The 144,179-nt window shown below is 31.7% G+C and overlaps 12 protein-coding genes and 1 pseudogene across 17 annotated transcripts; 5 read left to right on the top strand and 8 right to left on the bottom strand.

Annotated features, from left to right (window-relative positions):
• Nucleotides 1-10,797: 10,797 nt before the first annotated feature.
• On the bottom strand, nt 10,798-13,606 carry LOC107899155 (probable aldo-keto reductase 1). The gene is made up of 7 exons (XM_016824780.2): nt 13,337-13,606; nt 13,082-13,246; nt 12,653-12,856; nt 12,369-12,541; nt 12,066-12,156; nt 11,620-11,773; nt 10,798-11,231 (listed from the first exon to the last, which is right to left on the bottom strand). The coding sequence occupies exons 1-7, from the start codon at nt 13,382-13,384 to the stop codon at nt 11,047-11,049; spliced, it is 1,020 nt and encodes a 339-aa protein (XP_016680269.2). The 5' UTR covers nt 13,385-13,606; the 3' UTR covers nt 10,798-11,046.
• A 7,330-nt stretch (nt 13,607-20,936) lies between these two features.
• Nucleotides 20,937-26,987, bottom strand: LOC107898382 (perakine reductase-like; annotated as a pseudogene).
• Nucleotides 26,988-42,901: 15,914 nt separating this feature from the next.
• On the bottom strand, nt 42,902-45,979 carry LOC107899156 (GDP-mannose 3,5-epimerase 1). Its single transcript, XM_016824781.2, has 7 exons — nt 45,829-45,979; nt 44,702-45,112; nt 44,507-44,600; nt 44,277-44,406; nt 44,050-44,182; nt 43,490-43,697; nt 42,902-43,294 (listed from the first exon to the last, which is right to left on the bottom strand). The coding sequence occupies exons 2-7, from the start codon at nt 45,109-45,111 to the stop codon at nt 43,139-43,141; spliced, it is 1,131 nt and encodes a 376-aa protein (XP_016680270.1). The 5' UTR covers nt 45,112; nt 45,829-45,979; the 3' UTR covers nt 42,902-43,138.
• A 5,136-nt stretch (nt 45,980-51,115) lies between these two features.
• Nucleotides 51,116-53,249, top strand: LOC107899157 (V-type proton ATPase subunit F). Of its 2 annotated transcripts, none has more exons than XM_016824783.2 (5): nt 51,116-51,252; nt 51,477-51,541; nt 51,631-51,712; nt 52,511-52,593; nt 52,850-53,249. In XM_016824783.2, the coding sequence occupies exons 2-5, from the start codon at nt 51,479-51,481 to the stop codon at nt 53,012-53,014; spliced, it is 393 nt and encodes a 130-aa protein (XP_016680272.1). In that variant the 5' UTR covers nt 51,116-51,252; nt 51,477-51,478; the 3' UTR covers nt 53,015-53,249. The 2 variants fall into 2 exon arrangements, with proteins under 2 accessions (XP_016680272.1, XP_016680271.1); XM_016824782.2 differs by having other exon boundaries at nt 51,119-51,252; nt 51,460-51,541.
• Nucleotides 53,250-56,726: 3,477 nt separating this feature from the next.
• Nucleotides 56,727-59,753, top strand: LOC107899158 (light-inducible protein CPRF2). Its single transcript, XM_016824785.2, has 6 exons — nt 56,727-57,166; nt 58,158-58,254; nt 58,362-58,551; nt 58,687-58,762; nt 58,853-58,978; nt 59,179-59,753. Exons 1-6 carry the CDS (start codon nt 56,813-56,815, stop codon nt 59,575-59,577), a joined length of 1,242 nt encoding a protein of 413 aa, XP_016680274.1. The 5' UTR covers nt 56,727-56,812; the 3' UTR covers nt 59,578-59,753.
• A 1,529-nt stretch (nt 59,754-61,282) lies between these two features.
• Nucleotides 61,283-70,137, bottom strand: LOC107899159 (mediator of RNA polymerase II transcription subunit 14-like). The gene is given in 9 exon segments (XM_041098865.1): nt 61,283-61,526; nt 61,529-62,265; nt 62,726-63,813; nt 64,617-65,635; nt 65,722-66,730; nt 66,838-67,012; nt 67,261-67,358; nt 67,575-68,639; nt 69,684-70,137. Coding segments are annotated over 9 exon segments (5,514 nt in total). The 5' UTR covers nt 69,894-70,137; the 3' UTR covers nt 61,283-61,413.
• A 7,127-nt stretch (nt 70,138-77,264) lies between these two features.
• Nucleotides 77,265-78,557, bottom strand: LOC107898383 (uncharacterized). The gene is made up of 2 exons (XM_016823879.2): nt 77,775-78,557; nt 77,265-77,687 (listed from the first exon to the last, which is right to left on the bottom strand). Exons 1-2 carry the CDS (start codon nt 78,268-78,270, stop codon nt 77,608-77,610), a joined length of 576 nt encoding a protein of 191 aa, XP_016679368.2. The 5' UTR covers nt 78,271-78,557; the 3' UTR covers nt 77,265-77,607.
• A 9,691-nt stretch (nt 78,558-88,248) lies between these two features.
• Nucleotides 88,249-90,200, top strand: LOC107899161 (probable WRKY transcription factor 74). 2 transcript variants are annotated; one of them, XM_016824788.2, is made up of 3 exons: nt 88,249-89,306; nt 89,385-89,510; nt 89,666-90,200. In XM_016824788.2, exons 1-3 carry the CDS (start codon nt 88,564-88,566, stop codon nt 89,811-89,813), a joined length of 1,017 nt encoding a protein of 338 aa, XP_016680277.2. In that variant the 5' UTR covers nt 88,249-88,563; the 3' UTR covers nt 89,814-90,200. The 2 variants fall into 2 exon arrangements, with proteins under 2 accessions (XP_016680277.2, XP_016680278.2); XM_016824789.2 differs by lacking the exon at nt 89,385-89,510.
• LOC107899162 (renalase) lies at nt 90,120-94,236 on the bottom strand. Its single transcript, XM_041098866.1, has 8 exons — nt 93,801-94,236; nt 92,949-93,218; nt 92,611-92,737; nt 91,918-91,979; nt 91,615-91,839; nt 91,339-91,460; nt 90,996-91,134; nt 90,120-90,711 (listed from the first exon to the last, which is right to left on the bottom strand). Exons 1-8 carry the CDS (start codon nt 94,143-94,145, stop codon nt 90,541-90,543), a joined length of 1,461 nt encoding a protein of 486 aa, XP_040954800.1. The 5' UTR covers nt 94,146-94,236; the 3' UTR covers nt 90,120-90,540.
• A 1,303-nt stretch (nt 94,237-95,539) lies between these two features.
• LOC107899160 (GDSL esterase/lipase At4g10955) lies at nt 95,540-98,589 on the top strand. 2 transcript variants are annotated; one of them, XM_041098867.1, is made up of 3 exons: nt 95,540-95,956; nt 96,211-96,769; nt 97,118-98,589. In XM_041098867.1, exon 3 carries the CDS (start codon nt 97,125-97,127, stop codon nt 98,178-98,180), a length of 1,056 nt encoding a protein of 351 aa, XP_040954801.1. In that variant the 5' UTR covers nt 95,540-95,956; nt 96,211-96,769; nt 97,118-97,124; the 3' UTR covers nt 98,181-98,589. The 2 variants fall into 2 exon arrangements, with proteins under 2 accessions (XP_040954801.1, XP_016680276.1); XM_016824787.2 differs by having other exon boundaries at nt 95,587-96,769.
• A 25,192-nt stretch (nt 98,590-123,781) lies between these two features.
• LOC107899163 (protein LEAD-SENSITIVE 1) lies at nt 123,782-124,719 on the top strand. The gene is made up of 2 exons (XM_016824791.2): nt 123,782-123,959; nt 124,061-124,719. Exons 1-2 carry the CDS (start codon nt 123,872-123,874, stop codon nt 124,570-124,572), a joined length of 600 nt encoding a protein of 199 aa, XP_016680280.1. The 5' UTR covers nt 123,782-123,871; the 3' UTR covers nt 124,573-124,719.
• Nucleotides 124,720-129,104: 4,385 nt separating this feature from the next.
• Nucleotides 129,105-133,053, bottom strand: LOC107898143 (renalase). 2 transcript variants are annotated; one of them, XM_041098869.1, is made up of 8 exons: nt 132,654-133,046; nt 131,832-132,092; nt 131,495-131,630; nt 130,801-130,862; nt 130,500-130,724; nt 130,224-130,345; nt 129,881-130,019; nt 129,105-129,592 (listed from the first exon to the last, which is right to left on the bottom strand). In XM_041098869.1, the coding sequence occupies exons 1-8, from the start codon at nt 132,996-132,998 to the stop codon at nt 129,422-129,424; spliced, it is 1,461 nt and encodes a 486-aa protein (XP_040954803.1). In that variant the 5' UTR covers nt 132,999-133,046; the 3' UTR covers nt 129,105-129,421. The 2 variants fall into 2 exon arrangements, with proteins under 2 accessions (XP_040954803.1, XP_040954802.1); XM_041098868.1 differs by lacking the exon at nt 131,832-132,092 and having other exon boundaries at nt 131,495-131,621; nt 132,654-133,053.
• A 337-nt stretch (nt 133,054-133,390) lies between these two features.
• Nucleotides 133,391-136,894, bottom strand: LOC107899165 (protein WVD2-like 1). Of its 2 annotated transcripts, none has more exons than XM_016824792.2 (8): nt 136,702-136,894; nt 135,066-135,456; nt 134,768-134,865; nt 134,492-134,585; nt 134,294-134,365; nt 134,055-134,165; nt 133,693-133,926; nt 133,391-133,609 (listed from the first exon to the last, which is right to left on the bottom strand). In XM_016824792.2, the coding sequence occupies exons 1-8, from the start codon at nt 136,704-136,706 to the stop codon at nt 133,598-133,600; spliced, it is 1,017 nt and encodes a 338-aa protein (XP_016680281.1). In that variant the 5' UTR covers nt 136,707-136,894; the 3' UTR covers nt 133,391-133,597. The 2 variants fall into 2 exon arrangements, with proteins under 2 accessions (XP_016680281.1, XP_040954804.1); XM_041098870.1 differs by lacking the exon at nt 136,702-136,894 and adding an exon at nt 136,421-136,458.
• Nucleotides 136,895-144,179: the final 7,285 nt, after the last annotated feature.

Genomic DNA, 144,179 nt, shown 5'->3' on the forward strand with positions numbered 1-144,179 from the left:
ATATGTGAAAATATCAAGTTAACATGACATTACACATATGACAATATGTTTGCAATATCAGATTTCGGAAATAGCAAAATCTAACTTAATGAATTTAACAGTTATAGTTTGGTGAGGACAAAAATATTAAAATTTGAAAAGGACAGTCTAAAAATACCAAATTAAAGTATAGAATTAAATCCATAAATTTTGTAAAATATAGGGACTAATAGCCAAATTTAACCTATATTGCTATAACTTCATTTTATTTTATAAAGCAACCATTTTTCCTTTTCTCAGCTTTTTTCACATGTTTATATTGGTATATTCAAAAAAAAAAAGAGTCAAATATCTAGAGAATTTTAGAATATAATTTTTTGAATATATATATAATACAAATGTTTTAAAAATTAATAAATTCTCAAAGCTGTAAATAAAGAACTTAAGACAGAAATAAGTTGTTCGGATTTTTTTTAAGTAAATGTAAAATTATTGCTTAAATTATATTTTTATTTTTCTTAATTTTAATTATTTAATTTTTTTTTTGTCAAGTGGGATATTTAAATTATTAATTTCGTTTTATTTAATTTTAAATATGATACTAGTCAATAAAAACAAAACATGTGATACATTTTTACTATATGTTCCATACTTTTTGAGATAAAATGAAACGAATTTAATAATTTTTTTATTTTTTATAAAAATTAATAAATATTTAAGTGAAAAAAAAAAGATTTTTTTAAGTCTCGATTAGCTATATTTTTGTGCTAGACAAGTTGGGAGAAATTACTAAGAACAAACTTATTGGATTGATTAGGGCATCAAGTATATTTCTAACTTAGCCGCAAATTAATTTGTTCTGCGGCACTACTATAGTTGATCATAATCTATTTAGTCTAACTAAACTTTAATTTTCTTTTCTAATGTAATTAAGATTATCAAATTAATATAACTTGTTGGCTAGACAAGTAAATTAAATAAGCACATAACTGAATAAATAATTAGAAAAGATCGAAACAATGAACGAGAAAATTAATTAATTAGCTAAAAAATATGATCCATCATTGTTTCAAGAAAATAAAGTTAATTTCATGTTGAATTGAGAAAACCACAAAAAAAAAATTAAAACAAACTTGCATAAATACAAAGTAATAAGAAATAATTTAGAGAGAAAAATTGTTGTAGAATCTACGCCGATTGCTCCAAATTAGAGGTGCTCATGGGCTGGGCCCATAAAAAATTTTGGCCCGAGTCCTAGGCCCGGGCCCGGCCCGAAATATGGGCCTAATGTTTTGCCCAGGCCCGGCCCGAGAAAAAATCATAAGCCCGAGCCCGGCCCGGCCCGACCCATTTTTATTTTAAAAAATTTAAAAAATTTAAAAAAAAAAGTATTTTAAAAATATTTTAAAATTAAAAAATTTTAAAAAAAAAGTATTTTAAAAATATTTTAAAATAAAAAAATAAATATATTTATTATATCGGGCCGGGCCGGGCCGGGCCGAAAAAGTGGTGCCCGAGGCTCGGCCCGTTTTCTAAACGGGCCTCGTTTTTTTGCCCAAGCCCATATTTCGGGCCTATATTTTTACCCAAACCCTCCCATATTTCGGGCGGGCCGTCGAGCCGGGCTGGGCCGCCCGGCCCATGAGCACCTCTACTCCAAATCTCTTTCTCTTTTGTTTTTGCAATCTTGAAGTTTCTCTTGGTGTGAGAGAGTTGTTTCTTAACCTCCAAGTGATTTCTCTTTCTTTTCCTCATTTTTTCCTTAAATCTCATCACCGTAGATTACTTGTTATCAAATTTCTAAATTGAAAAGTATGGTTCACTGCATTGAATTAAATCTGGTGGAGCAGAAGGCTTTTCTTCACGACTTTTTACTCTAAGCATACTTCATTTGAGGCCTACAATAGGAAAAAGGAAAATTGCAAGTGAATTCGAATTAACTCTAAAAATGATAAAAACAAACAAAATTTAAATAAAATATAATTAATTCGAAAAAAACTATAAAATACAATAAAAACTAATCTAAATGCTAAAATTACTTTTTAAAATACTATGAAAACTATACTAAAATAATTCTAAATATGATAGTGATAAATAAATGTTTTATTGTTGAAACCTGAATTTTGAAGTGATAGTCGAAGTGCCAACTGAAGTGGCCACTACGGCTAACACTGCAATAGGCAATACAACTTGCCATTTTTTGAGTTGACAATCTTTTTAACAAAATCAGTTGAGCCACGACTTAAATAGTTTTGTGGACATGTGTCGACTCATATTCGAATATTCATATTGTAGAGCAATAAATCTTTGAAGATTAAATTAATCTAAATAAAGCCACCGATTAAATACATCTTCTCGGTTTGTATATAAGGTTGAAGGTGACTTCGATGAAGGGATCACGTCAGTTTTCCGATTCCGGTCCCGAGGTGTCAACCAAAGCCTCCAATCCAAATTTATCAAGACAAAAAACGAATAAAATGAGTTCTTAAAGAAAATAAAGGGTTTTAAATTTATTTTTTTTGTCGAAAGAAAAGATTTCGTTCCAATTTTTTTGGGCCACTGTCAAGGTTACTCCGCCGCCGGAATTCGGAGATTTTTTAGATCTCCGGCAGTGGAGCCGGCCAATAGCAATCAACAGGGGCAGAGGCATTTTTAGAAAAAGAATAAGGTGTTTGGTTTTCGGCAGAAATAATAATTAGCATATATATTCAGCCTTTTGGTATAATTGTTAATAAGTCCTTCCATTCTTTTCTTTTTATTTTTAATGATTTCCGCATTTTAAAACAACAAATTTGGTCCTTGTGATTTTTGCTTCGTTTTTCAATTTGTTTTAGAAAAAAGGAAACAAATATCCAATCAAATTTAAATTTAACTTTGCTTATTTTCCTTTTAAAATGCTATATATATATTTAAAATTATGAAATAATATTTAGGTCTTAGGATTTAAACAGGTTAACGTTTTATTTTTCTCATTTATATTTTAGGATTCAAATAGGTTACATTTTTTTTTCTAATTTAGATCTTAAGGTTCAAATAGGTTAGAAGTTTGTTTTTCTAATTTAAATCTTAGGATTCAATTTTTTTTTCTAATTTAGACCTTAGGATTTAAATAGGTTAGGATTTGTTTTTCTAATTTAGATATTAGCAGGGCGAAGCCAAAAACTTTTTTTAAGAAAGGTCAAAATTAAATTGTAATTTTTACAATAGTAAAAATATAATTCCACAATTTTAATACTATATGTTTTTATAATTTTTAAAAGACTAAATCAAGTTTTTATCAATTTTAGAAGGTCAAAGTATAAGTTTATATTTACTAATTAAAAATTTTAAAGGGCCTAAATAATTTTTTTTCCATTTCTTAGGAGCCGGGCCTACCGGCCCCTAGATATTAGGATTCAAATAGGTTGGAACTCTATTTTTTTTTTCAATTTAGATGTTAGGTTGATATAGGTTAGCTTTCTCTTTCCCTACTTGATCTTAGGCTATAGAGGTTAGAATTTTAATTTTCTATCAATTAAATCATAGGTTCTCATAGGTTAGGATTTAAACTTCCATCTATTAGATTTTAAGTTTTATTAGGTTAGAATTAAAGGTGATTAGCTCTTAGGATTCAATGGGTATTTTGAATTTTTTAATAATATTGAATTTTGAGCTTTTAAAAGGTTAAATTTCAATTTAGGATTATTGGAGTTAACATTGAGATTTTTGAATTAGAAATATTAAGCACCGAATTTTGTAAGATTATCTTTAGATAGGCGTTATAGGAATGCTATAATCTTTTTTACATTTTATTGTACTCTCTAACTTCGATTTTGATATGAGCCCGAATCTAGTTTTTTAAGATTTTTCCTTAAGAATAGTTCTAAAATTGTAGGCAATAGGCAACTAAATGACCTAGTTTAAGTTGGTTAGTGATGATTCTACTTGTGTTTAGGTTTCAAATTACACATTGGACCAAAGTTCATGTATAATTTATAAATTCGATATTTATTCTTAAATTTTATTTAAAATAATTTTTTGTTTGATTTTATATTATGTTGCGTATTCAATTTTTTACGGATTTGAATATTTGACGAATGAGAATACTTAATTTAAATACGAATAATTATACTCAGATAATTTATAAATTTAAATTTTTAAGTAAATTTAGGGATTTAAATAATAGATAGAAGATTAAGCCAATATAAGGTTAGTGAGAGTATACCACATGTGAGTCCTCAAACTACCCAAGAGGTGCTCAACCGTATGTTATATATTTGCATCATTTCGACAACTTCCCAAACCAACTTAAAAAATTCATTACTAGTTAAATCAAAACCCCAAATCTGAATTCGTCATTGTTCTCTTTTTGAAATTTAGGGTCTCAACCCTCTAATTATTCCTATATTGCGATTTAAACTATTTATTTTATCAAATTAATCTTTAAATTAGTAATTACTCTTACATTTAAGTCTGAATTTTTTTTTCTAAGTTAATATTTGAATTTAATTGTTCTTCAATTGGGGTATGACTTTTCTAAAACACGTATGAAGGGCTAACTTTGATAGAAAAAATTTAAATTCTAATATGAGAACAATTTTTAAATTCGGGGACTAACTTAAAAAAAGAATTTCTAAATTAACCTATTTATTTCCTTGTACTATAAAACTTTCACTTTATGAGATAAGATAAAGTTACAAAATCAAATTAAATATTAATAATTGACCTTTGAAAGTAAAATAGTTTTTAATTGATTAAGGATAGAGTGATGTAATTCAGTTGAATCTTTTCAAAGTTAAAATTGAAGTAAATGATTGAGTAAAATTTATAAAAGTATGAAAATAGATATTTTCATTAAAAATTAGAAGTAGTTATTTTAATTAATGCATGACAATGACTATATTGGGCTATAAGTAACTCATGTAAGTACTATGTTAGTCAATTCGGGTCTGTTTGTTTACCAGTAAAATGTTTTCCGTAAAATGATTTTTGAAAAATGATTTACTTTTCTGAAAAATGATTTATTGAAAATATTTTATGGTATTTGGATGAATGTGAGTAAAATATTTTCTGCTGTTTGGCAGATTTCCTGAAAATATTTTTCGAAAAAGTTGTTTTTACATATATTAATATATATTAATAAATTTTTATATTTTAAATTGTTTTTAGCAATGATTTATTTATATAAATAAATCAAATTAAATATATAATAATACTCAATTATTAAGCTACAATATTAGCCGTCATAAATTGAAAACAACCAAAATAAAATAAATTATTTGTAATTGTGTTATAAAAAAATAAAAAATAAAGATTGAATAATTATAAATTAGCTTCCAAACCACAATTAAATACTAGAAATATGACAATTAGATTCTATTCTTTTCATATTCGGGAAGGGAATGCCAACAGCTATCTTAGATAGTCAAGAATGACAATAGTTAGCAATCATACTACAAAATATGCCTTTGTGCTTTTAAAGGCACATAGAAACAGCAGATAATCTTAAGAAAAATGAACACAGGTGATCAGTGGCCAGAAAGCACCAATTTATGAATTCTGACAAATAGATCCATAATGCCAAATACATGAAGAGAAAAAAAGTATGTATAAATAAGTTTGACATAAGTACAGAATTATCTAAATCTCTTTAATGAAATATTTACAATACCCTTTTTCTCAATGTCCGTCTTAATGCATGTTATTTCAAATGTTTGTCATCAATAACTCAATGCAAGACATTGCTAGCACCAAATAACTTTAAAACTAAAACCAACCGTTGGCTAGTAACTAAAACAGCCTATGGCCACCATATAGAACGTGCAATGTCGAGCCTTGAGCTGGTCATCAATGCTAAATGGAAGAGTTGAAAATCACATCTGTTGGGGTTTTGACAGCAGAGGAAGAAAACAGAAGCAAGTAACCCGGATGATGTAAAGATTAACTTTATTACTTGAATAAGCAATATGCCATATACATAAGTAGTCCGGATTACATGTGTTGGTTTTTTTAGCAGAAAACGAAGGAGAAAAAGAAAAACGAATGTAAAGAAGTTTGAACAAGAAGAAAACTGAATTTGATCTCCAAAAATCAGATCTTTTTCATTGACTTGAGAAGCATTTATGTTACAATGAAATATGGTAGTTAACTAATGTATAACTGCTCCCACTAATACATGACTAAAGCCTAGATAGAATTACACACAAAATGTAGCTGACATACCAGCTATAACATCAAACATAAATCAACAACTACTCCTATTAACTTTAAGTATAAATTACATTGCAACTAAACCAAGTGACAAATGAACAAAATAAACAAAATGCTGCTGCTTATCTGGTTCAGCTTGGATGCTGGACTGCATGCTAGTTTGTTGCTAGTTTCCTGTTGCATTGCAAGCCAAAGTTCAACAACATCCTGTACCTTGCTTACTAACAAAGTAGTGCATATTCCTTCTAGTGCATTAAGGGGAATTATCATTATGGTATGTTAGACATCAGAAGAACCTATATATTCTTAAAAAGTAAAGATATGGAAAAGCAGAGTGTTGAAATGACTATTCAATGACATTGAAAATAATATATGGGTGTCCAAATTTCAGATTTAAGGGCATAAGCAAAGCAAATAACAAAGACAATGTCACCACAGCAATATCAGATCAGACTATTGAAGAGTCATAAAAGAAGTCACAATAGTCTAACAACAAAAATTCCCACTGCAAGCATCTTAGAAGCAAAAGTTTGCAGCATTGATCATAAAACATTTAGCTAGTGAATTCACTCAGACGTGCATTTCATTATATCGCCAAAGGACCAACTATCACCTAATGATCCATAAAATGGAGCAACAATAAACATCAATTTCAAGCATTGTAAAAAATTTTAAGTTATAATGATTTTAGCCTTACATTATTAGAGACTCTTATTTTAATCAAACAATATAGAATAAATTAATGCAAAACACTAGGAGTGTCACAATCTGAATTACATAAAATATGTATTTATAAGATTCAAATGCTTCCATTCAACTAATACAAATAAACTCACCGATTCTACAGAATAGCAAGGAACCATAAGAACAACTCCGATCAAGAACTTTTGCTCCTGTCAATCCAAGAACACAGAATTTTTTAAAAAAAAACGCAAAACCAAATAAGGAAAAAAAAAGAAAATTTCAATTAGAAAAAAGAAAAACACAAAAACTTACCTCTGGATTCTTGTATGAAGAAAGGTGCTCGAAAATAAGAAACAATGAAAGGAAAATTGTTATGACTGAAAAAACTCCAGCAACAAAAGTCGCCCAAATAGGAGGCGAATAGCCCAATAGATAATCTGTAATCTTCATCAGCTACTACACTTTCTCTCAATTTGATGACAATCAGCATAATTCATTAAAATAAAAATGTTAGAAATCAAAGAACGACCATCACCTTAAGCCAAGACCCAGCGAAGAATTCATGGTAGATTTGCCTGAGAAAGAGAGAAAGAGAGGAAACGAAACAAAATATGCTGAGAAGAGAAGATGAAGAACGGAAGAAGAAAAAGGAATGAAGAACGGAAGAAGGAGAAGGAGCCTTACTTGGATGAAGGAGGAACTGGAAGAGGTCATTGACCAAACTGATTTGCAACCAAGGGGAAGGAGAAAGGGAAGGGGAAAGGGGAGAAGAAGGCGTCATTGTAACAGCCCGATTTCGACTCTAATCGGACATAGTGGTTTCGGGACCACAAGTCCAAGTCAAAAAAATATTTTAATATTATTTTGTGTGTTTATTATGTGTGAATTTAATTGTATGAAGTTTTCGTGTTTTAATTTCGTCATTTGAGTGTCCGATTAAATAAAAGGATTAAATCGCGTAAAATAAAAATTTAATGGTTAAATATGAAAGTATCTATTTGTTGTTGTCTTTATAATTTGGAGGTTTTAAGAAGCAATTAGTCCACCATTAGGTGAGTGGATGGCAATGGTCAAGAATGACCTTATAATACGTGTTATATATTATATTTTAACAAAGGTTAATTAAGTAAATTAAATATTATGGTTAATATATGTTAAATATAACAAATTTAAAACCATGTTCTTCATCTCTTTTTTTTACCGAAACTAAGAGAGAAAAATAAGGGTTTAAAGCTTTGGAATATTTGGCACTTACAAAGCTTGATTAAGGTATGAATTTTGTTCGGTTTTTGATAATTTTTACGTTTTTGAGATCGTTGCTTTGAATACTTCAAAACTCATGTCTTAATTTTGTGAATTGTTGATGATTTTGAAATATGTCATTGATGAATGCTTGAACATTGTGATAATTGATGATGAAAAATGAAAGAAATGTGATAGATTAACATGTTTTGTTTTTGAATTTTTAGTGAATTTGAGAAATTAGAGCTAAATTGTGACAATGAATTTTTTTAGGGATTAAAATGTGAAATAAATGAAATGTACGGACTTGTATGAAGATAAGGAACATTCGGCCCTAGCTTGGTGTGGGCAAATTTTGTGTATTTTGTGTTTTGTGCAAAAAGGACTAAATTGCAAAAAGTGTAAAATGTTAGGGGCAAAATGGTAATTTGACCATTTATGTCTTTTTGGATTTAATTGAATGTTTTGATGAATAAAAAGGTTAAATTTGAACATGTTTAGATCGAGAAACGAAGAAAACGGATTTGGATCGGGGAAAAACGAAAGTAGTTGAATAGTCGATCGTGTCCGCTGATATCCGAGGTAAGTTTATTAGCTATTTAATTTTATTAAATCAGTTTATATTACATGTATGAATATCAAATGTATTTATGTTGAGTTAAAATTAAAAGTATATAAATCGAATGAGAAGTATGAAAATTATGTATATATATGTGTTAGGTTCGAATGAGTATGAATATACAAATATATATACATTCAATGTCTTTGTAAATAATTTGGGTATGGAACTATAGGCATGTGATGTATTCGAACATAGGTATGTATATATGTCAATAAAGTTTTAATTTAGTTAATGTTAATTGTTTTATATGTTTACATGATGTTTGAATAGATCTATATAAAGATATATATATGTATCAAATATTTGTATAAGTTGGATTGAATAAGCATATATATATATATGAATAAATAATTATATTGAGTATAGGTATGAAATTATATTTATATATATGTGTGTTAATTTCGAATATGTATGTGTATAATATATAAAAGTACAAGTTCTTGTTTCGAATATAAGCATAGAGTAATATATATTTGTTAGATTCGAATATGTATATATGTACATGTCTAAGATCTTGTCTTGAAAAGGTATATGAAATTATATAGGTATATATGGAATTCAAATGTTAAAAGTACATAGTATATTATAAGTTAAATCTTATGATATTAGTAGTGGAATCTAAAGTATGAGGTTATATATATATAAATGTGTTTCAGTTGAATTATTGAATTTTTAAGTTAGATTTGATGATTGGGATTTATATATATATCCATGTGTTTTAAAGATATAAGTTATGGATATTGAGCTGAATTTTATGTGGATTTTATATACAAATATGAGATACAACTTCTGTGAATTGAGATTCTTTTGTTAAAGCTCAGTACCAATCAGATTTATTGCCAGTGAAATTATTCAGACTATACGTCTAGTAGGCTAAGTGTCGGTGATCTGAATCAGGTTATAAACCTAGCAGGCTAAGTGCCGGTGATCTGAATCAGGTTGTGCCGGTGATCTGAATCAGGTTATAAACCTAGCAAGCTAAGTGCCAGTGGTCTAAATCAGGCTATAAGCCTAGCAGGCTAAGTGCCGGTGAATCTGTTAAATTAAGTGATTATATGCATTTGATATATATATATGATTTTGGTTATATGTAATGGATAAGTTTATGAACATTTATTTATATGTATTTGATGAGCATATAAATGTTTGGATCTATGTGTTTAGTGAATAGGCACATATATTGGTTGTTATGAAAATTGTTGAATATACATGTATGCATTCGGCACATGTGGATTAGAAGTATAAATGTGCATTTGGTTCATGTAGTTGATAAGTAAAAATATAAGCTTTTGACTTATGTATTTGAAAGATCATAGATATGCATTCGATGAAATGCAAATGATAAGTATATTAGAAATTAGTATATGCAATTAATGATTATGTCTGTAACTTGATTATAAGCATATAATGTTTATACATATGTTCGTTTATATGTATTTTAGATATGCTATAAACTTACTAAGCTATCAAAGCTTACTTTGATTGTTTTTGTCTATTTATTTTATAGTTAAAAACCAAGCTGCAGACTCGGGGATCGTTAGCGAAGATCATCACTCTATCTACTATCTCGGTATTAAAACGTTTAAATTTTAACTTATGGCATGTATAGGCTAAATAAAATTTTGGGAGTCGTACTTTAATGTACTGTATATATATAATTAATAGCCATATGAAACTAGCTTATTTTTCTTACGGTTTAACTGAACTGAAATGTTATGTTTTGTTATAAAAGGTTAAAGTAAAATTTATAATTATACTTACTTCATATTTGACTAATTTAATATAAATGTAAAATTCTTGAATTCTACTGAATGTCTGTGTTAAGTTGCGTTTTATCTGGTAACGCTTCGTAACCCTAATTTATCGACGTATACGGGTTAGGAGTGTTACAGTCATTTTCCGAAAAATGTCTTACCGAATTCAAAAGGGTAAGACATTTTCCTCAAAAAAGAACTGACTTTCCTGTGTTCTGTAAAATATTTTACCCTAGGAAATCATTTTCACACACCCAACATCAGAAAAGCCTGAAAAGCTTTTTACAAGCTATCAAACAGAGAGAAAAGAAGAGATCAAGAACAATATTAGAACAATAAAAACATACATTGATTAAACAACAGCTACAACTCTATTCGTCCAAGTACACAATTAGACTTGATTATTTCAAACAACTAAAAATAACACGATACAAAATATGACACAACAACATCATAAATACTGAACCCTCCATTATAATGACAATCCAAAGCTTTAGTAACTCATCAATCTTTCAATGGCTTCAGTTTCTTGGGAAATCCATTCATCCCAACACCCATGAAACTTTGCTTCTAAACCTAGGTGCTCTTCTTTGGTGGTGTATTGCCATATTTCCAAGTGAATTGCTTTAAACCATCAGGATAAGTACCCCCTGCAACCTCATGGATTGGGATCGCATCTGAAATTTCTTTCAAATCTTCTTTTGTCAGCTTTACTTTCACTGATTCGATATTGCTGTCTAGATTTTTAATCTTGGTTGTTCCTGTAAGAAGTGAAAACAATGTGTCAAAAGCTTTGGTTTTAAATCTCAATACAAACTATATATAAATTGGCCTTTGGTACAGGATTTTTCAGGCCATTCTTAGTTACTCGAACTTGTATCAGAGTGTCCAACACAGATATGTTCATTTTCCTAAGGTTTTACATATATCTGGAGGAATATGCTAGAAAAGCCTATGCTATCTCTGCAGGTTACTAACTTACTCCGACTGTTTTTTTCTTCAAGTATCCGTGTCTAATACCCAACATATTTTGACATGAGTAATGAATACAATTCTCCAAATATATGAAAAACTTCAAAAAAATATTAAGAGTTCACTTATATTGGATCACCTCGGAATTCAAGTTGAAAGTGATTGAATGTGACTTACCGGGAATAGGAGAAACATCATCCCCTTGATGAAGAACCCAGGCAAGTGCAAGTTGTGCCGGTGTACATCCATGCTTTTCAGCCAACTTCTCTACTTTCGAATATAGGATCCTATTTCGCTCCAAGTTTTCTCCTTGAAACCTTGGGAACACTCCCTTAAAAAATAAATGTTTGTAATGAGTCAACCGATCTGTTTTTTACAACTTAGAAGCATGTTACTATGTTATCCGAACTCTTCATTTTCTTTAATTACTCATATCCAACATGTCTCTATGACAATAATTGGATATAAGTATGAGAGTAACATCCTTCAAATAAACGAAAATGAAACTTAAAAAAAACTGAATATATTCATGTCGGACACATATCTGTATCCAACACTTACTCCTGAACCGGTATAACATAGATTAAGTATAGGTTAAAGCCATATAAAGTGAGTCTCCATACCAGAGAACTATTAGAGGTATCCTCCTTTGCTTTACCGGCAAAGAAACCATGACCAAGGGGACTATATGCAACAATCCCAATTCCGAGTTCCCTGTATTGTTGAACACATTTAGGCAGACATAACCTCACAGCAGTTGAAGGAGTTAAAACAGTTGATAACTTGAGAAAAGACGATCAATAAGTGAATTTCAATCTATTTGAGCAAAAGGGTATATTTATATCCCTCCAAATATATAAAAATTTGAATATATCTATATTCGAATAAAAAAAAAAGTTACGATGATTGAAGATAGAAGAATAAACCTGCAAAGGGGAATTAGTTCTTCCTCAACATCACGAGTCCAGAGCGACCACTCAAGTTGTACGGCAGTAAGAGGATGTACAGCGTGTGCCCTCCTTATAGTTTCGGGGCTAGCTTCAGAGATACCAATGTACTTTATTTTTCCCTCTTCCACCAACTTCTTCAGTTCTTCCATCTATTATACATTAAATATATATAAATTATGCTTAATTTTCCCATAAACAAAATAAAATCGTATTTGTGCTAAAGAAAGACAAAATAGGGTTTTTAATGCAGCAATGCTTACGGTATCTTCAATAGGAGTGTTGCGGTCAACTCTGATTATATAGTAAAGATCAATATAATCCACATCAAGGCGTTGAAGGCTAGCCTCAAGTGAAGAACGAACAAATTCAGGAGTGCCATTGATAACCGGACCATCTGGACCCATGCTTTCAACACCGAATTTTGTAGCCAACTGTACCTTCTCTCGTGGCAGATGCTTCAATGCCTGCAAAAAAAAGAAATGATGTTGGTTTCCCTCCCATATGCCTTTAACGAGCCAAGAACAAGAATGAAAACATTAAATCATCCATTTGATAAACTAAAAAAATCCATCTCTCACGTATATCTTCGAACATGTAATAGACACAAGAGTGTGGGAAATTGAGAACATGAAAGAATCGCTCTCAGTTTCAATGTGATTCAACTTGAAGAGATGACGAAAGGATGTTACCTTTCCGACCAGAATTTCGTTAGTTTTGGGTCCATATAAGTCGGCTGTATCGATGTGAGTGACTCCTCTTTCGACTGCATGCTTAATGATGGCTATGCCATCTTCATCTGACACTGAATGATCGTGACCTGTAAGACTCATACACCCAAATCCCAGCTTTGAAACCTGCAGCAACCAAAAAACAATGGATTTTACCCCCAAAAGAAAACGCCATTTTCTTAACTAATATAACTGGTAGGAAACAAAATCTCAAACCTCAAATCCTTGAGTTCCAAGTTTCACTCTAGGAATCTCAATTGCCATCTTTTGTTTCCTTTTTCTTCTTCTTCTTCTTCTTTGTGTACTATATAAACAAAGGCTTCTCCGATTACTGAACCTCTCAAAACACACCTTAAATAGAAAATCTTGATGGATTTATCTAGTATCTGATCTTGTTCTCACCTTTGTCAACATTCTTACGTCAGTAAGCATTTCATCCCATCTGCCTCAATTGAATGAGTGGATAAAGCTCTTTTTCAGACACGTTTGACACCGTTTAAATCGTTTGGTTAAATATATCATTTGGGTTTTTTTTTAAATTTGATATTTGTGTTATTTTATGGTAAATTATAAAAATGATCATTAAATTGGAGTGAAATTTTTTTTTTTACCTCTGAACTATAAAGTGTTTTTTTTGTCACTAAAATTATCTACTTATAATATTTCGATCACTCATCTGTTAATAGAAAAGTGAGGTGAAACACATTAATTTAAGGGTTAATATCTAATTTGATCATTAAACTATAGTTAAGATATTTAATTTGATACTTTTACAACGTTTTTAACAAGAAAAATATAAAAAATCCTAAAAATTTATTATTTATTTTTTGAAATTATAAAAATATTTTTAAAAATTGTAATTATGTAAAAGAAATTACAAAAATATTATAACAAATAAAACACGTATTTTACAAATTAAAAGAAAAATACGTTTTTATTGGTATAACATATAACCATTTTGCATGATATCTGATCAACTTGTCTGCTACTGTAGCTTTCAGTGCTGAAAAGCAAGCCAAGCCTTTTCCTTTGGGCAGCTACTGGGAAACCGACAATCATTGAACTATTAGACCCAAGGTGCGTTACAGCCGCGCAGCTCTACATAAAGTCATGGTCACATAGTGTAAATACGTATTTTGTTTATTATATAATTTTTAGAATTTTTTTGTTTTATTTTTTACATGATTATAATTTTAAAAAAAATATAATTTCAAATATATTATGAATTTTCAAAATAATTTATGATTTTTTATATTTTTATATTTTTAAATTTTTTTGAAATTATTGCTAAAAATGTTATAAAAGTACTAAATTGAATGTTTAGGGATCAAATTGGATATTAATCCATGAATTAGTGTACCACCTCCCTTTTTTGTTAAATCTGTAACAATCATGAACGGATCAGCTGCCAAAACTGTATAAGTTGATAACTTTAATGATTAAAATATAACTTTTCATATTTTAGTAAAAAAATTAACTAAAGTTTAGTGAACATTTTTATAGTTTATCCTTGTTTTTATTCAATACGGCACCTATGCTTGACTAAAAAAATGTCATCTCATATTTTTTTGTTTGATATAACATTTGGTACTCAAGTTTGACATTTTTTTAACGTGGTATTTATATTATTTTTATCCAATATGATACTTGCATTTGGAAATTTTTTTATATATTTTGGTATCTAAAAATAAAAATATTAATTTTTAAAATTCGGATTTTAAGATTAATTTAGTGAAAAACAACTTCTAATTTTTTATGTTTGAATTTTTCATGATCTTCTTAATAGAATAAATTTAGTGTTATTTGTAAATTTGTTTATTTTTGCATTAAATTATTCAAATACATATGATTTAATTCAAGTTTTAGGATCGATGTGATGAAATTTAATTGCTAATATTATTAGCCAATTACGAATTTCATCTAACTCTAAAATTTGGATTAAACATTAAAAAACATTTTTAATTCTAACCCTTTAAAAAACTTTCCTGACCCCACCACCGACCATTTTAGAAAAATAAGTATCAAATACCAAATTATACATTTAATCTTTTTTTCGTAAATATTTTTCACGAAGATAAACAATTAACCATAAAACGTGCTTTTATCATCTCATATTTAAAATATATTTTTTTTCATAGTCATCCCATATTTAATTACTTGTTTTTGACTTCTAGAAGTAGTAAAATATTTCGAAAGGGAAGGGACTAGGGATGGTCTAAAGAGTACTGGAAGATTCTAAATACAGTTGGCCTTTGGTAGAAAATCAACATTGGTATAACTTCTGGAATCTTGAGCTTGAGCTGTCGAGTTTTAACCACTTCCTAAATTGACACCCATACTTCATTACCGACATGCTATTGTATTTGAAATTAATTTTAAGATAAAATTTATTAAAATATGACGTGATTAAGAATAACATAAATATAATAATATGTGAAATAAAATTAGAATCATCTTGAAAATTCTGGATATATCATCATAATATAAATACATGGACGTGTTAAAATTTGCATAAAAAAAATTATAAATTTACCAAAAATTATATTATTTTTATATAATTTTTAAATTACTCATAACTTCTAATATTTACATTGAAGGATATTACGTAATTAGATACGTTTAAACTCACGACTTCTCAATTGTTGCATCAGTAATGATGTCAATTGAGTTAAGATTTAATTAGTTATAATATTAAGTATTACCAGATTTATGACATACCCGTGAGTGAAAAAAAACTCATGCAACAAATATATTTATTAAAATATAACTTAATTTATGTATAAAATAATATTTAATAATTTTATAATTAAAATAATGTATGATTGACATTCATATAAACTCAATAAATATAAATTATGGCGCAAAATGTAATACTAATATGATCCGACCAAGCATTATCATAATTCATAATTATCCTTTAAATATTTGTCGTTGTCTCTTTCATAAAAATAATTACTCTCTTTAATTCAAATTAAGGAATCTCACCAATAAGTGTAGGTGCAATGGTAAGGTATATTGTATTTTCAAGGAGAGATATAGGTTCAAATCTGGGAGATGACATTGTTGGGATGAATAGCCACCCACATGAACTGTAAAACGCACATGAAAAATACAAAAAATTAAAAAAATCCCATAATACGTATTAATTAAAAAATACTTTCGCCGCGTATTGAGAAATTTAAAATTTTAAAATTAATATTTATATTAAAATATATATTTAAGAGTTACGTATTAATTTTAATTTAATATTTAATTTGATATATAATTTTTGAATTGACACAAGTATATATATAAAACTTTAATTTTGATTTAATTTTATACATTTAAATAAATATATATTGATATTGGATAGATATAATTATTTGTATATGTAATCAGAGGTGAATCCAGGGGAGCTGGCAGGGCCCTGGCCCCCTTAAAATGAAAATTTGTTGTTTTAATCCTTTGAAAATTTTTAAAATTTTAAATTAGTAAAGGTAAAATTGCACTTTAGCTATCTTAAAATTATGAAAATTTAATTTAATCTGTTAAAAATTATAAGATATAGACTATTAAAAATTAATATTTCATTTCGGCCCCCCTAAAAAATTTTTCTAACTTCGCCCCTGTATGTAATATGTGAATATCAAATGGCGTTTGTATAGATAATAGTGCTATTGATTGGTGAAAATTACATCAAATTGAAAATTTATATATAAAATTACACATAATCAAAATTTATTTATCATATTACATATTAGATCAAATTCATATGTAAATTTAATATTTACACCTTATATAAATTTTAGATATATGAATTTATCCATCATAAATTATGTAAAATAGGAGGAGAATTGAGAGAAATAATAGAAAATAATGGAAACGCAACGCAGCATGAAAAATAACAAAAAGTCGAAACTTTATATGAAATGAATATATAAGCATATAAATACTTAAGTAACATTATAATACTTTGAACATAAGTAAAAAAAAAAAATACAAACGTGGTTTCGATCTTGAAAAGTTAAAAATTATTTGTTAAGTATTTATGATATAAATTGTGTTTGGTATAGTTAGATATTATTAAACCAAAATTTTATTATCTAATTATTGCAGATATTAGCATATATCCATATGAAATATTTTGATTAAGGGTTTTAGAATTGGATCGGTGGTCAAACCGATTGAATCACCGGTTCGATCAGTCAGTTTGGTTTAATTGAAAGAATAGAAAAAAAGAATTTGATTCAACCCTTTGAGTTCAACCAATCCGTATCGATTCTTGGGTCAACCTGTGTAATGGTTTTCTTTGGATCGGTACCCTTTCCAATTCTTGATCCAACCGGTCCAGTTCAAAAAACATTGATTTTGATAATTATTCCCATTATCAAACAGTTGGTCTAATGGCATATGTTCATTTTGATTTTAGGGGTTTAATTTCCTAAAGGATGAATCAATAAATGATTTTTTTTATATTTTTAATATTTTGGAATTTTATTAAAAATTATAAGATTTTATAATTTATTCGACTTTATTATGATTTATTATAAGTTTTATAATTATATATAATAACTATTTTTTATAATTTTTATAATATTTATAATTTTTTTCGAACCTTTTTATTAATGTTTATAAATTTATAGAAAGTTTTAAATATATTAAATATGTTTTATTTTCATTTTTATATTTATACTTATAATTTATTATAATATTTATAATATTTATGATTTTTTTTTATATTTTTACGAGTTTTATAATTTTTATTATTTTTTTATAATTTTAAGGAAAAAAATATAAGATTAAACCAACAACTATCTTATATTATCATCTAATTGATCTATCAATTGATTTTAATAGTCAATGCGATAATAAATAGAAACAATTAAGTAGAAAATCCTTTTGTAATTGTATTCAAATTCGCGAGAATAAAATATATTCTTTCTGTATTTAAATAAAAATAAATCTAATCTTAATTAAATTCTTAACAAAATATTTTTATAAACTACAAATAAAAACCAAAAAATCTTATACAAAAATTTTTGCTCACAAGCCAAATTCTTCACAATGATATTAGGTTTCAGACAATATTCTAATATTCTAGATATGTGCTACACCGACATATAAAATAGACCACTATGTCAATCAATCACGGATAGGAACAAGGTTGCCGACTTTTCACTAATGTCGCTTGTTGCTTCCTTTCATCACGTCCTAATCTCATAGATTTGATCGTATAAGGGGTACGATTAATTTTTCAATCAACAGTCACTATCTTGTAAGTACAACATTTGAGTGAATATACAACAGAAATTTGGTTTCCCAAAGAAAATTGAATATCTAATTTTAAGCCAAGTAAAGGTATTTTTAAGGTGGGTTTAATTTTTTCATGAGAAGGAAGGTATTGCAACGAGTTTATAAAGACCTCATGTTTAAAAGTGTCAACTTTCTAAGAGTGGTTTGAGTTTAGTCATGCTTTTAAATTTTGATTTTAAAAAAGTTTCGTGGAAAAGTGATTTTGAAAAATATTTTTGAAATGTTTAGTTTAAGATTTGAGTGTTTAGTATTGCACTCAAAAAATAATTTCGAGGAATAAAACATCAATTTTAGACATGTTATTTTCAAGTAATAAATATGCATTTAAATATATTTAAATTAGTTAAAATTATTATATTTTAATAAGAATATAAAAAATATTATAATTTGTTGTTAAATTTTAATATATGAAATATAAATTTTAAATATTTTTAATCAATACATATTAATTATTTATAAAATTTAATTAGAATATATAAACAATATTTTAAATATTTAAATATAACCATTAAATATTTGTAATTAGATATTAACACATTTGTATTATTTTAAAAAATAATTTTTTATTTTTAATTATTGATTTTAATACATTTGTAATTAAGCACTAAGAAAAAAAAAAGAAAAGAGAAAATACTATGTTATTGTAGGGGTGAAAAAGTAATTAAGTACCAAAAGTACTTTTAGGAGAGGAAAAGCTAAAAATTTTATCTTATTCTTTACAGAAGTGCTTTTCAAAAATGCTTCTGTAAAGCCAAAAATTTCAGCCAAAAGCAATTTATTAAGCGCAGTTTTTCTTCCAAAAGTACTTTTAGAGCCAAATGTGTTTTTTTAAGCACTACTAATTTTGATTGACAAGAGATTGTTAATATAGAAGTTAATATAGAAGAGCGTGGGTTTGGGTGTGATGAAATGCATTATCCTCTTATTTATAGGTTGGGGAGGAACTATGGATGGTTCTAGACATTTTGTTTAAAAAGATAAGACCAAAACTTGTAATGAAATTGTTCAAAATAAAACTTTGAAGAAAAAGTTTAGTGACGTGATGAATTGGATGTTTACCACTTGTGATTAAAACTAAAATTTTTAAGATAAATGGTTCTATTACTCACTAAATTATGTGTAAATTTTTGTTTTGATTATCTAACTAAAAAAGCTACAATTGGTCACTAAATTATTTGTAAGTTTTTATTTAAGTTAATGGGTTATTAAAATCGATTCTATATGGCTTTCTTTGTTCGCACCGTCTTAATCAATTAAAAACTCTTTTCTCCCTTTTCTTCTACAATCCAATTTTTTTAATGGAATAACTTTGGATGTGATGAATCTACGAACTAAAAATCAAACAACTTTTTTCTTTGATTTCTGACACTGACGTCAAATTGACTTGGATCTAAAGTAAGTTTTTCTACTTGCTGATGGGTATTGATCCATCGTACCAATCGTCGACTCGTTGCTTGGAGCATGCCGGTAGAATTTTAAAAAAAATAATTAACAACCCAATTACTTAAATAAAAACTTTTGAATACTTAAGTGACCAAAACAAAAAATTACCATAATTTAGTGATTAATGCTGTAATTTACCCCATTTTAAACCCACAGAGAGAACACGTTATCCCATCAAAATTGAGGAATTAAAAACAAGCAAATGAAGTTTTGTGCTGCCCGAAGCCAACCCTTTGGATTGTATGATTTTTTTTAATGACTAAAAAGGAGGGGAGGCAAATATAACCCTTCAAATGGAGAAAAGAGGGGGCTTGGCAAGGAAGCAATGAGAAACCGTCAATGCAGTGATTCTCTAAATTTGTTTGGATTTTCAATTTGAATCGGTTCTCAAATTTGCATGTTATTTCTATTTAATTTGATAGAACTTTCTGTTGTTTTGTATGTTGATTTTCTTCAAGGCTTGCTATATTTTCTTGTTGGTCTCCTTTGCATGGCCATTGGTTTGCAATGTTTTCATTGAGCTGCGGGCATGAGAGATAAGGAGATTCTTGCAGAAGTCGTCAGATTTTTTCTAGAATTGAGTGCCATACTCAATTATTAGAAAACGAGGTAATCTGTAGCTGTAAATAATAGATTTTCAGACGAAGTTCTCTATTTATTTCTCTGCTATAGTGGCAAAGGCTTCTACCTCCACCCATTCGAAGGAGTATCTTATAGAAACCACTATGAACTCCTTCTGTGTTATAGCTAGCTGGAAAGGACTAAGGATGTTTTTAACCTTAAGTTGCGAAGGGTCAAAGGCTGGAAATTTGGAAATGTGGGTGCAAATTTTTGGCATAGCTTGCATCTCATGACTAGTCCCAATGCATCTTTTTTCAATGTGGGCCATTAATAGGCTCGGCGAAGGACTTTCTAGACAAGGGCCCTTGCACTTGGATGGAGACCGCATATCCTTTCATGTACTTTCTTGTTCACGTAGTCTGTTTCTTCTAGCGAAGACATCTTAGTGGCAGAGGTTTCTAACAGGGGAAGTCACTCTAGGTCAGTGTCTCCATTCTCTTGGCCCTTCGATCATAAAGTTGGCTAGACATGCAGCAACCAACTATGTAGTGAATAGTTGGTTGTAGTGTAAATGTGTTATTATATTGGTCAATTAAAATGAGAGAAAAAGAAGAGATTAAGAATTGTATTAGAACAATAACAACATACACTTACTAAACAACAGGTAAAACTTTATTCATCCAAGTAAAGAAAATAGAAACTTGGACTTGATTATTTCGAACACCGTAAAAGAAATTAAAACACGATACAAAGTATGACACAACAACATCACAAATTCTTTTTTTGGGTAATGGAGGCTTCAACTTTCACTGAACCCCTCCATGAAACTTTGTTTTAAAACCTAGGTGCTCTTCTTTGGTGGTGTATTGCCATATTTCCAAGAGGATTTCTTTAAAGCATCAGGATAACTACCACCTGCAACCTCATGGATTGGGATCACATCTGAAATTTCTTTCAAATCTTCTTTTGTCAGCTTTACTTTCACTGATTCAATGTTGCTATCTAGATTTTTATCTTGGTTGTTCCTGTAAGAAGTGAAAACCAAGTGTCAAAAGCTTTGGTCTTAAATCTTAATGCAAACAATATATATATATAAATTGGATCACCTCGGAATCCAAGTTGAAAGTGATTGTATGTGACTTACCAGGAATAGGGGCAACATCATCCCCTTGATGAAGAACCCAGGAAAGTGCAAGTTGTGCCGGTGTACATCCATAATTTTCAGCCAACTTCTCTACTTTCGATTATAGGATCCTATTTTTCTCCAAGTTTTCTCCTTGAAACCTAGGAAACAGTCCCTTAAAAAAGTAGATGTTTGTAATTAGTCAATCAATCTGTTTTTTTCTTTTTTACAACTTAGAAGCATGTTACTATAAAATATTAAGGTGATCCTATGTTATCCGTGTTGAATATTGGCAATATCCCACATTAGGAAAAGATAGAAATGGAGGGGGTTTAGTTTGTTATATATAGAACTCCTCCCCCTTTGGTTGTATAATCCCAAAATCTTCTCCTTTGTAATATTTCTAGAGGAAATATTAATTTGGTAGTGTCCGAGGACGTAAGCTAAATTGGCCGAACCTCGTTAAAACTCTGGTATTTTATTTCTTATTTGTTTGCTTTTATTTAATAGCTTTATGTTGGTTATATTTATTTAGTTATTATTGCTATAAATATCTAAGTGAGTTCTGTCTAGTTGTTGGGTTTTAAGCGGGACCATTGTGACCCCTCCAATTTAACTGGAAATTTTCTTAGTATAATTGTTGGCATAATAATTATCTAAATATTTCTGATAATATTGTTATTAATATTATCGTCGCTTCCGCAACAATTGGTATCCGAGCCAAGGTTTTGTAGTATGCTCTGTGTTTGCAGCTTAGTCTGATCTTACACATCAGAAACATTTCCTAAAGCTTGTGGGTATTCTGCATTTGGTGGCTATTAAGTAGAAGCTATGGCAAAAATGACAGAAGAAAAACCATCCATATCAACAACTTCCACTTCGTACATTTTGCCGAGGATTGGAACTGCAAATACGAGATTTGTAGTGGAAATTTTTGATGGAACAGGTCATTTCGGCATGTGGCAAAGTGAGCTTCTAGATGCCCTCTTTCAACAGGGTCTAGATATTGCCATTGAGGAAGAAAAACCAGAAGGGGTTGATGATAAAGAATGGAAGACCATCAACCGATTGGCATGTGGTACAATTCGATCATGTCTTTCCAGAGAGCAGAAGTATACATTCAGTAAAGAGACTTCTGCAAGTAAATTGTGGAAAGCATTGGAGGAGAAATTTCTGAAGAAGAACAGTCAAAATAAGTTACATATGAAGAAAAGACTGTTTCGTTTCAGTTATGTTCCTGGTACCACGATGAACGAGCACATTACCAATTTTAATCAGCTGGTGGCTGATTTGTTGAATTTGGATGTGACTTTTGAAGACGAAGACTTGGCGTTAATGTTGTTGGGATCGCTTCCTGAGGAGTTTGAGTACCTTGAAACTACTCTACTTCATGGAAAATCGGAAGTAACTTTCAATGAAGTAACTGCTGCATTGTATAGCTATGAACTACGCCGAAAGGATAAGTTGAAAGGTTCAGGTGAAGCAGCAGTGGAAGCATTGGTAACAAGAGGTCGTCAGCAAAGTCAGTCTAAGGGGAAGAGAAGAAAGTCCAAAGGTCGAGCTGTTGCCAAAGATGAATGTTTTTTTTGCAAAGAAAAAGGACATTGGAAGAAAGATTGTCCAAAATTGAAGAAAAAAGGGAAGACTCCGCAAGATGCAAATGTTGCAGAATGCAATAGTGAAGCAGAGTCAGACTTTTCTCTTAGTATGACATCTTCAACATTATATGCAGATGAGTGGATCATGGATTCTGGTTGTTCCTATCATATGTGTCCCATTCGGGAATGGTTCTTTGAATTTCAAAAACTAGATGAAGGGGTTGTTTACATGGGTAATGATAACACGTGTAAAATAGCCGGGATAGGTTCAATTAAACTGAGGAGTCATGATGGATCTACTAGAATTTTGCGGGATGTACGATATGTCCCAAAGTTGAAGAAGAATCTCATCTCTTTGGGGTCGTTAGAATCTAAAGGCCTAGTTGTGACAATACGAGATGGAGTTCTTAAAGCAACTTCAGGAGCATTGGTGATGTTGAAAGGCATAAGAAAGAACAATCTGTATTACTACCAAGGTAGTACAGTGGTCGGGACAACAGCAGCAGCAATTACGAGTACCAAGAAGGACGCTGAGGCAACACAGCTGTGGCATATGCGTTTGGGCCATGCTGGTGAAAAATCCTTGCAAACTCTAGCCAAGCAAGGATTATTGAAAGGTACAAAGACTTGCAAACTTGAATTTTGCGAGCATTGTGTTCTGGGAAAACAACGAAGGGTGAAATTTGGCACTGGGATTCACAATACTAAAGGTATTCTGGATTATGTGCATTCTGATGTATGGGGACCGTCCAAGACTCCATCACTTGGAGGAAGACGTTATTTTGTCACCTTTATTGATGATTTTTCCAGACGAGTTTGGGTGTTTCCTATGAAGAACAAAGATGAGGTGCTTGAAGTTTTCCTTAAGTGGAAAACTAAAGTTGAAAATCAGACAGGAAGGAAGATTAAGGTTCTCCGATCAGACAACGGTAGAGAATATAAAAGCGATCCTTTCCTGAAGATATGCCAAGATTGTGGCATAGTAAGGCACTTCACCGTAGGTGGAACACCGCAACAGAATGGGGTGGCAGAGCGTATGAATCGAACGCTTGTGGAGAAAGTTCGATGTATGTTATCTAATGCTGGATTAGATAGAAAGTTTTGGACTGAGGCTGTGACGTACGCTCAACATCTCATCAATCATTTGCCATCATCTGCTATAAATGGCGAGACTCCTTTGGAGAAATGGTATGGAAAACCTGCTACTGATTATGACACCTTGCGCATTTTTGGTTCTATTGCATATTATCATGTGAAAGAATCAAAGTTAGATCCAAGAGCAAAGAAGGCTCTATTCATGGGCTTCAATGCTGGTGTTAAGGGATATCGTTTGTGGTGTCTAGAGGCAAAGAAGACGATAATCAGTAGGGATGTTACCTTTCATGAATCTGCCATGTTGAATAAGGTAAATCCAGAAGGAGTGAGTAGTACTTCGCAGCAGGTGGAGTGTACTCCGCAGCAGGTGGAGTTTGAGCAGAGTGTGGTAATTCCAGCAGAAGGTACCACTAGTGATTCTTCATTGGCAGATACAGAGTCAGATGAGGAAGAGGTTTCTACCCAAGAACCTCAACAGCAATCAGAGCCAATTGTAGTCAGAAGGCAGAGACGAGAAATTCAGAAACCAGCTCGTTTCACTGACATGGTAGCTTATGCACTTCCAGTTGTTGATAATATTCCATCCACTTACACCGAAGCCATTCAGAGTTTAGAGAATAATAGATGGTTAGGTGCAATGGAAGAGGAAATGCAATCTCTAGAGAAAAACAAGACGTGGAAGCTGGCACAACTACCAAAAGGGAAGAAGGCGATTGGTTGCAAATTTGAAGACACTATTGAAGTTTGTGTTATGAGAAGATGTTCGAAGATGTGGAATATCGCCAAGGTGGAGATTTGTTGAATATTGGCAATATCCCACATTAGGAAAAGATAGAAATGGAGGGGTTTAGTTTGTTATATATAGAACTCCTCCCCTTTGGTTGTATAATCCCAAAATCTTCTCCTTTGTAATATTTCTAGAGGAAATATTAATTTGGTAGTGTCCGAGGACGTAAGCTAAATTGGCCGAACCTCGTTAAAACTCTGGTATTTTATTTCTTATTTGTTTGCTTTTATTTAATAGCTTTATGTTGGTTATATTTATTTAGTTATTATTGCTATAAATATCTAAGTGAGTTCTGTCTAGTTGTTGGGTTTTAAGCGGGACCATTGTGACCCCTCCAATTTAACTGGGAATTTTCTTAGTATAATTGTTGGCATAATAATTATCTAAATATTTCTGATAATATTGTTATTAATATTATCGTCGCTTCCGCAACAATCCGAACTCTTTAAATATTCATATCCAACATGTCTTTGACGCATTTTCGGATATAAATACAAAGGTAACATCTTTCAAATAAATGAAAATGGAACCTAGAAAAAATTGAATATACTCATGTTGGACACATATCAGTATCCAACACTTATTTCCGAGTCCATATAACATAGGTTATGTATAAAGTAAAGCCATATAAAGTAAGTTGCCATACCAGAAAACTACCAACATCCCCCTTTGCTTTACCGGCAAAGAAACCACGACCAGGGGGACTATATGGAACAATCCCAATCCCAAGTTCCCTGCATTGATGAACACATCTAAGCATGCATAATCTCATGCAGTTGAAGGAGTTAAAACTATTGATAGCTTGAGTTTAATTAGTCTTAACAGTACTCGATCAACATTTTAATTTTGACATATATCAACAAAAGGGTATTTCTATAACCCTTCAAACATATAAAACTTTGAATATACCTATATTCTAACGATGATTAAAGATAGAAGAATAAACCTGCAAAGGGGAATTATTTCTTCCTCAGCATCACGAGTCCAGAGCGACCACTCGATTTGTACGGCAGTAAGGGGATGAATAGCGTGTGCCCTCCTTATAGTTTCGGGGCTAGCTTCAGATATACCAATGTACTTTATTTTTCCCTCTTTCACCAACTGCTTCAGTTCTTCCATCTATCATACATGAAATAAATATAAATTATGCTTAATTTTCCCATAAACAAAATAAAAACGTATTTGTTAAAGAAAGATAAATTAGGGTTTTTAATGCAGCAATGCTTACGGTATCCTCTATAGGAGTCTTGGTGTCAATTTTAATAATATAGTAAAGATCAATGTAATCCACGTCAAGGCGTTGAAGGCTAGCCTCAAGAGAAGAACGAACAAATGCAGGAGTGCCATTGATAACCGGACCACCTGGACCCATGCTCTCGACGCCGAATTTTGTAGCCAATTGTACCTTCTCTCGTGGCAGATGCTTCAATGCCTGCAAAAAAAAGTTCCCCAGATTCCTTCAAATCATATCTATTTCATAAACTAAAAAACGCCATCTCTCACGAATACCTTCGAGCATGTAATTGACACAAATGTATGGGACATTGTGAAAATGAAAGAATCCCTCACAGCTCAATGTAATTCAACTTGAAGAGTTGATCAAACAAAGGACGTTACCTTTCCAACCAGAATTTCGTTAGTTTTGGGTCCATAAAAGTCAGCTGTATCGAAGTGAGTGATCCCTCTTTCGAATGCATGCTTAATGATAGCTATGCCAACTTCATCTGACACTGACACGTTGTGATCTGAAAGACCCATACACCCAAATCCCAGCTTTGAAACCTGCAACCAAAAACAATGGATTTTTCCTTCAATGAAAAAGCATTTTCTTAACTAATATAACTAGGAAGAAACAAAATCTGAAACCTCAAATCCTTGAGATCCAAGTTTCACTCTAGGAATCTGAATTGCCATTTTTTTTTCTTGCTTGTTCTTTCTGTTCTACAAACAAAGGCTTCTGTGATTATTGAACAACTCCAAACATACCGTTCAATACATAGAAAAATTTGAGGCCTTCATCCCGAATCCTGTTCTTACGTATCATCATCTGGTGCAATAATAGAGTTTCGGATTGATCTGTTGCTCGAGGAGTATCACGTTGACCACCAACTCCATGCGAAATTCTTGGGCAAGAGTTGCAAAATACATTCTGAACTCGAAGATATGTTGTTAACATGTGAATGCAATAATGCTTGAACCTGAAACACTGCAAGTTTAACTAAAATGATGTGTACTTCTGTATAAATAAATAATCAATGCAATCCTAGGGTTCACATTTTAAGGGTAAGGCAGACAAGCTCAATTGACAAGACTACAAAGAATAGCAGAATGCATATAAGAGTGTGCAATGAAGCAACTAAAGAGCAGTTTCCTCTCCAATTTTATGTTGCAAACCAAAAATGGTATAAGCAATACAAAGTGTTGAGAATTCAGGACCCTTTAGAAAAGGGGAATTTCTCAGTTGTGCTCGAGAATGGGTGAGCTAAAGTTATTTGTTGCACTCAGATATCTAGGATACTCACCATTTATCAAGTTACTAAATGCAGAAGAACAGGAATATGGTTCCACTCAAAAAGGGTGCTCTAGTCATCTTTGTAAAGCAAGATGAAGCATAGATGGAAAATCAAGGATCCACGCTACCCAAAAGTTTATTTTGTTAGTTATATTCCATGGCGGTTTATGATTTGTTGAATTTTTTTAACCGATATAAGAGTATAAAATGAATTAAAGTTGCAAAGATAATTTTAATTTCTATTTTTTACTTCGTAAAGATTCTAAATTTGTATTGTTTATTTTAGTAAATTATATATTATGATTATTTAATACTAAGAATTTTATTAAATTATATTTAATAATAATTATTTTAAATTATATTTTATAGTATTATATATTATGATTTTAGTAAATTCATATAATAATATTTAATACTAAAGAATTTTATTAAATTATATATTTTTATTAAATTATATTTAATAATAATTATTTTAAATTATATTTTATAGTATTATATAGTATGATTTTAGTAAATTCATATAAGAATATTTAATACTAAGAATTTTATTAAATTATATATTTTTGTTACATTATATTTAATAATAATTATTTTAAATTATATTTTATAGTATTATACATTATGATTTTAGTATATTCATATATTTTATTAAATTATATATTTTTATTAAATTATATTTAATAATAATTATTTTAAAATATGATTAAATTATTTATTATTTATATTAATATTCTTATTAAAATTTAATAACAATAACAATAATCATCTACCTAAAAAAATTCTGCTAAGGGTATTCTAGTCATTTTAGTTTTTTTCCTTATGCTATCATTCCATTCAACCAAACACAAGAATACTATTATGCCTCTATTCCATTCCATTCGACCAAACAAAATAATTACCTATTACGCCTCTATTTCATTACAGCGAACCAAACGTGCTGTTAAGTATTTGAAAGAAAAACTGGGCAAAGTTTCATAGATCATGGAGTGTGCTATTCATCAACCAAAGTGCTAATAAAAGGGCTGTTACGTTTCCATATTGCTTATTTTTTCAAAGTCATCTTTAGAAAGAAAAAGAAAAAAAATCTGCCCTCAAACAATACCAAAATCCTGACTTTCTAGAAAAAAAAATTATTTAGAGGATTAAAATATGCCGATAGTCCCTGTATTTTTCAAAAATTAAGAATTTAGTCCCTCTATTTCTATTTCCAAGAATTTAGTCCCTCTACTTTTCAGATTTTAAAATTCAGATCCAACTGTTAATTTTTTTTGTTAAATTCAGATTAATTACAACATCTTTTTTTTAATTACATGGCTACTAAGGCCTTTTATTATTATTATTATTTCAAATGTCACAACAATAAATTTAACAAAAAAATAACAACGTTAACAATTAGATTCGAATTTTGAAATATAATTTGTAGAACGACTAAATTCGTAAAAAATACAAGTATAGGGACTAAATTTTTTGTAACAACCTGATAGTCACGGGTGTCAGAAAGTACATTTTCGAGACTCTGTTACCGTAAATCAGATTCGTAAATATTTATTAAAAATATTTACGAAGCTAGTTGTGTAGTTAATTAGGTTTTGATTGGGTGAATTTGTTGAATTAAGAGTAATTAGGTAAAAGGATTAAATTGCGTAAAGGGTGAAAGTTGAATTATAGATTAAAAAATTAAAGGGACTAAATAAGTAATTATTCTAATGGTCATATATATTTATAAAACTTAAAGTTAAAATATATATTATAATATTATATTATTATATCTTAATTATTAATTATATATATATTATAATAAGTAAATATAAATAAAAGAAACAAAAAGAAATAGAAAGAAACATGATAGAAAGGAATCAAGGAGAAAAGAAAGAAAAGGAAAAGAAAGGAAGGAGAAATTAGGGTTTCAAAGTTTAAAGCTCAATTGGTTAGTTAATTTAATCCATTTTCTTGTAATTTTTATGTTTTTAAAATTTCGGTATTAAATATTACTCGACCCATGTCAAAATTTTAGAAATTATTGAGTTTTTAAGTGATGTCATTGTTGAATAATTTTTGTATTAGAGATTAAATTGATAGATTTTTAAGTTAGAAATGAAAAAGGATTACATTGTAGACTAAATTATAAATTTTGAGTAATAAGGACTAAATTGTGAAAATTTTGAAATTTAGGAATTTAAGTGAAAATAGGGAGTTAAATTTAGTTTAAAGTATAATTTATATGAAAATATAAGATTAATTGTGAAGAAATAAAATTAGTCTCGGTTTAGGGACTAAATTGAAATTTAGGCAATATTTGAGTAAAATTTAAAATATTCAATAAGAAATTGAATTGTGTTGTATTGATGATTTTTAATTGTTTTAATTTTGTAGCTAATGTCGTACCGAAATCCTCGACTAAAAAGGGGAAAGATAAAGTTAACATCGAATAGCTCGGAATTTCTAGTTTGTATTTCTATAATTCGAAGTGAGTTATTAATTATTAAATTTTGATTTAATGTTTATGGTAAGTAGTTGAGGTGAGTAATTGATATTTTGATAATTGATTGAATGCATTGAATTAATAGATATATATACATTGAATGGATTGGTTTTTGAATTAAAATGAATATATGTGTAATTATGTGATTATATGAAAAATCAATATTGGATATGGATTATATCTGAAATGTGAAATTAAACCCTATTAACTGTATCGAGTTGAGTCGATATAGATGGCATGCCATATGATTGGAAAAGTTTAAGGATTTCTTCGACTTCGAGCCAATGAGACACTGGGTGTCAATTTACTACTTCGAATTAATTCGATGAGGCACTGGGTGTCAATTTACTTCGGTTTAGCCGATGAGACACTGGGTGTCAAATTATTACTTCGAATTATCTGATGAGATACTAGGTGCGAAACTGGTGTGTTTTAGTTGGATCCGTGTACCCGTTCGAGCCAAGTTATGTTAATAGGGGTAAATGAATAATAAAGTTTTATAATTGATATCGAAATGACATGGTATGAAAAATGGAAGTGAAATAGTAATTTGAAAATAGAATGTGAAATATGTTGCAAATATATGAAATATATGAGTTTTATACTCATGAAATGAATATGGAATGGATAATACAATTGTATAATAAAATGTGAAACAAATTGTGAAAAGCTATTTATATAGCTAGTATGAGAATTGAGATATTTGTGAAACAAATGAAATATGATATGGTTGTTATAATATTTAAATATTAATATATGTTTATATTTCAATTATACATTTGTAATCTATTGTCTTTAATTATTCGGACTATAAAAATACCACTAAGTTTTACTCAGCGTACAGTTTTGTTTTTCCATGCACAGATTAGATACAATAATTCTAAAGAGTTGTAACTGAGGTTGTGAGCATCCATCTCATCACATCTCCAAGTGCCAAGAGGGTATGTTTCAAAATTTTGAATAGAATGACATGTACTTAGGAAAATCAAGTATGTTCCAAGTAGTAGGGACTAAAATATAAGTTATAACAATTTATTTTTTTTAATGTTCAAATATATTAGTGATTAGCCAAAATCACTTTGGCACCAAATGTAATATTCCTATATCAGGTTCCTTGAGTCGAACCAGGTATAGGGGTGTTACATTTTTAATTTTTGAAAAGTACAGAAACTATAAGCACGTTTTAACCCTCTAAATAAGTTTTTTTTCTAGAAAGTCAAGGATTTTGATATGGATTGTCAAACGTTGCCCTGATTGATAATTGACGGATAACTGATTGTTTATTGAAGTGGCTGGTTTGATCAATTCTATTAACTGTTTATTTAAAATTATTCGGTAAAACTTAGTTGATAGTTGAAAGCTGATATGTGTAAAAAGTTAAATAAGGGCATGACGTATTTTATTATTTATTTATTTATAATACTTTAGTATTTATTGGGTGAAATTATTGAAATAAAACACTATTACCAAGGAATTAAAACATCCATCATGAAAATTAATTAGTGAATATTTTTGAAATTTTAAATAAATAAATTTCTTAAGTTCCTTATTTACAAATATTAACCTTGCGGAAATTGATAAATAATAATAGTGAGTCAATATAATTATAAACTATATTCTTAGTGATAATTATGCCATGTTCTTAGTATGTAAAGTAGTGATAATTATATCACACGCTGAATAAATTTGTCAAGTAGCATATTTCAGTTAATATAAAGTTGCATAAGAAATCATTTTACACAACTAAATTGAAAATAAATTAAGAGTACATAAATATATATATAAAAAAAAGATACATGTGGCAAAGGGAATAATTTTTTAACAAGTATGTAGCAAAGGGAATAATTTTTTAGCAGACATGATCAGATATATCATTTCACTGTAAAAATAGTTAACAATCTTAGCATTTTTAAAATTAAATTAAATTGAGTTAGAGAGGAGATTCTATAAAAATTACAGTTTTTGTAGATTTATCTTAATGTGAAAATATATAATGCATTGATTAAAAAATATGATATGAGAAAAGGTAGCGAATTATTTGCTGCTCATGTTTACAATAATCGCTGCATGTTTATGTAATTTTTCTTCCATCAGATCCTATCGTTATATATTATTGATTGGTTGAAGCACGTTGAAAAGGGAAAAAAAATTGTTTTTGTTTTCGCTTAAATTATAACTATTTTTCCATTTAAATATTTAAATGTTTTTTTCTTTTTTGGTTAAAAATGATATATAAACGGTCAATTTTATTTTATTTCAAAATATATTACCAGTTAATAAGAATGAGACATGAGTTGCATAGCACTTCTGATAAATAAATAAATAAAAAAGAAGAAAAAAAAGGATAAACTTCAAAAATAGTCACTTTTATTTACCTCATATTACATTTTAGTCACTTATGTTTGAAATGTTACGTTTTAATCACTCACATTATCGTTTTGTTACGAAGTGGTCACTCTACTGTTAAACTCCATTATCTCCCTAACGACAGTCCTACATGACAGTCCAAATGGTTTTAAATGCCAACTTGGATGTCTAGTTGTTGGTATGAAAATAGGTTTTTAATTAAATAAATTTAATTTGGATTGCTACGTAGGACATCCAAGTTTACATTTAAAATCCATTTGGACTGCCACGTAGGACCATCGTTAGGGAGGTAACGGAGCTTAACGGTAGAGTGACCACTTCGTAATAAAACGATAACGTGACTAAAACATAACATTTCAAACATAAGTGACTAAAATGTAATTTGAGACAAACAAAAGTGACTATTTTTATAGTTTAACCAAAAAATAAGTATTTAAGTAGGAAAACAATATATTTTGGGTTTAATTTTATAATTGAGTTTATTTTAAAAAAAAATTTTGGTGAATTATAAGAGGAGGGTAAAACCTTAACAATAATACGACTAGCACAGCTCGAGTCCAAATCACATTTGGGACGGTGAATTATTCTAGATAATTTTGCTCTGAGACAAGCAACTCCATGTCTCGAGATAAGTTTATTATTATTTTAGATCATTTTGCTCCGATGTTACAATGTCTCAAGACAAATGCCTTCAGGTCTCGAGATTGGTTTCGAGACTAACCTCTATTGTTTTCTTAATTTACCTTCGATGTTTGGCTATCTTAAGACAAGGGATTCTTATTTCAAAACTTGGAATAAAGAAAAACTATTTTAACTTCGATGTGTCATTGTCTCGAGACAGAGACAAAGGGACAAAGGTCACTTTGCCTCGAAACCTGAGCTAATGCAATGCACCATGTACTAGAATTTGTTCTTGGGGTTTTGAAACTCTAAGTTAAATTGACCTAAAATGTACATTTCAAATGCATTCAAACCTCAACCAAAATAACTTTACCTCAACTCAAACATATGCACTTAACATATGAAACACATTCAAACACCATCTAGTCATTGCATTCAATGTATCACTATCCAACAAGGTAAATAACATAATCAAACACATAATCATGCATAATTATCTAGTAATCAAGAATTGAAATTCATGTCCCAAAATATTATAGGTCAAGCTGCCAAAATATGCTAAAAACATCAAAATAAACATGAAGTCACAAGGCCAACCTAGGTACTTGCACATATATACATACAAAATAGGCACTACTTGACTTCCGAGCTGTTAAGTTGGATGCTTACGGGCTTATGATCTACTTTAACATTCGTTCAAAACCTGAGTATGGAAATAAACAAAATTGTATGCTAAGTAATGTATACACAATAGTGCTTACATAATTTAAAATCAATAAAAAATGTAGTAATAATTGAATAACATACTAAGTACGTGAATTTATATATAATCAAACTTTATTTCATGGTCTATAATTCATTTAAACATATATTCAACTAAAACATTACACCTCCCAATGTATTTCATAGTTACATATCATATAACTATATCTATATCAATGTAATGCTTGCATTTGCATATCAAATTTTTGGGGATCGACCCGATTAAGCAACGAACAAGTAAAAATAGCGAAAATGTAGCAGCCTGTTTTCAGTGAAATCGAAACAATGGTTTCGGGACCACAAATCTGAGTCTGAAAAGAATTTTTTTTAAATATTATTTTATGGTTTGAATTATGATAGGAATATAATATAAAAATTCTGTTAAGAAAATTTTAACAATTACATGTTTAATTATACAAAGGACCGAATTGCATAAAATGAAAAAGTTGAGTTCTAGTAGCTAAAATGATTAAATAGCTATAGAATTCAAAATTTTAGGTCCTTATATGGCAATTAGACCATTAAATGGAGTGATTCATCCATGGAAAATTAGAAAAAGAAAAGGACTAAATTGGAAATTAAATTAATTAAATATGAAAATAAGTTAATATCATCTTATTTCATCATCTTCCCCAAATTAAAATACATGGAAGGCTTAGCTAAGAGAAAGTAAGTTCAAGTAAGTTATTTTGGCTTAATTCTGTATGAATTCTTGTCTCGTTTTTAGTAATTTTTATATTTCTGAGATCGTAGTAACCTAATCTATCTATTTTGGAGATCAATTTGCAAAGTTTTCAAAGTATAAAATTTTTGCCATGGATGAGTATGCTGAAAATTTTAAATTCATGGTAGAAAATGAAAGGTTGTTGATGGATAAACAACTTTTGTAAAGGAAATTTTCAAGAAATTGTGATTTTAGGACTAAATTGAAAAGATGTAAAATTCATGGAAATTTTATGAATTTTGTGAAATACATGGACTGTAAGTGTTATATGAAAAATTTGGTTAGGCTTGGAATAAGGATTAAATTGCATGAATTTTATTTTTCGAGCCTAGGGATGAAATTGGAATTAATCAAAAGTATAGGGGCAAAATAGTACTTTTTCCTAAGATGTAAATTGGATTGAAATGAGTATGAAATTTTATTAAATTGAGTTAATTTACTCGTATAGATCCAGAAAGATAAAATACAGAGCTAGATCGAGGTAAAGAAAAAGTAACGGATTAGTAGATTACAACTCACGAACATTGTCGAGGTAAGTTCTTGTAACTTAATTGTGTAATTATATGTTCGAATTGATATGAATGATTTGTATGTGAATTGTGTATTGGCCATGTATATGAAATTTGATCATATATCTAAAAAATACTCGATAAATGTTAAATCCCGTTTGAATGAATAAAATTCGATTGGATACAGAGTTCTGTTTCCTAAAAAGGTAGTGGTCCTGCATATGTTGCGGACATACCGTAGCTCTAAAGAGCGTCCCGTTATAAGCCCTCCTAAGCTTCTCGTTATATAGTGTTCTTGCGAGCTTCCCGTTAAATGCTATTCGGAGCATCTCGATCAGTTGTGACCCTACATGTCTTGTGGGCACACAGCAGCTCTTATGAGCATCCTGTTATATGGCTCTTCGTGAGCTTCCCAATTAAAGGCTTTTTGTGAGCTTCCCGTTAGTACTCGCTTGAACTTCCTGTTATATGGCTATCCAGTGCTACCTGTTAATTGCTCTTCGGAGCTATCCGTTTTAGGCTCTATGTGAGCTTCCCGTTATATTGCCCGGATAAGCTTCTTGTACAAGGCTTAATGAGCTTCCTGTTATAGTGCTTGAGAGAGAGCTTTCTGTTTAAGTGCTAATAAAAGCACTCCCGATTATGAATTGACAAATTTATAGTATTGTACACTTCAGGTGTACTACCCAAGTATCCATCGAGATTTCAAATGATTCAATGGGTAAAATTCTAACATGAGAACATATGAAATCAAAATGAAACTATTATCTATATATGCATAAAATACTTGGAAACTTGATACCTGATGAGCTCATCCTTGTTCTTGTTATTCACATGAAATACATGACTAACATGTTTGTTGAGGTTATATGTGTTAGGCTAATTGCCAAATTGCTTTGGATGTATTATGCATGTTTATTATATAAGTAAATAAATGGTAAGTTAATTTCTCGTTATACGAACTTACTAAGCATTAAGTGCTTACTCTATCTTATTTCCTTTGTTTTATAGTACTCGGAGGCTCGTAAAGGTTAGAAGCTGGTCGGAGCTACATCACACTATCCCCCGGACTTTTTGGTATATATATAAATAGTAAACTAATTTTGGTAATAATGACATGTATAGGTTAAATGTTACCATTGATGGCAATGTAATGTTGGTTGAAATTAGCCATTGGAATGGCTATTAAATGGTATATTTTGATGTGTAAATAGCCTATGGTTAAATGATGGTAAGCACATGGATGAATGAATTAAGATAGCATATTTGGTAAAATATACATATATGTAAATTTGATCAATTTGGTAAGATTGAGTATATGAATACATGTGATGAAAATATCATGCATATGACTTGGTTTTGATTTGGTTTAAATGTCTTGTATTAGATTGGAGATGTGTTTAAGTGTTAATGTAGGCGGAAGACAAGATTGGGTGAGAAATACAGCTTAGAAATGACCTTATTTTGTCCACACGGGTAGAGACATGGGCGTGTGTCTCAGCCGTGTGTGACACACGGCATAGTACATGGGCGTGTGACATGGTCGTATGTCCCCTGCATCATAAAATTTCAAACAAAATGCTCATAATTGATCACACGGCCTGGCACACGGACGTGTGGCTTGGCTGTGTAACTCTTGCACCTAAAAGAATTGCAAGTCAAAGAGTTACACGGGTTGTGGACACAGACGTGTGCTCTACTTCAAAGGCTACACGGCCTGAGACACTAGTGTGTCAACTGGCCCTGTACCTTAGAAAAATTTTGAGATTTTGCGAAAAATTCTCTGAGTTTCTAATTTAGTCCTAACTTGTTTCTAATGTATGTTTTGGGCCTCAATGGCTCATATAAGGAACGATATGATAAATTTATGACTAATTTTTTATATGAATATGAAGTAATATAAAATATTTGAGTCTGATCGGTAAACTCTGGTAATGCTCCTAAACCCTGTTCCGATGACGGATACAAGTTAGGGGTGTTACAGAAAGAAAATGAGAAATTGAACACACAAATTTAACGTGAAAAAAAACCCCTCCAAAGAGGATAAAAAACTACAAGCAAAGATAATTTTACTATAATGGCAAAAGAACGAAGAGTACAAAAGATAGAGATAAAAACTAAACCTCCAAAACAAAGAACCCTCAAAACATAAACACAAAATTCTCTAAATGTGTTATGAGTTCTAATCTCTAATGGGTGTATTTTCTAAGGTTGTAAAATAGCCTATTTATAGGCTAAATTTATAGGTTAAATAATAATAATAAAATAATCTAAACTAGTCAAATTTTGATTGAAACAAATAAACAGAGTTTAACTCGAAGATTATTTCTCAAATTTGAAAGAAATAGGAGTTATACTTAACAAATCTCCACATTGACTCATATTTCCACAACATCATCTTTGCCAAAGCTCGCCACGGGCCTATCTTGAACTATGTTGGAAATTAACTAAGTCAAATATGTGCTTAGGAACTAGAAAACTTTTAACCTTTGACTTGTACACTGCCAAATCAAAACTAACTCGGGTCTGATTTTCATAAACATAGTGCCTTAACTTTTCAAAATCTGCATCCAAAAGAGAACCTCTCTTCAACAAAACCGTCATACATTTTTCCCTCCTATGACCAAGTTGCCTCCACTCCAAACAAGTTGACTTCGACTCTGTAACAGACGAGGGACGTCTGATTTCACCGATCACTGTAGAACCTTCCAAAATATAAAGATTGTCAATCCTTTTACCTTTTAACAAAAGAAGAGCTCCAAGAGATACTTTAATGCCGCTCAACTCGATGTTAATTTTGCATTCTTTTAAGTCTAACATACTCAATGAGATGATATTCTTTCGTAATTCAGGTACATACCTGACATCTGAGAGTGTCTTAATTGTCCTATCGTGCATCCTAATTTTAACAGTACCAATACCAATTACCTTATTGGATGAATTATTTTCCATACGCACAACTCCACCTTCAAATGAATCGTATGCGGAGAACCATTCTCTATTGGGACACATGTGGAAAGAACATCTTGAATCTAGGATCCACTTAGACGTAAGCTTGGAGCTTTCACTCATTGACACTAACAAGAAATCATCACCGCTTCCATCGGCCAAATTAGCACCAGCTACATCTTCCCCGTTACTCTCAACAATCCTTTTATTTCTTAATTTATAACAATCTTCTTTAACGTGACCTAACTTCTTACAATAGCGGCACCTTTTGTCTCGCTTCTTTGATGCTACCAAAACAGAAGCTTGCCTATCTGCCTTACTATCCGAACCAAATTCATTTTCGAGTCTATCTCTATTCAACAAATGACCCTTCACTTCTTCAAATGAGAGTATCTCTCTGCCATAAATGAGGATATCCCTGAAAGACTTGTATGAAGGAGGTAAAGAGCACAATAATAGTATAGCTTGATCTTCATCGTCAATATGAACCTCAACGTTCTTTAAATTAATTAAAAGAGTAATGAAAACTAGAGTGATCTCTAAGAAGCTCACATTCGTTCATACGAAACGTAAATAGACGTTGTTTCAACACTAAATGATTAGCTAGAAACTTGGTCGCATAAAAAGTTTCTAACCTTTTCTACAAGATGGATGAGGTCTTCTCCATCAATACCTCCTGCAATACTGTATTTGCGAGGCACAACTGGATTGCAAAAAATGCATTTTCATCAAGCTCTTCCCATTCTGTTTGATTTAGATTCTCAGGCTTTTTCTTGGTAACAACCTTTTTCAAGCCTGTTTGAACTAGAATTGTCATCATCCGAACTTGCCACAGATTGAAATTTGTGACACCATCAAACTTTTCAATTTCAAACCTTGTTGTTGTCATCTCTGAACGGGCTAATCTATAAAAATTAAACTAGCTCTGATACCACTTTTTGGGGATCGACCCGATTAAGTAACAAATAAGTAAAAATAGCGGAAGAAATTGAAAAATTGAACACACAAATTTAACGTGAAAAAACCCCTCCAAAGAGGATAAAAAACCACGGACAAAGATAATTTTACTATAATGGCAAAAGAACGAAGAGTACAAAAGATGGAGATAAAAACTAAACCCCGAAAACCCGTAAACAAAAGATCCTCAAAACATAAACACAAAATTCTCTAAATGTGTTATGAGTTCTAATCTCTAATGGGTGTATTTTTTAAGATTGTAAAAAAGCCTATTTATAGGCTAAATTCACAGGTCAAATAATAATAGAACAATCTAGACTAATCAAAGTTTGATTGAAACAAATAAACAGAGTTTAACTCGAAGATTATTTCTCAAATTTGACTGAAATAGGAGTCATACTTAACACGAAGTTTTGATGCACCCTCATGACGTTCGTATCTATTTAATCACACTAAATTATATCTCATGATATCATTATAGTCACATTTAAACAATATTTATACTTAGCATACAATTTTCACATTTTAATCCCTATTAATAGAATCAGATTCAAGGATGGATACTTGGATCAATCCACCAACACAACAGTATATGCATAGAAGTGCTAATCAGACATAAATGCAACAATCCCACCAACCACACCAGAATATGTTCATACCCTTAAGGTATTTAAGATGGTGACACATTCTTGACCCCTAAGGTATTAGAGAACTATCACAATATAGTACGCGTATATTGCTGAATCTCCTACCTATCAAAATCAAATCCTATGTCATTTTAACTATACTCGTAACTCTATCCAAAAAAGTTAATAGGACATTTTTCCATTATCAATTATTACAGACTTATTTCCAATAGAATGGTAATCAAGAAACACATAGGAAGCAAATACATATCCAATTAACATTTCAAGTAGTCACATATACACATATTCACTTATCTTAGCTCAATCATATCAAACAGTAAAGAATATACGTATCTCTCAGTCACGTATGATATTAAAATCTTTTTAAATTTCTATTCGGTTATTGAATTATGTAAATATATATTGAAATCGAATTATGAAAGCACTAGAAAAAGAGGTCATTCGTCTACATATTTCACTTTTCTTTTGTCGCGTGAAGGTACTATGTCGTCTGTAGCAATTTGGCCTTGGAAGCTTACGGCAATGGTGAAAGCTTTTTTTTTTCTTTTGTTATCTTAACCGATTTGAGGAGGAAGAGAAACGAGCTTTCTCTTTCGTCCCACTCTCTTTCATATTTACATGTATAATTAACATGATTTTTTTAACTTAATTAACTTAGTTAACTCACTAATCTAATGATTAATTAAACGATGGTAGAAAATGATGATATAATTTGCACTTAACATCAACATGAGTTATAAATGATTTAATTAATCTAAAGTCCTTAATAAAATTACATATCGGGCCCCTTTTAATTTCTTTTAATCCATCTCTTCTATTTTATTCATCCCACGATATAGTCTCTATACTATAATTAGCAAGTTAACTAATCTAATCCCACTTAACAATCCGACCATAACATTCCATATTTGACCCGTAAGCATTCGATTCTAATCTTCAGCTACTTCAATTTAATTTAAATCAACTTTGAACCAATTTTTCAACACGAACGAAAATCAGGTCATTACACCAAATGTAGCAGAGCAAAGAAAGATAGAAACATTGCTCTTCCGATAAATGAGAAATTGCCAACTCCCCAGAATGTTACTATTGAAGATCTTCAGGAGTAAATTGCCTTGCTTACTCAGAATTTTAGTAAGACTTTTAAGTAGGTATGAAAATTCAAGAGATTTGAAGCCAGTATCAATATTTCCAAGATTAAGTCCTGAGAAGGAAAAAAAGAAGGGTATGTAGTGTTATGAGTGTTAAAGATATGGTCATATCCAATCTGAGTGTGCTAACACTATGAAAAAAGAAGAAGAAAAACCACTCTATATAACTTGGAGTGATGAGGATTCATCCAACGGATCTGATTCAAAGGAAGACCATCACAATTTATTGCTTTCGCCACCAATACTATTGATGATGAAGATTCTAATGCAAATTCTAATCTTGGCTCATATGAAGAATTTGTGAAGACTTATAAAGATGTAGTTCAGTTTCTCTACATCTGTAAAGCCTAACTCAGTGAATAACTCCATTATTTTTAATCCATAATACAACAGGTGAATCACAGTCTATCACTCCCTAAGCATAGAGTTCTCACCATTGTACCTAAAGATTAGAACACTCACCTCTAAATCCTCCCCTAAGAAGTTGGACTGTAAAAACACAACTTGTTTACTCTCAATTACATTCACAAATATGTTTCTCAATGAACAGATAGATACTCTCCATATTCCATACATAAATCGAGATATAATATATCAATAAAATCCAATATAAAGTAGAATCCTTGAAGATATGTCTTCAATGCGATCCCTATCAAATATTGATATTTCAAGGGATTTGATTGTTCGATCTAGCCCGAACTAATCTTCAAAGATTTGTTGCTCCATAAGATGGATCTTCAAATATGGGTTAGTATAAGTCCATATCTTCTTGGGTTGCACATCTCAACATACAAGGTAAGTAGATCACATAAGAATCCTTAAAAGGTATTCTTATTTGATTCAATATATTCCCTAATGATAAATACGAGATTGGCTGCACAAAATATTAAAAAAAACTTCAAAATATATTAGTCAAACATGCCAACAAATAAGGCAAGTTATATAAATGACACAATATTAACCTTCGATCAACCATTTTCAAAACTTACCTCAACAACTTTATTATTTATTAATTTATTTAACATCATGGTCTTTGGGTATACTCCAATACACCGGAAAAAAACAACAGACGCCCTTTCTCACTACGTCTCTGCTATTACTGATTAGTTAAGGCAAACAATTACTTTATCATTAAGATTATCATAAACAAGTTTTTATGATCCGGTTTTTCTGTTCTTTCTTCCTTTTATATGAAGATCTTCTGATGTTGGAATCTTTTGCCTTGGATTGATCTGACTTTAGATGATCCACTAGTGGTGTCAATTGGTCATATCTATTGCATTTCGATACTTCCCTTCAGTTTCCTAGCATTGATTGGTCGCAGCGAAACACTGCAAAAACCAATATTCTAACCGTAATGAACGGTGGATGATTGTATTTTGTTATACAAATCAGTGGCAAGCATGCATCCATGCGGGAGTTGCCCAACGAATCAGTGATACCACCCGGCAGCACATCAGAAGTGCTTATAGTCAAATAAGATTTTTCACCATAACCAAGTATCTAAAGAAACTCTCGTAATGGTTCCTTTGCATGGAGGCATTATGTTACCCTTTTTCGGAATGATTCGTCTCATCGACATTCTATAAAAAGATCCATCATCCTAATCGGAATGAATGATGAATGATTGCATATTGATTTGTAAATCACTGGCAAGCTTGCATCTTTTTTCCTATGACAGCAAAGGTTGAGGTTGATGCCCGTTTGATGTTTTGCCCGCACAAATGTTGGGGCTGAAACCTATTGCCAGTTGCTGAATATTCTGTCATTTTCTGCCTTTTTAATGAAAAAGCACTTTGGAACAAAGAAGGTTTTAGATTTACATTGGAGCTGCTATGCTACCACGTAAACCAGATAAACCCTGTGAACTTTTAGCCCTTTCAATTTTGCCACCTCAGCTATTATCCTCTGCCATTTCTGAACCGCGGATTCAGATAGATGATGCAAATAAGAGCTATATCAGCTCTCCCCATCTAAGAATTAAGACCCATCAAATCATATCACTAAATTTCAGTCCCAGACAGATAGGGACCCAAAAGGGCAAAAAGTACCTAATATACACATGTATGGATATGGTCCGCGACACGGATGTTGAATACGGGTGCATTAGAAAATCGAAGAGTTCGAATAAACAATCATATAACCCAATGAAGCACATAAAGGACTGAGAAACAAAAGTCATTATGAATCCAATACTCAAATGCCGAAAGAAATTTTATTATATAAAGGCTATAAAAGCCTAAGCATATCAACTTACAACAGCAAGCTATTTTGGATACAGTGGAAATATAAAAGCTTCCCCTTGGACAAAGATCATAGTGCACAAACTAAATACGACAAAATAAATAATCTTACCTGATATTGGTTGATACTTTTTGGATTCAATGCCACTAGCATAGCTATATCATAATAAAACTTGGTTCCAAAGCAAGTTTACTTCATTCTTTGCCGTCAGCAGCACGAAGTGACCCGAGCTGGACCGGTGCTTGGGTTCCTACCACCTTAGATGATCCGTAAACAGATAGATCAATGCCTTGAGCCTTCTCTTTCTCAATCTGTTCCTTGATCCAGAAGTATGTAATTCTCAGCCCATCCTATAAAAACAGTAAAATCAGATGTGTCACAAGTGAATCAGGAACTGAATGAAACTAGGTAATAACCCGCCAAAAGCAATGACTTCAGACTTTTTTACTCTACCGGAAATGGAGCAAAACCATTTTCCAAAATCAGAGGTCATAAAAATCTTTTTAAACTGGGAAAATCATGTGGGGATAACATAATTCAGTTACCTTCAACCTCATTGTAGGGGCCCAACCAAGTTTTTCTTTGATCAATGTATTGTCTGAATTACGACCACGGACACCCTCTGGACCGGGGATATGGTGGATTGGAAGCTTTTTATCTTCAAAGCTAAGCACAATCTCCGCCATCTCGTTCATGCTAACCATCTCATCACTTCCGATGTTCACAGGCTCACGGAAATCGGACTTTGTCAATCTGAATGCATAATATAGAGAAAGGTCATACTATTAGCAAATCTAAAACTGAACTCAAGCGGCTAGTAAATGCCGAAACAAGTATCTAAAAGTTTTTCTTCTAAAGCATAAAATACAGTATACAATTTAAACTCTAATCACCAAAATCATAATTTCCCAAATAGCATACTCAACTAGCATAGCAAACTATGAAACCAGAAAATATGCCCTATTTGATTCCTCCAATGTTTATATTATAAGCCAAATCCATGCAGATTAACATTTACTAAAAGCAAACCCTTTGGTTTTTCCCTTCAAATTTGTTGTGTAAAATGAGTTTCAGCAGGAGCTTCAAAAATTGCCCAAAAACTTACCTAAGTACACCTTCAACACATTCATCAATGAAAGTGAAAGATCGGGTCTGAAGACCATCTCCCCACATCTCAAACTTGTCAATGGAAGTAATAGCCTTTCTGCAAAAGGCAGCTGGAGCCTTCTCCCTTCCACCTATTAACATGGATACAAGGAAACGAAGAAAAAAAATTAGTAAGTTCCAAAATCGAAAAAAATACATAAGCACTCATCAAAACTAAGGGTTTACCTTTCCAAGTTCCAAAAGGGCCGTAAATGTTGTGGAACCTTCCAATGCGACATTCAATTCCGAAGTCTTTGGTGTAGTGCTTGCACAACTCCTCCGTTGCAAGCTTCTCCAAGCCGTAAGCATCTTGTGGCTAAAACCAAGGTTTAAAACACGACAATCAGTAGTTATATTGGATTAACTAATAGAACATAAGATTACCGGATGGTATTTAATGACTTTGAGTCACAAACCTCAGCAGGCCAGGCATCGGATTCTTTCAAGCTCACATTAGTTTCCAATTGCTTAAATTCAGGATAGATACAAGCACTGGAGGCGTAAAAAAACCTAAACATACCAAGATATTGAGTTTAAACAAACTGTAAACTTGGTGGAATTGCAATGAATGTAAGGCAATCATATGATACGATGTACCAATCCAAACAAACCTCTTAACTCCACTGATTCGAGCAGCCTCGAGCATGTTGAAACTTATCATTGTGTTGTTGTACATAATGACCGAGTGGTTGGACTGGATGAAGCCCATGCCACCCATATCAGCGGCGAGGTTGAAAACATGATCCACTCCATTGGTAACCTTCAAGCAATTTTCCATCACTCGAAGATCGACAAGATGGAATTCGTGACAGAACATATCTTCTGTCATGTGCTCATTCTTCTTCCAATCAGAAGCAATGATGTAATGTCCTTCACTCTTTAGACGTCGAGCGATGTGCGAAGCAATGAAGCCACCAGCACCGGTGATGGAAATTCGAAGTTTCTCGGATGGCCAGTAAGGCTCCCTCTCCAGGGCATCATAGGTGTAAGCACCATAGCTGGTCCCATCGGTACTTCCCATTCTGCATATGCTCAATTGAAAACATCTATTAATTTACAATTTATGCTATACTTTTGAAGGAATAAAACACCAAATTAATACTGCATAACATCAAGAAATGACCATTTGGAAATGAAAAAAAAAATTACAAAACAAAGATCAAAATGAAAATAACAAGTTGAGAAGGCTACAACAATCTTAAAAGAGTAAAACAAACAAACCCAGAAGTAAAGGAAAGAAAATTTACACAACTTATATAGTACAAAATAAATATAAAAATTCAAGCTTTCATATATCTATCTATCTATCTCTCTCTATATATTACTTTATCTAGTAAATCCAAATTAGCTGAAAAATTTTACATTATCATCCATATAATTCACCAAAAAAATCCTAATTCAGAACAAAAATCAAAGAAACAGATAACTTAAATCCACCAAAATTTAAAAAGGAAAATCTTGACAAGCAAATCTTTATGAACCCAAAATTTTGTTCACCAATAGCAGTAACTAAAGCACCATAAAAACAAAATCCTCAACCTCTAAGCATAGAGGTAGAGAATCCAAAAATGAGAAGCAAAGGGTAAACAAACATGGAATTTAAAACAACCCGGAAAAAGTTCACCCATAAATAATGAAAAGAAGCATTGAGAAACCAAATAATATTAAACTCATAAACAAAGCAAAAACAGAGTATTTTAGAGGGAGAAAGCAAGGAAAAGCCAGCAGAGATATTTGCCTGAGAAAAGAGTTGAAATCTTTGAAGAGAAAAGATAGTTGAAGAAAGAAATGGGAGCAAAACAGAGACGGGAGATGAGGGGAATGGATTGTGAAGCATGTGACGGTCTCCTATAAATAGAGAGACAAAGGCCATTAATGTTTTTTTTACTGGTTATTTTTAGTCTCTAATTTTTCTTTTTTACTATTTTATCTCCAATTCAAATGAAAAGATTTGGAGAGAGAAATTGATGTCAGAGAACATTAGCAAATTTAAGATAAGAATTGAAAAACAAAGTTTCAAAGTTTTTTATTTTAACCATAATATCAAAACAAATTTATTTGTCATGTTCTAATTTATTTGTAAAAAATATAATAATAATTTTAAAAATATTTTAAAATAATAATTTTAAATTTACAAGTTGATTCCTTTGGAATTTTATACTTTAGCAGCCTCTTGAATCTTGTAATTGGTAGTATTGTTGACATTGGTGAATGTGGTAGGGGTCAACTTTCGTCGAATTAAGTTAAAATTTTTTGAATTAATCGAGTAAATAAATTATATTTTTTCATCTTAATTCGATTTAAGATTTTTTTAATTGAGTTAAGTGAAATAAAATTTAAGTCGAATTAAATTGAGTTAAATTAATGAATTAAACATGTCAAATTAAAATATTATTACAGTATAACTAATTTTATGTTAGAGTGTATAAATTTGAAATTATATATATTTGGTAACTTTTTCAAAGAAAAATAAAAAAAAAAACTAAAATACTTTAGTATGATAAACTTGAATAATTAATTATATTATTCAAGTCCTCTAAATTATAATTTTAGAACATTTTAAAAAATTTAACTGTCTTTATATATTATTTAGAATTTTTTTTAAAATTATTATACTTTTTTTAAAAAATTTGAATTTTTAGAAATTATTTTGATTTTTTTTTGTAATTTTTATTGAGAGATGGACCAATTTGCTCATTTTCAAAATTGTCAGGGAACAAAAGGGTATTTACACCAGACTATTATTCAAAATTTTAAGTTATTCGAATTGTAAAATTCAACTCGGTTCGAACTCAAAACTCGTATTACTTATTCGAGTTGACTCGAATAACTCGATTCGATTCACTTGAAATTTAAAATACTTTTTTAATTTTTTCTAATCCAATCGAGTTTTACTCATCTCTAAATGCATCCTTCCACCTCACTGAATCTAGGCTATTATCGATTGATTAGAAAATTGAATTGTGGAACCATTAGATCTGGGTTACAATGTTCATAATTTGGTTACGAAACTAATGCATAATTTTGCTGGGAATTTTGATAGTTGTAGTCTGACATGGGAGCTTGAAGAAGCTGGTTATGTTGGAGATTGTTTTAACGATTGAGGATTTAGAAGAGCTAATAATGGGAGAAGACAGGTCAATCAAATCAAGACGTTGAGCATATGTTACAGGATCCATCTCATTCCTGATCTCATTGTTAGTCCTCGGTAATCAATCACCAATCGTTGATAAAATCTTATATTTATTATTATATTTTCTTGAATATATTTTTTTATTTATATATATTTAAAATATTTATTTATTTTTATATTTTTTTGAATTTTTATAATTAGGATCAATTTGAGAATATTCGTAAAATTTGAGGATTAATTTTTTTAAAATTATAACTAAATTGATATAATATGTAAAAGTTAAGAGTTAAATTTATTATTATACAATTTATTTAACTGCCACGTGAGTTTCTATTTTTTTAATCTTATTGGAGCTAATCCAAAAAAAGCCTTTTGAATTGTTTTACACAATTTTTTGAAAATTAATTAAAATGGGAAAATGGAAACACATAATCATATATATTATAAGAATCAAAGTTAATGTGGATAACATGTGAACAATTATTTTTTAAATAATTTTAAATAAATAAAATTTAAATTTTTAAGTATAAAATTTTACCATCAAAGTAAATAATATTACCATAAGCATAAATATTATTTATCTTAATATTTAAATTTGTTATCATTAGATTTTTTAAAAAAATTATCATTATAATTCAATTTGAATTTAAGATAATTAGATATTTAAATTTTTAATTTTAAAAAATTCTAAATATATATATAAATGCCCACAACTATTGGAAAAAATTATTTTAAAACTTTTTCTATGTTCTTACTTTCCATCTTTTTTCTATGGCATCAATTATTTTAATTTTCTAGTATTAAATTAAAAATAAATTGTATTTTAATTAATACATATAATTAATTCATGCATTAAACAAGTAAGAAATTAAAATTTATATATAAACTAGTATTTGAAAATATAATAATTTTTAATTAAGAATTTTCACTTTGAAACTTTTCAAAATGTTATAATTTTATCAATAAAAAACCTCTCCAATCCCTCACAAGTTTGAAATTTAACAAACTAGTCCCTCACAAAAAAACCAAAGCAATTTAATCCCCTATCGATTTAAAAAATGAACAACGTTTCCTATCAATTGGACATTTTTTATTGGTATAATAATAAATTCAGCTCTTAAAGTTTACACATTCTGTCAATTTGGTCATAATTTAACAAATTTATCCCACAACATTTGTATAAAATATTGAGGTTAAATTTTTTGAAGTAAGGCCAAAATGAAAAAATATGTATAATTGATAAAAGACATTAACACTATAATTAATTGTCCTTAGTTACTTACTTTCGAAATAGACAAAAATTAAATTACTCGTACCCACTTCACACCTTAACCTAATAAAAACATGTGAGTTATGATGTCTAATATTATATAAAGTTAGGAAATTTCTTACGAAGAGTGAGACATACAAGAATATGATGTCACAAATTAGGTTATCTGATTGTTTGGTAATAAAATGACGAATGAAATGAAATAAAAATTTCAAAGGAACGTACAATGATTGGGTAGAATTACTTCAATTAGTCCCGCTTCATTTTCAAGGATATCTCTCTTTGTTGTATAGTCCATTTTTAATTATTATTTTATGATATTTTTTTACCACTTTTTTTAATGGGGTTCTTTCTTTTTCAAGTTTAAATATTTTATTAGCAATTTTAATAATGTTGGTAAAATATATAATAAAAAATATTAAATGACAAGACTGCGTTTATATCAATAATTTGTATTATAGTATAAGCTATCAAACTAATAGTATAAGCATGATTGCAGCACAAACATGATATCAGCACATGACATATAAAGTTCTGAGAAATTGTTGGCAATGGGTTGGATGGGAGGAAAATTCCCAGAAGGTGAAACCTTTGTTTGGCTTTGAGACCCAAGGAAATTACTAGGAAATTATGACTTTTTTGTTTGTTTTTTTTTTACCCGAAGACAAGAATAATAATATTGAAATTTTAAGGCACAAATATTAAAAAAACAAAAAAATAGGGAATACTTATTTTTCCAAAAAACATAGAAATATTGAATAATAATAATAATATACTTATTTTTACATGTTTTGATGTGTTAATATGTTTGTGTGTGAGGGAGAGTGTGATAGAGAAAAAGAGTACATATTTGTACGGTAATAAGGCAATTGTTTTTGGACATATACAAGAAATGTCTTTTTATAAAAATAATATTAAAAATTAATTAATTATAAAAATTGGGCGGATAACAAATTAATTACGAAAATAGAGTATTTGGTATAATAATTTTGGGTGTCGCTTAACACATTGGTGGTACTGATGAACTTTAAAAAATGACAAAAACAACTGAAAAAATAAAAAAAATTATAGTGCCGCTTGACACACTGGTGACACTGAGCGAATTTTATAAAAATAAAATTTGATAGGAAAAATAAAATATTGAAAAAGTGAAAATAATAATAATATATTGATTTGTGGTTCTCACACCAGAAAAAACATTTTTCTCTGCATTTAATACCTTAATGCCTTTTCCTTGCATTTAATCCCTAAAATTATATCTTTTTTATTTAATTAAGGGAGTGTCGCTTGACACACTAGCAACATCAATTAAAAAATATTTTACTTTTACTTTTTCATTTTTTTCCTTAGTAATATTTTTTTTAAGTTCATTGGTGTCACAAATGTGTCAAGCAACACCAAAAATTATTGTAACAAACACCCTATTTTCATAATTAATTTGTTCCGATCTTATTTTTCTAATTAATTAATTTTTGATATATTTTTATAAAAAAAAACTCAATAAAATCTTGATGGAAGTGTGATTATAATTTGTGTTAGTAAATAGTTAGACTTGCCAAATCAAAGGAAAAAAATGGCATATATTCGAAGTATTAGTATTTTACCAATTGTGAGTTCATGTATTAAGATTCAGCTTGGCATGGATGACAGAAAAGTTTTCTCAATCTAACGGTTAAGTTCTAAAGTAAGAAAGTGGTTAGGAATATTAACCACTTGATTAACAAATTTTATATCTTTCATATCAAACAAAATTTAAATGTTGGTTCTAAAATCAAATTCAACATATTTAAAACACACTGATCAAAATTTAAACACTAACAAATATTACATGTACAACTTGGATGAGACATGTTAAGAAAAGGAAAATAATCCTTTTAAATTTTAGGGTAAACTACGCTGAATGTCATTAAACTATTAGTAAGTTAATTTCAAAAAGTTACAGAATAGTAATTGAACTATTAAAAAATTTTCATTTTAGTCACTGAGCTGTTAAAATCATTAAACGATTTTCAACATCATGAATCTTTGAAATAAAATCCAAACAGCTTTTTTCTCCAATCTCTGAAACTAATTGTTAGATTGATTTGGCTTTAAGGTATGTCCTACTTGACAATGGGTGTACGATCCTTGAATCGTCACTTAAAGCTTGCTAGTCGGACTTAAAAAAAAACTTAATAGCCCAATGTCTTAAATAAAAACTTTTGAATAGTTCAATAACTTAAACGAAAATGTCCAAATAGTTCGGTGACTATTTTGTAATTTTTTGAAGTTGAATAACTAAAACATAAAATTGCTAACAGTTTAAGAGCCTTGGGTGTAGTTTACTTTAAATTTTAACTTGATTTTTTGGCTTTTAACATGATAGATACAAATTATCTATGTACAGTACATACAAATGTGTTTAAAATTTAATCTACATGTTTTAAATAAGCCCAATATCAAATCTGAGCTAGAAATTCAATGTCTAAGCCAGAGACTATGATATTGATACTTTAATATCTCAATAAGAATATTTTGAAGTTTCAGAATCAATTAATATCATAGTTTAAGGACGTTGATGCAATTAATCCTAATAATTTATCTAAATTTAACAGTCATTTAAGCATGAGACTGTCACCAAAAAGCCCAAGAAAATTCATTTTAGGGCTTAGTTTTAAGCCCAAAAAAATTCCAAGAAAAAGTGGTGTCAGAGTTTCGATCAAATAAAAGAAATTAAGTTTTCTGTCTTCCTCGTGGATCCGACGAAGCTCCGGAAAAAGGTTTGATCTTTAAACTTTTGTTTGTTTTTTAAAGTTTTCTTTATTATGAATCGTTTATATTACCAGATTTATTTAGGAAATATTGGATTCTCAGAAAAATCGAGCAGTAGGAAATTGAGAAAAAAAAAATCTTTGGCCTTTGTTTAACAAATCTAGCTCGTAGAATTGAACGGCAGCCACTAAAAAAATACGTTCGGTGATTAATAGATATTTTTTTCCTCAAGAAATGGCGGGAAGAGCTCAAATTCCGACAAGCAATTCAGCACTAATTGCCATGATTGCTGATGAGGTAAATCATAAACGGAAATTAATTCAAAATTTTGTATTATTTTAGCATAATTTTGTTATTTATTTTTATTTTTTTAATATATGGTGTAGGATACAGTAACTGGATTTTTGATGGCTGGAGTTGGAAATGTGGATTTAAGGAGAAAAACAAACTATCTAATCGTTGATTCAAGTATGAATTTTGGTTTAAAGTTTTTTTTTACAATTTTATTGAATTTTCTCAATTGTTTTTTTATGATCCCTTGCAATGTTTATAATTACTCTATTAGCTGACTGGAGCTAAGTAGGAGTTAGATTTTGGTACTTCACGGTCGAAGATGAATGATGAAGGGGTCTATGCTGAATGCTAGATAAGGGTTTTTATATATATATATATTTGGAGTATCTTATCCTATGTCGATATTTGAATGTGTTGGACTGAGGATTTTGACCTGAGCACTTAAGGGAAAATGAATAGTCAGAATAACATAGGTTGAACATTCACATTTCGATCATTAATCATCACAAGCCAAGAAAACTCCTACTAGTTAAATTGTTTTCTGTGGAATCGAATTGATCACAAAGCTTCCATGAAGTTTACGTTGTCAGGTATAATTCACTTGTCTTACCCTTTTCATACACAAAGGGGTGTTTTTTAGCTTGATATGCATTCTTGAGTATAACGGAATGCCCAGGATGAGTGCCGAATATTGCGTTGGGCTTCAAGTTGTTACCCTTATGGCTTATTAATTTTTCAGATTAGTGAATCCTTTTCACAGTAATTGCAATTTTCGAACCAGAGGATGCTTACTTTGAAGTGTTCCGGAAAAGTATGGTTTCATAAGGAAGAATGTTAGATGGTGGACCTACCATTTATATTTCACAATGCTGCGAATGTTCATCCTATTGTCGTATTTGTGTTCAAAGCTTTTAATATATGACTTCTATCTGCCTTGATTCTTAAAGCTAATAATTTGATATTTTGACTCAGAAACAACAGTGAAAGCAATTGAAGATACATTCAAAGGCTACACCACAAGGGAGGATATTGCAATTATTTTGATCAGTCAATATGTAAGTTATTGCCACATATTTCGGTTTAAAACTCATCTTGCATGATCTCATTATTGTAGTCTCAATGCCATGCTTCTTAGAATCATGGAAAGTCGCCTGCTTAGCTGTGGTGAAACGGTAATCGAGAAGAAGTTTGATAGTGGCTTGTTAAACTATATGTGCTAGTATTTTATCATTCCGGCATGCATTGCTATTTTCAGGTTTACTCCAAAGCTGTCATCATTTCAGCAAGTTAACACCTGTTCCACTTTATTAGGTTGCAAACATGATAAGGTTTCTAGTTGATAGCTACAATAAGCCGGTTACTGCAATTCTGGAAATCCCTTCCAAAGATCATCCTTATGACCCTGCTCATGATTCCGTTCTCTCCCGTGTGAAGTATCTCTTTTCTGCTGAATCAGTTGCATCAGGAAGGCGTTAATGATGATGTCCCACCGGTATGCTTACTCAAATCCCCATTATAGTAATAGCACAATCAATGTATCTCCAAATGCTCTGGCATATCATCATACACCATCATGACTGTACTTTCGCTGTGATTGATCTTTTCCTCTCGTGCAGCTCGAGTTATCTTGTTGTTTAAGTGTTTATTTACCTCTTGTGTTTCTTGTACTTATTGGGTGCCAAAATCCCAGAAGAAGCTGACTGTTCTTTTATATTCCCATTGAAGCCCATTCTTTGTTCTAGTTGTAGCTCATATTGTGCTTGGTTGTTAATTTTATGATTTCTTGAAGCCCCAAATCTCATGCTAAATATTCCGCTGGCTTTATTTTTCTTAAAGCACCCATGTTTGACATTCGTGTTCGAAACTTACTCAGTATAAAGATAACATATCCGTGTCGATTGTACTCTTAGCTCTTAGGGTTATAGTTATGCTCGGAAAGTACTATATTAATGGATTGTATGTTATCAGGATTTAGGATTTAGAGTTTAGGGTATGTTATAAGTACCGTTACTGTATATATATATTGAAAAATCAGATTCTTATATTTATGTCTGAATAGGAAGAGTTGGAGTAACATAAGAGATAAACATGACCTTATATTGAGTTGGAGACAAGTCAATTCTGATAACTAAAATGATTAATTATTGTTTAACAGATAAGCTCAAGGGTAATCATGGTTTGTTTAATTATAAAATAGCCTTAACAAAAAGGGCATAAACTGGCATAAGTAGCACTATTATGACCGAATTATTTTTTATTCTATTTTAAAAAATAAGAGTTCATCACACTATATCCAAACATTAAACATTAGTACTCTTGGTCGTGTGACAAGAGTAATATTAGTAAAAAGAAAAAAAATTGCTCAAAATAAAAAAAATTTTAGGGATTAATTGTATAACTTAATTTAAAATTTTTATTTGAAATGATGATTTGACGTAGCACGTCAGTTTACACTGTAAATGGTAATTAATGCTTAGTGACTAAAATATAACATGAAGAAATAAAAATGACTATTTTGAGAGTTTAGTCTTGATTTAATGAACTGGGTTTCAATAGAAAAACTAAATTTGGTCCAGATAATATTTTAACGGTTAAATTATTTTTTTATTGATTCGAAATATGATTGATGTTAATGGATTAATCAAATTGAATAAATCATCTATTTTCAGTTTAATTGATACATGCCATCGATTTTATTTTTAAATCATTATAAATATTAATTATTAGACTTCTTTTTTTTATATATTTGAGATATTCAAAAATTAAATGATTATTAAAACTTTAATCATATATATATGTATTGATTGGAAGCTAAAATGATTGGAATTAAAAGTTGAAGAATGATAAGGACCAAAAAGTACTTGGAGCAATATAACCATTCATTGCAAAAAAAAAAAGGGTTGGTTGCCCCTTCAAAATTGCAAAGGGAAATCTTTCAATTAAAGCTTTACCACATTTTCCATCTTTTTTTTAATGGTAAACACCAACACCCACTAACATACCTTTATAGGCCCAACATGTTTGTTTTGTTTTCCAAATAATATATTTTACTAAAATCTTTTTAAAAATATAAATATGTTCAAGGCGTGTATCAAGGGGCTGGCAGGGATCCGGTTTTCCGAAATAGAAAATTTTTTATTTAAATATTTTATAATAAAATTTTAAATTAGTATTGCATTTTAGTCTCCCTAACAATATAAAAAAAATTAATCCTTTAAAAATTATAAAGATATATAAACTATTAAAATGGTGGAATTAAATTTTTATTATCATAAAAATATATAATTTAATTTCTACCCAAAAAATAGTTTTTGGATTCACCCCTATTCACGAGTCAAGTTAACTTTAGAGATTTAAATTTTTGAATATTAATGAGTTTATAGATTATAGTTCAGGAGTGGATACAATAGGGCAGGCAAGTTCTGACCTTTCAAAATTAAAAAAAAAAATTGTAATTATAATTTTTTATAAATGATTAAATTATAAATTAAAAATAAAAAAAAATATTCTATTTAATCCTTAAAATATCACAAAATCATAAAATAATACATGATAAAATCTATATTTGACATCTCAAAAATTTATAATTCAATTTTGATCCCTCTAAAAGAATTTTAGATTCGTGCTAATCAATAAAATAAATGAAAATTGATCCCTTTAAATTTAATGTTTCAATTTTTGTTTCCCTCCCCAACCCATAAATAAGAAGATCATGTGGTTCAACGCACTCAAACCCACATCCTCTTACATTGACAATAATACCCATGCCAATCGAACTAAAACTTAATTGGCAAAGATTAAACAAATTTAGTTATAGAAGAATTAGGGTGGGTTTGGATCGGCGATTGGGTGCGGTGCAGTGCGTTTAGCTTACTTTTTTTCTCACGCTACAGTATCACTACAGTATCTAATCTCACCGCTATCGCTGTTTTTACACTAATCGCAGATAAACGCACTGCCCATCCAAACTCACCCTTAGATAAAAAGCATTAAACAAACAGATTAAAAAGAAAAAGATGTTTTTTTTTTTGAGAGGGGGCGTGTTTGAGCTTTAGGTGGATAAATGGGCCCCACCAAATTGTGGGCCCAAAACAGTATTTATCCACAAAAGAAAATAATAAACGCCGCATCTCAAGGAGCCAGGAGGCCTATTCCTTCCTTCCTATCCAATAGTAGTGTTTTTCAAATCCTATTCTTTCCTTGCATTGCAAACATTCTTTTTTTATTCACTTTCCTTGTATTGTGGAACCAAACAACCTTTTTTTTTAATATATAAAATAATAATTTGTTTATTTATTAATTCAAAACATGTAATTTAAATTGTCAATTTTTTGACATATTGAATAATATTAAAATTTGAAAAACTAAAGCAATTTGCGCAATATAAAAAAAATTAAAAGCCTACGAAACAAAATAAATATATACATGTTTGAAATTTTTTTGGGTCGAAATTAAGTTGTATTCTTTTATTATAGTAAAAACGTAATTTCATCATTTTAATAGTTTATATCTTTATAATTTTTAGAAGATTAAATCAAAATTTTATCATTACTAATTTAAGGGCCTAAATAGAAAATTTTTCATTTTAAGAATAAAATGGTAAAATTGAGATAGTAAAAATATGGTATATTGGGTTTAAATCTTATGATTCTAAAAATGAATTTTTGATAATTTTACAATAAAATTAATACCGAATTCATGAGTGACACCAACTCATTCAATTTCGTATAATCTCTCTTTCTCTGTCTCTATATACTCTAAATTATGATGTATCCATATTGTAGATGAAAAGCAAAATTATTGTTTAACATATATATTTATAAAATTAAATAAATAATAATCGAAGTTTTGGTTGAATGATAAAGTATAAATATAAAATATAAAATATTAAAGAGACATGTTCAAATATTATTATTATTTATTTTATATATAAAAAATATTTTTAAAATAGAACAAATTCCTTTATAAAAGGAAAATGTTTTCATCTTTTTTTTAACTGAATTATTAACCAATTAATCCATGAAATCAGATATAAATGAGCATTTAATGGTTGCACCAAAAGAATTCTACAAACGGGAGGACCTAAATTTATTCTCACCTTATCCATATAGTAAATTTCGATGGGCCCACAGTCAATGTTACCAAAAATAATAAAATTAAATTAATAAATAAAAGAGAAAATTGTAAATCCCAATCTTTATGACTCGAATCTGAATCAGCAACATAAATAAAACGACGAAAGCGAAACCCCCAACGCCAAAACACACACACATAATGGATAGAGTTTTCTCCGTCGAAGAAATCTCCGACCACTTCTGGCCGTCCTCCTCCTCCTCCGCCACCACCAACTCCGCTTCCGCTGATGACGATAACAAGTCCGGTTCTAAAATGAACCGTAGTGCTTCCGAATGGGCTTTTCAGCAGTTTATTAGAGAGGAAGTTGATAAGGAAGGTGAAGATGAAGGAGTGACTGAGGGGGATCTAAAGAAGAAGAATGGAACGGCGTCGTTTAACAATGGGTGTTTAGAGAGTAATGGTAATAACAATGTTCTGGTAGATTCAGATGAATACCAAGCTTTTCTTAAGAACAAGCTTAACTTGGCTTGTGCTGCTGTTGCCATGTCAAGGGTAAGTCTTGTTCTCTCTTTATTTATCTAATGTTTTTTTTTGTCATTTGTGTGTTTGGATGATTAGAAAAGTTGGGAGGGGGTGAATAAACGGTGAGGAAGGAAAAGTTTGGATCTCTGATGGTTTTTCTTGTTTTTGAAAAATATAGGATTTTTGTTTCTTCTCTGGTTATGTTTGGTTGGTGAGAAAAAGTTAAAGGCCATTGAGGATATCTGATTTTTGACTTACTTTTTATTACATTTTTTTTTGCATCTGGGTAATGAAAAAGTAGACTTTTTTCTTTTAATAATTTGAAAATTCTGGATAGGTTCTAAAAACTGAAACTTTGAGAATTTTTATGGTGTTTTAGGGTTGTCTAGCTTTGGTCTAATATTCCGAGAAAATCATCATTATTGTTATTATTAATGTTAGACTTTCTGGGTAATGGAAAGGTTTAACATGATTTACTAAATATTTTGGTTAGCTGGAGATCAGTATTATCTTCGTATTATATATATATATAAATATCCATATCTTTTACATGTGTACATGCTATGAATATGAATATGGTTGTCTAAAACTATTAAAATATTACAAAAAATAATATCTTTATTAGGCATACACCAATATTCCCTCGAATAAGCTTAACATAAATCATGAAAAGCTTATTCATGCTATTAATAGTATTTTTTTGTTTTATTTTTTTTATGGGATAGTGGATATTCATGTTCTTTCTCCCTTGTATTTGGGTTTTGGAATAAACTTGGTTTGGTTGCTTTTTAATGATTTTTTTTTCCTTTAAAGGAGTAAAAATTCTTATGCTATATTATTCACATCTGGGTGTGAGTGTTGGTCACGAGTTTGTGTTAAATACCAGTATGTTTAATTTCTAAGATCGTATCTTGGTAGCCATGTCCGGATATTTGTTACTTTATCCATGGTTAAAAGTATATCTAAATCCCTTTCTCTCTTGAAACTTATGACTTAGTGTGTTTATATGCATTTCAAACAGGCATCTTTTGTAAAGCCGCAAGATTCGGCTGTTAGAGCTGACAGCGGATCACAGGCATCCGATACTCCCCAATCGGTATCCATAGCTACATCTAAAGGTTTAAAATTATCGGTTCATCACTAAAATTTCTTACTTACAGCTCTTCTTCGTACTGTTTTTTGTTGTGGCGATGTGCTTTATATTCGTGTTTGATTGTGTATATAGGGGCTGGTGATAAGGACGGTAATGCACTGTCGGGATTTCCTTCAGTGGTTAATGGACAAAAGAAGATTGGAGCTCAGGTGAGGCCAAGCACAAGTGGATCATCGAGAGAGATGTCGGAAGATGATGAAGTAGAAGGAGAGAACGAAACAATGGAGAACATGGATCCAGCTGATGCAAAACGTGTAAGGAGGTAACCTTTGCGTACCCTTTTTGTAGATTGTTGATAGGTTCACATTGAATGATGATTGTTCGCATTTGACATTCAAAACACATTTTTTGTTGAGTTCTATTTTCACTGATTGATCCATATGGTGGGGTGATTTAGGATGCTTTCCAATAGAGAGTCCGCTAGGCGCTCTAGAAGAAGAAAGCAGGCTCATTTGACCGAACTCGAGACACAGGTGCCTTTTGTTTTTCAGTGTCCTTTTCGTCTTCGTCTTTCCACACCCCCTTCAAGCTATAGAAATCCTAATCCATTATTTAATATGCAGGTTTCTCAACTAAGAGTCGAAAATGCAACCTTATTGAAGCGTCTTACTGACATTAGCCAAAAGTACAATGAATCAGCCGTCGACAATAGAGTTCTGAAAGCTGATGTTGAAACACTGAGAGCAAAGGTAAATGAGTCTTTCGATTTATTGGTCTTAAAGTTGAGTTTCTTGCTGCATAGGGAGCCTATTTGGATCTCGCAACGTTCAAACCGGTTGAAATTTTGGCTTAAAAGCTGATTCAAGTTATCAGTGTTTAATATGATGATAAAACTGGAACTTTAGATAGCTGCTTGGTGTAACCGTTATCTGTACTTAATATTCTCTAGGTGAAAATGGCTGAAGATTCCGTCAAAAGAATAACCGGTTTGAGCCCTGTATTCCATACCTCACCCGAAATATCGACAGCGGGGATGTCATCATTCGATGGAAGTCCCTCCGATACATCTACCGAAGCTGCTGTTTCCGTACAAGACGGCCCAAAGCATCCCTTATATCAGGCTGCTGCAAACAAACCTATATCTACACATGACCTGAGAACCAATAACGCGCTTGCGGATATATCTTCAGTCGAAAATATACGACCGAAGTCAGAAGTATCATCAGTATCAGGAAACAAAATCGGTCGGACACCTTCTATGCAGCGAGTGGCTAGCTTGGAGCATCTGCAAAAGCGGATATGTGGGGGCATAAGCTCCTGTAAACCTCAGTTAAATGGTGAGAAGTAGTCAACACATGCATAAAAAGAAGAGTTAAAAACTGAAGAATGTATTGTCTTAGAATTTGACCAAACTGTACAATAATTTGTGGGTTTTAAATGTTTGAAAACAAGGTGAATTATGCAGTAAGGAGCTAATGTCAACTGCTGGGAAGATTTGACTAATCAATACGGTAGTTCATGTTACCATTGCCATTGCATCCCTCAGGGATTGCAAGAGAAAACCTGACCCCGGTTAGGGATGGATAAAACAACTCACCGGATTGACTTATTATAAGGGATTTACTTTTTCTATTAATTTCTACCGATTGAATCAAAAACAATTATTGAATGAAATATTCAGTTTTAGGGATAATTGAAAAAGAAATTTTTATCGGCTTTTTATCAAAGAATTAGAAAAACGAGTTTGGATTTCTTGTGGGAATTATTTGAAAGATCTGAACCAGAAAATAGTAATATTTGTTAACAACATAATAGAGACAGTCAATTAATATAGTTGATCCAAAATCTATACAAATCTAATGTAGTGTTTATGAATACATAAAAAATATATTGAATCGAATATAAAATTTTATTTTAAGGTGATATTTATTAAAAAAATAATTATTATATTTTTTTTTTGGTAGAAAGTGATGAAAGAGTATCAATTATAAATTAGCAACAGGATTAGAAAACAAAAATTGGCCATCTATCCATAACTGGTTAGCAATCATTGTAGGAGCTTCGTGGAAAATTTGGGGATCATTAGGGAATCCCGTCATCGATCCAGCAAAAATGTGAGCTGTAAAGTTCACCTCCCTTAGTATCTATTTAAAATCCACTCTCCATTCGCGTTTGCACAGCTCTTGAATTCTTAAAATCAAGTCTCAATTTAATTGCCTTCTGAATTTGCCATGAATGCCTTTGATAGCTAGAGCACAATCAATTTCAACAATAATTTTGTCTCATTTATCATCCTACACCAATTGGAGGCCATCATAAATTGTCACAGCTCCGCTTGCTCAATACTACATCTACCGATATTCCTCCAATCTCACACAACCATCTACCATGTTCATCTTTTGCCACTCCTGCCAAGGAGGCTAAACCCGAAAACGGGTTGCGTGCACTATCAATATTCAATTTAATGGATCCAGAAAGCAATAGTATTCACTTACGATCCCCGTTTCATTTCGTGATATTCCCATCAAATCTACTAGGTAAATACTTAATAGAGTTTACTCAACACTACAAAGGCTGAAGAATATGAAATATGCTAAAAAGTTCACCTTGGAGCACACAAATATTTCTTTATTTCCAGATTTTCCAACCTTTTTGTAGTGGATGAATAACACAAGTTTTAAAAAGTGGTTCTATTTAATCGTATTAGTGTCACTTAGCAGTTAGCATGGATTACATAGAAAAATAAAGAAAAAAAGTATTGCTACAATTTAAACTATTAATTAGTTAATGCATTTTACTATTTAGTTGTTGAACATTGTTTTGCCCCATCATATATATTATAAGAAACCAATTAACTGGTATCTATATAATTAAACATGTTTTAATCAAATAATAAACTTGATTCTATTAGATATGATAAATAACAATAATATAAAATATAAAATTAGTTCTTCAATAATATTATTATATACAGACCCATCTACAGGAATTTGATACTAGAACAAATCTTGATTTTCCAATGAAAGTGTTAATTAGACAATAAACAGTCCAAATACATATAATTTGTTTTTGATTGCAAAGATCAATATTCTATTTTATGGAGAAAGTACAAAATTCTTCTAAAAAAAGACTTGCCAGTTATGTAAAATATTAACACTAATCAAATTTACAGTGATATCCCTAATCAAATCAGCAGAGACAATTTAGACTTAAAACTTGAAATTATAAAAAAAGAGTTGGTTGGGTTTTTATCCAACTTTGAAACACCATTGCTCAATCCTTGAAGGCACAAATGAGAGCTCTTTGTACATTGTCGGCCACTATTCTTAACCTTCCTTGAGTTGCATCTGCCGGTGAAGAACCACTAACCTCCACCGTTCGAGCCACCCTCTGTTTGCACTTCTCCCACTCGTCAAGGCGCAGCCAGCATGCGCGTCCTCCATGGCTTCCTTCCATTCCAAGAAATGACACATTGGGGTTTTCACCGAAGGAATATCTTAATCTCACTGAGACACAGTAGGGCAGCCATGCAGCACCACCGGCAGTGTTTATATGAGGTATGAGGGCAGGATCGAGTACAACCGTCAGGGCAAAATCGACAGAATTATGAGGTCGGTCATAGTAGATATTGCTTTTAGTTGCGGATGAACTTTCAGAAGCATCACCAACATTTACCCCAGTATGATTTTCAAGACATAACTCGATCCGGGGTTTTTGTGCAGGAGCTATATCTCCACTTTGTGTTAGTGCTAATCCTTTTTTCCAAGCTATTAACTTCAGGAATTCTCGTAAAACTGATATGGGTAATGTGAGAAGCGTAATGAATGATGCAACACGTGAGGCATCGTAGGGTTCGGAAGCAACACGTCGGCTGAAGTAGTCACATATCTCGCTTATTTCGGATTGAGTTAATTCCTCTTGAGAATTAGCATTGTTTTGTTGCTGTTGTTGCTGCTGCTGATGATGGAAGCGCTTCACACTAAGAACCTGAAGAAGAAGTTGAACTCTGTGGACACTTACGGCAAACACATAGCCTCTGCAAAAGAATCGCAATCAGATGATTATCCAAATCCAAACTACATGCAATTCCTCCATATACAATACACAAAATCAGCCTAAAGAAAGAGCATTCAACAGAATTCAACCGATCAACAATGCAATGCTATTCTCCCCCATCTCTATCAGGAATTAAGATGCAAAACACAATGAGTCAGCAAAAGATTGAGACAGTTCAATAACACCTAGGCCTAGTGATGCTAACAAACATGGAGTATTAAGGGAGGTTGGCTTGTTCAATGCTAGGCATCTAATGATTGTAGGTACATCCATTATGATCTATCAATTTGCCCCAAGGACAATTGAAGCAACCAAATTAATTACGTACTTGAAATATAAAATCAGGGAAGTTATCAAAGATAAAGGTTTCATGCATGAAGAAAAGATAGATGGCGAGAAACAATATTGTAACTCTGAATTAAGAACTTTCATGCTCTTACCCCACAAAGAAACGCAAGGCAGGCTGTTCTTGGTCCAAGTTCAAAAGTGCACCCTCATTGTCCTTCAAGATCGATCCCAGGATTTCTTTCAAAAGCTCAGGTAACTGGGCAAATAACCATAGAACTCCGAGGTATTTAAGAATACCCCTAAGAACCTTCTTAAGAGCAACAACAGGAACCCATCCACCTCCATATCCTCCATCATCACCAAGCCCAATAATGGCGGTATTCAGTTCCCCCCTTACATGTGCAGGAACACCACTACCAGGCGGTCGGCGTATTGGCAATCCCGAACTCACAACAGCCAAATTTGGTGATCCTGGAAGAGAATTTCCAACACGATTTAAACCAGCTACCTGGTTTGCGGCTCTAGACATCGCTGCAGAGGTAGGAAGGTTAACTCTACTTCCATTTGCTGAAAGCTGTGGACCTGAACTCAAGTTTGGATTGTTTGAATTTGCTGGGCCAACTGTTTGTTGGCCACTCGTGAAACTGGAATCTAATCCATTTAGTTCTTGGGCAACATGTTCCATGATGAAAGGCCTGAACTGTGGACATGGTAAGGACCCTCCAACATAAGATCCCCCCCTTGGTGGTGTTGAAGGTGGCGTCGCTGGTTGAAGCCAAACCTGATCACCAGCAAAGCACCGCATGTCAACTGCAAAACGCTTGCGGTATATTATGCGTATCCAATATGGTCCACGTAATACAACGGAAACATCAATGGGCAACAGTGAGCTGGGTACAATGCCAGGGCCACTTCTCCCTGCAGCTAACATTGCAGCCCCATGGATGCTATGGTTCCCTATAGAGCTTGCAGAAGCAGATGCAGTATTTCCTGCTGGAACAGCAGCAGCAGCCTGATTAACATTTGTGGTTGAACTGCTCGGCAGAAGTCCCTGCAATGGTGAGTATCCTGGCTGTTTTGGCACAGAAGAAATAACTCCAGATGGCCCAGAGACTCCTGGAGCAGGACTAGCTCGAGCAGGCCGAGTTGCAGCAGCAAGAGCATGCAAAGGCCCCGCAGTGAGCCGAATGCAGTCCAACAGGGATGCAACTTCAGCTCCATCTATGAAATCTTCCAAAAACTGTACAAAGTAATCAGAGCAATTAGTGCATTAATGATGCATATGGGAACTGGAACTAAGTAAGATTAGATTTGAGCCAAAGACACGTTCCTCTATTATCCAGAGAATTCCAATTAATCTACATTATATTTCAAAGTTGAAAAATAACATGTGTCTAAGATGAATAACTTTCCTTTTCCCTTGTGTGACATAAGCATATTACATATTTATCAAGCTACATACCATAAGTGATCACACTGTACTACAAAGTAACAAGGAAAATTTTTACTGAAACCTACTTAAACATGTTCATGTAGGTTACTTGTTCGCTGATCTGTTGAGGGAACTCTTATGTTCATAAATGATCATCCTTTCTCTTACTACAGTTCAACAAAAAGATACAAGAAGTTTAAGCCAACCACTATTTGTCCAAAAGCTAACAAAGGTATAAAAGATTTTACCCGAGCATAGAAGTAAACCACCATCGCACAAGTAATTCTAAAAAATTCAGGAAATAAATGATACCATACCAAGCAGCAAAATGAGCCAACATAGCATCTTAGTAATTCTGAAAAGCTCAGGAAAAAGTGGGACCATCTCAACCCATCTACCATTCTTAGTCAAGTTCTTAAGAGGGAAAAAATTCAAAGAGGGCCAGACCATGAAATTTTTAATATGACATAAGAAAAGAAATGTTGAAGAAACAAAGTGGCTGACAAATGATACTAAGGAACATAAAGTCATGGTAAAATAGTATGAGAAAAGAATTGAGGAAATTATTTTAAAAGAAAGAGGAAAAAAACAAAACAACAAAAAAACCGAACCTTGGTATGAGGCCAAAGTTGATCAGGAGACACATGCATTGTGCAACCTTCTTTATCCGATTCCCATTCCACAACAAAGCGAGCTAAGACACCTGATCCAAAGCAAAACCACAAACTCAACAATCCTACTGCCTCAATTCTGAAAGACCTCCTCATATGTTCTGATAACTTATCGACAGCCTCAGTAGGTCCTTTGCCGCCAGCTGGTGCTTTAACATCAGAGTTTGCATTGCCTTCTTCAGGCTTGTCATCTGCTCTAACCCCGAGCAGTTTCCACATCCCCAGGGCAAATGTTCTAGCATTAGAGAGCCTTCGTATATCAGCCACCAACTTTTTAATACTATCTGCCTCAACAGATTGATAACTAAGAACAACACCATCTGGATCATAACGAATATGTGAATCCACATGAGATGTATTAGCTATGCGTATGCCAGAGCCCCAAGGTGTACTAGTACTTCCTTTCTGAAGCTCCCACAAGTCCCTGAAGTGTTGGTCATTGATTTTGACATCCCAGTACATGCTTCCAGGTCTGCCAAGTCGCAAGCAGATATGTTGCCAGGAATCACCTTGGGAACATGGAAGCCGGAACCATATATTCGAGGATGCATTTCTTAAACCCACTTCTTCAACATATGGAATGTCCAGTTCCTCCATCTGGCTAGTGAGTTTGGCATGTTTAATACATAGTGAAGAATGCCTAACCACGTGAAGAAGAGCAGAAACATATACGCCAGAAGGTACATTGCCTTTATTTGCTTCAGCTATAAGATTACCATAACTGTATGTTTCAGATTTAGAGATTATTTCTGAAGATTTAAGCACCTGAGATGTAGGCTGCTGAGTACAAGCCACATCAGAGGTTTTTCTTCTCTTAGAGAATCCTGCATCGGCCTCTATATATTGGAGGGAGGGAATCAAGCTCAATAAATTTGAAATTTTACACTTTCGTGGATTTTGGTCATGTTTGGAAGCATCATGAGAAGGGCCATGGAAAATTTTAGTTTCTGCTGCTTGGGCTGCAAAAGATGCATTTAGCTAAGTCAAATATGCCTAACCAAAAAACAATATTGAACAGACAGCATAGTTGGAGAAAGTATCTTACATACGGGAGGTGAAGCCAATGGGCTTGATCCAGAAAACCTAACAGCTGCAGTTAGATTTCCAGCAGATGAGCTTCTAGGCCCATTAGGCTTCGCATTTTGTGCAATGACTCGAGGAAGGGTTGGTCTGGGTGGAGACAATAGTCGAGATGACCTACTTGCTGAGAGTGTGTCCTTTGAAGTATCATTTGGTAATCTCAACTGATCTTCATCCAATACTCCATTGTCAACTGAATGAGGAGATCTAAGAGAAGCCAGATCCTGCTCAGATTTTGAAGCAGATAGTTTCTTTGCAGATGTGCTTCTTCCTGTGCCAGAAGAAAATGAACCAAATGAAGCAGAGTTATATGAGCCCTTAAGACCACTTGATGGATACAATGAACCATCATAATGACTAGCGGAACCTGATGGTTTTGCAACATTATTATGCTGTGAGACCTGCAAACCCGCTTCCCACTTTGGAGAGGGGGTTCCAGCTTTTACACTATGAAGATTCATTGGGACAGAAGTAAGATGAGACGCAGGAGATGAACTGAACGAAGAAATTTTCTGAGAAGGAAACTGAGTTGCAGATGTCCCCTTTTCAATTTCAAAAACTTCATCAACAATAGATGAAAAGCTTGATGAAGGACCCCCAGGAACCTGCATAGAACCATCGAGGTTTAACACATCATGTTCAGATATTTGATCTGGACCCCCAACATTAGGCAAGGATGGAAGCAATTTTCGCCAATCAAGTATGCTCAAATTTGTTTCATCTTCAAGCATCTGCATCTGGTTTATATCTATTTTCTTGATGCGCAACACATTATTTAAGTCATTAAATGAATGACCTTTCCCTGATGGATCTGGCTGAGTCTCCAACAGTTTAAAAAGAGGCTTGAAATCCTTATCAAGTTCCATCAAGAGAAAATAAGAACTCTCGCTTTCTGGAAACCCCATTATTAATACAGAAGAACCATTAACAAGGTTCTTGGGCACTTTCACTGCAGCAAAACCATGTTCATAGACCTACAAGAATCGAACATACAAATTCATTTATTAATAGAAATAAATAAGTGAAAGACAAAGGAAATTGTATTCCACTCAGTAACAAATAAAAAAGTAGAGTTGATTACTTCAAGGCCTAAGAATCTTCCAATAGCAGCAAATAGATGTATTATACTTTTGCTCCGCAAGCTTGAAAAAACATCAACTGCTGTCATGGTTCCTTGATTTAGTGTTTCTTCACACTCTAACAATGCTGAAGATGAAAGAATATTTTGGGATGACTGGAGAAGGAAACGGCCATTTCTGCAATCCAAAACAAAGTTTCATAAACCCTAAACTAGGCCAAGAAATATTTATTAATAGAACTACATACAAATATAAATATGGCACTTCAAAAATGAAAAAGATTCACAAGGTGAAGAAGCATCTATACAAATTACCAAGTGCAATTGAAAATGCCCAGACAGTTTTTTTTTTTTTTTTGAGAGTGCACATTGACAAGTGTAAAAGTAGACATAAAGGAAATGACATGTTAACTGGCAAGGACAGACCTTATATTTATTCCAAGGGTAAAATATGATGAGCCATAAGCACGGACACGCAATAATTCCTGCCCCTCATGTTCCTTATTGTCAAGCTTAGCATCCTCCTGTAACCCAAAAATGACGGGGATAAATTACCACAAAGCATCATCAGTGATACTGTAATAAAAAAATTCAGCAACAGCATACAATGATGAAAGTTTAATTAAAAGAAAAAAAATACAAAGTGACAATAGTTTTAGCCCATATAGATTCTATCTCCCAATTAGGGCATTCCAGAGTAAGTTGTCAGCAAATACATCCATAACATAAGTGAAGCAAACCTTTCTATGCTCACTATCAGGTTCATCAGACTGCGAAAGGAGAACAACATCGTTAGCATCTCGGAAGATATGCACATTTTTCATCAGCTCTTTCTGAATTTCCAGTAGACGAGTATATCTGTTGCATGATATAGCTCTTAATAGCAGCTTTTCCACATCAATGCAACTTTGGTCAAGGAAGAAACTTGCCTCCTTGCCAGTTAATGGGTCTATAACAAATGTGCTATGTTGACACTTAATCTGCAGGTCTGGTCCAGGTTCAATTTTTATATATGGGCAAGATCCTGTGTCCGAAGCACCTGAGTTTTTATCAAAATCTAGCCAATAGACAAGTTTCAACCCTGGTGTTCGTTGAGCAGCTGAATCAGAGTCATTATCTTGATTCAGCTGTGAGGAACCACCACTTCCTCCATCAGATATCAGCTCAAAGCGTATAGCATCTTTCCATCTCCCTAGCCGGAGTGCCTGTACTTGCCTTATGACGGTGTCCATAACAAGTGCAACACAGAGCTCATGCAGAACCGAGTATAAGGTAGCAAATGGATTCTCTGCTGTAGACATTCTGCGCTCTAAGTCATCTCCAAGAACATGCCTTCTCATCTGTTCTAGTTTCACAAGCCCGCTTCTCTCACCAACAAGTAATTCTAAATGCAAAATCCTCCACAATGATAGATGTCCACGATAACCAAGAGTAACTAACACCTTAAATTCTCCATCTACACGAATCAAAGCGGTGCCATCAGCAACTTTCACTTCAGATATTTCCTTGGGCAATGAAACTTCAAGTAATTTAGAGCGAACAAGTGTGTCCAGCTTTTTCAAAGCCGGCTTCTGCTGATCTTCAGTTAATGAGCTTTGCATACCCACATCTTCTATGCATTTTGGTAAACGCTCATAAGATCCTGTAAGTAGAACTTCAACAGCAGATGGAACATCGTACACAGGGGCGCGAGCTTGCTGTAGCCCCTCATGCATGAAGAATAATGAGTCCGCAGCCTGGGTGAAACATGTGTCATGACTTGACAAAGTAGATGCCAGTTGCTGGCAATACTGTATGAGTGGAACCTGCACATCACAACACAAAGCTAAAATATGAGCGTATGTAGCTAGTACCTCAATTGATACCCAATAGAAAGGACTCTATGGGATTTTTTATAAAGGAAACAAAGGTACAAATTTACTTTCAGATACAACTTAGTAATAGCCCACTAGCTATCACAATAGTTTAAATTTATTAACTGGGCCAGACAATACTAGCACTCTAGTAACCAACCAACATGGTTAAAACGATCTAAAACATTAATTAATGCTACAAAAATCTGCAATGGTTCAAGGCAATCATCGTACAGTATTCCACTTCCACTGAGTCTAGACACCTATCATGGGATAGATATCAGTGAAATTGATAGCTAGAGAGAATTCAACTACTACAATGCTATGAACTAATGCGACATAGAACTTCGAAGTCATAGAAGGTGTTGCAAGCTCATTACACAGTTAATAGAAACAAAAAAGTGGGCATGTCCATGATAGTGCAGCAATCATCAGGTCAACTCATTACACATTTATCCTCACAAGGAACGTATTTGAGCACATTACTAATAATCTAAATAAGAAATAGACAAAATGACCAGTACCGACCATAGATGACGCTATTAGATTTTCACCCCATTCATTTTTTCAAGTAATTTTATTTCTTCCTCCCTTTTTTCCCTCACTACTCACAATACCAAGCTGGAATGCCATAGCATTGCCTTGATAGTACACTTCAAGATATTTGAATTCGCTATAATTCGATAAATTGCACAGCAAGGAACAAAAAGAACATATGCTACAAGTAAAAAAATCCTTCATTTACTTCCAAATTCATTAACTACTCAATGGATAATTAACGAACAAAGAGGAAATTTTTCACTAGTTTTAATCAGTCACTTAATTGAAACTCAAAACCAATAAATCTTTTAAAAGAGCTCAAACCTTTCGATTAAAGAAAAAAAATAACTTTTCCCTATCAACAAAACACCAACAAATCTTTTCCAAGAAAAAAGGTAAAACTTGAAAAGAAGTCAGCGAAGTGAACTCGAGGGGAACAAGAGCGGGTCGACTCACCTGCTGACACCACTTAGCAAGAACATTGAGTCTCAGCATCCGTTGCTGGGTCTTGACTATATACTTAAGGAGATTGATCTTCTTCTCCGTATCCGATTGGTCGCTTGATTTAGATTTCTCCACGAGTTCTTTCAATGACGTGAACGATTCCTCGGCTGTTCGACTCACTAAACTCGAGAAGTCCACTGTTTGTTGCCCTAATTCAGCCATTGGAAACAGAAATGGAAATTCCCCGAAACACAGAAATGAAGTTCAAAAATTGATGCTAATTAGGGAATCTAGGGCTCGGGATTGGATCTGGGTTTCATTTAAAATGCATGGAATTAGGGTTTTATGAACATCCCTCTCAATCTTTCTCTCTCTATTTTAGGTCTCTCGTGTAAGATAAAGCTTTCTTCTTTAGGACTTCTCTTAGCTTTGGGGGAGAGAGAGAGAAGCACCAAAAAGAAATTTTAGATGCAAGAAAGATAAGAAAAAAGAATGATATAAATAGCAAAGAAAAAAATTTCCACGTCAGCCTAATATATTTTTTTCGGTCAAAATCTTAAAAATATTTTTCTTATTTCACAAAATTATTGCAATTTTGGAATATAGAAATATATTATGGATTAATTTATATTATTCGAAAATATTTTATTTTAAAAAATAATAAAAATTTTGCATATAACCAAAATTGAAATCATATTATTTGCGTTAATAATGCCTCAAAATTAAATATATATACTTGTAGAAACCACAAAATTAAAGTATAAATATCTCTTTAAAAACAACATACAATAAATATTAAAACATATTGTTTGAAACTAATTAAAAATAATACATGAAATATATACGTTATTAAAATGAAAAAATTAGATTAAATAATTATATTATAAATACTGTAAATTTTATTATACGCATATGCGTGTGGGAACCACGTATTTAGAACACAAAAATGTGTTTGAATATAATATACAATAAATAACGTTTATGAAATGTGTACAACATTTAAAAAAAATTAGGTTAATTTGTAAGAAAATTGAAATAGATAAATACATAATATTAAGAATATTAAATGCACTCAAATTATTTATCATGTATTGTTATTTTTCTATTGCACGTCAAAAAGTTATTGAGTTAGAAAAAAAATTCAATATTAAAAATCTATTTAAAAAAAATTAAACATCAAGTTGACTTGTGAAACCAACGCAATCGGTGACATTATCTATACTAAAAATTTTATCACACGCATATGCGCGTGGAAATTACAGATTTAAAACACAGATGATTGTTTAAAAGTAATATACAATAAACAATGAAATGTATGGTTTGAAACTAATTATACAATTAATGCATATAATAAATAGTGTATATTAAAATAAAGCTTTGAATGAGTAGTAAATGTAAGGTTTTAGTAATCCAATTGGCTCAAGTTTAAATCTCATCATATGCATATTTTAATTAGTTTTTGTTAATATGAAAATATTAAAATATCCTCAAATAATATAATTTTTAATTGTATAATGACATTTCCGTAGTTTCCTAACTGAGTTGGTGAACTAGTTGAGGGTGCCACCAACTTAGTTAGGGCTTAATAAATAAGTATAAATATATATGATTAATGAAGATAATAAAATGTGTACAATAAAATTAAAATGTATTAAAATATTAAAATAAAGCTTTAGTTGAACAATAATAGGTGAGGTTTCAAATCTCATTATATGAATATTTTTATTGGTTTTTTTTTTAAGTTAAAAGGCTAAAATACACTCAATAATATTACTTATTTTAACTATGGAAGGGCATTCTCTTAACTTTTTAATCGAATTGGTGGCCAAATTGAGGGTGACACCAACTCAGGAAGGAGCTTAAATAACAGTATAGATTATACATACTTTATTACTTCTATCAAATGTGTAAATATATATATACTTACTATTATTCAAACTCGTGACACTAACTCGATTAAAAAAATTATAAAAATGTTATTTCGTATTTAAAATAAGTTGTATGTAGAGGATTTGAACACATACCATTTGCACAGATAAAATTTAATTTTACTACTTAGCCAATGCTTGGTTTTAATATATTTTGTACATCTTGATTTTACTATGCATATTTTTTTACATTTATCAATTGTATGTAACTATATTATTATTTAAGCATGTGACTGAGTTGATGCTATGACTCAACCAGGCACCAACTCGGTTAGAAAAATTACAAAAGAATATTATTTCGTGCTTTCAGTACTATTATCATTTCAAAAATCAATATTTTAATAACAAAATATTATATTAAATATTAAGAATAATATTTAAATTTTAAAATAATAATTATTTTTAACATTATCATTAAAATAATATTATAATATTAAATAATAAATTAATAAAGACTATAAATTATTTATTATTTATTATTAAAATAATATTACATTATATATTATTCAAATATAAATATGTATGCTTTAGTAATATTAAAAATTATAATATTTGAGATTAATAACTTAATATTTAAAAAATTAAATTAAAAAAATACTATTATAATAATATTTAACTTAATCCAATTTAATTTTTATACAAAAATTGTTCATTTCTATTTTTCATATTCTAAGCATAAGACAACTTTAAAACAAAAATTATTTTTCATTCATCAATTTATTTTTTGTTAAGTAGACATTAAAAGATAGGAAAAATACTTTTTAAAATTTATTTTTAGTGAAGCATACAACCCAATATTTAATACTCAAATGGAGAAATTTGAATTTATATATATGTTTATCATGTTTTGTAATTTTCTTTTAAGTTATTCAAACATAAACATGAAGTTGTCCTAATTTATGAAATGCATTAAAATCTTAAAATTGATAAAAAGCATGTACTATTTTATATTTATTAATTCTAAAAATTCTATCACACGTATACGAGAATTACGTATTTAGAATATAGATATTAGTTAAAATTTTATACAATAACATAATGAAATGTTTGGTTTGAAACTAATTAATAATAACACATAAAATGTATACGATGTTAAAATGGAAAAATAAATTAAAACTGTGAGTAAAATAAAATTTAAACACGTAAATACATTATATTAAGAATACTAAATGTACTACAGTTATTTATCATGGTGTTTATCATAAATTTTGAGTTAATGTGAGTTGACTTATGACACCAACTCATCCAACAACCCTGTCAATACTAGTATATATATCACATGTATATGTGTGTAAAAATTGTGTATTTAGATATAGGTGTGTATTTGAATAATTAAATCGTAAGGTTTGGAACTAATTAATAATAACACATCTAATATTTATGGTATCAAAATGAAAAAAATAAAATTGTGAGTAAAATGAAATTTAAATACATAAATACATCATATTAAGAATGTTAAATGTATTACAGCATTAGTAAAATATACAATTGATGGAGATAATAAAATACGCATAATAAAATTAAAGTAAAATTTTAGTTAAGTGGTAAATTTAAGTTTTTACCACTACAATTGGTGTGGGTTCATACATCACAATATACATATTTTTAATTGTTTTTCCAAAAAAAAAAAGACAAAAGTGTCATTGAATAATGTAACTTATTAGTTAAGGGCTTAAATAATTTCAACAATTGATGGAAGTAATAAAACATGAATAATAAAATACAAATGTACAAAAAGAATTGAAAGAAAACTTTTAGTTAAGTGATAAATTTAAATTTTTATTAATGTAATTGGCACGGGTTCAAATCCCATGACATGCAATTTTTTATTGGCTCTTTAAAAAAATAAAAAAATAAAAGTAGTCTCAAATAATATAGCTCGTTTTAATTATAGAATGATATTTTTGTAATTTTTCTAATTGTGTTGATACCTAATTGACTTGTGATACTAATCTTAATAAAGGTCTTAAATAATAGTATAGATGTAGAAATTCTATCACACGTGTATGTGTATAAAAATTACGTACTTAGAACACAAATGTTAGTTTAAAAATAACATACCATAAATAATGAAACATATGATAATAAAGCGTGCATAAAAAAATAAAAATATATAAAAATATTAAAATAATGCTTTGGTGGATTGGTAAATTTAAAGTTTTATTAATGCAATTAGTACAAGATTAATTATCACTATATGAATATTTTTATTTGTTTTTTAATAAAAACTAAAATGCCTTTGAATAATAGAATTTATTTAGATAAATTACCTAGTTGCTGCCCAACTTTTAGGGCACTTTCATTTTGATCTCCCAAATTACAATCCTTACAATTTCGTCACTCAACTTTTAGAGCGCTTTCATTTTAGCCACTCAACTGTTAAATCTCTAACTGCAAATAACTTGTACACATCACATCATGTTCGCACTTTCATTTTGGTCACCTAACTTCTAGGTTGCTTTTATTTTGGTCACCTAAAAAAAATATTTTTTTAAATATTGATTAGGGTAAAAAAATTAAGGATTAAAGTAAAAAATCGGTAGAAACTAAAATAATGTTTTATTTTTATTTTCTTACATATAAATATTAAAATTAAACTAGCTTATAAATTAAATTATAAAAATTAAATTATATATTTGGGTTTTGAATATTAATGGATATTGGTTTTAATGGGTGTGGGCTTTAAGAGTATTAAGTTTTAATGGGTATTTGAGTTTAAGGTTTAATTTAGGCTTGAGTTTGTAAATGAGTTATGGGCTTATTGCTTCAATCGGTGTATTTGATTTATTCGATTTAAAATGTCAAAATAAAAAACCGACCGAATAAACCAATTAAACCAAAGATGGAAACCAATTAAATAGAAATCAAATAAATTGATTTTTTTTTTGGTTTGATTCATTTTGGTTCGGAATTTTTTTCACAACCTTATATATATACAATTATAGAAGTAATAAAATGTGTATAATAAAATTAAAATGTACAAAGTAAGTTAAATTAAAGATTTGGTTAGCATTAAAGTTAATGTTTTATTGATGCAAATAGTTTAGTATTGGGTTTTTTAAAAATAAAAAGATAAAATACACTTGAAGAATATAACTTATTTTAAATACAAAAAGACATCAAAGTAATTTCTCTAACCGAATTGGTGTTCAGTTGACTCGTGACACCAATTCAATTAGCGCTTAAATAGTAGTATAAATATCTACAATTGATAAGGGTAATAAAATATTCACGATACAATTAAATTTTAAATTTTATTGAGTTTTTTTTAAATTAAAAGGATTAAAGTACCTTCGAATAATATAATCTGTTTTAATTATAAAATGATATTTCCGTAATTTCTTTAACTAAATCAGTGTTCAATTAACTCATAACACCAAAACAATAGTGTATATTATGTGCATATCAATGCACTTTTATTAATGTTACCACATCATTCCATCGTTCATTAATGGTTTTATTAATCTAATATTTTATTTATTTATTTATTTCTTATTTTTGATTGAATGTTTCTTTTCTCTCTTTCTTTTTATTATTATTATTATTAACATTTGAAATATTTTAATATTTTATTTAAAAATATAATACAATAAATAATTTTTGTAATTGAAGAATAAAAATATTTTATGTATAATTATTATTTATATACATAATACTATTCCAAATAAAATTAGTGTCAATAAAAAATTTCTTATTTCTTATATTTATAATTTTAATAATTTTTATTTAATTATTAATTTCATAAATATCAAATAAAATATAATTTTTGTTAAATATTCACATTTTTCCCTTTGTGTTTATGTCTTTTAGATAGAGTTTATAATGGTAATTTCTATTTTCATTATAATTCATCTCATCGGTATCATTATGATTGAATCCAAATAAGCATCTCATCTCTGATTTTAATTTCACCACTATAATATTCAATCTCACTATTACAGTAACTAATCTCATCGTCATGTATTCACTTTTCAAGGTAGGAAATACCATTTACTGAAACACATCTCCACTGTCATTTAAGCTCTCTTTAAATGGGTGGTGCGACTAGTTCTAATAAAATTTATGTAATCATTAAAACTACTACAAAAATAAAATTTAATAAATAATTTTGTTATTGATAAAAACTCAACCAACAAATCACACATCGTCTTTTATCTTCGAAACAAGATAAAACCCTTAGAAAAATAGCAAAGTTATAATTAGGAAAACCCTCTCCACCCATACTTTTAGCTCTAATAGAGAAAGGGAGTTAAAAATCTTTTTGATCCTCTCAATTTTGATATTAGCAAGTTGATCCCTCTAAAAAATAGAGCAATTTAATGTCTATTAATTTTCTAAGTGAGCAACTAAGAACAATTACTTACAACATTAATATTTTCCGTCAATTGTACATAATATTGATTTGTATAATAATATATTCATCCCCAAATATTTATATATTCTGTGCAAATATTGAGAGGATATGTAAATGTTACGGGTTAAATTTGTTAAATCATGACCAAGTTGACAAAATGTGTAAATATTTTAAGTTAAAATTGTTGGATCGAAACCAAATTGATAGAATATGTAAATTTTAAGAACTAAATTTATTTTTTTTAAAACCAATAAAAAATTTTGAACTCATACTATTTACATCAATAGAACATTAATATTGCTGTTAAACTAAAGATTTACTCTAATATAATATTCACCTTTTAATTTTATTATGCCGTCTTTATTACTTCCATCAGTTGTAAATCTATGTTCTAAATTTGTGGTTTCTACACGCATACACGTGCGATATGATTTCTATATAACTCACGGAGATAACAAAAACTATTAGTCCTAATATCAATTTCGAAAAATAAAAAGAAACTTTGAGTAATTAGAAGTAAAATTGACTAAATCCACACAAAATAAATAGGTTAAAATATGTTGTTAGTATTTGTATTTAGAAAAAAAATTAAATTTTAGTTATTATACTTAAAAAGTTAAAAATTTAAGTTTTCTTATTTTTTATTTAAAACTCTCAGTCCAGTTATTCACATCAGTAGTTTTTTTTTTGTTAAAACTTACCTACTGATATGACTGTACACACATATAGTGTTGTATATGATTGACAAAAAATTTTAAATAAGTATAAGAATGAGGACTAATAGCATATTTTAACTTTAATTTTTTGTGATTTATAGTTATTGTAATTGTTCATCAAACAATGTTATTCATTGTAAAGGGTAAAAAAGAAGAATCTAATTTATGAATTTTGAACGAAATATATTGTATGAAATAATGATATTATCCCATTCCAATAATTTAATGTCATATCAATAATTTATCCTGAATTTTAAGATTTTTATTTTTATTTGATTTTTTTTCACAATCAAAATCCTAAAATTAAAAAAAATGCTGATGCGATATTAAATTATTAAAAAATAATACAAATGATTTAGTGTTACTGTTTCATACATTTCTTTCTTAAACTTTAAAATATAAATCATATAGGAAAAGTTTTCAAAAACAAAAATAGATTAAAGAAAGCTAGAATTATTAAATAAGAGAAAACAAAATACATATCCCCTTGATCCAATTTTTTTTTTGGTTTTTTTCCAGGCAATGAAAAAATAGTGAAATTGTTTTACATCAGATTCAGTGGCACAAAATTTTGGTCACAAAATCATTTTCTTTCTTTAAAAAAAAATCAAATAGAAGAATCCATGGCTGAAAACCTCTCTAACCAAACTTTAACCTTATATATATATCAATCTCTCATATATCATAATGACTGCCCCCTCCTTTTCCATTTAAAAAAAAACCAGAAATGCTGCAGTATTTTCTTTGATTTTTTAGCAAATTCATTTTTGTTTATATTATTGATTTAATCAAAGAAAGAACCCTAAAAACAATGAAAAGCCAGTCTCTCTCTCTCTTTCCCACTGACTGACTCTTCCTTTCTGACCCTCTCTCTCTATATATGAATATATAACATTTTTTTTCTGCCTCTGTACAAGCCAACCCAAACCCAGAGGTCATCAATATGATTGCATTAAAGAACATGCTACTGCTTGTGCCCAATGCCTTAGCTTTGTCTTCACCTGTTGTGGATTTTCTCCTACAAGAAAATTGGAACTCAAGTGTAAGTGTGGATATTTCAAGAAAAATGAAGGGTTTGAATGGGATTAGGGATTGAAACAAGCACCTGGGCTGTAAATTTTCCAATCAGCTGGCTCACTTACAGGACTGTCAAAAGAAGATGACCGGCCACCGAGTGAAGATGTGGAGGAAGAACGTCGGCTTTGAGGGGTGGAAACGGGACTAGGTGAAAGTTGACGATTTACAGCGAAATAAAGGTCTAAAGCAGGCAATGTATTGCATAGCTTTTGACCTTCTTCTTCATTGAACCCAAACCCAAGCTCGATGCAACCTTTGAGTTCATATAAATCTTCGTCAGTCAACCCGTTTTTCCCTCTTTGCTGACGAAGTATTTGCCGTCGCCTTCTTTCCCATGCAATGTCTCGAGACGTCTCGCACATCGACAACTGCTTTGACAAATACATTTTGTTCTTCATCAATGGCGGTGGAACCAACGGCATCCGTTGTAACTCTTCCGTTTCCGACTCGCATAATGACGGCGATGATGATAATGGTGATGTTAGCGCCGTTTTCATTCCCTCTTCATCCTTCTTCTTCCCCATCTTTATCCTACAAATTTTTATATATATAGATATATATGAAAGTTTTTGAACAAGCTTCTTATTTGCTGTTCCTAATGGAACACAAAACTGAAGCTTTTCTTTTATTATTACTATTGCCACATGCTGGCCGCCGGCAGCAACGGTGGAAGCTGAGGCGGCCGGGCAATGGTTTTTAAAAGTGAAACCAAGGAATGGATTCGAAATGGAAGCTGTAAAGCAAGGATGTATATATTGCAAATTCAGGGAATTTTTTATTTTTATTTCTGTTTAAAAACACTACTTTAATGTTGTTTATTTGTTGATAAAAACAAAGAGTAGGGCCAACCAGGTTAAGCTGGAAGATGATAATTTGGAAGGTTCCTTTAATGGCGAAACAAAGGGTTGGCATGACTTAGGATGGTTTGGCTTGTTATTGGACCATCCAATTATAACTGTCAAAAGTTTGCCAATTTTGGATGGCTCACCTACATTGATTTTGGCTAAATTTTGCCATTACTCCATGATTCAAGGAAGGTCTGCACTTTGCTGTCTCTACTCTCGTCTCACTTTTACTCATGCCTAACAAAATTGCTACTTCTATCTTATATTTCATCCATAGTGACACTTGACGAGGCTGTAATGGATACGTTATTATTTATTAATTTAAAAATGATATAATAAAAGTGAAGTTATATGAGTTAATTATTAAAAAAAAGTATGAAGTGAGTAAGTATAGATACTTAAGTAATTAATTATTAATTAAGATAACTTATTAGAAAATAAGTTAAATGTGTAAAAGTTATATATATTAGGGTTATGATGTCGAAATTAAACATTACGCAACTTGTTTGATAGCACATTTTCGGAAAAGACTTTTTTCTCTACAATACTTATATGCTAATTTAATTTGAAATATCAAAAACATTATATTTAATGATTTCAACATATCAACGTATTCAAATATCATTCAAACAATTAAGAACCCAAATTTAGGGATGTTTTGTGCTGTCGCAACACCATACACCATTCAAACAATCAGTTTTAGTTACAAGGATCAAAACATCAGATTTTAACAGTTGATAGTTACAAGGAAATTTTAAATTTGAATATCAGTACTGTTGATAATGGGTATCAGTAAGGGTAAAACAAAGAGGAGAGGGCGATGGTGACAAGAAGGCCGGTTCACCTATGATAGGAGGAGAGTCGGAGTATGGAGGAAAAAAGAAGAAGAAATATTGGTGGAGGAGAGATGTAGAAGGCTTAATGCTCAAGTATATTGCAAGGGTTGCAGAGGGGGAGAAGAAGGTGCCTTAGGGATTTTATAGGCGATGAGTCTCATGTCCTGTTACGCCACGTCACCGACAATCCCGGGGTATGACAAACGTGTGGTTGGCCGAGTGGCAAGACAGTTACATGTTGGTTATTGTCGAGTATCGTATTGCTTGGACGTTCCTTATGTTAAGTAGGACGAGATAATTAGGCCTTAGTGGTCCCTTTTTGAGGAGTGTGCACCCGCTAAAAAGCTAGTAACCTGATGGAGGGTGAAACATGCAGAAGGCTGGTCACTGGGTGGTGTAAGTTGAAGAGCCGTCCATGGATGCTCCTAAATTGCTTTCTATGATGCCACGTGTCTAGGTCAGGGTACATATGGTATGATAAGTACATATATATTTTAAATTAATATTTAATTAAAGTAATAAGTTGCAAAAATGACTTCGATTTGTGAAAGATTATATATATGGAAATAAGCTTATTTCACTCTTTGGCTCGGATCAACTCGAGCTCTGGCTTTCTTGAGCTTGGATTTTCATGTTCGGATCGTTATGGGTTTAGATTGGCAGGAGCAAACTTTCAGACTCAAGCCTATTTTACCAACTCTAAATAACATATCTAAATATAATAAATTAACGAAAAATATATTCTTATTTAAAATCATATAATTGTACAAATTCTACAAATATTCAAACATCAAGACATCTCAAGTCTAATATGAATTTGGGCTGGTACATATTATTATATTTTGGGTTGCTTTTGAGATAGCAAGGATCACTATTTCTTTTCCTTTTTAATAAAAATTCATAGTGTTTCACGATTTTGAATAATTTTAATTTTTTATAATTTTAAAAATTATGTTTAGAATGATTCCGGACAAATAGATGTGCAAATTTAAATAAACTTGAACATTCACTTATTTAGGCTTATTTTGAACTTGAATTTTTAGTATTTTATTTATTTATTTTGTTGACGTAACAATGCCAATCAACAACCGTTGCTAAGTGGATTGCCATTTTAACATTGTGACAATTGACTCAATGATCGTTAACAACCATGTCACCGAGATCTTCAGGATTTATCAATCAACCATTAAATTTAACGGTCTATAGTAATTAATTAATAGATTTTGTGGTCTCAATTAACTGCAAAAGATTCAAAAGAGAAATCTCTCAACATGATAAACCAAAACCAACAACAACAGCCCAATGAAAGCCACATAAAAGCACCCTCATACAACAAAAATTGATATCCTCAAAACATAATACATAACACAAAAACAACAACAACTAGAATACTCCTAATATAATAATGTAAAATATATCAATAAACTTGTATTGTTTTTATCATTATAAAAAAGGTAAATTTAATTATTATAATAGATCATTAAAATAATTATAATCTATAAAACATCAAAATAATTTTATATGCATTTAAAAAATCCAAATCCAAAAAGGTTCAAGTTAGAAAAATTTGGAGCTTGGAAAAATCAAAATCCAAAAAACTTAAACTTGAAAAACTCATACAAACTTTCTAACTTAAAATAGTCCAAAATATAAAATTATCTAATACAAGCACCTCCTTTGACTACGATTTTAACCCATGGAACACAAGCATTTTTTTAAAACAAAGATGGGTAGTTACAAATCAAACTAGGTGTCGTAGCAAACTTTTAGAAATTCTCATTAATTTCATAAAATTTTTAAAATTTAATCCTAAGATGAGTTACTACTAGACCTGTCCATGGGCCGGGTCGGACCGGGCCTGGTCCGAAATATAGGCTTGAAATTTTGCCCAGGCCCGGCCCGGGAAAATATCATAAGCCCGAGCCGAGTCGAGCCCGGCCCGGCTCATTTTTTAATAAACATTAAAAATTTATTTTAAAAATAAAAAAATAAAAAATATTTTAAAAGTATTTTAAAATTAAAAATTAAAAATTAAAAATATATATTATTATTTTAAACGGGCCTCATTTTTTTACCCAAGCTCATATTTCGGGCTTATATTTTTACCCGAACCCTCCCATATTTCGGGCGGGCCGTTGGGCCGGGCCGCCCAGCCCATGGACAGGTCTAGTTACTACATAGGAAATGTTAATGTTATTATTGTATACTTTTATTCTCAGGATGCAAAAAGAACAAACATTTCCTGGGAATAAAGATTGGGACCGCCATTGTTGAAGACATGAATGATCCTAATTTTAAAGGAAAATAAAAAAAAAAACAATTCCAGATTAAAGTAAAAAGAAAAAGTTTGCAGATACTTGAGAGAGAAAGGGTTAAAAGCTGGGTTCGAGTTCAGGAAATCATACCAAGGCAGCATTCATTCAACACATGAGAATCCATTGATGACCTGAAAAATGATCATTTTTTCTTAGCAAATGCTTTTTTTAATGGTTGAAATACATGGTTACTTGTTGGTCCCTATATTTCTATAAATTTTAAAATTTAGTCCCTATTTTTTAAAAATCGAGTTTAATTATTCATTAATAGTTTTCATAAATTTATTTACTTAACATGTTTATATTTCGTCAATTGTATGTCACGTCACATGAGAATACTCACACGAAGAGAACCTAGACTGATTATTTATTTATTATTAATCTTATCCAAACCTAACGTTGGAATTGATCAAAGAAAATTTGGTATTGCACTTATACGACTATTAATGATTAAAAATGAAGACTATCCTCTAAAGTCAGTTGCGTGCCCGTTACTAATTAATTTGGTTTCTCACTACATCTAGAAACTGAATATTTCTAACCATATTTTATTTAAGCATCTTAATAAAATAATAAGGGTTTATAACTTTATATTCTATTTCATATGTTCAACCATCACTCAACCATATCAATAAATTAATAGGTAATTTAAAAATATTAAAAATAAGTATTGTTATATCTGGACATGTGACAATTTAAAATGCGATCAAAGAGATACTTATGTATGGTCCTTTGTCTCATACCGCCCTAATGACCATTGGATGTCTAGTCATTTGCATGCTCCACATTGATCACAGGGAGATCACCCATCTTCAGCCACTCGTTATTAGTAGGTGTGTTCAAACGATCGGTTCGTTTATTAACCGAATTGAATTATCCGAAATGTAAAAATATTTAACCGTCAACTGAACTGAAAATTTGTTCAAATACATTAACCGAACCGAAATTTATATGATTTTGGCTTTTGGTTAAAATAAGTATTAAACATGTAAAATTTTTGTTAATGTTCATTTGTTTTAATAGTTCAAAAAAATATATTAAATATAATATATATTATTTAATTCGGTTAATTACCCGATTTTGAACTGATAACTGAAATTTCAAAAAGTCATTAACTGATCTCCGGCTGAACTAAATTCGACCACTAACCGATTAACCAAATTAGATCGATTCGGTCGGTTAATTCAATTTTAACCAAACTATGAACACCCCTAGTTATTAATGAGTGTGCTTTCCTCAAGAGGGGATCATTTAAGGACCACTGAAGTTTAACAATTTTGTACTATCTCAACAAAGAGTATGTCAGAGCAGTACACGACAAGGAACCTTATCCTAAACTTGTCAATGATGTGGCGTAATTGGATAAAATAAAAGGGATATTCGCCTCCCTTCAACAACCCTATACTTATAAAAGCCCACAATCTTCTTTTCCTCCCTTTGCTCTCTCTTCTCCTCCTTTCTTCTCTTTATTTACTTCGATATTTCACTTGGTATAGATGAATCGATTTTCTTATTGCTACCGTTATCTCCTTTCTACTCTTACAAAGTTGATATCCAATATCAACGAATATAATTATTAATTTTTAATAGATAACATATTATAATTCATTCATCATGTATAAAATACTATAAATATAATTCAAAACAAAGTTTCTTCCATCACTACTTGTTACTTAGTAATTAAATATTTTATATAAATTTAATTATAAAAATTAGCATAAAATATAATATCTTCAATTCTGTGATCAAACTCAAAATAAAAATAATAAAATAAATCGTTTTGGAACACATATGAAATGATGAATGTATGGGTGATGATTGGAAACTTGAGATTCCAAACAATAAATCAATACATAAAAATTAGAAAGAAGAAAAAATGCATGGAAAAATGTCATCATAGTGATGTTAACCTATAATTATAAGCCTAGAGAATCCTTCATATTGAATTATTGGTTCATTTTGTCAACAAATTATGGGGTGTTGAGAGATCATCACAGGGGTAGATCATTGGATTTAAAAGGTGTCTGAGTTAATGTTCGGTTTTTAATGCTGAATTATGGGGTATTTTAGATAGCTTGATGATTTTACAGAGTTGACAATACGATAGAGTGTTGATTCGGACGGATAGTCTAGAGGCTCTTCGGGCTATTCAGGAATCCCTTTCAAGGACATCTTCTTCCGCACTTATCAGACGTATTTAACAGCTCCTGGTGAAAATTGGTCAATGGGAGTTTAAACATATCTCTAGAAAAAAGAATATAGAAACTGATCGTATCGCCAAGATGGCTTCTAACAGAGATGAAGACCTGCATCTGGTCGAATATATTCCGTTAGAATTTGTTATATTAATGTAATCATTCTGTTTTTTCATAAAGGAAAACATGCATATTGTTACTGTACTGTATTAATTAGTATGCATATTGACATTTAGGTGTTCTTTAAAACCTGAAAAAATAAATTAATTTTTTTTTTCATTTTTTAAAAGAAGTTTAAGTATTAATTTGATAGAATTTATAAATGTGAAAGGTTAAATTTATTGAAGTCTTGATGACTAATTGTTATTATACGAATTTAAAAAAAACCCACGTCATTATTTTTATTATCAATTTAACAATGAACGACCAAAATAAGAATATAACTATAATTGAATCATCATTTATATAATTTACCTTAAATCCATAACGTAATAACAAATACAAGATACATTAATAAATTACACGATTGAATCTTACAAAAATGGTAAAAACTATAATTTTAATTAATAGATAATTTCTCATTTTATATTATTATACATATAATGAGTGAAAAAGAGTGGGTTTATCATTGTCTCCTTTGATCTTTTGCCTAGTGGGGATATCATTAGAACATATTAAAATTTTTGAGGAATTGATGGGGTCACCTCATGCTAATGGGGTAGATCTCTGTCATGTCTATATATTTTTTTCCTTTTTTATTATATTATTATTATTCCATAGTCAACATATTGTTATTATTGCGATAATTTAAAATTTTTGAATACGTTTAACCTTATAATATAATCCACTTTATAAATTAGGGATTATGAATAGTTTAAGTATTACATAAATGATTCAATGGAATATTATTTGGTACATTGTCAATGAAAATTTTAGATTTACACAAATAGAGGAGGTTGATAATTGTCTTCTAATTGAGTTAGTGTCCGATTAAGTCTTGACATTTATTCAATCAAGAGTTTTATATAGTATAGGTTTAAGTCAACAAGCATGAAAATTAATTATATAATTTTACGAAATAGGAATACCCCGTCATCTGTATCCCTTTTCCAATAATTTTATGCCACATCAACATTTTTGTCTTGAAAAATATAATTAATATAAGCACTGTACATTTAAATATAATTTTGTGTTTAGGGTTCCAATATTTTGACTACTTATTTTCATTTTCCTTGTGAATATTTACATTTTGAAGAAATAATCACCCAAAGAGATTGGAATCCTTATCTATTTGATGCCACAAAAAAGATTTTTATTTTTTATTCTTCAGTTAAAAGAACCTTAAAGGCTTAAGCATACATCTAAAACAAGAATATAATAAATAAATAAATAAATAAACTACAGGTAAAGTACCATAAAAAATAATAATAAACATGATCCTAATCACAATCCACATCTATATAATATTAATTGTACTAAAGTTTCAATGGTGGCATTTTGGAAGTGAACCTGTCAACATAAAATATTTAATTTATATGATATGACCATTTAAGTAAACATAATAATATAATTATTGGAAAAAATTGGAACTCGTCCATTTTTAAATATTTCAATTATTGTTAGAAGAGTTTTATCTAAATATTACTTCAGTTTAAATAGAACTAATTTTAGAGTATAAGATGGATAAAGGCATCTATAATTATACAAAAAGAAAATAGTATTTTTTTTACTTCTACATTTTTAACTAAAAATAATAAATTGTTTTTAAATTTTTAATAAAAATATTGTCTACTTTTATATAATTTAAAGAAATATTTTAAAAATTCTTCTAAAAGGTGTATATAATATTTTATTTAAAAGAAATAAGTTTTTTAATGAAAACTATTGTGCCTGTCTTCCACCATTGACTTTTAGTGCAAAAAAAAAATCATTTTTATTTGGATTAGTGTTTTATATATCCAAGTGTTTATCAAACAAAGCACTTTTTTTTTCTATTTTTAAGGTTCTTTTCTAATTAAATTCTAATTTTAAATGTTTACGTATGTAATTTTTTATTTAATTTCTAATTAATATATTTTTAATTATTTTAATTATCTTTTTTATTTTTTTATTTGAATTATTGAACATAATTAAAATATATTAATTTATTTAACAATTCAAATATAATAAAAAATTCAAATCATAATTAAAGTATTTAAAACATATAAAAATTGATATAATCTAGATCAATAATTTTCTTTTTGAATGAATAGATCAATTTTTTTTAATAATACTAAAAAATTAAAATTATACTTAAAGCATTTTTGTCGTATAATATTTTACTTTAAGTAAATAATGCAAAGTAAATTATTCAAAATAATAACTAGTGAGCTTAATTAAAATATATAAATTATTTTGGTAATTTAAATATATCAATTATTCTATTTAAGAATGGGCGGTGGGGTGTGGTGTCACTGGTGTGTTTAGCTTACTTTTTATCTCATGCTACAGTATCGTTATAATATATAATATTACCGCCACTGCTATTTTTATACTAACTGCAGGTAAACGTGTCGCCCATCCAAATCCACTCTTAACGGAATTAGAGGCTCCCATAATCCTCATATAATTGTTAAATTGATGCATATAGTCCCTTGGATCCTCAATTCCCTGATGCTGTCAATACCTTCAGCAATTTCATTTCTCTTCTTAAAGCCTCTAATTGTTGTTGAAGAGGGAGACCCGCCCACCTCTTCTGGACCATGCCCCACATCTCTCCTTGTTTTGTGGGGTAATTCCCTCACCCAGTTGTCGATGCAAGCACATATTCCTTTTGTATTAGTGCTGCATTTACCATATCTACATGGTAGGATTCTCTATCCCTTGGTGTTGTAATTGTTGGTTGGCTCCACCAGGATTTGGTTGATTGGGGTAACTTTCATAATACTCAGGTGGTTGCTTTTGTTAAGGTTGCTAATAATAGTCCCTTTGGTAACCTAGATGATCATACTAGTTGTAACTAGCATAATAATGGTATTCTACTCCTGCTTGTTGCTAATAGTATTGCCCTTAATTGTAATTGTATTGATAGTAATTGCCTTCATCATGTTGGTTGTAATATTTGTTTCGACAGTTCTCTATTTGTAGTTGACCTTATTAACTTGTACTTTTGGGATGTTTTGTGTTAATTGAGCCATAACTTCTCATCAAATTCCTACAAACGATGACAATTGTTATAACAATTAAGTTATATCAAATGTAGTATAATATAATGATAGTGGTTCAGATTGTATGGGGTACAGAAAATACCAGTGATGAGAGTGATTCATATCGTAAATAGTGTAAAAAGCCACTAGAAATGATGGACTAGAATCTTATTTGAGTAGACTATATATTTTTTTATTTTCTCCTCTTAAAAGATCAAGTATTTATAAATAAACGAGGACTTGAAATAGATCCCTCGTTTCATAATTGCCTCACATAAGATCCAACTTTCAAGACTAGTGAACTTGAGAAAACTAATAACATTAATGAGATATTGATTTTAGTGGTATCCGATAATACTGGCATGAGGTGGTTGGCCACGTAAAAAGAAATGATTTTTTGGACCCACATGGGTATCTTTGACAAAGAGTTCTTTTACTTCTCTAAATATTTTTTAGTTAAAAAAAGGAAGGGATTTGTTTTTTGTTTTAAATGATTCTAGTCAAGTCATTGAAATAATACAGTGCAAAAAAAGTCTTCTTTCACACCTTTGCATAGTTTTTTTAATGGAAATAATTCAATAATTCATCCATCTAACAAATTCAAGTAAAAAAGAGAGAGTATGAAACGCATCAGTAAGCACATCTTAAATTTCAGAATTTTAACCTTTTAATTTAATTCTTTTAGAATGAAAATATTGATGTAATATAAAATTATTAAAAAAAAAATACAGATGTATAATCTTTTTATAGGTAACATCATTCAATACAAGTTTATAAATAAAGAAAATGCTAGGATAACAATGAAAGAAAAATAAATAAAAATAAAAACTCAAGCTTTGTTAAAAAATAAAATTTCTCTCATTTTCGATTTTTAGCTTTTTCTTTATCTGTTTCTCTAATTTTTCATTTTAATTTTATATTTTAATCTATTGAATCAAAGAATTTATTTGGTTTTACAATCATGTGATTTTATTTGGGTATAAGATTTGTTAAGTAAAAAAAACTATTTTTATTGAAGTCCTAAAAAGATTAATTTATTTTATTAAAAATTTAAAAACAGTTTTAATAATAAAATAAATCCGATAATGACTTTTTCAAGTTGTTTTCAACACTTCAATTTGCGTTTCATTTCAAACCCAGTTTTCTCTTGTTCTTTCTTTATCATTGAAAATGGCCGAATTTTCTTTTGTCTTGTTTTAAATTTCAATCATGTCCACTTTTATTTCAAAAGTTTTCAATTTTGTGTCATACCTTGCGTTCAAGTTTTGGTTTTTAAATCTTTTGAAAAGCCTCAACCCTTTCAATTTTGTGAACCAAAGAGCATAAACAAAGTTCTGATTTTTGGGGTTGTAATGGTCTGCAAATGAGTTTTGTTGTCATTCAAATGTTGTATTCATCTGGGTTTTAAGGGTTTTTTTGTTTTTCATTTTTTGAGGTTGGAATGGACATGGAGGAGGTTGAAGAAGCTAACAAGGCAGCCATTGAAAGCTGTAATAAAGTTCTTAGTCACTTATCTTTATCAAAAGACCAAATCCAGTTTAGCAACTTAATGATTGAAACTGATGAAGCAGTGTTTAAGTTCAAAAGAGTTGTTTCTCTTCTTAGCAGCAATGGAAGCAAAAGAAGAAAGTTTAAGAAAATTACATCAAATTTGCCTGAAAATATATTCCTTGAGACTCCCAATTGCACAACTACTTTATCACCCAAACTCCTTCAAGTTTACCCTCATCCTAACCTATTAGATAAAAGGACTTCCATTGAAGTTGATTTTAGAGCTCAACACCAACTCCAGCTGACACAAAACTTGTTTGATCAAAAGAATCAAAACCCTTCATTTCAAATGATGAATTCATCACTAGTTCATCATCATCATCATCATCATCAACATAGGGTGCAGTTTCAGCAAATGAAAAACCAGGCAGCTGATATGGTGTTTTCAAAGAGTAACAGTGGGATGAACCTTAAATTTGATGGATCATCATCACCAACCATGTCATTTCTTTCATCACTGAGCATGGATCATGGTAGTGTGAATAGTTTAGATGGGAATTCTTTCCATTTAATTGATATACCACGCAACTTTGGTCAACTCTCACATCAATCAAGAAGGTGTTCATTTAGGGGAGAAGATGGCAATTTCAAATGTGGAACTTCTTCTACTAAATGCCATTGTTCAAAGAGGAGGTAAGTTTTAATCTCAAATATCCTATTTATATTTGGATATGAACACAAAACTTCAAATACAAAACTTGTTTTTTCTAGGAAACTGAGGATTAAAAGGACAATAAAAGTGCCTGCAATTAGTAACAAAGTTGCAGATATTCCTCCTGATCAATATTCATGGAGGAAATATGGGCAAAAGCCTATTAAGGGTTCTCCACACCCTAGGTAATAATTCCCATACCACTTTTTTACTAGTTTCAGTTTTCTTTATTTTTTTAGATAATCATTCATGTTTATCGATTTATTTCATTTCCAATTGTATATGGATCTCTGTCATTAATGTTGGCTGTTTGTGAATGGATTGGTGAAATTTGATGCAGGGGGTATTATAAGTGTAGCAGTGTGAGAGGTTGCCCAGCAAGGAAGCATGTGGAGAGATGCTTAGAAGACCCTTCAATGCTGATTGTTACATATGAAGGAGACCATAATCATTCAGGGTTTCTCTCTACACAATCTGCCCATACATGATAATTCCATTACCTCTATCATTTTCTTCTTTCACTTCTAAAACCCCAGAAAAAATTTCACCAATCAGTATGTAACTATTTCAGTTGGCTCTTGCAACTACCTTTAGAAAGTGAATTCTTAATAGGTCTGGATTTGAGATACCTACATAATTTGGCCTGACCCATAGAACTAGACTAGGGCAAAGGAATGGGGTCTTCTATAGGAGTTATGAACCTTTTTAACTTTGAAATATGTGTTACCTGTATTTCTTCCTTTTTTTTCTTCTTATTTGTAAGCTTTGGATGTATGTATGCTTGAGAATCTGTATAATGGAAACTACAATGTTAAATAAAATAATGGAACATGAGCAGTGCCAAATAACTATGCTGCTTCCAACTGATACCGTAATATTATAATTTGTATTGCACTCTTGTTTACACAATTAATAACGGATTGCATGAGATCAGAGCCAAAATTTAGTAATTTAACTGGCTAACATTACTGGTTAAATGATGATTGGAGCTTGGCGAACCTTGATATTCGATTTATAGCTGACGGATTGCATCAGAGCCATTGGTAAGGAATGTCAGCCGCCAAGAGCAAGAACATGTAGTTCAGTTCACTTGGTTCATATGGTCGTCCAGAAGGTCTAGATTCGAATCTCACTATTTGCAAAATCTTCCTAGGGCAAGAGAAAATCATACTGTGGGACTGTTGCAGGAATCTTTGAAGGTTGAAGATTGAGATTTTAAGTGGCAAGTTGAAATGCTGACATTTCATTGTGTTGTTTTAAGGATGACTCAACCCCTGCAAGTGCAAATTGTCCAATATCATGTCCTTTAATTGCCTCAAATTCCTTCTCTAAGCCAACAGCAAACTCTTCAGGACATGCTCCATCACTTTGTAAATAGTCTGCAATCTACATCATTAAATCCACAACATTTCTTCATTAATCTCTATGTCAAAAGCAAAGGATTCATGAAGGAAACCAAACAGCAAGGAAAATAAATAAATATATATATAGACATACAAATAGATGTTACATTTATATATATGCACTTTTAAGCAACATATTTGTTTTGGTCAGATAGCCTCAGCTAGTGCAGTCTGGTATAACCCGAATCAGAACTTAGGTTAGATGAAAGCTTTTTTGAGTTTGCTATCAAAAAACAGAAATAAACAAACATCACAATTGGCACTTACATGATTGGCAAGAGCCATGCCACTTAAAGCAGCCGACTCTAAATTCGATCCCAATAACCAATCGCCGCAGATACCGGCCCTTCCATGAGGATCGAAAATACATGGGATACCTGGAGTGTTGGTCGGAAGAGCCGCACCCCTGCATGTCCTCAGACCAGTGGGAGAAATTAATTCAAAAAATTGCAAGGCAAATCTCTGTTTCAAATACTAACTAATATTTCAAGCATGTTAGCCCTTCTTTATTTGATCATTAACAACAGGCAATTCCGGAATCCAAGCAGGTTATATCGATCATAATTGAAAAAACAATAATTTATGCACAAGTTCAGACAAAGTATGTTACCATAGCTGAACTCTACTGTAAATAGGTCTCGGAAGTGATCCTTTTGGTAGTCCAAGTGCCGCTTCAACACCCTCAAGCATGCTTGTTTTCACCTTTTCCGCTGTTTGACTTGGTATATTTTCCTGGTAATGCAATTCGAAAAACTTATACATATCTGACAAAACCCCCCAAACTACTATAGTTTCAAACACAATATAACAGTAATATCACCAAGGTTCAACATAGAGCGGGATAGTCCACGAGAATCACAAAGCTTTTCATCGGTCCAAAACTAACCTGAGGAACCTTGTTTTGTTTTCCATAGGCTGCGGTGCTGAAAAAAGTCCAACAGTGAGGACCATTACTCTGAGAACCCAAAAGCTTCAGTGAATTGTTTGCCATCCAAGATACGGAATCAACTCCCTTAACAAAAGCTCCTTGAAATGTCACTTTACCATCTCCCATAGGAAGGGGATGCTCGAATGCTGCAAGAAGTGCCCATATTGAACTCAAATCTAGCCTCTACAAAAAAAAAAAAAAAGTTGATAACATATGGCTGCAGCAAAAATGAGAATATATCCAATAACAAGAACAATTTACCTTCATTTGTCTAGCAATTAGAGGTAATCCTGATGAAGCAAGCAAGCGATTTGCACATTTTCCTGTGAAATGCAAGAAGCCATGTCACACGGACTTGGTTGTGATTGTTGGATATGGGTATGAGTCAAAAACAGGTATGTTCGAAAATGTATTTTGAGGGTCATATCCCTGTACCCATGTCCGAAAATGTCTAGCAATCATTGAATTGCATGTATGTTTAAAAAGATCATACAAATTATGCATCAAAAATATATGTTATGATAAAGAATCATACCCTTCATCCTTCGTACCCGAATATCAGTGGCAAGATCTCGAGTACTGTCCTATAACCTAAATGGTTGGCTTATTTAGCTTTTAAGCCATCCTTTGTATGCATACACTTTTTGTATTCCTACAAAAACAGCTTGTTTCTAACCTCCAAGCATACCTTGATTTGCCCCCAAACAAATACCGAAATATGTCATAACGTGAAATTGTTACCTATTATCTAGAACTTTATCTGCATGGTCAGCCCTATCTAGATCTTGACTGTAACAACAATAGTAAAATGACATTCACAGCTCATTCAGTGCATGCATAAAATTAAATCCTAACCCTATTACCATAAAATCATAAAATAACACTCCTAAGCAAATTTGAATTGAAAAAAATGGGACAGAAGAAAAAAACATAAGTATTGAGGCACAAAATTACCATTATGAGCAATAACAATTGCATCAAATTCCCCATGAGGTTTTCCATTCTCGCTCAAGTGCCACATCCCGTTAAATGGCTCGAGCTTACTTATCCAACAAGGTCTCACTACATTGACCATAGAAGTCTGCACCAAGCATCTAGCTTACTCAGATATAACCACTGTTAAAATGTCAACCCAATTAAGCACTTGAGACAATAGGGTCCAATAATGAAAGGCACCACTCTAGACAATTAGTAATTTATTTGTTTCACAAAGTATAACCTTTCCATTCGACTAATAATAAAGCTTTAAAAAGATCAGAATAAGCAGCAAGAACGAAAATGAAGGTGATCACCTCAGAAAGCAAAGAGTCGGCTAAAGGGCGCATCCCATTGACACCTATAAACCTTGGTGGTGATGAAGGAAGAGGAACAAACCGGCCACCTAATTCAAGCTGACCAACTAAACCTTGCCATTCTCGAACCAAGCCTTTCTCCAACCAATAATCAACTAGCTTGGAAAACCGAGAATCACTGACAGTAAAAAACTGAGCAGCATGGTCAAATATAAGTTGTTGAGGATCAATGACTCTAGTTCCCATTCTTCCTCCCAAACCATGCATTCCCTTTTACGGCAAAAGACAACAAGAAACCACATCACTTGCAATTATCCAAACTACATTATGCAATGTTAATGCAAATGGTTGAACTTCTAAACTTGTCCTCCCATAACTAAACTATTGAGCATTAAAAAGAAGAACGGTACCGGAAAATCACATGAAAGGGTTGAATTATATTAGCTTAGGCATGCCAAATTCACAATTTAATTTCATTGAAGACTGGAGTTTCTCTTAACAGAAGAAGAATATTTGAGTGCAATGAATACACAAACAAAAAGAGGCCTTCTCTTCTTCTGTCATATGACAAGAAATTTAGAGACAACTATTCATCACAGAGATTAATTGAGCAACTCCAAAGTTAAATTTATGCATGAGTTCTAAAACATACTAACAAAATGAATTTCTTTCTATAAATTAAATGCATTGTTTTTATTCAAAAAAAAAAATCCAATTGTCATATACTCATGTAGGGAAAAGAAAAACATTATTACAAGAAAAGAAACATTTTTTAATTCATTGATCAAAACACCCTAAAGAACAACAATAACCCAAATTAAAGCAGCACGAAAGGTAACCAAAGGAACCAACCGTGTCAAAAACAGTGGACTTAACACCTCTTTTCTCCAAGCTCAAAGCACAAAGAAGACCAGCCATTCCTCCACCAATAATCCCCACGTGAGGGTCAGCTGAAACACCATCAGTGAACTTGACCTGCTCCTGAGTGAAGGTTTTCTTGAGAATTGACCTCCTAGAAGTCCCATATGGTGTTCTTTTCCTGTTCCTTGAAGTGGGTCTTTGTGGGTTTTTGGAGGGTTTTTTGGCTTCTTGTGAACTGCAAATTATAGTTAGAGGTTTTGGGGGTTTAAAGGATTTCTGGGTTTTGAGAGGAAACAGAAATGAAGAAGAAAAACTGGGCAGAGCCGAAGGTGCCATTGTTTCTTTTTCTTTTTGGAGGGAGCGACAACTAGCAACAATCTTTAGTGTCTTATCCTATTATACTATGTACGTACATACATACAAATATATCAATTTTCACTTAATTTTCAATTAAATAGATAACAATTATGTGAGTTTACCGGCCATAATCACTTAAATTTCAATTAAATAGATAACAATTTCGGATAATCTTAATTCGAAAAGTGAATTTATAGTCAAAGTGAACCAAAAGCACCCATGTTGATATTGCGACAATCAACTGGTTTTCGAGGGAAAAATTTCCTGTTTTTATACTTTATGAGAGAAAACAAGGCATTTCATTAACATTAGGGTCATTAACTCTTTCATATATATGACAAGAATTGTGACAATATAACTTATACAACATGTACATTTCACATCAACCCAAACCCACTAAGAGAAACCAACTCATCACTGCAGAAAATGAAACGGGCTACTTTTCTTTCAGGACTTCCATATGGGCACTACTGAAACTTCAAGACCATTTCCCTGCTTGGAGAGTTAGTTAAAATCCTGGAGATTTTCATGAATGAACAGTGATGTTGGTTGCTCTGCTCGGTGATTTTTGTCGGAGCGGTTTTTGTCATCTCTTTTTACTGTTTTGCTTGATCCTTCACCTTGTGAGTCCCATTGCTGTTGCTGTTCTGTCCACTGACCTGGATCTTGCTTTTGACCATATTTGCAGTAGTGGGCAAGGGGAAGCCAAAATAATTTTTTAAGGGGCCGATAAAATTTTAATTTTTTATAGTTTATATCTTTATAATTTGTAAAAGATTAAATAAAATTTTTATAATTTGAGGGGGGTTAAAGTAAAATTTTACTTTTACTAATTTAAAATTTTTAAAAAATTTTAAGGGCCTAAATAGTAATTTTACTTTTTAGGAGGGGCCGGGGCCCATGCCAACCCCCTTGGCTTCGCCCCTAGTAGTGGGTCGTTGCACTTCATTACCTAAGCTGTAGCGGTTAGTTCGGGAGCAAGCTTTTGCCTTTTCAACTTGAGTTGAGGGGACTAAGTCACCGCAACTCATTCTCCGGATAAATGTTAATTTGCATGACATTTTGTGTCTAATTTAGTTTATTTTGGAATTGATCCTTGCTGAATTAGTTTTTTTTTATGTTTCACTTTTGTCAGGGATGCAATTGGAACGCTAAAAGTCAAAAACAAGCTAAAAATTGAAACACAATAATTGAAATGAGGCCAAATAAAAAATATGGAGAAAACTAAGGACTCATCAGATTTTTTGACTTTAGAAAAGCCAAAAAAAATATTATTTTATTTATTTAATTAATTAAATTTATGTTAAATTAGGTAAGGCTAAAATTAATAAATTCTTTGTATATAAATAGGCCTTAATGTTCTTAAGAAGATTATCACCTAATTCTACATTTTTCTTTCAATTTGAAATTAAATAGAATTATTTTCTTTTTTTTTTCTTTCAATTTGAGCGTGAGTATTCTGCTGTTCCATTTCCATTCCTTTGTTCTTTCAAAAGTTTGTCTAATTGTTTTCCAAGTACTTTTCCTTCTCAATTTCCATCATCTTTCATACAAATTCAATCACCTTCCACAAGTGTACATTGGGTACGTTGGGTTGGAGTCGTGTTTGTTGATAGTTGGAGAAACGAGTCGGCCATGCTGTATTCGGATCTCCGAGAACAAATCAAGGAAGAAGTGATCGGGTTTAAACGACCCAAACGGTTGAGGCCGTTAATTCAAGTTGGGTTATTCAGAGCGCAAGGCTGCCGGAATCTTGAATCGGGAACACATGTATCTCGGCTAGATAATCGGTAAGGGTTGGTTTGAAGGTCGTACCGGGACCAACTACGAGAGACTGAATTTAACCGCTATAACCAACTTATCATTTGAAGGAGAAGATCAATTTTCGAGGATCGATTCTTAATCTGGAATCTACCGAGTCTAGGGCTAAGGCTTATTATCTTTGATTACAAAATCTGAATTTAATTTCCAACTTAGCTGTTTCAATTACTTAGTTTCTAAACATTCCAAACTCCCCTGATTTATTTATTTATTTTCTTTATAGGTTCATTTGGAGTCGTGGACACGACTTTTGTCACGACTTTCGACATGACAAAAATTCTGATCACAAGTTAAACGCGGAAGTTGATTATAACATCCAATCCCTGTGGACTCGACTCTACTAACACTCTTTACTATTATTTAGAATTATTTTTATAGGAATTATTTTTGGTGGTTTCGATGCCCATAGTAATGATAATTTAGTAATTTTCTTGACTGAGTTGGTGTCAAATTGATAAATACATATTTTAATTATTTTTTGTTTATGAAAAAAAAGTATACTTAATAAATTCATTACCAGTGATTGACTATTAACTTAGCTGGGATTGATTGAGTATTAATATACAATAGAACTCAATTTGATGTTAGGTAATAAGAAATAAAAATTTATAGTTGCATTTATTTATTTTTTCTTATTCTTATTCTTTCTTAGCTTTGGATTTGTTCATATTCCTATGGTTTGATTTGGGGAGATAGGAATTATGTTCCATCTATAAATTGGTGGTGTCTTAAGCTCAAAGTGAGTGGCAAAGCTTCACCTCCCTATTCATCCCATCATTCTGGTACTCTCTTTTCTTTCACTCTTTATTATCACTTCCTTTGCTTTTTTATTTTTTGTTTATATTCTTTGGGGGAAACCCAAAATCATGTGAAAAAAAAAGAGCTTTAATTATTCTTTGACTTGATACCATACACTAATATTCTTATATTGTTGATTGATTTGTTTCTGTTGATAATGCCATATTATTAATTAGTAAAATATAGATGTTTTCTTTTTAAAAAAATCTTCCATCAAAATCATTTAGTAATTTGATTGATAGTATTCACAGAAGGAAAAAATAAAAAACCATCAAAATCATTTCAAAATCCCATATATAATCACCCACATATGTTTTTCCTTTAATGTGCAGTGTTATAATGGCCTCTGGAAGTGAGTACTTTAACCGTTGCGGACCCAAATACCTTAGCAATATCGACTGGAACAACGCCCACCATCGAAAGTCTGTATCAGCCAGCTTGGTTGAAGGTGTTTACATGCTTGAAGAAGATCGACAAGCCAGACGTGGAGGCTCTCAACGTGTTGCGCCACCATGGTGGGAGTTTTTCAACTTCAAAGTGGTTAATGCACTCGTTGATGACAATGATAAAAGCATCTTCGGTGCCATTTTCGAATATAAACCTTCAGCTTATTCGTATCATCGTTCGATGGATCGAAGCCCTCGGTACGTAATCGCCTTTCGAGGTACCTTAATCAAGTTAGAATCGTTTGCAAGAGATCTTAAGTTGGATATCGATATAATTCGAAACGGACTTCATCATACTGGTCGTTTTAGGACCGCCATTAAAGCTGTTCTAGATTTGGTGTCAGTGGTTGGGTCTTCAAAGGTGTGGTTAACCGGTCATTCCCTAGGTGCAGCCATGGCAATGCTTGCTGGAAAAAACATGGCGAAAAGAGGGAATTTCTTGGAAGCATTTTTGTTTAATCCGCCATATGTATCTCCCCCTATTGAGAGAATAAAAAATAAGAAAGTGAGGCATGGACTTCGATTTGCTGGCACTTTAATCAAAGCTGGCATGGCATTTGCAGCTGCTGCAAGTGATAATCATAACAATTCAAATGGTATTCAAGATTCATCTTTTGCTGCAATATCTGGGTGGATTCCATGTCTGTTTGTGAATCATTTAGACCCCATATGTTCTGAATATATTGGTCACTTCAAGCATAAGAAAAAGCTTGAAGACATTGGAGCTGGGGGTCTTGCAAGGCTAACAAGCCAGCATTCACTAGGGAATATGGCAATGAGTGCAGTGGGAATAAAGGGTATTGACACTTCGGAACCACTTCATTTGCTTCCTTCGGCAAATCTGACAGTGAATCTCTATCCTTGCCAAGATATGATTTCTGCTCATGAGCTTCATCAATGGTGGAGGCCTGATCTGAACTTGAGTTGCAGTGTTTACAAGTACAAATAGTTTGTCGCTGTCATGGCTGCTGCATGATCTGCCATCGGTTATCTCGGGGAATGTATTAATATTATTACAGGGTTTACAACTATAAGCTTTCAAAAAAAGAAAAAGAAAAAGTAATACTGGCTTGTAGTAAATCCTAAATAAATTTCCTAGAATTTAAGCCTTAGTCTGTCCTGTCTTTGCTTGGTTGATTTTAATGGAATGGTGATAAAAAAGCCTTTTGTAATTTATGTATTTATTTATTTTATAATGAGGTAGGTGTTGCTTTCCGGAGAGTAGTTTATAGTTAATTTGTTTAGGGGTTTCTTTCCTTTATTTTACTGAAAAAAGAAGCAGCCTTTTGTATGTATATTAGCCAAAAGCTAAAGTGTGTAAAGAGGTCAGTTTTCAAAGGATTTTTCGCATTTAAACACATTTAAATTCATGAATTTTAAGTCATTATAATAATAATAGTCTCCAACTCATGCCACCACTGAAGAAATATTTATAAAATACACAACGCAATGTAGTTAATGGCTTCTGGATGAACTTCATGATTTGTTATCGGTTTTTTTACCTGAGGGAGCAACCTGAGATCTCACTAAGGGAATTAAAGCCTCTATGGTAATGATCTCTCTAACGCGGTTAAGTTATTTTTTGAGTGCTTGAGGATGCTTCCAGCTTTTAATGCTGCTACTGTTGTCTTAGTCTCTAAAGTGTCTAAATCCTAATCATGTGTAAGGATTTTAGACCAATCTCTTGTTCTTCAGTAGTGTACAAGTGTGTCACTAGAATTCTTGTTAAAAGCATCACTTCTTTTCTCCCTAATTTGATTTCCGCTAATCAGAGCGCTGTCATACAAGAAAGGTGTATTACTGATAATACTTTGTTAGCTTAGGAGATTGTAAGAGGTTATAACAGGAAGAACTTGTCCCTTAGGTGGGCAATGAAGGCGGACCTGCAAAAAGCTTTTGACACACTCAATTGGGGGTTTTGTGCTTGATGTTTTGATTGCCATGGGATACCTAGATCTTTTTGTAGGGTGGATAAGAGCATGGCATTACTACTCCAATATTTTCTATCTTTCTAAATGGTGGTCTGGTAGGATTTTCAAAGGCACTAGAGGCATCAGTCAAGAGGCGCACTGTCGTCTTACCTAATTATTATTGCCATGAATGTTAGGAATAACTACTATTAGTTACTGTTAGTTAGTAAGTTGTTAACAGTTTCAGTTAGTTGATTCTCTTGTATTAAATACATGCCACTCGTTTTGATTAACAACATGAAGAGAATTCCTTTCTACCTCCTGTATTGTTGAATATTATCATGGTATCAAGAGCCAAAAATTCTGTTTGACATAACAATTTTTTTTCTTTTTCCTCTCATTTCTCTATTCATGGCCACGGAGGCAGTACCAAGACCTGATACACCACGTCACTCTTCCTATACAAGCGAAGTAGTCCATTCGCAAGGCGTTGGCAGTGATGGTTCATCCACAGTTCACTATTTTTCCAAACATGATATGATCAAGCTTGCTAAGCATAATTTTCTGTTGTGGAAGCATTAACTTTTGCTGATTCTTGAAGGCTACAGTTTTGAAGGATTTGCGCTGGGCACGATTTCAATCCCTCCTTCTTTTCTTGCAAGGACTGATGGTCAACTTGTTGAGAATCCCGCCTTTCTTGTTCATAAGAAGCAGGATAAATTTCTGGCTTCTTGGCTTTTGTCGACTGTTACTGATGAAGTTTTAGTTTACCTTACAGTAGCTAAAACAAGTTTTGACATCTGGACCACCATCGAAAGAAGGTTTGGCGCCACGTCTAGTATTAAAATTTTGAGTATGTGTCATGCTTTGTACTCGATCAAGAAGGCCAACTTCACCATTAAAGAATATTTGATCAAAATAAAGAATCTCAGTGATAGCTTAACAGCAGTTGGTAGTTTGGTCACCGAGAAAGAACAAATCAATGTCATCTTGGCTGGACTTTCTGCTGAGTATGAGTCTATTCGAGTTCTTGCTTCTGTAACTCCAATATCTTTGGAATTGCTCACTGACATGCTACTTGACTGTGAGGTAAGACAACTCGCTCGAATGGCAGAGGTTCCTATGCAAGCAAATTTGGTCACTAAACATCAAGATAACACTCCTAAGCAAGGACAACGTGGGTCAGGCCGAGGCTAGTCTCGTGGCAAAACTCAAGGCACTGTGAGGGGTTGGTCCCACTCTAGGCCACAGTGTCAGTTATGTGGGAAGATTGGCCATCTTGTTCAAACCTGTTATCATAGGTTTGATGAGAATTTCTCTGGTATTAGCCACAACCCTTCAGTCAACTATCATCAGGTTCATAACACTACCTTTGCATCTTTTCCTACTACATGTTCATCCATGGCTCATTGTTGTGGCGCATTTTCTCATCCACCACCTCCCCAAGCTCTTATTTCCGTCATCTCCGATCAGATATGGTATCCTGATTCTAGTGCAACGAATCATGTTACACCTGACGTGTCCAATCTCATGACTACTTCTCCCTACATAGGTACAAGCCATGTCACTATGGAAAATGGTGAGTCTGTCTTCATAACTAATATAGGTTCATCTACTTTCTTGGCTGGCTCCAGACTCTTGCGTCTGCAGAATGTTTTACATGTTCCTACAGTTTGCAAGAATCTAATGTCTGTGGGTCAGATAATGGTGTTTATTTTAAATTTCACCCGTTTCTATGTTTTATAAAGGGCATTCAGACAGGGATGATTCTACTAGAGGGACATATGCATTAGGGTTTATATAGGTTTCAATTTTCAGAATCTGCTCCCACCACTGTCAGTTCTGCCTTGAAACCTAGCTCACTTTGGTTGAACAGTGCTTAGATTTCATCATCTTCTTTATGGCACAACAGGCTTGGCCATCATTGTCATAACACCTTAGCTCGTGCGTTGAAGTCTTGTAAATTTCCTTTCAAACAAAGTAGTTTGCCTCGAATATGTACAGCTTGTCAGCTAGGCAAGGCTCACAAGCTCCCTTTTTCTTCTTCACATATAGTGTACTCTTCCCCTTTTGAACTTATGGTATCTGATGTATGGGGACCAGCTCATATACTTTCAAATGATTCCTCTTATTACGTTTCTTTTATCGACATGTATTGCAGATACACTTGGATTTATTTTTTCAAAAACGAGTTTGAGGTGGTTTAATGTTTTTTAAATTTTCATCAGCTGGTTAAAGTACAATTTGGTCATTCTATTAAAAAGCTACAGACTGATGGGGGAGAGAATATCATGTCTTATCAAAAGAGCTCTCTCAACTTGGTATACAACACAGGGTCACATGTCCCCACACCTCAGAGCAGAATGGTATCACTGAAAGAAAGCACAGACAAATAGTTGATATGGACTTGTCTCTTTTAGCTCAGTCTGCTATGCCCTTAAAATTTTGGTTTTATACCTTTGCACATGCAGTTTACTTAACCAACCAAATGCCTACTCCTGTTCTCCATCACGTTAGTCCGTATGAAGTACTTCACAAGCTTAAACCTAACTACGGTCTACTACGGGTATTTGGTGTGCTTGTTTTCCTGATCTACGACCATTTTAACAGCATAAGTTACAATTTAGATCTCAAAGGTGTGTGTTTCCTGGCAGTGCTCCTAATAGAAAAGGTTACAGGTGCCTTGCTGAAGATGGTCGAGTTTTTCTATCTCGACATGTTCGATTTGATGAGACTTAGTATCCGTTTCATGATGGTTTTTGTTCACAGTCTCAAGTCGGTTCTCCAAAGGGTCTTCATCAGCAGTTTGTGCTTCTTCTGATTGTAGAGAATGCTTCTTCTGCACACACCTCCACACAGGCAGTCACAAGACCAACTAGAGCCTCTCTTATGGTTCCTTCCCCTGTACAGTCTCCTAGTGCTCACCCTCCTTCCAGTCCTTCTGCTGATTTCCCAGCTGTAGCTGATGTGCCCACCTCTTGTGATCAGACTGAGTGTAATACAACAGCTCCTACAAGCATGAACGTCTACCCCATGCAGACTCGCTCTAAAAATAGCATTTTTAAGCCTAAACTCTTTGCTTCTGTTTTGGCTGAGAAGGAACCCATGACTATAATCGAAGCCTTTCAAAGCACAACTTGGACAACAGCTGCACAAGATGAATACAGTGGTTTGCTTACAAGTCATACTTGGGACCTTGTGCCCTTACCTGAAGGTCGACGTGTTGTTGGCTGCAAGTGGATCTTTAAGATCAAGAGACATGCGGATGGTTCAATTTCGCGATACAAGGGTATGCTAGTTGTTAAGGGTTACCTGCAAGAAGCTGGTATCGACTTCCAGGAAACCTTTGGCCCTGTGGTTAAGCCAACTACAATCAGAGTGGTCCTTGCATTGGCAGTGTCTTTCAACTAGCCACTTAGACAAGTTGACATTAATAATGCTTTTCTGAATAGAGATTTAAGCGAGGAAATTTACATGATGCAGCCACCAGGGTTAGAGCAACAAGGGCCGAATGGTGAGCACTTAGTTTGTAAACTAAGAAAGACTTTATATAGACTTAAACAAGCACATCGGGCTTGGTTTCTTAAGTTGAAAGAATTTCTTGTAAACACAGGGTTTGAAGTCTCCAAAGCTGATAATTCTCTCTTCATTCTTCAGTCAGAGTCTCAATTACTTTATGTTTTAGTCTATGTTGATGACATTATCATCACTGGGAATAATTCTCAGGCTATAGACCTGTTTGTCACACAACTCAATGTTCCGTTCTCTTTAAAAGAATTGGGGAAGTTGAGCTATTTCCTTGGCATCGAAGTTAACTACACTTCAGATGGTGTATTTCTTACTCAGAAAAAAAATATATTCTTGACCTTCTACAAAGAGCCTCTAATGATAGATAAAATGGCTTGCCAACACCAATAGTTTTCACATGTCGACTGTCAGCTGATATAGGCAGTCCTGTTGAAGATGAACGTCATTACAGGAGCATTTTTGGCGCCTTATAGTACGTGGTAATCACTAGACCAGACATTGCTTACTCCATCAACAAGGTTTGCCAGTTCATGCATAAACCTTTGGACTTGCATTTCAAAGCTGTGAAAAAGGATATTGAGGTATTTACAAGGGACACTGAACTATGGGTTGAGATTCACTCAAGCTTCAAAGTTTGTGCTTGAAGGATATTCCGATGTTAGTTGGGGGTCCGATGTTGATGATTGCAGGTCAACCTCCAGCTTCTGTGTGTTTCTTGGAAGGAATCTAATTTCCTAGAGTTCAAGAAAACAGCAGGTAGTCTCTAGGTCTACAGCAGAAGTAGAATAAAGAAGTGTCACTCATGTTACTGCAGAAATGGTGTGGATCCGATCCTTATTGACTGAGTTATGTGTTCCAGTTCAGAATAATGCTTTGATATGGTGTGACAGCTCAGCTGCGATTGCGGTAGCAGAAAATCCTGTTATGCACTCCAAGTTCAAGCATGTCGAATTGGACTTGTTCTTTGTTAGAGAGAAGGTTGCAGATAGGAAGTTCCAAGTAGGACATGTACCTAGTGGCATGTTAGGAATAACTACTATTAGTTATTGTTAGTTAGTAAGTTGTTAACAGTTTGTTAACAGTTTCAGTTAGCTGATTCTCTTATATTAAATACATGCCACTCGTTTTGATTAACAACATAAAGAGAATTCCTTTCTACCTCATGTATAGTTGAATATTAACAATGAACGGGCTATTTAAAATGCTGGATGTGGTAGTCAAGGAGACAATCTGTTGATATTTTTGAAGGGTACTATAGGCTCAATTGTGGGTATTAAAAGCGTCATTGACCAATTTTACATTTTGTCTACACTGCAACTTAAAGCGTCAAAAGTGAGGTTTTTGCTATTGGTATTTCTCAAGAAGAGTTGGATGCAATTTATCATGTCACTAGATTTCAGATAGGGAAGCTACCTATACCGTACTTGAGGGCACCCCTTGTGACCAGAAGGTTAACAACAATAAGGGTGTTTTCCTTTATTGGAGAAGATTTCTGCTTGTATTTCTTCTTGGATGCAGGTAGAGCGTAGCTTGTTCAATCGATAATCTTTCATGTTCAAAATTTTTGGTATAGGCAATTTATTTTGTCAAAAGTTATACTCCAACGTATTAATCAGATTTACGCCTGCTATTTTTGGAAAGGGAAAGATGGGGCGACAAAGGGAGTAAGGGCAAGTAGGGGGAGAAATTTGTAAGCCCAAATTCGAAGGGGGACTTGGTTTAAAGAATCTTAAGATATGGATCCGTGCTAATATGATGTTAGAAGATCCAAGCCACTTTGGCTCTCGCTTTGGATAGCTTGCATGCAAGCTTATATTTTAAAAGATCAATAGTTGTGGCAGGTCACGGTGAATGATCTTGGAGTTGCGAGAGGAAGCTAGTTCTTGCTTATACTTGCTGGTAGGTCATGGTGAATTGCCTGTGAAAAAGGACCGGGTCGAAATTAGAATGAAAGAAGGTAAAATCCCTTGCCATGAAATTCTTTAGCATCCACTACATATATCGAACCATTCTATTGTTGCTTGGATGGCGATTCTGAACAGGTTACCTGTTGCGGAAGCGACGATAATATTAATAACAATATTATCAGAAATATTTAGATAATTATTATGCCAACAATTATACTAAGAAAATTCCCAGTTAAATTGGAGGGGTCACAAATGGTCCCGCTTAAAACCCAACAACTAGACAGAACTCACTTAGATATTTATAGCAATAATAACTAAATAAATATAACCAACATAAAGCTATTAAATATAAGCAAACAAATAAGAAATAAAATACCAGAGATTTAACGAGGTTCGGCCAATTTAGCTTACGTCCTCGGACACTACCAAATCAATATTTCTTCTAGAAATATTACAAAGGAGAAGATTTTGGGATGATACAACCAAAGGGGGAAGGGTTCTATATATAACAAACCAAACCCCCTCCATTTCTATCTTTTCCTAATGTGGGATATTGCCAATATTCAACAAATCTCCACCTTGGCAATATTCCACATCTTCGAACATCTTCTCATAACACAAACTTCAATAGTGTCTTCAAATTTGCAACCAATCGCCTTCTTCCCTTTTGGTAGTTGTGCCAGTTTCCACGTCTTGTTTTTCTCTAGAGATTGCATTTCCTCTTCCATTGCACCTAACCATCTATTATTCTCTAAACTCTGAATGGCTTCGGTGTAAGTGGATGGAATATTATCAACAACTGGAAGTGCATAAGCTACCATGTCAGTGAAACGAGCAGGTTTCTGAATTTCTCGTCTCTGCCTTCTGACTGCAATTGGCTCTGATTGCTGTTGAGGTTCTTGGGTAGAAACCTCTTCCTCATCTGACTCTGCATCTGCCAATGAAGAATCACTAGTGGTACCTTCTGCTGGAATTACCACACTCTGCTCAAACTCCACCTGCTGCGGAGTACACTCCACCTGCTGCGAAGTACTACTCACTCCTTCTGGATTTACCTTATTCAACATGGCAGATTCATGAAAGGTAACATCCCTACTGATTATCGTCTTCTTTGCCTCTAGACACCACAAACGATATCCCTTAACACCAGCATTGAAGCCCATGAATAGAGCCTTCTTTGCTCTTGGATCTAACTTTGATTCTTTCACATGATAATATGCAATAGAACCAAAAATGCGCAAGGTGTCATAATCAGTAGCAGGTTTTCCATACCATTTCTCCAAAGGAGTCTTGCCATTTATAGCAGATGATGGCAAATGATTGATGAGATGTTGAGCGTACGTCACAGCCTCAGTCCAAAACTTTCTATCTAATCCAGCATTAGATAACATACATCGAACTTTCTCCACAAGCGTTCGATTCATACGCTCTGCCACCCCATTCTGTTGCGGTGTTCCACCTACGGTGAAGTGCCTTACTATGCCACAATCTTGGCATATCTTCAGGAAAGGATCGCTTTTATATTCTCCACCGTTGTCTGATCGGAGAACCTTAATCTTCCTTCCTGTCTGATTTTCAACTTTAGTTTTCCACTTAAGGAAAACTTCAAGCACCTCATCTTTGTTCTTCATAGGAAACACCCAAACTCGTCTGGAAAAATCATCAATAAAGGTGACAAAATAACGTCTTCCTCCAAGTGATGGAGTCTTGGACGGTCCCCATACATCAGAATGCACATAATCCAGAATACCTTTAGTATTGTGAATCCCAGTGCCAAATTTCACCCTTCGTTGTTTTCCCAGAACACAATGCTCGCAAAATTCAAGTTTGCAAGTCTTTGTACCTTTCAATAATCCTTGCTTGGCTAGAGTTTGCAAGGATTTTTCACCAGCATGGCCCAAACGCATATGCCACAGCTGTGTTGCCTCAGCGTCCTTCTTGGTACTCGTAATTGCTGCTGCTGTTGTCCCGACCACTGTACTACCTTGGTAGTAATACAGATTGTTCTTTCTTATGCCTTTCAACATCACCAATGCTCCTGAAGTTGCTTTAAGAACTCCATCTCGTATTGTCACAACTAGGCCTTTAGATTCTAACGACCCCAAAGAGATGAGATTCTTCTTCAACTTTGGGACATATCGTACATCCCGCAAAATTCTAGTAGATCCATCATGACTCCTCAGTTTAATTAAACCTATCCCGGCTATTTTACATGTGTTATCATTACCCATGTAAACAACCCCTTCATCTAGTTTTTGAAATTCAAAGAACCATTCCCGAATGGGACACATATGATAGGAACAACCAAAATCCATGATCCACTCATCTGCATATAATGTTGAAGATGTCATACTAAGAGAAAAGTCTGACTCTGCTTCACTATTGCATTCTGCAACATTTGCATCTTGCGGAGTCTTCCCTTTTTTCTTCAATTTTGGACAATCTTTCTTCCAATGTCCTTTTTCTTTGCAAAAAGAACATTCATCTTTGGCAACAGCTCGACCTTTGGACTTTCTTCTCTTCCCCTTAGACTGACTTTGCTGACGACCTCTTGTTACCAATGCTTCCACTGCTGCTTCACCTGAACCTTTCAACTTATCCTTTCGGCGTAGTTCATAGCTATACAATGCAGCAGTTACTTCATTGAAAGTTACTTCCGATTTTCCATGAAGTAGAGTAGTTTCAAGGTACTCAAACTCCTCAGGAAGCGATCCCAACAACATTAACGCCAAGTCTTCGTCTTCAAAAGTCACATCCAAATTCAACAAATCAGCCACCAGCTGATTAAAATTGGTAATGTGCTCGTTCATCGTGGTACCAGGAACATAACTGAAACGAAACAGTCTTTTCTTCATATGTAACTTATTTTGACTGTTCTTCTTCAGAAATTTCTCCTCCAATGCTTTCCACAATTTACTTGCAGAAGTCTCTTTACTGAATGTATACTTCTGCTCTCTGGAAAGACATGATCGAATTGTACCACATGCCAATCGGTTGATGGTCTTCCATTCTTTATCATCAACCCCTTCTGGTTTTTCTTCCTCAATGGCAATATCTAGACCCTGTTGAAAGAGGGCATCTAGAAGCTCACTTTGCCACATGCCGAAATGACCTGTTCCATCAAAAATTTCCACTACAAATCTCGTATTTGCAGTTCCAATCCTCGGCAAAATGTACGAAGTGGAAGTTGTTGATATCGATGGTTTTTCTTCTGTCATTTTTGCCATAGCTTCTACTTAATAGCCACCAAATGCAGAATACCCACAAGCTTTAGGAAATGTTTCTGATGTGTAAGATCAGACTAAGCTGCAAACACAGAGCATACTACAAAACCTTGGCTCTGATACCAATTGTTGCGGAAGCGACGATAATATTAATAACAATATTATCAGAAATATTTAGATAATTATTATGCCAACAATTATACTAAGAAAATTCCCAGTTAAATTGGAGGGGTCACAAATGGTCCCGCTTAAAACCCAACAACTAGACAGAACTCACTTAGATATTTATAGCAATAATAACTAAATAAATATAACCAACATAAAGCTATTAAATATAAGCAAACAAATAAGAAATAAAATACCAGAGATTTAACGAGGTTCGGCCAATTTAGCTTACGTCCTCGGACACTACCAAATCAATATTTCTTCTAGAAATATTACAAAGGAGAAGATTTTGGGATGATACAACCAAAGGGGGAAGGGTTCTATATATAACAAACCAAACCCCCTCCATTTCTATCTTTTCCTAATGTGGGATATTGCCAATATTCAACATTACCAACCAAAAAGAGACTTCGGTCTATGAGGCTTAATATCAACACTTACTGCAAATTGTGTAGTGGGCTGAGGAGACAAGGGATCATCTGTTTTTTTATTATGAGTTCTCGAAGGAAGTTTGCGGAGCAGTTCTTAAGCTTTGCAATATTAATAGAAGACTTAGTTGTTAGAGTCAAGAACTCAGGTGGGCTATCACATAAAAAGGGGAAATTGACAATGATTAAAAATATTGAACAAAAATTAGATTAAGGGGGTAAAACTATTAATACTTGTCATTAGGCTTCTTCAAGACACCCATACCTACTTTCTTTAAATTTAATGGTCCTAGACATAAAAAGAGGAGGAGCGTTCTAAGTAACACGATGTGCATATCGTGAGTTGCCTTATTTATATCTTAAAATGTGTTTATTTGAAAATTTTAAAAATGATCTTCGAAAAAAATGAAAATATGTAAAAATAAAAAAAACTATTTTCATAGTTTTCACTAAAACTAAAATAAGGTATTTTTGTTTGATTTTCACCATAAAAAAAGTAAAATTTTTAAAAAGGATTTATTTTTATTTTTCTGAACTTTTAAGATTCAAGATTAAATTGATAGAATATGTAAAGTTAAACACTAAATTTATTGATTGTTTTATAATTTTGACCAAATTGATAGAATCTGTAAACATTAGGAGGCTAAATTTGTTATTATACCATAAGAAAAGGTCACATCAATGTTCTGTTAATGATTTAATGAAATAGTGACCAAAACATCAAATGTCGATAACTAAAATAAAATTTTATGGACCTAAGTGACTAAAATAAATACACGTTAATAATTGGGTAACTATTATAAGAATTTTACGAAAGAGAATGTAATTTGAGATGAAAATTTATAACCGTTAAAATCTAAATTTAATTAAAAATAATTATATAACTCAATTAAACTAAAGTTCAGAATTTATGTGACACATCACTTCATGTAGAGATGCATTTTGTATTTGCATAAGAACATTACTTTCCCCTTCTATTATTATTATTATTATTATTATTTGATTCTCTATTATTGGTTTCAATTCTTTCTCATTTATTCCACTATAAAATTGTTTGAAAGTAATATTTCGAATTTCCATAGAATAATTTTATTATAGATTTTGATCATATTTGTATTTTTTAGTATAATATTTAGAATTACCCATAACCCTTACTCAACCCATAAATAAGATGATAATGCGATTGAAGTGCACTCGAACCACATCATCTTGTATTGACAACAATACTCATACCAATCGAATTAATACTTAATTGACCAATATTCATAAAATTAAAATAACAAAAAAAAGCAAATAAATCAAAGGAAAGTATATATGCCAAAGATAACATAGTGCAAGCCTTCCACACGACATTTCTACATCGTCATATGCCCCATGTCTTGTTATATTAATATCGAAGATGAGTAAATGTAAAATTCCAAGTTTAATTCAATTTCTACATGTAATATATGAAATTAATTTACAAATTTAGATTTAATTTTCAGCATTTATAATTTATATTTTTTAAATTTTCGACACAAGACTTGCATATGAAAAATAAATAAATGTATCAATAATTTATAATTAATTATTCTCTCTATTTATTTTCTAATATTCTTCGAGGTTGATATCATGTGCATAAATTTTAGTCCTATGGTTTCGAAAAGGAAAAAAAGTTTTACATAAAAAATCGATAACTCATCTATTCTTTATGTATGCGTTTAAAAAAATGTATATATACGTGATAATAATTGACACATTAATTTATGTTATGAATTAAATGGACATCAATTCAATTACAAAAAAATTAAAAAACAATTTAAAAAAAACAATAAATTTTATTATAAGAATATTTATGTTTTTCCATACTTTATAATTTTTTTAAAATAAATAATTTAAATTATGAGAAAAGATGGTATGAAACTGTGATATCAGGTCATCCTTATCACTTTCTAATATTAGAAGAATGAAAAATCAGATTTTTCCTCTTGATTTTTGGCTTTTTCCTCCTGAAAAAAAAATTAAATCCAACTAGAAATGCTAAAAATTAAGAGAAAAAATTTGATTTGTCATTCTTTTATTAGAAAGGGATAAGGATGATATGGAATCACATATTTATACAATCCCTTCTCTTAAACTACAACTTTAAAATAAATTTAAAAAATAGATAAATGTTAAGCTTGAAATGTTGGTTTGATTTTATAAAGTTTTTCATATTGACTTGTGTATTACGTAATTCAATATATAATTTGTTAATGTCAACTTGGATCAACAGGGATTTGGATTGGTAATTGAGTTGTGAAAGTGAGAAGGCCTACAAGAAAGAAATAAAGAAAGATGAGTTATGGGTAGCGGGAGTTAATATTCCAATCGCTCTTTGATTCTTAAGTTAATGGTTTTTGTTTAAGAAAAATGAAAAAAGGTACAAGATGATGAATAGGTCACATAGCCTGACCACATGAGTGTGTAATAGAGTCACACAGGCGTGTCCCTTAGCCACACGGGCGTGTGACCCCTGCACTTAGGAAAAATTTTGATAATTCACGAAAAATTTCCAAAGTACACGATTAAGTCCCGATTTATTTTTAACGCGTATTTTGGTCCTCAAGGGCCCATAAAAGGGACGATATGTTTAATTTATGATTTGTATGCTATTTGATTTATTTATTATTCGTATTTGATTTGAAAAGTTTGGTAATGCTCTATAACCCTATTCCGGTGACAGATAAGAGTTAAGGGGTGTTACACAAAAGAACCATCACAGTTTTTCTTAAAGTAAACACAATTGTCAAAGCTACTTCTTTTAAAATCATGAGAAGTTATAAAGGAATCAAACCTCTTGTACCATTGTTTTAGTGACTGTTTCAAATCGTAAAGTGACTTTTTCAGCAAACAAACATAGTCCTATTTTTCTGAGACTGTAAAACCCTCTGGTTGTTGCATGTAAATATCCTCCTCAAGTTCTCCATGCAAAAACATAGTTTTTACATCTAACTGCTCAAGCTCCAAAACATGCAAGGCCACAATACTAAGCAAACCTCGAATCAAACTATGTTTCACAACTGGGGAGAACACATCTATGAAGTCCACTCTTGGAATTTGACAATAACCCTTTGCAAACTTTGCTTTATATCTAGGTTCTTCAACTCCTGGAGTCTCTTCTTTCTTTTTAAACACTCATTTACAACAAACAACCTTTTGACCTTTAGGAAGTTTCACAATATCCCATGTTCTGTTTTTGTGGAGTGATTTCATCTTCTCTTGCATAGCAAACATCCACTTTTCTGAGTCTTCATAGCTAACCGCCTTAGAATAATTAGATGGCTCTTGGTTTGCATCTATATCTTCAGCCACATTTAAAGCATAGGCAACTAGATCAGCCTCGGCATACTTCTTTAGAGGTTTAATTTCTTTTTTAGTTCTAGTTTTAGCAATAGAGTATTGTGGTGAAAAAGTAACTCTATTTTGAATTTTTGTACTGGCTTGAGGAGTAGACTCTGTTGTAGATTCTTGATTAATCTGATGCTCCACCTATTTTTGATTTTCTTTACTGGAAGAGTCTTTAAGAGATAAGTTAGGTAGCATAGCAGTTTCATCAAAAATAACATCTCTGCTAATCACAACTTTTCTATTTTTAGGACACCATAACTTATACCCTTTTGCATCAGCTTTATAACCAAGAAAAACACATTCAATGGATCTCAGTTCCAATTTTTCATTATCAACATGAGCATACGCAGGAAACTCAAAGATCTTTAAATCAGAATAGTCAGCAGGATTACCAAACCATACCTCTTGTGGAGTCTTTTTCTCAATGGCAACGGATTGAGATCGGTTGATCAAAAAATATGCAATAGAAGATGCTTCAGCCCAAAACAACTTTAGTAAGTTGGCATTTGAAAACATACATTGAACCTTCTCCATGATCGTTCTATTCATTCGTTCTACAACGCTGTTTTGCTGTGGAGTATGACGAACTGTCAAGTGTCTTAAGATCCCTTCTGACTTGCATAGTTTATTCAACTCATTAGAACAGAGCTCTAAGCCATTGTCTGTGTGGACGTATTTTATTTATTTTCTGGTCTGTTTTTTAATCATAGTTTTCCAAGGCTTAAATGCGGAAAACACATCGCTTTTCTGCTTCAGGAAGAATGCCTAAACTTTTCTGAAAAAATCATCAATAAAGTTAGTATATAATTAGCTCCACCTCTAAAAGGCACTCTGGATGGCCCCCATAGATCATAATGAATATACTCCAACGTTCCCTTCGTGTTATGGATTCTTCTGGTGAATCAAACTCTCATTTACTTTCTAAAAACGCAGTACTCATATAATTTCAGTTTACAAATTCCTTGCCCATCAAGAAGTCCTCTTTTGCTCAATTCTACCATGCCATTCTCACTCATATGCCCTAGACCCATATGCCAAAGTTTAGTAATATCATCATCTGACAAGGAAGAGGAAGCGACAACTGCATCACCAGTAATAGTAGAACCTTGAAAAACATATAACTTGCCATTCTTTCTCTACCCTTTCATCAAAACGAGGGAACCTTTGAAAATATTCAAAACCCCACTTTCAGCTGTGTATTTATACCCTTTTGAATTAAGAGTACTTAACGAAATTAAATTTCTCTTAAATTCTAGAAGATGTCATACGTCACTAAGTATTCTGACAACTCCATCAAATATCTTAACTTTAATTATTCCAACACATGTGATTTTACACGAAGTATTATTTCCTATCAAAATAACACCTTCAGACACAGTTTCTTAAGTTGTAAACCAATCCCAATTGGGACTCATGTAAAATGTGTAGCCCGAATTAAGGATCCACTCCTCGCTCACTTTAGAATTGTTGACAGAAGCAACTAAAAGTTCACCATCGCTATAGTCTTCTACAGCATCAACTTCACCGAAATTTTTTAGTTATTTTCCATTTTGATTTGCAACCTCCCTTTTAATCTTATTCTGTAGCTTATAGCACTCAGATTTAATGTGCCCTTTCTTCTCGCAGAAGTTACAAGTTTTACATCTGTTTGAAGACTTCGATCTACCCTTATATTTACCGCGAGGATCCCATTCCTGTGTCCTTCCACAATCATCATCAGTATTCCGATCTTATCTCCCACAAACAATGAGACTCTTTCCCTAAGAGTCTGTTTTAACCACAAGATGCTTCATCTTATCATACGAGGTTAAAGAACCATAAACCTCATCAGCTGTGAGAGACTCGCAGCTATATAAAATCGTGTCTCTAAAGGTTGAATAAGATGAGGGCAATGAACAAAGTAGAATCAACCTTAGATCTTCATTATCATACTAAACCCCTATGGCTTCCAAGTTTGAGAGGATTTCTTTAAACATTGTTAAGTGTTCGTGCACAGATACACCTTTCTCCAAATGATGAGCATAAAGGCACTACTTCATATGCAGCTTGCTGGTTAGAGTTTTTGACATACATATTTATTCTAGCTTCTTCCATAATCCAGCGGTGGCCTTCTCATTCATTACATCTTGCAAAATTTCATTAGACAAATGCAGATGTAACTGTGTTATTGCCTTTCGATCATTGCGCTTCTTCTCTTCCTCCGTCGATGTCGAAGACATCTTATCTACCCTTAGCAGGGCTTCCTCTTAGTCTATCTGTGCAAGAACTGTCTGCATCTTTATCTGCCACAACGTGAATCTAGGATTGCGATCCAACAGCAGAATTTTATACTTCATAGATGCCATTACCGTGATTCAGATGAACAACTCGAAAGCTTGGATACCAATCTGTAAACATGGAACGTCGGTAATGACAATATATTGTAAAGAAAAGAGAAAGAAAAATAAAGAACACACAGATTTTTACGTGGAAATCTTTTCAAGAAAAAAAACCACTTGCAGAGGAGAAGAAAACTCACTATGTTGAATTCGAATGATTATAAGATGAGTAGACTATGTCTATTTAAAGGCTTGTAAAACCATATTCTGATAGGAGTGTAGTAAGATTGAAACACCTTATTCTAATCAATATCAAATAGATAGAGTTTAATAATGTTTAAAAAAACCTTATTCTAAAATAAAATAAAAGAAATGTATTTTACTTTTATTTTATTTTACCACTGTATTTTATTTAAATAAGGATTTGGGTTACTTAATTCTAACAACAAAAAAAGGTCTCTCTCATTCAAGAAACAACACAACATTTCTTCTTAGGTCTAATGTGCATTTTCATTCCAACATCAAGTTATGATTGTATAAACAAAAGAAGGTGGAATAAACAAGCAGTAAAATACTAAAAATAGTGCCCAAATTTTCAAGAGTAAAAGCCTACATCAACTCGCCAGTGATGGATGGTGACCTGGTAGACGCCGGAGTGCCGGACGAAAGGTGGCTAGCCTGGCAGAGATTTTGGGAGATTTCAATTCGGGATTTTGAAGGTTAGGTATTATTTTTTTCTATCGTTTGTTACTTGCTTTAGAGTTTAGACTTTAAGTTTTAGTTTTAGATTTTTATTTTTATTTATTAAATTATTTGTATTTTTTATGATTGGGTTGGGTAATTGGGTTGGGTTGGGTTGGGTTGGGTACTTGGGTTTATATATATTAAATTGGGTTTATGTTGCATTGGGTTTGGGTGAATAGTGGGCCTATTTATATATTATAATTTTATTTATTAATTTTTTTAGTTAAACCGAAAAAATTCGGTTAACAGACAGATTTTGAACCAAATTACCGTTAACCGAAAATTCAAAAAATTATTAACCGACCCCCAACCAAAAAAATTCGGTTAACCGACCGATTAACCGAATTCGATTGGTTAACTGAATTTTTTCGGTTTTACCTGAAATTTGCACACCGCTACTGGCAGGGGTCCCAATTTCCCCCTAAAATAGAAAATTTTTCATATAAGTGCTTTAAATTTTTTACAATTTAAATTAGAAAAAATAAAATTGCAATTTGCCCTCCTAAAAATGATAAAATTTAATTTAATATTTTAAAAATTATTGAAATGGTGAAATTATATTTTTACTATCATAAAAATTATAATTTAATTTCGGTCCCTTAAAAAATTTTCTAGCTTCATCTATGTGAAATACAAATATATTACAATAACAATTTCCACCAAAGCATCTTACAAAATACGACTACAAAATATCCTAACAAAATTTAGGATAAATAATGAAAATTTCAAGATATTGTTTTAAGCTTTGATACGGGGGCTGTGGAGGTTTCACATGTAAAGGAGCAACAATATGCATATTGAATAAGCTTTGATACAGCTCCTTGTACGACATTGAAATTGGCGTGAACTGGAGCTTTAATATTTTAAAATTATTTTTTAAAATTTTTTAAAATTTTAAATTAGTAAAAATAAAATTATATTGAAATTGGCGTGAACTGGAGCTTTAATATTTTAAAATTATTTTTTAAAATTTTTTAAAATTTCAAATTAGTAAAAATAAAATTATACTTTGACCCCCTTAAAAATGATAAAAATTGATTTAATATTTTAAAAATTATAAAGATATAAACTATTAAAATTGTAAAATTACATTTTTAGTATCATAAAAATTACAATTTAATTTCAATCTCTTAAAAAAATTTTCTGACCTCGCCCCCGAGTGAAATACAGATATATTACAATAACAATTCCCACCAAATTATCTTACAAAATAGGACTACTTGTTAGGATAAATAATGAAATTTTCAAGATATATTCTTTAAATCACTCAATCCAATTTCCATAAAATAGGAAATTCGATTTGCATGATGAATTGAAATTCGATCATTTATGATTTGTTCCTAGATTATGAGTTCAACGTTCAAATAGATTTAGCTAAAATGATTATCAGTTCTAAACATGATAAATTATTGTTTCAGCCTAGCTACAACATAAGTTGAAACTGCTCTTGTAGCTGAAACCATAATTTCTCCAACAGAGGTTTCATCTGCACCACATTTGTAGACCAAAATTTATGATTAAACAACTATATTTTCCAAATAATTTAAATTTATTTCAAATCTACCCGTAAAAGAGCTAAAGGGGTACAGGCAGTAGGGGCTTTAATGCAACTAAAATCATGTCAAGCATTTACATTGGTATGTAAACTGGCACCATTGAAGGAACGTTTGATTCCTTTGAACAATATTGTCTAGCAAGCATCAGAACCTCCTTTCCAAAACTTTCAAAGCATAATTATATGTTTTCTCTTTATTAAATTTGATTCTCGATTTTTTGTTGCTTCTTCTAATCATATCTACTATAAATTTGCCTTAGTTTATTGCTAAAAACACAACTTAAAACAAAAGATTTTAACTAGAAATCATAAATGGGACAGCCACAAAGCAAACCAAGCAAACCAAGGTTTCCTCAACCAGGGGATCACATCTACTTGATTTAAGATATAATGAAACTACTTGATTTCAAGTTAAAATAATTACATATGAATTATTATTAATTACATAAAATTATAACATCTTAACTTGTTTGCATAAAACAACCATGTCAATAAAGTTTCATCTACATCTATAGGATAAATTTTTATCATAAATCAACTATAACTTTACAATATCTTAAATTTGATTCCTTTGAACAATGTTGTCCAGCAAGCATAAGAACCTCCTTTTCCAAAAGCTTCACAGTATAGGTATATTTCTTTATTAAATTTGATTGTTGAGTTTATGTTACTTGTTCTTATCATATGTCTTATAATTTTATTTTAGTTTATGCTCAAAACATAACTATATATACATATGACTTTATCCATACACATATATCATTTGCTTCTTCAATAACAGTTACTTTGATAACAAAATCTCTCGGAAAGAGATTTAAAAACCTAACTAATTGGATAGAACAGACAAATTGGCATAAAATTCATTAAAAGTTTCATTCACCAGTATTCCGAGAAGCAAATTTTATGATTAGCATCTATAGCTTCAATTGTTTCAAGAATATCACATTTTTCTTCTACAAAATGGCATTCAAAGCCTTGAAATTGGTTGCAACTTGCAAGAGGTTCCCTTCCAATGAGAATTGCACGCCGAGTCTTTTCATCGATTGATTTTATAAAAGTCTTCATCTTTGGATCCATCCAACATGAGTTTGTAAAACAGAAGAACCTTTCAAAAATTAATATCAAAATCATCGCTTACTATGTCAAGTGTCTCGCTCTGATAATAAATAGAAGAAACAAGTGATTTTTGCATTGATATTTGTGTAGTTATACGAGTAGTTATAACTAAGGAGACTAGCAAGTGAAGAAAAACAACACAAAAAGATTGGTTACACAGTTCAATTTCAACCATGTACAAGTGATGATTTTGTTGGAAAAATCGGTTTAGAAAACAATGTTTTTAGACACAATGGAAGTTTGATTTTTTAAAAAAAAAATCAAGTCTTGTGATATTTATAGCATTAAACTTTAACTGAAATTATATATGTGCTCTGTACGAGGTGATTAAGTTGATCTCAGCTTTCTATTGAACGACCTTCTTTTCTATTCATAAACAGATTTAAGATCTATTTTACTTGGATTCTATACAATATACTATCAGCCAAGTCAGTCACTTCTATATCTCTGTCTTCTAAGAGTCATCTGCTTCAATATCAAGATAATGTATCTCTCCAATTGGATTTGATAGACGACATATTAATTTTTCAATTGATTTGTTCAATTTCGATTAGATTAAGAACATGTTTGGATTATCTATTAATTGTTTTTTCTTATTACGATCCCACCACATAATACTGCTAAATATTAGTTAAACTTTAGATAATTAGTAAACTAATATTTGTTTTCATTTTCTTTACGTGCAAAATCTACTAAAGACAATATATGAATAAATTAATGATACTGAAGGATATTTTATTAAACCAATTTTTTTAAAAATTACAAGTACATATAAACAAAATCACTACACTAAGAGCACTAGATCTTTGACGGATTTAAATCCTACAACTCACTATATATCAAACTTACACTTGTACAAAAAATTTAGACCACCTTCCACTAAATTTTCTATAAAATAAGGCAGCTATAAAATAAAAGTGGTTCCTAATACAATAATATAAAGCTCTAACTTTCTTACAAACTAAATCAAGCTTCACATATAGTTATTTTAGCCACGCTAAAATTTTAAATTAGTAAAAATAAAATTGTACTTTAACACCCCTTAAAAATGATAAAAATTTGATTTAATATTTTAAAAATTATAAAGATATAAACTATTAAAATGGTGAAATTACATTTTTAGTATCATAAAAATTACAATTTAATTTCGGTCCCCTACAAAATTTTTCCGACTTCGCCCCTGAGTGAAATATAAATATACTACAATAACAATTCCCACCAAAGTATCTTACAAAATAGGACTACTTTATTAGGATAAATAATGAAATTTTCAAGATATATTTCTTAAATCACTCAATCCAATTTCCATAAAATAGGAAATTCGATTTGCATGATGAATTGAAATTCGATCATTTATGATTTGTTCCTAGATTATGAGTTAAACATTCAAATGGATTTAGCTAAAATGATTATCAGTTCTAAACATGATAAATTATTGTTTCAGCCTAGCTACAATATAAGTTGAAACTGCTCTTGTAGCTGAAACCATAATTTCTCCAACAGAGGTTTCATCTGCACCACATTTATTGAGCAAAATTTATGATTAAACAACTATATTTTCCAAATAATTTAAATTTATTTCAAATCTACCCGTGAAAGAGCTAAAGGGGTATAGGCAGTAGGGGCTTTAATGCAACTAAAATCATGTCAAGCAAGCATTTACATTGGTATGTAAACTGGCACCATTGAAGGAACGTTTGATTCCTTTGAACAATATTGTCTAGCAAGCATCAGAACCTCCTTTCCAAAACTTTCAAAGCATAATTATATGTTTTCTCTTTATTAAATTTGATTCTCGATTTTTTGTTGCTTCTTCTAATCACATCTACTATAAATTTGCCTTAGTTTATTGCTAAAAACCCAACTTAAAATAAAAGATTTTTGTTGACACCATTTTTTTGATGAAACGGGGGTCGGCTTGGATTTTGAAAATAAAAACGAAAACGGGAGTCGCCACCAATCCTTTTTGATTAGGTGTGATCGGGTCACCTTGTGAAAGTGGTTATTTTTAATAAACAATTTAATTTTATTAAAACAATGAGTTTGGTCCATGAAATTCAGAAAAAGGGTTCGGGAGTCGGTTACGTACGAGGAAGGATTAGCACCCTCGTAACACCCAAAATTGATACCTAGTTGATTAGTTAATGTCTTAATGTCGAAAATTGAAAACTTTGAAGAATTTTAAAAATGCGATCCTTGTATTAAAATGTTGAAAATTTTTGGGAAAATGGCATATTTCACGTTAATCGAGAAAAAGAATCATATCTAGTAAGTTAGGACACAATGTCTCGAATTCCCGATATGCGAATGAATGCTAAAAATTTGCTTATTTAAAAGATATTTAGTTGTCTCGAATTTCAGAAAAAAAGGGATCAGGCCCAGTAAGTTAGGACTTGATCCTTTCTTAATTTCCGAGGTCGTTTAAAGCTTAGGTTTAAAAAAAGACTCGTGTAATAAAGTTTAAAAGGATATTCAATTGTTTAAGTCAGATAAAGAAATCGCAACTCAATACGTTAGGGCACAATTTCTCAAAATTCTAAACATTAAATATTGCCTTCATTATTTTTTAGAAAAAAAATCCTCATCTCGGGAAAACAACGTATCATATCCAATACGTTAGGACACAACGTATTGAATTCCCGATAATGAGCTTTTTTATTTTTTATAAAAGAGTAATCTCGATTATTTAGATTCAACGAAGAAAATCGGAACCCAATACGTTAGAGCTTGATTCTCTCAAAAATCCCAAATACCGAGTATTACTTATATTTTTTTTTTGAAATCGAAATAAAAATGGGTGTAATTGAATGATGATGATAATGTAAGTAAAATAATCACGAGCAAAACAAAATATAAATAAGTAATAAGACTAATATAAAAACAATCGTGCAGACATCATGGCAAATACTAAACAGACAAAACTAAAGCAAGATAAAATAACAATAACAGATATGTACATAAATAAATAAATGAAGAAAATAAATAAAAAATTTATATATGAATTATAAAATATGAAAATATAAGTATTTACATATATATATAAAGATTATAAAATACAAAAATATAAAAAATATAAGTATGTACGTTATAAAAACGTGTGTATGTACGTAAATTTATAAAAATATGGAAAATATGTGTATATATGTATTTTAAAATTATTAAATATAAAAGTTTATGTAAATATATATATACTCGTATATGTATATAAAATGTATATAAAAATTATAAAATATGAAATATATATATAAGTATGTAATATATATATAAATAAATAAATTATAAAAATATGTACGTATATAAAAATGTACGCATGCACATGTATATATAGTAAAATTGGAAATTGCAAATATATATAAATGAGGAAATAATAATAATAATAATATAATATTAATGGTGTAATATAATAATGGTAGTAACAGTAAAATAATTAATTAAATAATATAATATTCAAAACATGGACTAAATTGAACTAAAAAACAAAAAAACGAGGCGGATTTGAAATAAATGAAAAGAAAGAACTTATTTGAACGCGCGAATAACATGCGGGGACAGGAAGAGGAATTTCTCCTTTTCCCCAAAACGACGTCGTTCCCGCGAGGACCAAACCGTAATCGTAGAAAAATATCGGGGCGAAATTGAAAAATAAAAAACTCTTGATTGCAAATAATAAAAAAGACAAAAGGGCTAAAGCTGCAATTAGCCCTTCCGTTGGAAACACGCGGATCCTCCCTCCAGGGTCGGGTCACCGCGCGGGTCAGGGCCAAAACGGCGTCGTTTTGGCACCTGACCCTTAATAGCAAAACGGCGACGTTTTAATAGTATTATAAAAGCCAATTTTTTTTTTAAAAAAACCCCATTTTCAGCCTTTCTTCCAAAAGATCAACAAAAAATCTCTCTAGTTTCCTCTCCCCTTTCCGAACTCCGGCCCTAGGTCCGGTGAGGCTCCGCCGTCGACGCCGTCGAGCCGGCCACCGTACACGCTGGCTGGAAAATTGAAAAATGGGTATTTTTTGCTTTTTTTTACGTTTATACGTTATATATATAGTTTTTAAAAAAATAAAAGAAACAAAATAGAATACAAATAGTTTCGAAAAGAAAAAATAAAGAAAAAAATAGAAAAGGAAAATAGATATACCGAAAAAGGGTTTTTGAATCTGCTTTTTTTTTTTTTGCTTTTTTATTTCTTCCTTCTTTATCTCCGAAAATCCTCCTCTTACATTTTACAACACATTCGGCTTTATAGCCGAAAGAAAAGAAAAAAAAAGATCTAAGAAAATCTCTCATTGCTACTGTTTTCTTCTGCTTTGCGTGTTCCTTTTCACTTTGCAGGGACTGATGGTGGCGTAGCAGTGAGCAGGTGCATGGGAGCGGCGCAAAAGGGGCTAGGGTTTCTGCTGAAGAGTTAGGTTTTGGGCCATTTGGGCCTCCAGGGTTTTTTTGTAATTTGGGTCTGTTGGGATTTAGTTATTTTTGGGCTAGGGGTTTTATTTTAATTTTGTTTATTTTTGTTGTGTTTAAGGCCCGGGTAAAATTGGGCCTGTACAAATTTAACTAGAAATCATAAATGGGACAGCCACAAAGCAAACCAAGCAAACCATGGTTTATTCAACCAGGGGATCACATCTACTGTCAAAGAAAGGGAGGTCTCTATTATCACCATGGTTTGCTTCTATTTCTTTTCAATTTTTTATCCATATACCCAGAAGATCATAACATGTATACACACACATAAACATTGGATGTTTCTGATTGAGCACTGCAGGAATATATGTGGGGTCGACATGGTTATTCATCTCCAGGGAAAAGCCAAGAAACTTGAGCCGCTACCTGAATGCCGTAAATGTAAAGACAAGCGTGTCCAAAATGGTGAAATAGCAAAAGTATGCATAGATTGTTTCCTTCGTGGTGAAAGGCCCGGATCTATGACTATGGAGTTTCCCTTTTAGAGTTCCTTGCAAGAAAAGGTGGTACTTGCTGCCAACGCGATTCCAAGCCTCCCCATGAAGTTATTAGCATCGCAACTTATTTACTTGAACGGAATAGGTTTGGCCCCTACGGCATGCTTACTAACAACTGTGAGCACTTCGCTGTGTTTTGCAAAACAGGCTCTGCCGCAAGTTACCAGATTGAATGCATTGCAAGAGGTATTGGTGCTGGTCCCGTTGGTAGGCTTGCTGGCGCTGCTATTGCGGTAGCTTGGCGTGTTTCGAAAGGCGTTAGGAAAACATCAAGCTCCTGGTAACTTCTGCCTGCAACTCATTCACGGGACTTCAATTACATCTTACTTATAAGTATGAACCATGTTAAGAAGATCTCATATCCCAATAAACTTAAAACTCAAAGCCAACTAGTGCTGATATTCACCTATATGCAAATATGAATTATTTATCATTTTTTTATAAATACTAAATATTTTATGAGGGTAGAAATTGCATATTTGGTATATAAGTGTGTGTTTGAAAACAATAGAAAATAAATAATAAAATATATGATTTGAAACTAATAATAACAATACATATGCAAAATGCACAAAATTAAAATGAAAAATTAGTTTAAATTGTGAGTAAAAAAATTTAAATAGATATCATATTAAGAATATCAAATTCACTCCAATTGCTTATCATTGGTATTGTTATTTTTCTGTAGCACTTAAAATGTTATTTTGTTAATATGCTATCAAAATGTTATCATATTGGTGAAAGGAAAATTTAATATATTCTTTAAATCACTCAATCCAATTTCCATAAAATAGGAAATTCGATTTGCATGATGAATTGAAATTCGATCATTTATGATTTGTTCTTCCATTAGATTAATCTTCTAAGATGTGCCATGAAAGCTTGCAACAGATTATGAGTTCAACATTCAAATAGATTTAGCTAAAATGATTATCAGTTCTAAACATGATAAATTATTGTTTCAGCCTAGCTACAACATAGGTTGAAACTGCTCTTGTAGCTGAAACCATAATTTCTCCAACAGAGGTTTCATCTACACCACATTTATTGAGCAAAATTTATGATTAAACAACTATATTTTCCAAATAATTTAAATTTATTTCAAATCTACCCGTAAAAGAGCTAAAGGGGTATAGGCAGTAGGGGCTTTAATGCAACTAAAATCATGTCAAGCAAGCATTTACATTGGTATGTAAACTGGCACCATTGAAGGAACGTTTGATTCCTTTGAACAATATTGTCTAGCAAGCATCAGAACCTCCTTTCCAAAACTTTCAAAGCATAATTATATGTTTTCTCTTTATTAAATTTGATTCTCGATTTTTTGTTGCTTCTTCTAATCACATCTACTATAAATTTGCCTTAGTTTATTGCTAAAAACCCAACTTAAAACAAAAGATTTTAACTAGAAATCATAAATGGGACAGCCACAAAGCAAACCAAGGTTTCTTCAACCAGGGGATCACATCTACTGTGAAAGAGAGGGAGGTTTATATGACCACCATGGTTTGCTTCTATTTCTTTTCAATTTTTTATCCATATACCCAGAAGATCATAACATGTATACACACACATAAACATTGGGTGTCTCTGATTGAGCACTGCAGGAATATATGTGGGGGACGACATGGTTATTCATCTCCAGGGAAAAGCCAAGAAACTTGAGCCGCTACCTGAATGCCGTAAATGTAAAGACAAGCGTGTCCAAAATGGTGAAATAGCAAAAGTATGCATAGATTGTTTCCTTCGTGGTGAAAAGCCCCGGATCTATGACTATGGAGTTCCACTTAATGAATTCCGTTTCAGAAAACGTGGTACTTGCTGCCCACACCATTCCAAGCCTCCCCATGAAGTTATTAGCGCCGCAACTTATTTCCTTGAAGGGGCAAGCTTTGGCCACTACGATATGTTTAATAACAACTGTGAGAACTTCGCTGTGTATTGCAAAACAGGCTGTGCCGATGGTTACCAGATTGTAGGCTTTCTTGAAAAAGGTAGTCTTGCTACTGCTGCTGTTGCTGCTTCTCTTGGTGGTCCCCCTGGTATAGTTTTGTGCGCTGCTTCTATGGCAATTTATGGTACTTCGAAAGTGGTCACCGGCCTCAATAGACACAATTAGCAAAACATCACGCTCCTGGTAACTTCTGCCTGCAACTCATTCACGGGACTTCAATTACATCTTACTTATATATATGAACCATGTTAAGAAGATCTCATATCCCAATAAACTTAAAAGTCAAAGCCAACTAGTGCTGATATTTACCTATATGCAAATATGAATTATTTATCATTCTTTTTTTTATAAATATTAAAAATTCTACGAGATAAATACATCATATTAAGAATATCAAATGCAATCCAATTACTTATCATTGGCATAGCACTTAAAAAGTTATCGTGTTAATATGTTATCAAAATGGTATCATATTGGTGAAAGGAAAATTCAATATTAAAAATATATTTTTTTAAAAGATACAAAATTGAGTTGATCCGTGACATTAACTCAATCAACCATATTATCTATATTAGAAATCTTATTATAAGCGTATACGTGTGAAAATTATGTATTTAGAATACAAATTTGTGTTTAAAAATAACATACAATATAGTTAATGAAAAATATGATTTGGAATTAATTAATAATAACACATGACATATGTACAATACTAAAATAAAAAATTAGATTAAATTGTGAGTAAAACGAAATTTAAATCACATCATATTAAGAATACTAAATGAATACAATTGTTTATCATTATTTTGTCATCAATCCTGAATTGAATTTTGTGTTTGTTAACTCAATTGATCAACTCAAAGTCTCCAAGAGGGAAGGAGAATTGACCTTTAAGAAAAATGATGGAAGCAATAAAAGAAAATGAAACAATGAACATAAGAATTTATACTGGTTCTGCCCCAATTGCCTACTCTACTACCTTAGCTTTCTACAACTAATGATTTACTAATTTGATAACCTTGAGGATAATGTTTAACCTTAAAATTTTCCTTAAAATTTGTACCCAAAATCTTAAGTTTGTAACTCTCTTAAGGTTTCTATTCAAACCTTAAGATTCAACCATCTTAAAAAGATACAAAGAAGCAAACAAAGAAATAATCCTTACAATATCAAAATGTTTGCCAATTAAGCTCAAATAAACAAGAATACACTTGAGCTAAAGAAGAACAATGAAAGCTCAGAAGTGTGTATAAGAAAAATATGAAAGAATTAAACACTAAGGTTGTTTTGATTGATCTTTAAGCTTGACGATCTCTCTCTTTATTGTAGGACATTTGAAAGATGGTATTTATACCATCTAATGCATTTTCAACCATTGTGGTTGTTGTGAAAGTTAATAGAGCCATTGGAATGAAAATACTAGATCGTTTAAATTCACCAACAACAAAAGGTATTGATACTTTTTCTACGAATATTAATACTATTAGCATTTAATGTCTGATTCAGTGACCGTTAAAGTTAATTAATTTACATCGATACCAAAAATAATTTATCGATATCTGGTAAATGGTATCGACACTTTTTGTAATTGATTGAAAACAAAATGTCAATTTGATATCGATTTTATAAAGGGTATCGATATTTTGAAAACTATAAATACTTGGCCAAAAAGTCTATTTTTTGGCATGGAGTAATATTGACTTATTTTAAAATAATTTTAACTTGATTGAAAATGTTTAACCCAATTGAAACAATTTTAACTTGATTTTATCATTTTACTAATTTTGTTGAACTTTATCTTTTATTCAAAAATATTTTAACTTGTTATATCAAAACATATTATCAAATAAAGTTAGGTGTAACAGAGTTCATTTGTGATACTAACTCAATCGACAAAATGATTCATATACACAAATATATAAAAATTCAAAACACAAATATATTTATTAAAGTTTCAAAATAAAAACTAATAATTACTTTAATTTAAATGGTAAATGAAAAAGTTTTATATGCATGGTGGCTTTGGTTAAATTCTCATTATGAACAAATTTTTATTGATCTATAAAAATATGAAAAGACAAAAGCATCCACATAATCATATAACTTTACAAATAAAATGATTTTTTTAGTAATTCCATTAACTGAGTTGAAACTCGGTTGATGGGTGACGCTAACTCAATAAAATGCTTAATAAATAGTATGGATACATAAAACACGAAATGGGTAGAAAAAAAATATTTAAGACCATAATGAAGCCATGCTATGCTAGTTGGTGTTTCCGACAGTCTTAAAATTCAAACTTTAAGCCCTCATAAACCTAATCCACTTAATTAATTATCAAATAGTAAAATCATATAAAAATCGAGCATAATTAACAAAAAAACGCAAACGAGAAAGCTAGATGCAACATTTCACTTCAAACCCAAACGAAGGCCGAAATATGAGCACTTATTACATATGAAGATGTTTCTCCATTTGTAACTACTGAGAGTTACTTTGAACTTTTTGTTAGGAGAGAGTAAGTAGAGCTTAAGGGGAGCTGGAACTTAATGTCAATGATGCAAGTACCACATTCATTACATGAGAAAATTGACTTCATGTTTTTGGGAGAATTGTCAATGACTCGGAAGTTGCATGCAAATTCATTAACAATTTTTAGACGACTTTTTAGGTCATTGATTAGGCTAATAAGAAAATATCCATGACGGTCGGTGGTGTGCGTTTGGAAACTTTGTCTAGGGCTGCTCTGGCTCTCCATTAAACTTGCTGGCCCGCCCGAAATATGGGAAGATTTGGGCAAAAATATAGACTCCAAAAATAGGTTTGGACAAAAAAAAGCCCATTTAAAAAATAGGTCGGGCCTTGGGTAAGGCATTTTTGGCCCGGGCCCGGCCCGAATTCACTAAATGACAAAAAAATCTGCAGTTTTTTGTTTTTTAATGTTATTTTTTCTTTTTTTTCTCCCTATTTTGCTACCATTTTACTATTATGTTGCTAATATTTTGTTGTTATTGTTTGGATATTGTATAAAACTTATTTTATTGTTAATTTTGTTAATATTTTAAAGGCATTTGTTAATTTTTTTATTATTTTAGAGGCATTTGCTTGTTAAGTTGCATCTATCTTACTGTTATTTAAGTCTACATATTTTTTAAAATTTATTTTCAATTCATTGGGAAATATTTATTTTGATGTTTTTAGAATTTTTGATGTATTATATATATTTAAAAATAATATAAAAAATTAATACGACGGGCCGGGCCAGCCTGGATTTTAGCATTTTTATCCGGGTCGGGCTTGGACAAAATTTTAGGCCCATTTTTAGGTCCGGCCCGAGCCCAATAAACGAGCATGAATTTTAGTTGAGCCCGACTCGAACCCGGCCTGGCCCGGCCCATGAGCACCTCTAGTCTCCATATAATTATTTTTAGATATGTGTGCTTGTAACGACTTGTAATAGTAATATTAATAAGGGATGAATCTCAAAATTATATATAAATTTTAATTTAATGTGTAATTATATATAAATTTTAATTTAGTGTAATTGGACACGTGAAACTCTTTTTTTGAAAGGTAAATTCATTAATTTATTAAATGAATGGAATCATACAGTTCAGGGAAAATAAATAACAAACACTCGTCGCAGATGGTAAAAAATAAGCTCCATCAACACAACCAAGGTTTTAGCTTCAATATCAATAAAACATCATGACACATTGACAATTAGCTTTGTAATAATTCAAGTACGACATGTCTGGAGTACTTGCAAATACTTAATACGATAAATAAATCAGCCTAAATGATCCAAAGCAGCAAAAATCGACAAAAGACTCGAGCATTCACCAAACTAGAGAGGATGACAACAAAACTATCCCTAAAATCACTTGTAAAACTAAGGTTACATGCATAAGTAAGACTAAAAAATATTCTATAAGAGCATATAAAAACTTCTAAAACTGAAAATTTATTAAACAATTGAAATACAAACAAAAATATATATAAAACTTAAGACAGCACGGATCCAAATCGACTCATGACATAATTTATTATTTTGAAAACTATTGATGACTGGTGGAGTTTTAGCGAACGATATACGTCGTCATCTGCCCGTCACAACTTGTGAAAACAACAAAGATACCCACAAAATAGATTTGCAAACTGAAAAGAGAGAAGACATATGAAGTGAATAAAAAAAAGAAAGAAAGAAAAGGGTTGGTGGGAGGAGAAAAAGGCAAGCAATAGTCAGTTTCACTGGGCAAAACAAAAGATAAGAAACAAACGGCTTGGAGAAAAAACTATACACGTGAAACTATAATTATTGTTAAAATATATACTTAAAACTTTAGTTTTGATTTAATCATACACATTTAAAGAAATAAATATATTAATTTATTTTTATATTGGACAAATATAATTATTTATATACGCAATAATATTATATCAATAATTATGTTAATAACTTATAAGAATTGAATCAAATAAGAAATTAAAATTCTGCAAATGTAACTTTGAAAACAAATTGACATTGAATCGGAATAATAACAGTCATACAACGTGCGGTTGAAAATCCAGTTTGATTTTGTTGAAACTATAAACTCGTTTTCCCTGAAGAACAAGAAATTATAATCCAATTTAATTGTTATTGACGTTGTAAAGAAAGCGAGGAAAATGAAAAAGAAATACGAAGCCAAGCAATGGAACTGGGTAACCAAAAATAACATTAAAAAGAATGAAAAAGAAGGGATTGCATGAGATCAGAGCCAAAATTTAGTGATTTAACTTGCTAACATTACTGGTTAAATGATGATCGGAGCTTCGGGAATGCTGGATTGCATCAGAGCCACTGGTAAGGAATGTCAGCCGCCAAGAGCAAGAACATGTAGTTCAGTTCACTTGGTTGATATGGTCGTCCAGAAGGTCTAGATTCAAATCTCGCTATTTGCAATTTATTCCTAGGGCAAGAGAAGATCATACTGTGGGACTGTTGCAGGATTGAAGGTTGAAGATTGAGATTTTAAGTGGCAAGTTGAAATGCTGACATTTCATTGTGTTGTTTTAAGGATGATTCAACCCCTGCAAGTGCAAATTGTCCAATATCATGTCCTTCAATTGCCTCAAATTCCTTCTCTAAGCCAACAGCAAGCTCTTCAGGACATGCTCCATCACTTTGTAAATAGTCTGCAATCTACATCATTAAATCCACAACATTTCTTCATTAATCTCTATGTCAAAAGCAAAGGATTCATGAAGCAAACCAAACAGCAAGAGAAGGAAAAATAAATATGTATATATAGACATACATATAGTTATTACATCTATATAAATGCACTTTTAAGCAACATATTTGTTTTGGTCAGATAGCCTCAGCTAGTGCAGTCTGGTATAACCCGAATCAGAACTTAGGTTAGATGAAAGCTTTTTTGAGTTTGCTATCAAAAAACAGAAATAAACAAACATCACAATTGGCACTTACATGATTGGCAAGAGCCATGCCACTTAAAGCAGCCGACTCTAAATTCGATCTCAATAACCAATCACCGCAGATACCAGCCCTTCCATGAGGATCGAAAATACATGGGATACCTGGAGTGTTAGTCGGAAGAGCCGCACCCCTGCAAGTCCTCAGACCAGTGCGAGAAATTAATTCAAAAAATTGCAAGGCAAATCTCTGTTTTAAATACTAACTAATATTTCAAGCATGTTAGCCCTTCTTTATTTGATCATTAACAACAGGCAATTCCGGAATCCAAGCAGGTTATATTGATCATAATTGAAAAAACAATAATTTATGCACAAGTTCAGACAAAGTAAGTTACCATAGCTGAACTCTACTGTAAATAGGTCTCGGAAGTGATCCTTTTGGTAGTCCAAGTGCCGCTTCAACACCCTCAAGCATGCTTGTCTTCACCTTTTCTGCTGTTTGACTTGGTATATTTTCCTGGTAATGCAATTCGAAAAACTTATACATATCTGACAAAACCCCCCAAACTATTATAGTTTCAAACACAATATAACAGTAATATCACCAAGGTTCAACATAGAATGGGATAGTCCACGAGAATCACAAAGCTTTTCATCGGTCCAAAACTAACCTGAGGAACCTTGTTTTGTTTTCCATAGACTGCAGTGCTGAAAAAAGTCCAACAGTGAGGACCATTACCCTGAGAACCCAAAAGCTTCAGTGAATTGTTTGCCATCCAAGATACGGAATCAACTCCCTCAATAAAAGCTCCTTGAAATGTCACGTTACCATCTCCCATAGGAAGGTGATGCTCGAATGCTGCAAGAAGTGCCCATATTGAACTCAAACCTAGCCTCTACAAAAAAAAAAAAAGTTGAGAACATATGGCTCCAGCAAAAATGAGAATATATCCAATAACAAGAACAATATACCTTCATTTGTCTAGCAATTAGAGGTAATCCTGATGAAGCAAGCAAGCGATTTGCACATTTTCCTGTGAAATACAAGAAGCCATGTCACACGGACTTGGGTGTGATTGTTGGATACAGGTATGAGTCAAAAACAGGTATGTTCGAAAATGTATTTTGAGGGTCATGTCCCTGTACCATGTCCGAAAATGTCTAGCAATCATTGAATTGCATGTATGTTTAAAAAGATCATACAAATTATGCAGCAAAAAAAAATATGTTATGATAAAGAATCATACCCTTCATCCTACTTACCCGAATATCAGTGGCAAGATCTTGAGTACTGTCCTATAACCTAAATGGTTGGCTTATTTAGCTTTTAAGCCATCCTTTTGTATGCATACACTTTTTTATTCCTACCAAAACAGCTTGTTTCTAACTCCAAGCATACCTTGATTTGCCCCCAAACAAATACCGAAATATGTCATAACGTGAGATCGTTACTTATTATCTAGAGGTTTATCTGCATGGTCAGCCCTATCTAGATCCTGACTGTAACAACAATAGTAAAACGACATTCACAGCTCATTCAGTGCATGCATAAAATTAAATCATAACCCTCTTACCATAAAAATCGCAACATAACACTCCTGAGCAAATTTGAATTGAAAAAAATGGGACAGAAGAAAAAGACATAAGTGTTGAGGCACAATATTACCATTATGAGCAATAACAATTGCATCAAATTCCCCACGAGGTTTTCCATTCTCGCTCAAGTGCCACATCCCGTTAAATGGCTCGAGTTTACTTATACAACAAGGTCTCACTACATTGACCATAGAAATCTGCACCAAGCATCAAACTTACTCAGATATATCCACTGTTAAAATGTCAACCCAATTAAGCACTTGAGACAATAGGGTCCAATAATGAAATGCACCACTCTAGACAATTAGTATTTTATTTGTTTCACAAAGTATAACCTTTCCATTCGACTAATAGTAAAGCTTTAAAAAAATCAGAATGAGCAGCAAGAACGAAAATGATGGTGATTACAATGAGTCGGCTAAAGGGCGCATCCCATTGACACCTATAAACCTTGGTGGTGATGAAGGAAAAGGAACAAACCGGCCACCTAATTCAAGCTGACCAACTAAACCTTGCCATTCTCGAACCAAGCCTTTCTCCAACCAATAATCAACTAGCTTGGAAAACCGAGAATCACTGACAGTAAAAAACTGAGCAGCATGGTCAAATATAAGTTGTTGAGGATCAATGACTCTAGTTCCCATTCTTCCTCCCAAACCATGCATTCCCTTTTACGGAAAAAGACAACAAGAAACCACATCACTTGCAATTATCCAAACTACATTATGCAATGTTAATGCAAATGGTTGAACTTCTAAACTTGTCCTCCCATAACTAAACTATTGAGCATTTAAACGAAGAATGGTACCGGAAAATCAAATGAAAGGGTTGAATTATATTAGCTTAGGCATGCCAAATTCACAATTTAATTTCATTGAAGACTGGAGTTTCTCTTAACAGAAGATATACAAACAAAAAGAAGCCTTCTCTTCTTCTGTCATATGACAAGAAATTTAGAGACAACTATTCACAGAGATTAATTGAACAACTCCAAAGTTAAACTTATGCATGAACTCTAAAACATACTAACAAAATAAACATTTCTTTCTATAAACTAAATGCAGTGTTTTTATTCAACAAAAAAAAATCCAATTGTCATATACTCATGTAGGGAAAAGAAAAATTTTATTACAAGAAAAGAAACATTTTTTAATTCATTGATCAAAACACCCTAAAGAACAACAATAACCCAAATTAAAGCAGCACGAAAGGTAACCAAAGGAACCAACCGTGTCAAAAACAGTGGACTTAACACCTCTTTTCTCCAAGCTCAAAGCACAAAGAAGACCAGCCATTCCTCCACCAATAATCCCCACGTGAGGGTCAGCTGAAACACCAGCAGTGAACTTGACCTGCTCCTGAGTGAAGGTTTTCTTGAGAATTGACCTCCTAGAAGTCCCATATGGTGTTCTTTTCCTGTTCCTTGAAGTGGGTCTTTGTGGGTTTTTGGAGGGTTTTTTGGGTTCTTGTGAACTGCAAGTTATGGTTATAGGTTTTGGGGGTTTAAACGATTTCTGGGTTTTGAGATGAAACAGAAATGAAGAAGACAAATTGGGGAGAGCCGAAAGTGCCATTGTTTTTTTTCGTTTTGGAGGGAGCGACAACTAACAACAATCTTTAGTGTCTTATCCTATTATACTTATGTACGTACATACATACAAATATATCATTTTTCACTTATTTTCTATTAAATAGATAACAATTATGTAAGTTTACCGGCCATAATCACTTAATCTTCAATTAAATAGATAACAATTTCAGATAATCTTAATAAGAAAAGTGAATTTATAGTCAACGTGAACCAAAAGCACCCATGTTGATATTGCGACAATCAACTGGTTTTCGAGGGAAAAGTTTCCTGTTTTTTTACTTTATGAGAGATTGTTATGGTTAAAGAAAACCTAGCATGAAAATTAAAAGGGAATTCGAGTCGATCCAAAAGAATATATCAGATGAAAACAAGGCATTTCATCAACATTAGGATCATTAACTCTTTCATATATATGACAAGAATTGTGACAATATAACTTATACAACATATACATTTCACATAAACCCAAACCCACTAAGAGAAACCAACTCATCACTGCAGAAAATGAAACGGGCTACTTTTCTTTCAGGACTTCCATATGGGTACTACTGAAACTTCAAGACCATTTCCCTGCTTGGAGAGTTAGTTAAAATCCTGGAGATTTTCATGAATGAACAGTGATGTTAGTTGCTCTGCTCGGTGATTTTTGTCGGAGAAGTTTTTGTCATCTCTTTTACCTGTTTTGCTTGATCTTTCACCTTGTGAGTCCCATTGCTGTTGCTGATCTGTCCACTGACCTGGATCTTGCTTTTGACCATATTTGCAGTAGTGGGTCGTTGCACTTCGTTACCTAAGCTGTGGCGGTTAGTTCGGGAGCAAGCTTTTGTCTTTTCAACTTGAGTTGAGGGGACTAAGTCACCGCAGCTCATTCTCCGGGTAAGATTTGGTGACTTTGGCCGAGTCAGTGGCAGCTGAAATGTAATGAAAGTAAGAATGAAAGATGCATGAAACATATAAAAGCTTTCAAACAGCAGAAATTAAATTCCTTTTCACTTCAAGGATACGCCGAGAAGCGTGGACAGAAGATTCAAAAGAATACCTTCTTGAGTTCGACCTTTGGTAGAGGTCCTTCATAGTAGAAACTAGGTACTGGATTTGCTTTGACAACCATGCTCTTTCTAAGCTCCTTGAGGGCTTCTGCTTGCTCTTCCTGCAAGAAAGCATGAGGGTCAGTCCATTTTGTTAATTCTCAAAATATATATAAATGTCACATATATGACTGCATGAGGAGAACGATCAGCATAAATATTATGTAAAGAAGCTTAAAATGCCATGTACCTTGGTCCTTGCCTCCCACTGGCTTCTCTCAGCCTCCAAAGCTCGGTATTTTTCCTCTAACTTCTGGTAAAACTGGATGGATATATATACATACATATAACTATGATCAGTTGAAAATGAATCGGGAGATATAACCTAAGACTGACAAAAAGTATGCAAATAGAATTCATATATTGACCATTAGGACTAAGAACGTACCTCCCTCCGCTTTTCAGCACGTTCAGCACTTCTAAAAGTTGGTGAAGATCCAACAGTTACCCTCAATCTTGAACGTCGAGCATATATAGCAGTACTAGCCACAGTTAAGGGAAATTCAACTAAAACAACAAAGGCCAATTACACCACCAAAAACCCTTCCCTTAAAACAGTTAACAAATAAAAGAGAGAAATGTGGGTGTATAGTTCAGATAGGAAATCCCTTGATTATAGTTATTTTTAAAAGCATGGTAAAAACAAGAAGCTCATTGAGGATACGAGGAAGCGACAGACCAAGTATCATCTTCATCAGGATGCTTCCTCTCATAAGGTTGTGATGACTTCTTCGACATCAAAGGAGTCATCGGACGGTTTGGCTGAAATAAATGGCAAAATCTAAAAGATCGGCATCATGCAAATAAATCCACAATATAATCTCAACATATGCATATCATTTTGTTACTGGTAAGGCCTTTTATATAGAACATTACAAATCTGCACTATCCTAACTGAACTAAAGCTACGTATTGTATTCAACGGATCAGAAATTTCATCCTTGCTCAAGAATTGGAGTTACCTCCGAATCCTTTGCAGAAGTAGGGGAAGGTGTAGAGTTAACAGTTTCCATGCCATTTGCACCAGTTTCGGAAGTAGTGTCATTCGCATGAGTATTTTCAACACTAGTAGATTTTGATTCAGCAGTGCTTAACTTATTGTCAGCAGACTTCTGATCTTCAGCCTTTTCATTTTTCTCTTCAGGGATGTCGGTACTAAAATTTGTGCTTTTAACACATAGCACATCTTCCTTTTCCTGACCATCCTCAATGACCGAGTTTTCGGTTGCTCCTTTTTTGACAGTTAAGTTATTTGGCTCGGTGCCCTGCAAGTTAACACGATTAACAATCGATTTCACTAAACCGTTTGGCTTAACATCCATGTGCACCTCTGTGAGTTCCCTCCCCATCACACTGCATTAGAAATACTTTGAACATTAGAAAAATGGAAAACGGAATCCTTCAGCTCAGAAAAGGAAAACTCCATTCATTTACAAGAACAGAAAAACAAATCAAAAGACAGATAATTCGTTTTTACATTGTCTCAATAAAATTAAAGAAAGGGACCATTGCCGTACATGCATAACCATAAAAACCAGCCTCAGAAGGCAATTTAAAGCTGCCAAAACAAAAACTTCAAAAAGAAGGACAAGGACTACATGATTATTAAGAGATTCATAACAAGTTTCATAGACCGAAAACCCAAATATCGCAATCAAACCTATTTTTTCATGTAGATTACCGCATGATCCGCAAAACAAATTCCACATCTAAGGCCAAAACATGCAATCCTAGATGAAATTAACAGTAATTACATAACCATAACATGCATATCAAGTGATAAAAATCTTTTATTCCCAAAGAATCCCTTTTTTATTTTCAAAACCTTGCAATACTTTCACTTTGTTCCAACCTTGGGATGCAAAAAAGGTGACCAAAGACAAACTATCATGAAATGTAAGCTTCAAAGACAAACTATAAGGAATTTAAAACTCTATTTTAGTATGGAAAGATGTTCCCTTCGCGTATAATTGTAACAAGCAAAACACACACAAAAGAATAATGATGATAATAATAATAAACTGTTTTTTTTTCAATTTATCAACCATAAATCAGAGAATCCAGGAAATAAAAAGGAAAATTTGAATCATGCATGAGCATATCAAAATCCTTTAAACCAGAATAAGAGAACTCAATTTAAAAAAAAAAAGCTTTAGCAAGACTCCACATTTATTGATAAGCATTTCACAATAAACAAACATTAAAACAAAACCTTTACATCTAACTTAAGAAAGCTACAACAATATACAAACCCAGCACTTATGGACCAATATGAGAAACCCCAGATTGATAAAAAAAATGAAGAAGAGAAAAATACCAAAAATCTTCATTTCTTAGCATACTTTCACATGAAACAAACAATCCCAAAAAAACACCTTTAAAGTAGCTTACGTTAATATGCAACAGGCAACCCCCCCCCCCCAAAAAAAATAGCAAAATACCTTTAAAATGACAGCAAAAAAAAAGAAAGGAAAATTTCAGCTGAACAGATCAAAACCACAATGGTCAAAGTTAAAACTAAAAACCCAAAAATAGAAAAGAAAAAACAGAAACTCAGGATAGAAAAAAATGAAGATAAGAACTTTGGTGTATATATACATCATTACAAGTCTCTTACAGCTTTTCTTTTTTTGGTATTTCTAGCTTGATCTTGACTAGATCTTCAACCCCTTTTCTTCTCTGTTCTTCTTCTTTTCCTAAAACAGACGAAATGCTTTCTGTGATTTTCCTTTTATTTAGCTCTCAGGCCTTGAAAGCTGTGTTTTTTCTCCTTCTCTGTAATAGTGTAGTTGTGTATGGTTATATATAGGGGACAGTTTAGTCGGTTTTTAACTTTAACGCCATTTTTTTGGGGTTCATTCACGGCGTTACGTCGTGTACTAACTATTTTATTTTTAATTGGGTTATTATAATATTAATATTCAGTTTGGTATCCAAACCAAATGAGATTATCTCGTCCAATGTATATTTGACATGTGTGCTCTAGTAAAATAATATAGGTACTTCATTAAGAAAAATTCAAGTACCAATTTAAAATTGAAGCTAAACTCAAGTGCTTAATTGGGTAAAAAACTCAAGTATCAAATTAAAAAAACTTGATACCAAATTGAATATTGAAGCCAAACTCATGTACCAATTTAAACATTAAATTTAAACTTAAATATTAAATGGTATATTAATTCATTTTAATTATTAGAATGCGCTTTAGGAATTATTTAATTATAATTTAATATTTTTATTATTAATATGTTTATTATTACAAAGAATTGTATATTATTAATATTGTGGTTTTTGAAATCGGACCAACCAATCGAATTGATTAAATTGAGAATCAGTTGAAATATCAATTCAGAACAAGAATTTAGATCAATTGATCCGTGAACTAATACAAACCAAATGAACCGAATTAAAAATGATTAAATTGACGATTGAACTAATTTTTTTTATTCTTAATAATTTTTAATCAAATTAATCGTACTAATAAATTAATAATCCAACCGATTGAATCCTACATCTAATTTTAAATACCTTGATTAGTACGTGCTTTCCCTTAGGACATTATTATAAGAATTGACTCATCCTTCTTCTTTTATCTAAAATTCAAAGTTGAATAATTTCCTCATACTTAGTGCACCCCACAAATTAATTAATTTGTTGATTATCTTCAACCTTAAATGTTAAGCACATCTTAATCATTTTGTTCAAGAATAAATGGTGCTGATTTCACAAATATGTCTCCCAAAATATTTTTTTTTGTCAAATATTAAACCAAATTAAGATTAAAATATTGGAATGTATTATCTGCATTGATAAGATGAAAGCTTTGAGATCTTAAGTTCGAGTTTTATCATCTATAGATTTTATCTGAATTTTTTTTAAGTTTATAAGTACAATAACAATTATATTTGAAATTTAAAAATTAAATGGGTTTATTATATTAATTTTAAAAAATATAAAATTAATATGTAACACTGTTTTAAAGCTTATAAAATTTAAATATTACATTACAAAATATTATCTGTATTATTGGATATAACAACTATTAGAGCTAGCTATCTTTGAAACAATAATTATTATTATTGCATTAGTAATATGAATAAAATTAATGTAAAAATGTTGGGGAAATTGGTGATCTTGGTTAGGTCTAATAAATCTTTTAAAAAACTCAAAAAATCAAAAGAAAAAAAAAGATTGCAGATTTTGAGCATGGAAAGAGAACAATTATTAAACTAAAAAAGTATTAAAATGTCTTCGCAATCGTTTAATCCCCTAAAACATTTTAGATTTTGTTTATCAATCTTGATTACACCAATAATGTTGGTTTTACCACAACATTAGTTGGATGATCTGTTTTATATTTTTATTATACAATTAAAATGTTATATATTAAAAGTTAAGAATTTATTTGAATAATAATTAAAGATTAGTGTGGTAAAAGTACAAACATTACAATCTCAAGGAGGAGAACATGAGTTTAAATTTTAGAAACGAAATTATTGGGAGGAACAACCATAAATTCATGAAATGATTAGTTTTTATGGACCGTGTTGATGGTTTATCTAACAAAGAGGAGAAGGCAATGAGGCATGTGGTTCACCTTGTTTAATACAAGGCAGAGGGTTGCTCAACAGGGTAGTTGAATTAAAGGAAGGATGAGGAAAAAGGAGAGATCCAGATATCCTCATACCACATAAGCTTATATACTCTTAGCCTTGGTCATGAAATGTCATGTGCCAAGCTCTTACAATTGATTCAAATGGATGGGCCGTCACTATAGACCTAAGTACGGTGACAATTATACGTGTTTTCAATAAGCTCAGATGGATGGGACATTATGGTTGGTGCCAGGTATGACAATTAACAGGTAGGGTCCTTGTGGGTATTAAGCCGAGGAGTGCGTCCAAGGAGTTTATTGAGAGGTGAAAAAATATTCGGTTTGCATTTGAAAATTTGTTTCATTCAAATTGTTGTTAGAACAAAAAGGTTAAATGCAAAGTAACATAGAGGTAACATTCAATGTTGGTTAACATTGTTCAGACACAACGATTTTACGTCTGTGGAACGTTACCCAATGAATGATTTTATTTAACAATCATCTGGATCGTTAAAGACATGGAGAGTCTTGGCCAAAATCCAATCATTGTTTTTGTTAAACATGCCACTACTTTGAAGGCAAAATAAAAAAGTCAAACACCCATGGGTCAAAATAGCCCACAACCCAAGCAAAAAATTTATTCTCATTCTAACAGAACATGGAACGAGTAGGTTAAAAACTCCAATAAGAGGTAAAGTGTAATAGACTGCAAAACGATACATGAATTTTGATTTTGTGTGGTTTTACCTATGAAATTTTGATTTGATTCAAATTTCACAAGTCATTAATAATTTTATCAAATTAACACTATTTCACGTTGATATATTACTTATACAAACAATCATATTAGTCTAATATGAAAATAAATATATGTATTACAATTGAATTAAAATTAAAGTTTTATATATACATATGAACCACAATTCAAGTTTCACACGTATAATTGTACCAAATTAAAGTGCATGTATCAACTAAAGTTGATATATAAATTTAATATTAGAAAAGTTTAATATAAAGCGATACAACAAAAGATTGGGATTCTAATGCATTGTATTTATTTTAATTAGGAAGGATCTGAGTTACTTTTAATAACCAATTTAATATCTTTAATTAAATCTCTTCCATGGATCAAATCATTAATTATTAGGTACCGCATAATTAAACCGGTTTCCGGTCGGTCGGTTCGATTTTGGTAGGGTATAAACCGGCTGAATCTTTGAATTGAAATTGAAATAGAGACAACGTGGGGGTTAACACTTAACGGTGGTTGACACTCTAATGAATTTATATTTCCTTTTTCTGTTCAAACAGTGCTACAGTGAACCCCATCTTCTTTCAATGGCTATTTTGTCGGAGACTCCTAAAAAGGGACAAACCTTCTTTACTCGTATTTGTCCATCTCGCATAATTTTTACCAATTTGAATCCATCAGATTTAAATTTAAATTTAAATTTAAATTTAAAAATTTTAAAATATTATTTTGATTAATAAAATGGAGATCGGTTTTTAAACTTAGTGTTGGATTTGGATGGACAGTACGTTTACTTGCAGTTAGTGTAAAAGTGTAAGACAAAAAATAAACTAAACGCATCGCAGTAGAGGTTAATGCTCATCCAAACTCACACTTAATCAACTCAAACTAGATTTATCTATTTTATTATCTTTATAACCAAAATAAAAAAGTTTCAATTTCATCCTTGGACATCTTTAATTTACTTCACCTCTTACTTTTATTAAGAAAATGGGTACATAAAATAGTAAAAATATTTAATTGTCCAAAGGTTATTTATTTATGAAATTCATTTGGATTTTAATTATAGAATGGAAGTTTGGTAGGAATTAGGGTTGGAAGATGCTAAGAAATAGGGACCCATTGACGAGATTTTCATTTTTGCCTTCAAATGCTTGTGGTGGGTACCCCATGATGCCATAAAACAGTGTTTCCATGGCAGATTTTGAGGGTTTTTCTCTCTTTCAATATTGACAGTAAAAAGTTTGTGTTTGGAAGGTGGGAAAAAAAAGGTTGTAAAGTGAGTAGATTTTTGAATTCAAGATGAGAAAGTGGGGGGAATTATGGAGTGCAAGTATAATATGAGATATTTCAATTTATTTTAAATTTGCTTACATTAAAATATCAGAAAATGTTTGTATCAAAAAAACATATATATCATAAAAATGTTAAATTAATAGAAAAGTTTATGATTTCATTACTTTATACGTTCCGATTATATCTGTTTTTTTTATATAATGCTTAGGACTATTCATAGTCCCTCCCAACCCATACATAAAATGATAATGAGCTTCAACGCACTCAAAAAACATATCCTCCTGTATTGGCAACAATACTTATACGAATTGAACTGATACTCAATCGACCCTAGGTTCTCCTTATTTAGATATGTTTTATTATACGCTTTCTATTATTACCCACAACTTTTTCAAATCCTTAAATCAGAACATAATATGTACTTAAACACATTCGAATTCATGTTCTCCTTATTATTGCAACAACAACAATCTTATCTGAATTAACACTCAACCAACTATTTAAATAATTTATTATATTTTTATTGATTAAACTTTAACTCAAACAAGTTTACAATTTTTAATTTATATCTAAAAAAACTTTTTACATAAATCAAATTTTCAAGTTTATTTGGATATAAATTAAAGAATAAGTTTATTTAGATATAAGTCAAGTAATGACTTTTTCGAGGACCTTAAATCTGGAAGACTTTTTACTTGATCTATTTTTCTTAAGTAAAGAGATTTAATTTCTAAAAGAAGAACGGTCGTAAAAAATCTCTTATATTTATTTCTTAAATACCTTTAAGAAAAAGTCAAGAAAATATATGTTCACAGTAATTAAATAATTACAAGTTAATATACGTTTATTTAAGATAAGACTTATTATTTGTTATTCAAAACACTTATTTTTATTGCAAAATTCATCGTAAACAAACTATTTTTATTGGCTTTTTTTTTTAAGAATTTCTGGAAAATGTAACATTAGATTAATGTATAAATGTAAAATTACAAGATGACGGGTAAATTGAACTTAAATCACTTATATTGATGATTGATAGTAAATTGTTCTCCCCATAAAACTCCACAAATCTAAAAAAATAACCATCTTCACGTTTTTTACTCTTTCAATTACGACAATCAATTACACCCAACATGTAATTTTAATGAATTTTCAAATTCTCAATATTTTTCAAAAATTGACATTTAAAAGATCCAAAACAATGCAACAAATATCCGTGAAATTGGGTTGTCAATTGTGTTACTATTTACCTCACTTCAATCAATAGTGGCCAGCTATGTGATTTTGTACAATTATAAGCTTTTGAGCTACAAATTATGAAACTCATGACCAATTTTAATTTTGAAGTGCACCCATTTCGTGAGTATAATAATTTTTATTGTAATTTGAAATGAAAGATAACCAATAAATGGGCTGTCAATGTATGTGCAAACCATCCAATTAATGCCTATCAACTAGTGATTCAAATTATATTGAGTTTAAAGTTAATATTGATGACAGTGTACCAAAACATATATCATTTGTTGTTGTGGGTGGTGTGATTCAGGATCATACGGGGAATTGATTATTTCGCTTTGACATGAGAATTGGCAGATCTGATATTTTTCAAACGGAAGCAAGGGCATGAAGGGTTCCGATAAATTAAAGTGGCAAGTGATAATGTTATCTTGATTGATATGGTTAGTAATGGATATGCACTTGGCAATAATCTTTTGGAAGTTCAACTTATACATACTATGATTTTGAAGGAATGACGAGTTAAATTTCGGCATGTTCTGAGGGAGCAAAACAAGGTTGCGGATTGCATAGTAAACATGTCAAATGGAGATTTGAATATGAAATGTTAGTTCGTTGAGCCACTTGAGGGTGTTCAGAATCTACTAGAGAATGATATTCAACAGCCTAGAATAATGTCTGACTCTTAATAAAGTTGTGTAATTACTGAGTTGAAAAAAAAATATTCCATTGTATATCCAAACCAGACCCATATTATACAAATACTTTTTCTTTTGCTATTGTTGTGTGATACTAAAATTCCACATTGACACTTAATGGAAAAGAGGACGAAATTTTTAACAAAGTAATCTACAAGGATTAATTAATTTGCTTATTTCAAATAATGGACTAAAATATGGTCCAAAGAATAGTATAAGGATGTCTATAGTAATTTAACATTTCTTTTTTCTTTTTAGGTTTTTTAAATTTAAAATCAACTTTTAAAGAGTTGATTTCAAAGTCCAACTAACTATATTATTAAGACTCTATTGGCATGAGTTCAAGTGCATTGAAGCGCATTATCTTATTATTTATAGGTTGTGGAGGGGTTACGTGTAGTTTTAGGTATTATGTCAAAAAAAGCAAATATGATCAAAACTTGTAATGAGGTTGTACATAGGTTCATTAAGAGGGTAAACACTAGCCGCGAGTTTTAAAGCTACTCCATATCTAGGACGATGTTCAAACCCTCAACCATTAGTTAAGATAAGAAAACATTTGTTATCTCACCTAACTCGTGTAATTTAATAATATTGATATTGGTTTTGGTTTTGGGTTTTTTGATAATGGAAAATTTTCCTTATGATAAATCTTTTAATGTGGTATTTCTACTTTCTAAATACCCAATGTGGTACTTTCTTAATATACGAAATTAAAAGTTTAGTATTTGAAACATTGAGTTTAAATCCAAAAAAAAAAAACTTTTAAGGATATACTTGTCAATTAAAAGACCAAATTAAAATAATTATTTTACTATTAAATGAATTTATTTAGTTCATATATTAATAAAAATAATCAAACAATGTCTCATTTCGTTTAAAATATATTATTTATTGTTTAATAAAATTATATTTTGAAAGGTTTTTTTATAGTTTTATAAATGAAACATTTTGTTGAGAGTTGAACTGCGAATGAAAAAAATAATTTTCATATATTTTTTAATTGTAAATGTTAGCTCTTTCTTTTTCAGTCTTATTTCAGTGTTTTTAATAGTACATTGCTTAAAGCGATTTATGTAATAATAAAGAGACTATTTTAATCCAATCCCTATAATAAAGGGACTTTGAAGGAAATTTCACCTTTGATATAATATAGGAATTGTACTGTATGGAAAGAGCCGGGAAGACTGTTGATAATAGTTGTGTTTGGTTGGAGGGAAAAAAATTCAATATTTTAGGGGTGAGTTCTCAAAAGGACGACAACTTTTTGTCACTTTCAAGGTTTCATCCAAAAAGTCCAGAAGATTCAAACTGTTACTTTTTAGACAAATTTTCATTTTTGAGCTGCCTCCCACCACTTCCTTTGGAATTGGGATTCAACCCTAAATGGCTAAATTCAATTACAAATATAACCATTCATATATATAAACATCCATTATATTAAAAGGCATGTTGTAGAAATTAGAAGAGAATGACCAATTATATTTGGGTAATATGTTGA

The sequence above is a fragment of the Gossypium hirsutum genome, chromosome D08, assembly GCF_007990345.1.
Source record: "Gossypium hirsutum isolate 1008001.06 chromosome D08, Gossypium_hirsutum_v2.1, whole genome shotgun sequence".
NCBI classification, from domain to species: Eukaryota; Viridiplantae; Streptophyta; class Magnoliopsida; order Malvales; family Malvaceae; genus Gossypium; species Gossypium hirsutum.

Bases quoted from the DNA above. Each gene is read 5' to 3' on its own strand.
- LOC107899156 (XM_016824781.2), bottom strand. From the start codon at position 45,111: ATGGGAAGTACCGATGGGACCAGCTATGGTGCTTACACCTATGATGCC. The intron at 44,183-44,276 runs GTAAACCCTTAG...CCATGTTAATAG, and splicing joins CCCTTTTGGAACTTGGAAAG to GTGGAAGGGAGAAGGCTCCA. The intron at 43,295-43,489 runs GTAACTGAATTA...CTGTTTTTATAG, and splicing joins CCCCTACAATGAGGTTGAAG to GATGGGCTGAGAATTACATA.
- LOC107899163 (XM_016824791.2), top strand. From the start codon at position 123,872: ATGGGACAGCCACAAAGCAAACCAAGGTTTCTTCAACCAGGGGATCAC. The intron at 123,960-124,060 runs GTTTGCTTCTAT...TGAGCACTGCAG, and splicing joins AGGTTTATATGACCACCATG to GAATATATGTGGGGGACGAC.
- LOC107899161 (XM_016824788.2), top strand. From the start codon at position 88,564: ATGGACATGGAGGAGGTTGAAGAAGCTAACAAGGCAGCCATTGAAAGC. The intron at 89,307-89,384 runs GTAAGTTTTAAT...TGTTTTTTCTAG, and splicing joins TGCCATTGTTCAAAGAGGAG to GAAACTGAGGATTAAAAGGA. The intron at 89,511-89,665 runs GTAATAATTCCC...AATTTGATGCAG, and splicing joins AAGGGTTCTCCACACCCTAG to GGGGTATTATAAGTGTAGCA.
- LOC107899158 (XM_016824785.2), top strand. From the start codon at position 56,813: ATGGATAGAGTTTTCTCCGTCGAAGAAATCTCCGACCACTTCTGGCCG. The intron at 58,255-58,361 runs GTTTAAAATTAT...TTGTGTATATAG, and splicing joins ATCCATAGCTACATCTAAAG to GGGCTGGTGATAAGGACGGT. The intron at 58,979-59,178 runs GTAAATGAGTCT...AATATTCTCTAG, and splicing joins TTGAAACACTGAGAGCAAAG to GTGAAAATGGCTGAAGATTC.
- LOC107899157 (XM_016824783.2), top strand. From the start codon at position 51,479: ATGGCGGGAAGAGCTCAAATTCCGACAAGCAATTCAGCACTAATTGCC. The intron at 51,542-51,630 runs GTAAATCATAAA...TATATGGTGTAG, and splicing joins TTGCCATGATTGCTGATGAG to GATACAGTAACTGGATTTTT. The intron at 52,594-52,849 runs GTAAGTTATTGC...CCACTTTATTAG, and splicing joins TTATTTTGATCAGTCAATAT to GTTGCAAACATGATAAGGTT.
- LOC107898383 (XM_016823879.2), bottom strand. From the start codon at position 78,270: ATGGGGAAGAAGAAGGATGAAGAGGGAATGAAAACGGCGCTAACATCA. The intron at 77,688-77,774 runs GTGCTTGTTTCA...ATTTTCTTGTAG, and splicing joins TTGGAAAATTTACAGCCCAG to GAGAAAATCCACAACAGGTG.
- LOC107899160 (XM_041098867.1), top strand. From the start codon at position 97,125: ATGGCCTCTGGAAGTGAGTACTTTAACCGTTGCGGACCCAAATACCTT.
- LOC107899155 (XM_016824780.2), bottom strand. From the start codon at position 13,384: ATGGCAATTGAGATTCCTAGAGTGAAACTTGGAACTCAAGGATTTGAG. The intron at 13,247-13,336 runs GTTTGAGATTTT...TGGTTGCTGCAG, and splicing joins TTGGAACTCAAGGATTTGAG to GTTTCAAAGCTGGGATTTGG. The intron at 11,232-11,619 runs GTAAGTCACATT...CACTTCTTACAG, and splicing joins TGATGTTTCTCCTATTCCCG to GAACAACCAAGATTAAAAAT.
- LOC107899165 (XM_041098870.1), bottom strand. From the start codon at position 136,443: ATGCTAAGAAATGAAGATTTTTG. The intron at 134,586-134,767 runs GTATCCTCAATG...AACTGTGGCTAG, and splicing joins ACTTGGTCTGTCGCTTCCTC to TACTGCTATATATGCTCGAC. The intron at 134,166-134,293 runs GTACATGGCATT...GCTTTCTTGCAG, and splicing joins AGTGGGAGGCAAGGACCAAG to GAAGAGCAAGCAGAAGCCCT.
- LOC107898143 (XM_041098869.1), bottom strand. From the start codon at position 132,998: ATGGCACTTTCGGCTCTCCCCAATTTGTCTTCTTCATTTCTGTTTCAT. The intron at 130,020-130,223 runs GTAACTTACTTT...GAGGACTTGCAG, and splicing joins TACAGTAGAGTTCAGCTATG to GGGTGCGGCTCTTCCGACTA. The intron at 129,593-129,880 runs GTAAGTGCCAAT...TTAATGATGTAG, and splicing joins GCATGGCTCTTGCCAATCAT to ATTGCAGACTATTTACAAAG.
- LOC107899162 (XM_041098866.1), bottom strand. From the start codon at position 94,145: ATGGCACCTTCGGCTCTGCCCAGTTTTTCTTCTTCATTTCTGTTTCCT. The intron at 91,840-91,917 runs GTAAATTGTTCT...TTTTTTTTGTAG, and splicing joins TAATTGCTAGACAAATGAAG to AGGCTAGATTTGAGTTCAAT. The intron at 90,712-90,995 runs GTAAGTGCCAAT...TTAATGATGTAG, and splicing joins GCATGGCTCTTGCCAATCAT to ATTGCAGACTATTTACAAAG.